A 144,179-nucleotide genomic window follows, 5' to 3' on the forward strand; every position below is an offset into this window, starting at 1 on the left:
GCTACCAAAGGCGGATCCAGGGGGCCATGAGGGCCCGCCCCCTCCTTTCATTGGAAACATTTGGTTGATTACATATGGAATCACTGAAGCATGAATGTAGCGGGCATCTCTTAAGGCAGTCAGTGGTAACCCTGATATGACAATTGTCTAGATGGTATATTTTCCCCCTGCTGCTCGTTGTAAGACCAGCAGTCACCCGCTGACCGATTTTCCGTGGGTCCTCTTAGGGAAATGGAACTTTTTGTAAAATCTCGAAAATTCCTCCCCCGCCAGAATGTCAAACAAGAAATGTGTCGGATGAATAGCAGGGACCATCGGGTCGACGGCCGACGTTACCCGCCCTTGCTTGTTACGCCCTTTTTTTAGGGACTCCCTAGTTGATCTATTGAAATTTCTGTCCTTGTCCAATTGATCCCGATTTCTAGTGATATTTCGAATTGTCTGCCTTCATCCCAGGTTACACCTATTGAAGGACCTTTTTGATTTTTAGGATTTTTTATAACTTTTATAAAAATGATCTTCATGTAGATACTCATCATCCAATAATACAATATTATTCAAAACGTATAGCTACATGTATACATGATTTGCCATTTCAGCATTGAGTTTAGAATGAATAAGAAAAATAAACAGCTCATAATAAAGGTATTTTTTTTCCTTTATAGAAAGGTTAGATGGTCAATTAACATTTATTTAGAGGATCAACGTCTGACTCTTTTGGTTCTATTTTTTATTGTGTTGAAATGTTTCAAATTATTGACTTTAATTAATTTTTGGTCAGTAGACTAGCACAGGACCTACAATGTTCCTATTAAATTTATTGGTTTTGTTCTCTTCTGAAATATGCATGAGATGTTTGACACTGGACATAAAGCAAACCACAACTAATCGATCATTTCTTTTTTTACAAAACTGTATACACTCTTTACTATATGTATCGAAGTTCATTAAACGAATTTGTAAAAATTAGCACTTATCAGTATTTTTGCAAATGGACTGCTTGTTTCCATGGCAACACATTCAATGGCAAGTATTGCATAATTGCATATATAATTTTTTAAATGATTTTATTTGTTTTTTCTAGATTTAGTCATTGTTTTTCTTGTACATTTTTCATGATCATAAAAATAGACTGACATTTCTTCATAATCAGCACTTTTATCCAGATTAGAGAATTTGTATTTGTTTCATTCAAGTGGTAACACCATATTATCGTTATACTATACCAGCAAAACTATTTATATATACACATGTGTGTATACAGTGAAACTTAATAAGTGTTTTCGTTTTCCTACTTTTGTGCACATTTAAGAAACTAACTGAAACTTTTTCAAAATTGTTTTAAACTTGTGTATCATCATGAAATTGTTTCCATAGCAACACAGTTAAAACTATAATACCGTTATGTATCAATATGGTTCAAATGTTAATGATTGCAATCATTTCTACAAATTGTATATTTATTTTATTTTTTTCTGACTGCAGAATTAGGTTTTAAAAATTTTTTTTTCAAACATTCAAAAATTTTTTTTTCTGAAAAAATGAAAACTAAGCTTTTTGTATCCATGGTAACAAAAAAATGAGACATACTTCCCCATTACTTTTTCGCATCATTGATAAGATAAGACTATGGTTTTTATGAATTGATGGTTGACTTTAACTCAGGTGTCCGCAAAAAATTATAGTGAGCATTCAAAAATGACCTCAAAAGGGTATTTTTTACCTAATGCAAACCACATAAAAAGGGGGGTAAATGTAATTATGATTGAAAATGAATATGAAAATATCAGTTATTAAATTACATTAATAAAATGCACATATTTAATAAAATCATAAAAAAATATTCTTTCTTTTAATCATTTATTATGAAAAATTATGTTGAAAATAGCCATTTTCAGCTTAAAATCATAGATATCCAGAAGAGGTAACACTGGTCATCGGTTGCTATGGCAACCGATATGCTTAGCAACCAAAGTTTTGCCATTTTTTGTTTGTTTCATCAAGACTAGTAAGTGTGTGAAGTTTGAAGAAAATCCATGAACATGCGTGCCACACTCCCTATATAAAAGTTTAAATAGTTACAGAGAACCAGTATTAAATACTCATGGTTCATTCTTGTAATTTTTCACTTATCTTGAGCATGTTAACTTTCGTTGAAGAGAATTTAAGTCAATTTCCTATTTTCGTGACTGCGGTAGGTAATGGGTTTGATCCTCAACTCTATCAAAAGAGACTGCTTTAAAAATATGATCCATGAATGAAAAGGAGATGAAGGGACAGCAATCCAACGACACATTTCTCGTTATTTTGCAGGATAAACTAGAAATAATGTTTGTTCCGTAGGTACTTAATCACAATTTCCTTATGACAGCATTGCTGATTATAAATAAGAAGAATTTAATTTGTCGATTAATTCGTGCTATATAGCATCATATTTTTTCAACCGCTCGCTCAACATGGGAAGGAAGTGACGATGCCCCTAAACGCATGAATGATGTTCACTAAAACTAAAGTTTTTGACGGAAATGCAACGAACTCGAAAGTGGTCTAAGCTCTGAGTCCTAAAAAGAGAATGATTTATTTAACAGAGACTATCACAGATCTGCCATCATCTAAATTCCAAAGGTTACTGAGTCACAAAAATAAGACAACCACTGATGATGTTTCTGACTAGGTACAGGTACATACATATATACTAGTACAAAATGCACCTATATGGAACGGGGACCCAATTATTTCCCCCATTACTTCAATGCAATTTTATCAAATTGAGGGACAAATGTTTTATTCCCTATATTAGACTGCAAAATTTCAATTACTTTCTCATACTAGTAGCTCCCTTCATTGTTTTTTTTTGAGAATTTTTGAAGCGTCCTGACAAGCATTTAAGAGAAAAATACTGTTTTAGTATCAATGGGGTCATTTTACTAACTTCCTGGTTAAAATTGAAAATAAAATTTGGACCATTTATTCAGACAACCATCCACCCTATACATTTCAGAATCACTTAGACTAAAATTTAACAGAAGTTGAAAGTTTAATGAATTCCCTTTAGATATACTAGAAATTTAAGCATCTTTACATAATTTTCAACTCGGTATAATATCCCTTTTAAATGATGGTAGATTTATCAAGGGACTTCATTCGTGGGTACTGGACTGGTATCCCGTAACTGGGATCCTATTCCATTTTTTAAATATCTTTTTTTCGCACTCCTCTTTGATCTTGATCGTTGGTTTAACAAAGTAACATTGAAAAACGTACAGAAAAAGTTTCATATAGAAAAGCACTTATTTCGGTATAATAATTCCGGGATAAAAGATATGGAAAACACAGGATATAGAAAAGAAAAAAAAATTATAATTTATAAAATATCAAAGAATGTTAGCAACTATTGAAACGAAGCTCGATGTACCTAGAATATTGAAATCATTCCGTCCTACGATCTAATATCTGCTGTACATTACATAAGAAGGAGCCGACGGAACAGTATAGTCATAGTGAGGAAAATTAACAATAGAGAAGAATGAGTCGTCGTGTTTGCCATTAATTTCGATATGATGATCTTGTATCAATAACTTGGTACGAGGATAATTTTTTTTTTCAAATTCAGATTATTAAGAGATAACATGTAGATGTTGAATATCTGCAGTTATTATTAAAAATAACTATCAAGTGCATGGTGTCATGAGTTTTATTAAGATCAGCCATTAAATTAAAATTCAAAATATTTGAGGACCAAGTTTGCGTTTGAGGGGCTACTTACCCCCCATTGGAATACCAATCATATCAGCTTTCATTCTTTTGCAAAGAACTTCAATTAAAAGATAAATGTCAGCTTTTTCCATTTTTTCTAGAATCTAAAATTCTGCAATACATAGATCAGAGCCTTCTGACAGGTCCACACATTCCTATTACTCATAATATGAAATATATCTGGCTTCAAGAAAAAATCAAACTTGTAAGGTAAATAGCTGTGCACATGAGGGAAATAACATAATAAGGTATTTCTTTTTTTTCTTAATTCGAATTAAACTCTCTTTTCGACGTTTCATTTGTTAGATTTATTAATTGTGTAAATGTCTTTAGGAGAGACACATGTTTATTTGTCATGTTGCCAATTTCTTATGATAATTCAAAGGCTGATTAAAAAATCAACACAAAGGTAAAGGCTCTGATCTATGTATTGTTTACCCATAGATGAACATGCCTCAACAAAGACTAAAACTGAATAGCTTCCTAAATTATACAAGACAACAATACAAATTTCATTTTATATTTGCAACAAAAAAGGGTATTTTCATATATCTATGGATGTAATCAATTTTAAACAAACACAAAGGAAAAGGTTTAAGATATTTTATTCTTAAGCATGAACAATTCGAAATATGATACTAGCATGATATACAGCAACATATTTATATAATGCCAACATTTTATATAAGTCAACTTTCAAGAATTGGTAGAGGTTAGTGGGCAAGGGAACACAATCTGATTGGAAGAACATAAATACTTAATGTGCAATATGTTTTTCATGTAAGCTGCGTTGAGGATAATTATAACCTGAATATTAAAAAATAATGCTTTGTCATCGTAACCCTGTTCCAAAGTTGTAATACGTACATATATTTTAACAGACTAGAAAACACACATGGATAAAAGTATATTATCGAGTGGTTTATTTCTATTCAAGTTTGAGGTACTTTCATATACGTGTTTATATTTGATTTTATAATTTTCGAACTATAGCGTAAAACATTACTGCAGCTTACATAACATTACTAAAACACATGAGCAATACAAACATTTATAAACAAAATGAATAAATTCTGAACACTAGCAATGCCGTTTGTTTAAAATTGATTAAACATATCAATTCAAATCTATCAATGTTGCTTTGATTTATCAAAAACAACAGGTATAATACTTTATGGTAGCACTTAAGTGTTTTCCTCCAAATTTATACAACAAAATACATGTAGTTCACATTCGTCTTGGTTGAGCTAAGAAACACAAATGGTAGGTACAGATGACTCAATAAAACAATAGAAATAAGCCAAAAAAATGTACATAATACTGCTGGGTATCACAGATATTTGAATATGGGTTTTCCTGTTTATTCTTATCTCCTTCACTATATCTTCACTTTCATAATTGTTCCATATTCAAGCTGACATCGTCAATTCTTTTGGGACTTTCAATGCATTCTCAGTACTGTGTCCGAAAGTTCCACCATACCTGAATTTTTGTCCTGTAAACAAGCACAAGGTTAGAATTTACTCTGTTTATCATACGTTAGAGAATTCTTGAAATCTCACAATCGTTCTGTTATTAAGTCAACCAGGTATTTGGTTAAAAGGTCATCCTCATGACCGGACAAAATTACCTTATAATAGCAGGGACCTTTAAATTCAGGGGCAAAATGCATAGGTATTTCTACTGACGGTCAAAACAAGATTGACCAAACCATACCGGATCGATTAAAAGAGGTGACATTTATAGCAGGTAAACTCTACTTTCAATAAATCAGTTTTTCTTACATTTAATTGTTTCCTTACGGCACTTATAACATATTATGTGTAAACATGATGTCGTTTACAAAACAAGACATTTAATTTGTCTTTTTTGTGTAAAAATGACAAACACGACCATTTAACATAAACAGTTGCGCCTGGAGCACAAATACGCCCGTCGTATGCCCATTAAATTTATTGAAAGCATATTTAAATGAAAATTGGAGTATGCATTAAATCAAAAGTCAATAAAATTGCCATGCAGAAAAAAACATGCAGTATATCGCATGGCATTTATGAAATTTCTTAAAATTTACTTCAAGTTTGACATTGTTGTTTTGATTCGTGAAGGTAAGCTCCATTTCGAATTTGAAATTTCGAAAAGCGAATCTGAAAAGTTTTGAGCACGAAAGGGAGCTTACTTCAGCCAACTCAAATATTCCAAACAGGTTAGATGATATCTTATCAAAGCGTCCTAGCTTTTGTACGACGTGTTGACGGTGATCAGACGAACGGAGGTGTTTTGTCCCCTGATTCCCTTTCAAGGCTTAATCTTAAATGCATGTGGTCTTAGACTGTACCAGACTCCGACTGAAATTATATATCATTTATAAGATTCCTGGCTACGACGCTGTTATATATTCGCGACTTTCTTTTGGTTATCTTATGTAAATGATCCAACCTTTTTTGGCGGATTACATTTTGAAGTATAGGCATACCTGGTATATGTCCGGTGTAATGTGGTACTAGTCCTGTTTCAATTGGATATATTGGTTTTCCATCTGATTTAGGTCTTGTCTCTTGAACCATTCTCATCTCTGAACCATCTAATGATTTGGCTCGTACTATATCGTCTGTAAATTCGTTCAATGCGAGATGTGTTATGATTGGATAACCATTTCCAAGTTGACCTCTACTACGGGGAACAAAACCAGTATATCCTTTAAAAACATAAATTGTACTATATGGTATCTCATTTCATTATTATCATAATTATTTATCTTTTTATTTGTAATTTTAATTCAATATGTTTATAAATATAATTTTTTAGAAAAACAGCAGTCGATCAGACACATATACATTTACATTGTACCTATGGCGGCATTCCACCTTACTTACATAGGCTCGTTATAGAAATACGTGTTGTTTTTTTACTCATTTAGCTAGATATTTGCACATTGATACATGTAACTAGTCCTTAGATCAACAAATCCGTCAAACAGCCAGAATTTCAATCTTGGCATAGTGTGCTTTATTTTTCTAGTGTTTTGATTTTCATTACATCTGAATGAACAACATTACGTGTCGTGTGTATTCGATATTTTCCTACTTGCTCGAACTAGAATTTAAATGATGTCTATTTTATATATAGGTGTTGCTCTAATTAGACATAGCAAATTTTCTTTTCTCTGTGGGTGCCCAGAACATTGTGATGTCAAATATTACTTGTCTGACAATTGTGTCAGACCCTAGATCAAGTTTAACTGGAGGCTAAAAAGGGCCTGTAGCGATGAGCTGTCATAAAATTTAAGAGTTCAGTTTGTTTCCGATTATAATGTCAATGTATAATGCGTTTATTAATTCTTCTAGAATTGAAAAAAAACCGGATTAAAGTCTCCAATGAACGGTTGCAATTGTAATCGTTTGAAAAGTGAAGGCTGCATGATGGTTTTGATGCTTAAAAGGCTCTAGGTAATAAACTGTAGGAAGAGGTGATTACATAAACAGGTACACGCTTACTCCTACAATCATAGTAACATTCGCTTTTTCTATTATCAGAATTTCGCAGCCAAAAATGGATGGTCGCGTGTTGCAGTCATATTAATTATTATTAACTTTCAATTATTCTTACAGGCGATAACATATGTATCATATAATAAATGGACCAGGGTTCTGTTGTTCTACATGTCGTTTGTACTAACGAGTCGTTAACATTTCTTAATCATTCGATTAAAAATAATCAGATATTAGTGTCTCGCTTGACTGGCCGTTAATTTTAACAATGTGTTATAAATGCTTAATATGTCGTTAAATTTAATCCACTTATGAAGGTGTATTAAATTTTAATCGTAAAATCATAGTATCGAATATGGCTGCTGTAGCAATGTAAATTTTAGTTTCTGTTCGAAAAATAAGACGTTTAGAGGTATTTATCCTTAGGAAAGGGATTTCAGCAAAGATCAGCTACATGTATGACAGCGCTTTTTGTCAATAAATCTGTAAGGAGTTGAGTTGAAACTTGAATTGGAAAGGAATAAGACAAGACGAGGCAAATGACCGACGGCTACATACAATTGATAATATTTTTTTAGACAGAAATTACACATTGAACTTGTTGCATTTACATGATTGTTTTACCAAAGAAGCAAATTGCAAAAGGTATTGCATAACGGGAACAATATGAAAAAGGACAAGTTATAATATATATATATATATTCTTGTGTAGTATTTCTGATGTCACTTTGACATAATTGACATGGTTGTCCATAAATGAGTATTGTACGTGTTGATTTTAATTGAACTGAATATGAAAAACAGCCTTACCCAAAAAAAGGGTATTTCACTTTTGTTAACATCTTCATACAAAAAACTCGTCAAAGATGCCAGTCTTATATTTTGTAAGCCAGACGCCCGTTTCGTCTACAAATGGTCATAAGTGATGATCACATAAAAAAAGTTAACAGGTTCAATTAAGAACGAATTTAAAGAGCAAGATACTGTGGTAAAAAGTCTTTACAAGTAAAGCTGTTTTTAATATCTAAATATGAATAAGAAAGTCTAATCAAAGTACTGAAGTACTGAACATCGGATGACCGCAGGTTCTTGTGGATGGTCAAAAGCACATGTCACAGAAATAGATCACATCTCTATACCTGAAACTGAGGTTGATTTACAGAGATATATTTTTTTCTGATACAAGTTCGTGCATGGATGATGAATAAATGACAGGAAATTCAACCGCACCGTAATAACTATTATATTGTAGTGATACAAATCAGTATACCTGGGACTATTATACTAATATGATAATAGTGTCAGAGTATACACGTCTGGTTTGTTGTTATATATTATATTAATATTACGGTTGCATGTATATATAATTTTCATCTATTTATATATCATTCTATTCTACTTTTCTAATTATAGTGCAGTGCAAGTGCATGGTGGACACTCTTCTGTAAAAAAATCGATTTTTCTAAAAGATTGGATATGAGAAGCCATTCATATTTTCCCGCAAAACAATAACAGAGTTATCGGTCCTTGCCGGGAGTGTCGCAAAACGTTCTTGAGATATTCTTCCGTAAGCTTTAACACAATTTTTCGGTACGTGTGCATTTATATCATCAATGATTTTTTACTTTTACATATATATAACTAACGACAACACATTTTTATATTATTAATTTGTGTTTTAATAAAAATATTTATAGGAGTATCCATTGAAAAAATGAATTTGAACAAGCGATAAGTAATGTTATTTTGCACTAGATAAGTGACCGCGGATCTATATTTTTTATAGATCGATTGAAAACCCAAAACTAATTTGCATAATGGATATTTAGGCGATAGCAATACATCGATATGACCTCACGGTCATCGCGATGTAAAAATGAGGCAAAAAAAAACAAACATTGTGATTGGCCTATATCGTCCTAAACAATGGGAATTCAACCAATGTCGTGACGTAATTTTCATTATGGGGTACGAACAATGAGAATACCCACAATCCTTTAGATTATGAAACGGCGTATTTCATTCATGAAGATTCTCAGTACTTACCAGACATGAAGCACTTCTGTAGGTCGCCATTAGCCATATAAAAAGGTGATCTTGAATGTTGAATTTTTGATTTAGAAATATATGGTTTGGCTTCTGATGACACTGGTTTCAGTGGTGTAAAATATCGGCTACGAATTGCCTGCAATTTAAAATCAAACAATAATTTATAATAGATTTATAAAAAGATGTTTTTTAATTACTAAAAAAGTGGTGTTTACTGCGATTTCTTCTTTGTTTTCTCTTTGTAAAGTATTATAAGAATTTTTACACAATTGCAGACTTCGGATATATAAAAGAATAAACTCCAAATATTTCGCAGATGGTCAAAGATAAAAACAATGTCATTCCTTGATAACTTTTCTGTAGAGCTGTCTTCGCTCATTCTGGAAATCTTCAACCTCTTCTGGTCACATTGATTAAATCAGTTTTACCCATTCAAAATCAAGGCGTATCTTTGATATCTTTGATAAAAAGGTACTTTTTGCTACCATGAGCAAAATTCTTAGTTTCCTCTGACCAGAAAAAACACAAAATTTAAAATCTTATTACTTCAAATCTACTTTTATGATAATTGATCCACTGTAATTTAGCAGTAAACGTAAAAGTGTTATAAAACCCATCTGCATACACCAAATATCCTTATTAAATTTTTCTGTGGGGATTTTGACTTTTCAATGACTACAGTATTCAGCTTACAAAAAATGAAAAGGCAACGTTGACTTTGGAATACAATCTATTTACCGGCATTGTTTTTCCGTCTTGACCTGTGACTTCCTTCCCTTGTTGCATTACTTCCGTTAGTTTTAAATCCTTTAACTTTGAATCGTAATCTTTTTGGTCGACTTCAAAATCTGTTATTGCACTTTTGCATGTCTCTGCATATCTTTTTCCAAAGTAGTGCTCGCTACGTGGTATGAATCCTATAAGATATAATTAAGAATTGACAAAATATCATTGAAGAGAGTTGTAAATCTCCCTATTTCTGTCATCATCAGTTCTTGGTATTAGAATGGATAAAAACTAAATGATTTTGCTGTTCGCATTCGTTTCCTGTTCGTATGGGTATTTCCTTCTTTGTCCGTAAAACGTGCTCATTGTTCGGTACAATAAAAAAGGGGGAGATACCAAGGGGACAATCAAAAATTACAACATCGTGGTTAAAAGAAAACAGACAAAAAGCACACAAAAAAGCTTCACAAAAAACTAAAAAATTGAGCAACATGAACCCACCAAAAAACGAGGGTCAACTCAGATGCTCCGGAAGGATCATCTGTCTATTCATTTTTAATAAAACTACGACAAAAACCGACAGCATATAAACATAGAATGGCATATATAGCTCCGTACTATTTGTCCATAAGGAATTTGGGCTTTTAACTCATTTTGCACCGACTCTATATAAAGCTTTTGGTTTGATTTGATTTGACTTGTTTTGGCCATTTTTGTCACTTTTGATGGCTCAAAAGATATTCTAAACTTCAGTCAAGTGAGAAAACAAAATCAAACACCTTTGAAAATATTTTCATATATTGCAAATTGGATAATCGAGATAATGTTTTTAATCGATCATCTTAAATTAAGTGCTATGTTCAGAATACTCTGCAAACTGCTAGCGTTGTCCATGACAACCGTGACTATTCAACGAAGACGTACAACGACAGCAGATATTAAACAGATGAGAGAAAGTAAAACCAGTACAAAGTTTACAAAAACAAAAGTAACGAGATATGGTATGATTGCCAATGAGGCAACTATCCACCAGAGACCAAATGACGAGGATATAAACACAGATATGCCTATAACAATGAGAAAACCCATACCGTATAGAGAGCGTAACAGAATGTGAAATAACCCAAAAGAGAAATCCAACGGTCTAATTATTTTAAAACAAAAAAACGAAAAACAAATAAGGTACACAGCAACCAACAACAACCACTGAATTAGAGGCTCCTAATATGGGACAGTCACATAATGAATCTGGCAGGGTTTAACATGTTGTGAACGCTCAACCGTCTCCTTAACCTGGGACATTGGTGTATCAGCACAACATAAGAACAAAGTTTTTCTATCAAAATCAGTTGTAAAAGGCTTGATTCCTCAGATCGGCACTAAAAAACTAACAAAAAGACAAAAACAATGGTATCGATTTAAGAGTACACGCAGCTACTGTAAGCTAGTTCAAAGCCAATTTCAACTAATGAATAAACCATGTTTTCCCAGACTAAAATTTCAATCAGGACATATCAAATGGATTAAGTATGTAAAATCAAAAGTGCTCGTAACTATATAACCATACATATCTAGTAATGTTTTTTTTATTAATTAAAAACAAAATCAATGTTAGTATATACCGATGAAGACAACACACAGATAAGTTTAATTGATAAACTTTAAGAATGATCACATTCAAAAGAGGATCAATAATTTTAAAAGTCTGTCGTATAAAAATATAACATTTAATATTGTAATGCTTAATTATTTTTTTCTTTCTTTCGATATGTTTGTGTATATTTTCTGTCATAACATTAAGAACCGTCTAGTAAATTGATTTTATCCAGATGTGTAGGGGCGATATGAAGTTCCCCGTGCTTCTAACTTAATCCCTATATGAAAAGTAATGCAGAAATACAAAGATACAGTTTAAGTGTATGCTTTTGCTGATTAAGAATACAAAAAAAAGTAATATCAAAAAAAGGAGATGTGTTATGGTTGCCATGAAGACAGCTTTTCACCAAAAACAAACAGGACATTAAGGATATGAACAATATCAGGTCACCGTACGGCCTTCAACAATATGCAAAATGCATACCGTATAGAAAGCAATAATTGTTTTCCGTTTAATGTTATAAGCTCAACTTCTCAATAGACAAAATACCAACGGTCTGATTTAAGCTTATAACATTAAACGGAAAACAATTATTGCAGACAGCAAGCAACGACAACCACCAGACTACAGGCTCCTGCCTTGGGACGTACGCATAAAGATTGTGGCCGTGTTAAGTATACCATGTTTTGGAGCCCCACCAATCCTTTCCAATGCCGGGACAGTGGTGTGACAATACATCATTCAAAATATATAAATCAATTGAAAAGGGCTTTACGCATTAGATTGGTACTAAGCACATTGAACTAACAAAATGACAAAAGACAAAAGGTACCGATCTCAGAGTACTCGCAGCTACTGAAAGGTAATCCGAAACCAGTTACAACTATGGGTAGACCATGTCTTCCTCGGCTTAAATCAGTTCATCTCCAATGGAGCTAGTGTAAAAACGTTATAAGGAGTCTTGGATAAAGCATAACTTTGCGCAATGCCAAACTACACGTATTGACAAGATGCGGTGCCATGAGTGCTAATAATTTGTACTCAAATTGCACTCAAATTAATGTAAGTACTCATAAACACAATGTTAAAAGATCTTACTGCAATGTTAGATTAATAAGCTTTAAGAATAAGTTTATGCAACGGACCAATAAGTTTGTATGGATCGTTTCTTAATTTACGAGCACTGTAAACAACATCACTGTTAAAATTGGAATGTGACATCCTGTTTGAAATCAGACTTTTAAAGGTATGGCCAAACTTCTGAACCAAATCATATCTTTGAAAAAAATACGTAAAGTTTTTAGTGATTTATGGTGATGAAGTATGGTAGTTTTGCACTAACAATTACAACTTATTATTTTATTTTGGTATTCAGTACAGAAACTTAACAAGACAGATTTTTGTCTACTGGAAACCACATAATTTCCTTATTTAAGATCAGATGTCATAACTCTGGAGTATTAAAAGGGAAATCTTTGGAAATTAAAATCGATCTGTCCTTCATTATCCAATCTAATTCATAAACAAATCAATCCTTTCATTATTCGGAAAACACACAATTTACATTTTTTACAATCCATGTCCAATACCATATTAACCTTGAAGCAAGAACAATAGTTTTACTTTGTGGAAAATTATCTAACACTTTTAATGTATTTCTTTGAAGATAAAGTAGATGACAATTAATACACCTAGACAGAATGGGACGATTGTTCCACAAATTATCTACAGAAAACAAGTGCATACAGAACATGTAATAAGCTTGAAGCAATATAGTAAGATCGATAAAAATCAAACTAATTCAGAGCAGTGAAATTAAAGAAACAGAAATCAAATTTAATCTGTTTTAAATGTCACATTTCATAATTTTAAACCATTTGGCTGCGGGGTTCACAATTACCCGGACACCCTACAATGAATTAACCAAAATCAACAAGTCTATAAGAATGAAACGCAAACTGTCTGCAAATCGTCTTTAACATATACAGACCTATTATCCGCTCAAATATGTGCTAGAATAGCCAAAATAAATTGAAAAAAAGGACATAACTCATTCGTTCATTCATTTGTGGCGGGGACATCAAAATATCCGAATAACAAAAATATTACATTGCTCAAAATTAGAGGAAAAGGATAAAGACCATTTTTGAAAGAAAAAAATAGAAGCTAATTCATCAAAAATGATAAATTCTTTTAATTTTTTGTTTTGTGTGTAGCAAAGACAACTAATATGCCAGTTGTAACATTATTTTCAGTGGTTTTGTAACGGTTACGCTCTTCAAATCGAATATTTAAATAAAACCCGACAAATAAGTAAAGTTAGTCTTGTTTGTTTTTTGAAAAGTTTGGTTCATTTCTATGTTTCGGAGTAAAGTGTGGCGTCCCTTTCGCTGAACTAGTATACATTATTGTTTAGAGGCCAATTTAAGCCTGCTTCCGGGTGCGGGATTTACTGTGTTGAAGATTCATTGGTGTCCTTGGGCTGTTTTCTGCTCTTTGGTCGGGTTGGTGTCTCTTTGACACATTCCCGTTTCCATTCTCTATTCTAAATGTTATATGTCTTTATGTTTCAAACTATGTCCAGGTAAGTAAACTGATAGAATATTCTTTCTGGAGATGATAAGAAATTACTATGGACGCACTTGTGTATCTTTCATTTTGCATTGACACTGTTTTATGGGTACTATTTTTTACAGATTCTAAACCATATAGTTTCAGACGGTTATATTTTCCATACAGTAGTACTTTCTTATATATTTACATTTGTCATAGTAATATGATTGTATTTATGTTGACATGTATTTGCCTCTGTTACAGCGTATGCTGTCAGAGCGATCAATAAAATTTTATATCGTGTACATTTGAAAACAGTTATTGAATGAAATAACTTAAAAGTTTTACACGTTTAGAGCGCAAACATTACATTTAACCCTGTTTCCAGTATCATATGTTTTGGTTTTATTTTATGTTTCATATTTCATATTTATATTTTATATATATTTTTTTAATTTATCTTTATATTATCTACATTTCTTTCACCTCACCTGTATAACCAGGAATCATTTTTTCAACAAGTTTCTGGTCACCCCAGCTTTGGGTCCTGGAACGAAGCAATTGTGACCGGAAGTCCTTGCTACCAGAGTATAGAGCAGCTGGTGCGCTTGCTCGTATATCTGCCAAAACCAATTTTCCGGAGCTAGCAACATTTGTATTCCCTAATAATCGACACGTAGTTTTTCCAAATGTGTTTCCAATTTGGTATTTAAACTGAGGGCAAAATCCACCATACCTAGAAAATAAAACAACTAATAGTTATTTGCACAATTTGACAATTTGTTTGGGTAGTCCAATAAATTTTACAGGTAGGAGGTAGCGCGAGTATCTTCTGAATATATCACACCAGAGTCATTTTCAAAAAGTCTACAAATCTATACCTTAATTCACGGTATTACACCTTTATGTGTGCATTGTCGCCTCGGTGGTCTCGTAGTAGCGTGTTCGATTCAAGTACGGGTGGTCGGTAGTTCGATCCCCAACCGGATCAAATCAAAGTCATGAAAATTAGCATTTGGTGCTGTCCGCTTAGAACGCGGCATTTCAGTAGCAGTAAAAGGAGACTTGTAGGTTTTCAGTCAGAATAATGTGTTCGAGTAGGATGAAAAGTCTTCCTGCTGTCTGTTGCGTTGTGAACAAACACGTTAAAACTCCGGTTCAGCGTGTCGGTCAATTACAATGCATTGTTCATATTCATCTTACATTGATATGTTCTCGTTTTGATATGTATGTAATATTTGTCACTGGTCGTTAGAAAATAACCAATCCATCATGTGTGTACTTTTAGATCCAACAAAATTGTTATATAATTTTAACACGTAAACAACTTGTATATGCTTAAAGATGACTCAAACCGGCAATTTCATTTGTTGATAAAGATTTAGACATATAATAAGTAATTAACAGAAAAATGAAAAAGAAGGACAGTCTTAACTAAATAGAAATTCTATAGGAAGTTAAGATATTTTTTTTTCTTTCAGAAACAAATTAATTCATGTCGGAAAGGCATATGCCTCGATGCAAAAAAAAAATAAAATAAAAAATGTATAATAAATTGTTATCGCTTAATACAATTTGTATTGTATTTACATGTTTATGTGTAAAATTGGTCGCTTATATTTATATTCCAGTAGGTCTTAACAACTTTCGGATTTTGACACTTTGGGTGAAATGAATTCATGGGAAGTTTGTTCTTTCAGTTTATTTGCATATACATGTACTAGATGAATCAAGGACATTTCCTACGTTTAAGGGTCCATGTTATTAGAGCTAGAGTTCATATAAAAAGAGTTATGATTATAGATAGGATTTGAGTAAGGTTATATAATAAGAGTATGGTTTAAATGCTCAATGATATAGGTTATCTTTAAATTGACCCCCTTACTGTGCAAATGTGTGAGGGATAAATCAATGCAAGTAAATGATTGATTGATTTGTTGATGGTTGATTGATTGATTGATTGATTGATTGGCGTCAAGTGGTAAATATTTCATGCATAAACAAGCTAATGAAATCTATTTAAATAATTCGGTGATCTGAACTCGATGGTCTCCGGGTAATCCGAAAAAGAAAAAAAAAAGTTATGTCAAAATTAAAGTAATGTTTTCTTTTCGGGGAAGTGGGGTCAGAATTTCCCCGAAGAGAAATTGAGTATCCCATGCGAAAGGAAATGGACATTCAAATACTTTATTTTTCATGAATAAATCAGCAATAATTGACCAAAAATAAAAGTTAGGTATATTAAAGTACACGTGTTCATATCTGAAATGTCTATTTTCTTTCATTTAATAAATACTTTAAACGAAATAAATAGCTTATCATTACCATTTATCAGGTTTTTATCAATTGATTTTGTTAAGACTGTCTTTGTTATCTTAATTAAGTGGGAAAAGGTATATTGAAGATCAATTCCGTCTGCTGTAAATAATTTATGGAAACATGCAACCACGACTCAAATACAGAAATGCGCATTCATATTGTATACTATTTAAACACTGCAAATGTCTTTAAATGAATAAAAAAAGACTTACCCTGGTGTGTGATAAGGGTCCGGTGTCATTAAGACACTCTTTCCATCAGATGGTAGCGGCATTGTCCCCTTTTTAACAAAAATATATCAATGAAAACAAAAATGAAACGAATTAGTTAATCTATTTCCCTTTTACGCCGGGTCGATTTTCGTATCTATGAAACGAGCCCATTACGTCACGTCATTGTTCCGAAAGGGGAGATCGGTAGAGATTTTCTTTCTGTGTCGCTTGACTTTAATAGGATTAAGGTGACTGTTTTAGACGTTCTGTTAGTGAAATTAAATCCACCATTAGTTTCAAAATATTAAAACCGACATTTAAAAGTATTCATAATTTAATTATTGAATATATTGTTCACAGGCTGTTTGTCTCACCTATTTTTCTTGCTGGCATCGTTAATTAACATAGTTATGTATATTCACCTGCCATTTAAACAGTGTCATATATTTTATAACTTGGTTTCGTTGATATTTATTACAATAATATGCTTTAGATATTATACATGTCATTCTTTTATCTGAGATTTGTATGTATTTGAAGTGTACATTTGATAAGTTAATATATTAATAAGACCTACAGGAAGCACCAGAATTGTAAAATTTCAGATAATTTTTATTACATAGGTGGTTATTTTTTTCATTAAATGGCTACATTTATTTATTTATTTATAACACAATACATACATACTTATTAGTTGATCTTCTATGTTTGATAAATGTTAAGTTATCTTTATTGTGATATTTTAGAGCATGTACCTTATAGAAGTGTACATGTTATATGCAAGAGGGTCTGGATGGGGTTTACATACTACAGATTACTAATGAGCCAAATGTACAGAAAAATCGACCCAAAAAATAAAGATGAGAGAAAATAGGGTAAAAAAAATAAATAACAGAGAATAATGGGGTGCTGAAATATAAAGAATAGAGAATAATGGGCAAAAATATAAAGAATAGAGAATAATGGGCAAAAATATAAAGAATAGAGAAAATGACCTATAAAATTAAAGAAAACAGAAATGAAGGACCTATACTCATGTAATATAATAAAGACATGAATAGAAGCATCAAAATTGTATGATTCCAGATTCATATATGTTTTTTTTTCTGCCTCGTTAAAATGCTACAATAAAATTAAGACAATACATATTTACTTAATATTAAGTCTTTTTTCTGTATTTGTTAAAAAGGTTAGTTAGCTGTATTGTGATATTTTAGTACATGAACCTTATGGCATATATTACATTTACGATTACTTTCAAACCCATTTTAAAAAATGGACTAATCCTTAGTTCTGTATACATACTTTTTCTTTAAATAAAAACATTAACATTATAAAGAGGCGATTAAAAGAATTAATAACGAGATCTATATCGGGGGACAATACAGTGAAATGAATACACACAGCTATTGATTTGACAACTGCCATTTAAACCAGAGAAATATTTGTGAAAGTTTATTGTCTACGAAAGTATATTAAATACTTAATTGTGGGTTAAAAGCAATTTAAATCCAATTGTTGTCCAACATGATAAAACATTAAGTGGCGTGTTAGAAATTTCATGTTAAAATCAATAATTCCCAATTTACTTGGGAACAACTTTTATTAACGGAAATAGATTAATTGTATTTCCTGGTCAAGCGGCTGAAAATTCCGTTAAAAATGCGAGAATAAATATCATCCAATGCATTCGTTTGACTTGACCGTCTTTATTCATGGTTTCTTAATAAAAAAATCATCTGCCAAGATATACTGCGAGTGAATCGAAAGAAACCAGTTTTATGTGTCCTTAGCTGCAAAGGTAGTGTAAAATATTAAAACTAGAGGCTCTAAAGAGCCTGTGTCGATCACCTAAGTCTACGTGCATATTCAACAAAGGACACTCTCCAACATTTTAAACGAGAAAAGAATTCATGACAAAATTCTCTGTTTTGTTGATCTTGTTTTGCTGATCATTTAGTCTGTTTAGTTTCTCTCTATCGTCTTTAATTTTTGCTCAAAACACAAAATAGAGTAAAAACAATCCTCATTTAAGGGCAATCACTCTTATAAAGAGTGACAGTCTACTACCTATATCGGCAAAATTTGACTTGTTAGTAGATCTTGCCTTGCTGATCATTTTTGAGAATTTAAAATGTCTATTTATCTATTATAATTTTTATCATATAAGGCAAAACGCAAAGTAAATGGTAAAAATCGTCATTAATGTGCAATAATTCCAGTAAGGAGTCGTCGGACGATTTCCTCTTTATTGTCTTAATTGTAGATCTTGTCTTGCTGATCATTTTTGCTTCAAGTTATTTAAGTTTCTATCTATCTATTATAATTTTTAAGATATAAGGTAAAAACGCAAAAATGGTAAAAATCATCAACAAAGGGCAATAACTCTTACTAATAAGGAGTCGGCTGACGATTTCGACCATTAGACTTATTTGAAGAACTTGTCTTGCTGATTATTTTTGCAATTTATAAAGTTTCTCTCTATCTATTATAATTTTCAAGATAAAAGGCAAAACATTTAAAAAATGGCAAATTTTATCATTTAAGGGCAATAACTCCTATAAGAAGTCGTCTGACGGTTGAGACGTATATGGACAATTGGTAGAGCTCAACATTTTAAACATTTCTGCCTTTGTCAGATTTTCTCTGTTTATAAAGGTTTTCAAAATAATAGACTTGCATTTTACCCCTATGTTCTACTTTTAGCCATGTCGGCCATCTCGGACACATTTGGTAAACTAGATACCCCCATGATAATTGTGGCCAAGTTTGGTTAAAGTAGTTTCAGAGGAGAAGATTTTTGTAAAAGTTAACAGACGACGACGACGGACGATGGACGCCAAGTGATGAGAAAAGCTCACTTGGCCCTTTGGGCCAGGTGAGCTTACAAAGTAATTTACCTTCCAAATTCCAAGAGAATTAACAAAAATCATTTTTTTTTTTCTAGAGCCTGCAAATATGGCTTCCTCCAGAATATACATAAAATACGAATATTATTTGTTTATCTATTCACTTAGTTGTGAATGTTTTAACCAAAGGGATCGGACTGCTCATTTGTAGCCTAAAGGGGGTTTGAGGAAATTAAGAGGGGCCTTGAACATTTTTGGGATTGGAAAGGGGATATCCAATTTTTCAATACTTGAGATGGAAAGGGGAGGGGGCATCGAAAAAAATTCTACAAGATTTGAGCAATTCTGTTTTTCAAACATGCAAAAATGATTGCTAATTTGATGAATACTGTAAATCAGTATCTGATTATTCAACAGAAGTGGTTTACACTTGATTCAGATGTCATATCTGTATCTCTTGTGTCTTGTGTTTGGCTTCAAACTTCATTGCAATGTTAAATGTTTTATTCATGTGAATCATGACCATCTTCTGTTTGTTGGACATGAAGAATGACAATAATAGGGGAAAATGGTTTGATGTCTTTCAGTCTTCTCGATGGTTAACTTAATATTATACACCTTTCAATATAATAAAAACGCTGATAATATTAATAGTTTTTTCCTTTAATGATTAATCGTAAAACTCATGATTTAGCATATATTTCAATGGCTCAAGATGATATCTAGGATTCAAGTGTGGAATTTTTAATATGTCTAACGTGAATAATTTCCTTTAAGTTAATGACCTGAAGATATGGAGTCAGGCTAGCGCTACCACTACCCAAACGCTTCCGCTTACAATAATAAAAATAAACAAAACGTCCTTCTTTATTAGCCCAGTCTTTGTTTTAGTGGCATGAAGTTTAACGTGATCTCGATTGACGCACACAAAGATTCCACAAAACCGATTTAACTGTTTACGCAGAAGGACATGGTTCCCTTTTCCTGTTTGTAGTTGTGATTTTAAAGACTGATTTTCATCTTCAAGTTGTTTTCACTATTTTCTAAGGGCTCTTACATCTGCAGGTTGAATAGATTCAACAGCTGTCAGATTTAATTGTTTAATGGATTGTGGTAATTTAATTGCAGTTGCTGTTAGCCCTAATTGAAGCCTTTTGATAATATGAGCAAAATTTCCATTTTCATCTTTACTGACATATTGATATTTAGTATATATTAATTGCTTATTGATGTTTTTGGATGTTGTACTATGTGATCCCTGCGGATCAGAATTTGTATCTTGTAATAAGGAACCTGTGATTTTGTCAACTTATTCGAGAAAATGTGGAAAGTCCTTTTTACAAATTGTTCATGGTTTGGTTGTTTTTTAGACACTGAATCAATCAAGTGTTTATAAAAATGATACTTTATACAAAATTTATTCTCTTTGGCTGTCCTTACATCTATAGTACCTGATTTAAGGGACTGGCTTTGGGAGATCGTCAAAAAGGGGGAGGGGGCTGTCAACCAAGGACATTTCTTAACCAGAATGCTTCCGTAGAACTCAACAAGGAAAATTTTAAGTGCTTTCAGCAATGGTTGTTTTCTGTCATGAGTAGTACTAAAGGCAACCAGTTCTCGCCTCCTCTTCATAAATGGTGGAATTTCATTGTTCGAACAAAAAGTACAACAAAATATCGAACTCCAAGGTAAATTCAAAAAGGGGAAGTCCATAAAAACTGACAAAATCAAACGTTATCAACCAACAGAACGAATGAAAAACAGCCGTATATTCCGGACTTGGTATGGACATTTTTCGAAGAAAATGTTGGATTAAACCTGGTTTATAGCTAGCTAAACCTCCCACTTGTATGAAAATTGTTTATAGTTCCATTATATATGAAAAAATTTGGTGAGCAACCCAAACAGACATATGATTACATCCACTTCATTTGAACTTTGGTGGATAGTTGTCTCATAGGCAATCATACCACATCTCCTTATTTTTATATAATAGATTAATGTGACAATAATTGGGATCCATTAGCTAAACTGTAAACACACATCACAGACATACAACACAACTGACTAAAAAATTCAAACAAACATACAAATAAATCTAACAAAAACACCAACAAAAAGGTTTTGTAGTTGATCGTTAATTGACAAAGACACCGATTAAAAAGTGTGTGTAGTTGATAGTACATAGTTACAGTATATAGTATTCACTTTCTCGATAAAGTTCAAATTAAGTAAAATATAAATACAAGGGTATACAAAATGAAAACAACAATGTAAAAATCTATTGCGTCCGAATCGAACCGCAGTACCCACCTGCACAAGGAACGCCCAAAGTAAAAACCCCGATAGCGGGATGCATAAATACCGAGTTACATAAAATGTCATACGACCAAAAGGAACATAAAAGCAAGAAGACAAATAAAGGGAAAACTGTAAACTAAATAAAAAGATCACCTAGAATCTATAACCCAGAACTATCTTGTATAATTTGTGAAGTAGACACTGGATATTTATCTATTAGGTCTTGTTACTTTCCGATGAACTTTTTTTAGAAAAAGGACGAAACGTTCTTTGACAATACCCTGGCTCATAAATTTTTTGCTCAGACACTGATGACGTTTTACAAATTCTGAGGAGCAGCAGCAAGCTCTTGAATATCGTATGAGTTGAGAAATATAAACTCCATACGCGGTTGAAGTTGGTGTATTGCTGTTTAGGTGAAGACAATTTATAATATCTAAATGAAATTGAACAGGCAACGCTTCCCTTTTTTCGGTTATTGGATCGGCCAATTTATTTTTAGCTAGGTTCGAATGTGGATAACATTCTGTAATTAAATTACTTTGAATTAATATTTTAACAGCGGTGTCATCAAAGTTTATAATGTCCATGTTTGTACTCATAACTTTATCGATATGGGACTCATGGATTTCAGTGAGCACGATTACTCTATCAGTAGAAGAAAAGAACTGCAGTGGCTGCCATTTTGGTCCTCCCGAAGACTTAACAAATGGAAGATATATATATTTTCAATGACACAACTATCCACCAGAGACCAAAGGACGAAGACGTAAACAACAGTTTATCACCGTACGACCTTCAACACTAAGCAATGGTTTACATATACTTTGTTCTCGAACTTAATATTTGAAATAGTTGTCACTGGATGTTAAGGAATCCCTCAATTATTTCAAACATTTTAAATGGATAATCAAAATTATAGTAAATTACTGAAAATCAGTCATCGAAAATGTCATTCTATTTTTTAGATGCGCTCATTTCTACAACCAGAAGAGAAAGCATCATTTTTGAAGAGGATGAACTTGCAATTATACATAAAAACGTATAAAGGCAATTATACCCAAAATGCTGGTTCTAAACCGAAAAATGGATTGTTAGTAGCCTGTTGCCCATTTTTTTTTATGAAAATAGCTATTCAAGTTAAAACTTTTTAGATTAACAAAAAATGAATGTAATTAAAAGATTTGAAAAACTTAAGATTATACACATTACGCACAGATAAAGCTCTTTCTTCTAGCTCCCTGCTAAGGCAAACAACTACTACAAATGGATATCTAATTACAGGGTCAATTACGAAGATGGCTAAAGACTATTATATAATATACGGCCGCCGGAATGAACACGTTGGTGGAAAATACAATTAAGCATACGATTTTTCTCCATTGAGATGTTATGGCTGTAATAAAATAAAGAAGTTGACGTTTTTTGTTTTTATTTGTTTTGTTTTTAAGGGTTTTTTTTTCTGCCCGGGAAGGGGGGGGGGGGGGGGGGGGGGGGGGCGGGGGATGGGGATGGTAGTTGAAAGATTAATTGTTACAGTATTTAATATGAGACGATTTTTCTCTATTCTTTATTTATGCCCTTCATTCTGCACGTTTTGCTCATTATTCTCTATTCTGTAAACCCCACCCAGACCCTCATAGTGACTACTACGTAATAACGTGTACTTCTCTAGTATCAATAAGCAAAAAACTAGGTTAGTGGTTTGTGCAAAACGTTGTTTCAGTTTGCTTCTCCATTGTCTCGATTTGTGTGTATGGTTTTTTTTCGATTTGTTACTGCGCGCAGTTTTAGTACAAGATTCAAGATTGAAGATTGAAGATTTAATTAATCAATTATGGACCCTTAAGGGGTATATACTCAAAATATAACAATTTCACAATGATAATCATAGCACACCAAATCATTAAAGATACATAATGTAATTAGTGCACAAATAAATGTACAAAAAGAGGCAACAAGATATAAGACACAAGATTTGCTCTTCAACTTCGTATTTTATTTAGCCTTTTTATCTTTTTTGATTCGAGCGTCACTGATGAGTCTTTTTGTAGAAGAAACCCCCCCCCCCCCCCCCAAACGCGCGTTTGGCGTATAGAAATATAATCCTGTTATCTATGATGAGTTTATATGAGATATTTATAAGTATCAAATCCTAACAATCGGATTGCTGCTAAATGACACAAATAAACAATAAACAATACAAATATGTAACCTTTACAACAATGAAAAAAAATTTAAAACAAAGTCTTAGTTTGTTAATTTGTTGTTTTTTTCTTCTTCTGACTTTTCTTAAGTACATAAAAATCTTTATATTTATGGAGTAAGGGAAATAACTCAGGGTATTACGGTATTTACCCACTCGAACGCAACACCAGTTTGTTTACGATCCAATGTGATACCTTGAGACTGTTTAAATTAGTTGGATATGAATTATTCATCATCTTAATATAAACAGGTTTACTATGCATTTAAATACACACTGTTATAGACTCTAACTGTGTGCTAAAGTTGTGTACACAAATTGATGATCAATAGTGTGAGACAGAAACATGGAGAGTGATGAAGTATTGTTTTTAGCCAAAGCAAGTGGAACGTTACTGATTTCGTCGGCCGTACTTTACGTCGCATGGAAAAAAATAACAAGTAAAGCTCCCAAGTAGGTTACGTTCTTTATAATCACATAATTTCATCAGCTCTGCATTTATACATTATTATTTATGTATACTGAGCATCAAGATATATATTCTCAATTTTAATAACAATAACACAATGTTATATATATACGCTGTAGAGTTGATGTCATCAGCAGAATGAAAGAGCAAAAATGCATTATCATTAGTAAATGATTATATATTTGCGATCACCTGATGGGTATGCCACGCTTTGCTTTTGAGTGACATTTGGGGTAAACCAGTACGGATGTGGGATATATAGGGGTAAAAAAAGTAGGGATTTGGGATAAAGGGGTAAAAAGGTGGGGATCTGGGATATAGGGGTACAAAAATGGGATATGGAAAAGGAAGTAAAAAAGTTAAAAGTGGGAAAAACATGTAAAAAAAGCGGGATTTGGGAAATGAGCACCACCATCCCCTTTTTCATCACTTGTGCACTTCCTTCACTGTACTGGATACCAAAATTACATAAGTGTCCATACATACAAAATTATATTGTTAGGTCCATATCTATTTCCAAAGTATATTAACATCAATTTTATCATCAATCAAAGCCGGGCTTCAGATTTACTGTGAAACTTTCCATTCTAGGGGAGGTGTGAATCCGATGTGGATACCTGAAAATTCCAAAGATCTATTTTAGTACATACAATCTAAGTCTCTTTCCTCTTGCGACAGTATAAAACATTTGACTTCTCTTCCCTGAACATTGATATTCACCATTCTAAAGTTAATGACAGATTGAAAAAAAAAAATAATCCTTTTTTGTTCCAATAAAAAGAATGACCAACATAGATACCAATATCATGCTTTAGGAAGGAATAAATCATACTTTAAAAAAAAACCACTTTGATTGAAACAAAAATTTCTCTGAGACTGACATCACCAAGATGCTTGATTTATTTTATTAGGAATATATTTGTTATGTTTGGAAAACAAACAATTCTATGGGAACCAACTGTACTCCTTTTCTTGGCGACCTGTTCCTTTAATCATATGAGACAGACTTCATACAGGAGCTTTTCAGAAAGATTAAAAAAAGTTGGCCTTATCCTTTAACTTAATGTTCCGCTATATAGATGATGTCCTCTCACTAAATGATTTAAAGTTTGGATGTTGAATTCATCTATCCAATCGAAATTATAAATTTGAAACCTTGACTTGCATCTTAAAATTGACAATGGGGGTCGGTTGAGAACAAAACTTTACGACAAAAGGGATGATTTCAGCTTTCCAATTGTGAACCTTGCTTTATATACTATGTAGCAACCTTCCAACAGCACCTGCATAATGATTATATATTAAGGCATAAATCATACTTGGATGGAGAGTTGTCTCATTGGCACTCATACAACATCTTATTTATATTTGTAAGGTCTCCCTTAAAAATATTGTTAGGTATGTGCAACCTATTTATCTGTATTTTTGGTTTTTTGTTTTTTTAGAAGTTATAAATTATTAATTTCCGATAAGTTTAGGAATTTGACCAATAATAGGATAAGATGTGGGTACTTAGTTAGCTTGAAAAATAACAGAAGTTAACTCGCACTAAGATCAAATTAGACTTGTGAGTTTTGAATGATCCCTTCGTATCTTCCGTCTTTTGTTTCCCGTAATACCCAGTATGTCTTCAGTAACAACATACTACAATATAAAACCATAAGTTGAATGGTTCATACTAAGTAAGTTATTGTACGGAAACAACATAGAGTGTCATTTTCCAATTATACCAAGAACGACAACTCCTGAACAGAAATGCAGAAGACAATAGTAATCGTCAATTTCGAATTAGACCTCCATTCCGTCATCAGTAACAACATATTAAAATTTGAAAAGTATTGGTTGATCGGCTCATAAGTGATTGCACGGAAACTGTTGGCAGCAGCCCGCCGCCCGCCGTACTTCATCATTTCAATAACCTGATTTTTCCTTCGGAAGAACCCGGTTAAAGTGCAAAACGCCACAACAACCTGTATATGCAATTTGTTATTTTTCAATTTTAGGAAGGATCATCCACCAGATACAGTAATACTTCATCAGATTGGACGGGGTCCATATGCACCCAGTCTGACACCATATGCTATTAAATTAGAAACTTACCTGCGTATGGCAAAAATTCCCTATGAGGTAGGTATACATATCTATTACATTATAGTTATATCTGGTGTGTAATAATCGGAAGCTTTATACCTATTCGTCATTAATAACTAACTTCTCGATATCAGGAGCAAGTTTCCTGCTCCACATCTGGCACCCATCGTGTTGCTCATGTAAGCACAAACCCGGTGATGAGTCTAATTCGGTAGGTCACATTCGGGGAAAAGGGAAAAGGATTGTAGCTACGACAATTGGAACATATCCGTAATCATCTGTATTGCATTACGGTCAACGAACTCGTGATGGCGTCTGTAAATTTTACGAAGGGCTGATTTCAACTTCACCACTTGGAACTCTTGGTTTAATAATTTCCTTGTGAGCAGCAACCCTCTATTAAGGAAATCATGATAGGAAATACAAGCCCTGGAATATCGTATCAACTGGGAGATATATACTCCGTATGTAGCACTGCTGGAATGTTGCTACATAGAAATGGAAAGTTCACTATTGGGAAGCTATTTCGTAAGACGACGTCCTTTGTTGACCAGACATTCGTAATTTTATTTCTTTAGTACTTTATCTCTTGCGCTCTTTTCGAATCATATCTTAATTTCTTGTCCATCGTTTTTTAGTGTTCTAACATATATAGTTCCGTTTAATTTGTTTATTTCTGAGATATAAATTATCTGAATGTGCGAAAATAGTGATTAAACAAATCATATTTTGTCAATATCCAAATTGGACATTTTCCCCTTGTTGGACTTTGTTGGCCGCGTAAGCCGAAATTGGGTTCCTAATTTTTGTTATCAACTCCTCCTACAGTTTTCAATCAAGATCCCTGAAACTTGACAGGATGATTACACATATTTTGAAGTTGTTCATCTGCTTTTGTGGAATTGCTTGATGAATTTCGTTTCTCTTTTTACCAGACTTAAGAACGTAATAAAATTGAGAATGAAAACGGGGAATGTTGTCAAAGAGAAAACCTGACCAAAGAGCAGAAAACAGCTCAAGGCCACCAATGGTCTTCAACACAGCGAGAAAATCCCGCAACCGGAGGCGGGCTTTAGCCTGCCCCTAAACGATAATGTATACTAGTTCAGCAAAAATGGACGTCACACTAAACATATAGACGAACCAAAATTTAAAAATTCATACAAGACTAACAAAGGCCAGAGGTTCCTGACTTGGGACCGGTGCAAAAATGCGGCTGGGTTAAACATGTTTTGTGAGATCTCAACCCTCCCCTATACCTCTAGCCAATGTGGAATCAACAAACACACATCAATACGCACAGTAAAACTCAGTTCAAAAGAAATCTGAGTCCGATGTTAGAAAAGGTAACAGAAGAAACTAAGCAAAATGACAATGATCAACATAAATTAACAAAGGACTACTAGCAGTTACTGACATGCCAGCTGCAGACCTCAATTAAACTGATTGAAAGATTATGACTGTCTTCATCATATGAAAATCAAGCACAATCTCTCCCGTTAGGGATTAAGTATCATATCATTATATAAATAACACATAGCTGAATGGGTGATAGAACAGATTGTTACTCCGAGAAAACGTTGTCAACTGAGGCCACCAACATGACCAAGGTTGACAATGTCTTTTCGAGGGGTAACAATCTGCTCTATCACCCTCTCAGGTATGTGTTATTTAATTTATAATACTGAATGTTCTGTTATTACTGTCTATTAAATTTCAAATTCAAATTAATAAACTATGTCGTCTTGTACGTACATAACAATCATCCGTATTATTAAAGCGCACACTTGAGCAAGCGTCTTTGTGAAGGGTATAAGAGTATTTGTCATGGGATAGAGTAAATTGTCTCCCTCGTATTAACCAATCAAACTCTGGCATTTTGACATGAAGTTTAATAACATGAAATATACGAGAAGAACATAACCCGTATTATGCCAACAGCTGGTGTTAGAATAAATGTGTTTATTTTTGATGCAAAGACCTTGTGAGTGAATCAATATTAATTTCAAAATAATGCCATCTTTAATGACCTGACAACAGTATCGTAACTATATCCCTTCTGAATAAGTCTGTTTAAAGGTTTGGTTAACTTTTGAGGTGAATGACGACATTTTTTGTGCTTTGTATAGAATATTACCATAAAAGATGGGATGTGAAATACCTGAACATATAAGATGTCTGCACGTTGGTATATATTTACGAATGGTGTCCTTGTACCGATGATAAGATTAAGTGAATGTTTTGACAAGTTTGTGATATCGAAAACCCTGATGTTATAATTTTTCAGTAATACTGAGATTTCTTTCGTTAAAATCAAATACGTTGGTACATACACGATGGAATCGAACAAGTTGAGATATATAAACACCATATGCCATTAGATGGTGCTAAGGGAACGTCACCATCTAAAAATGGATTATTAACAATCATGAAAAATCATCTCTTTCATGGTAAATTAAGATTCCTGTTAAAGATATAGTCAAGATATTAAGATCAGAAAAGGGCAGTGTTCATTGTTAGTATAAGCTTTATTTAAAGTCAGTTCAACATGATAAATCTCTTTAGTCTACATACTGAGGTCGTCATTATTGAGAGCCAATATATTATCCAAATATCTAAAAGTGTTATTAAATTTTTGTGTCGATGGGCCTTTGCTGATTTTAGCCATAAATTGTAACCCGTAATAATACAGAAACAGTTCCGCATAAAGTGGTGCACAGTTAGTCCCCATTGGAATTCCAATAACTTGACGATATACGGAATCTCCATTGCGAACAAAAATGTTATCTAGTAAAAATTCAAGGGCAGTTATCGTATCAAAGCTGGTCCAAATTACATACTTCTTTTGTTTGTTGTTACTAAAAAATGACCTAAAAGAGTTTCAGCATATATATTCGCATTCTGACTTTTTAAGTATAAAAATAAGAAGATGTGGTAGGATTGCCAATGAGACAACTCTCCACAAGAGACCAAATGACACAGAAATTAACAACTATAGGTCACCATACGGCCTTCGACAATGAGCAAAGCCCATACCGCATAGTCAGCTATAAAAGGCCCCGAAATTAATGACAAATGTAAAGCAGTTCAAACGAGAAAACTGACGGCCTAATTTATGTACAAAATAATGGACAAAAAAATATGTTACACAGCAACAAACGACAACCACTGAATTACAGGCTCCCGACTTGGGACAGGCACATACTGAATGTGGCGGGGTTAAACTCGTTTGAAGGGGCCAACCCTCCCCTAACCTGGGACAAAATGCCCATCTAATTAGGTATGTTAATTGTTTTCTTAATGAGAATACGAGGCAAAGTTGTATATCGGGTAGAAAAATCTAAACTTTGAACAGATTCGAAATCACCAATATGAGCATCCTATTTATCAAGTACGTCCAACGAATTTTTGAGACTACAAAAGTAATTAATTCCACCATTTTCAAAGGCCTTATTTGCACAATTTATTACCAGGTTTTTAATTGTACCAAGTGTACTAGTAAGTAGAATAGACAGTTTAGTAGTGGATAATGGCTCGAAGACTCTTTCAGCAAACTATATGAAAGAGGGTACACGTTTTTAAATTCTCCTACAGTTTCCACGAAGATCCCTAAGACTTCACAGAAAAATTGCATATGTTGAAGTTGTGCACTTGATATTATGGAATTGTGATAGTTTTTTCTCATTTTCCAGACCTGGGAACTTAGTCATTTTTCGAACAAAATTTATGAAAGAGGGCACAAGTTTTGTGTCATCAACTCCTACAGTTTTCAGATTCATGCATCTTCACAGGAAGATTGCACATATGTTGAAGTTGTGCACTTGCTATTAAGGAATTGTTTGAGGAATTTTCTCATTTATCCAAACTTGGGAACTGAGTAATTTTTCAGCAAAATTTATGAAAGAGGGTTCAAGTTTTCCACTTCTCCTACAGATTTCAACCAAGATCCCTTATCTAAGACTTCACACAAAGATTGGGTAAACATACTGAAGTTGTGCACATTCTTTTATGGAATCGTTTGAAGAATTTTTTCATATTTTCTGTACTGCATTGTAAACATTCTACATTGATTAGTCACAAGTATTGTAACCCTGCCATTAGAGATTTTGGTCCATTTTTATACGTTTCATATAAGGATCATATATGCCAGAATTTTATTCTGATTTGTTAGAAATATTACCATGGTTATTAAGAGAATCGCGTACAAGCTATAAAATATATCGCATCATAGGGTAAAAACAAAAAATCTCCCATATTAAATTTCAAAACAACTCCTAGGATATTTCTTCAAATCGAGCGATGTTACCAAACTATAAAACGCAGCACAAAATATTTGGAGGGGGAGTTATATTGAAATATGCATGAAGAAATTGCAACACTACACGATTGTTTAAGGATGTTCGCTTGTCATGTTTTGGAGTTGTTGTCAGATTTTCTGAATCCTCTGGTTTTATCCATTTGAATGCGTTAAAACATTATGCCCACTAACCCCCATTTTTCTTTTTATAATTCTTTTACCTGTATGATTATAAGCCATCTGTTAAAGTCTTATAAAATCTTTGTTACTTTTTAATAGTTTTTGATAACTTAAACTTGTCAATGATAAAGTTATGAAAAATCATGAGAGAACATTTTCCCGCCAAAATTTCGATCGCTAATATCTCGAAAACAAGCACACGGACCTATATTTGTTTTCGCTCTTTTTGTTCCTTTATTTATCCCCTATCAATATATACTAAGTGTTATAAAAAGCTTGTTATTTTGAAACTGAGTAGCGAACTTCCTTAATGTATCAAAAAAATATGATTTGAAAATTGCCTTGTCATTTTGTGACACAATTTTATATTTTTTGAAAACAAAACCATCACTGTCATCGCATATGCGATTGTTTCACGTATCTTGTTGCCGTATACAGGCTCTTCGCAAAATACTTCCCATTGTGCACTTGGTTCCAATAGAAAGGTATGGAGATGTGGTATGATTGCTAATGAGACAACTATCCACCAGAGTTTAAATGAAGTAAATCCAAGTCAATTTCAAAAACATAAGTATTTGTTTTATTACAAAGGAATTTATACAACACTGACTTTAACATTTCGTATGTACTGATTACTAAATATACGAGTTATTTTTAAAATAAACGTACCTCTATCATTTATATCTCATATATACTGAATATTTTGTTTTAGAATGTACACAGTTTCGCTTATAGCAAGAAAGGAAAAGTCCCATGGATCGAATACAACGGAGAGAACATATCAGATTCTGAATTTTGTATAGAATATTTGAATAATAAACTAGGAATCGATCTAGATAAAGATTTTACAGCAAAGGAACGGGGAATAGCAAGAGCTTTCCAGAAAATGTTAGAAGAAAACACTTACTGGTATGTCAATTCTCTTAAATTCTACGTTTTGACATAATACACGTATGCCGAATACCATATCATGCATTTAAGTGATCAGTATTAGTTTATGTAGTTCATAAACAAGATTTTTTTAAGAGTCATCTCCCATTCGCGCAAGCGTTCTTAGGTAGCAATTTTCATATATCTGATTATTCTGAATACGACACTACCATATTTATTATCAAACATTTTATATTTGAAGTCCTACTATAGATATACACTAATAATACTCTAGAAGCGCGGGTTATAAATTGTAATCACTTTGTCTGTTCTTCCAACAAATATTTTCGTCACACTCTTCTCATGTTCTACTGGGGCGTGTTTTATTGGTCTCTTCTGCACATCTCCAGAATGTCTTCTGGTGAAGAGTCCAAAAAAATGAATCTGGACCTCTTCTGGAGATATTCTACGGAAGATCAATAAAACAAAAATTCAATTTGCCGTCGAATATAGCAGATTTTTGTTATGTTGGATGACATATTAAAAATAAGTTTACGATGATTTTATAGAAATTTAAGATACGTCCGGTAGACATGACTGTAAAAGTGTGCTCTGTTCGTGACATTTTTCTTTGTTCTTTCCTCTAACTCAATTTTGCTAGACAAATCAGGCGTAAACCCCCACTATTTGATTTTTAAGAATAATCTTAAACTGCACAAAAATTCGTCAATGTTTGTCTAGAATATGATAAAAAAGGACATCTTGTCTATCCAATTTTTTAAAGTAACCAAACTGGATCATTTTTGTCGAGCCTGCGACTTTTGTCGCAAAAGCGAGACATAGCGATCATATATTCCGTCGTCGTCGTCGTCGTCGTCGTCGTCGGCAGCGGCGTCCACAAATATTCACTCTGTGGTTAAAGTTTTTCAAATTTTAATAACTTTCTTAAACTATCCTGGATTTCTACCAAACTTGGACAGAAGCTTGTTTATGATCATAAGATAGTATCCAGAAGTAAATTTTGTAAAAAAAAATCCAGTTTATCCGTATTTTACTCATAAATGGACTTAGTTTTTCTGCCAGTTAACATTACATTCACTCTGTGCTTAAAGTTTTTCAAATTTTAATAACTTTCTTAAACTTTCCTGGATTTGTACCATACTTGGACACAAGCTTGTTTATGATCATAAGATAGTATTCAAAAGTAAAATTTTGTTAAAAAAAAAATCCTGTTTATCCGTATTTTACTTATAAATTGACTTAGTTTTTCTGCCAGTTAACATTACATTCACTCTGTGGTTAAAGTTTTCAAAATTTTAATAACTATCCTGGATGTGTACCATACTTGGACAGACGCTTGTTTATGATCAAAAGCTAGTATCTAGAAGAAAATTATGTAAAAAAAAAATTCCTGTTTTTCCGTTTATTACTTATAAATGGACTTAGTTTTGCTTCCAGTTAACATTACATACAGTCTGCAGTTAAAGTTTTTAAAACAGTTATTAGATCCATAAACCATCCTGAATTCTTACCAAACTTGAACAGAAGCTTCTTACATTCAAAAAATAGTATCTAGAGGAAACATTTTAGTAATTATTTCCCCATTTTTGTTGAGCCTGCGACTAACAGCAAAAGTAGGCGAGACACTGGGTTCCGCGGAACCCTTACGAATTTTTGTAATAAGCAAAGATATCGAAAAGTTCTCAAAATCATTTTTCTCTGGTGGTCCTTGAAGAAAATCTTCTGGTCCTAACTATTATTTCTATTGCATAATTTCGATGGTCAAAACCTTCGCACCACCACTTTTCAAAATTTTCATTGTATATGGATCTATATGCAAGTATACAATGTATAACAGACATTTCTCAGACTGTTTTTTCTTCTTTTTCTTTTAATAAATCCGTTGGTTGTGTACTGATTGATACTTCAGTCTGGGAGAACAAGATTTATCTTAGTACTATAGTTGTAATTAGCTTTGAACAAACTTCCAGTAATTGCAAATACTCTTATTTCGGTGCTTTGTGTCTATTGTCTTAATGTAAGTTTTTTTTTGTGTGTCTCGTACCGATCTTTTGAGTTAATCTAATTGCAATCGATTTGTGCAGGTTGTTCTTATATTGTACTGTTACACCACTGTCCCAGCTTCGGGGAGGGTTGATCGCTCACAAACATGTTATTGTACTGTTACACCACTGTCCCAGGTTAGGGGACTGGTTTGGCCGGATCCCGCTAACATGTTTAACCCCGCCACATTCTGTATGTATGTGCCTGTCCCAAGTCAAGAGCCTGTAATTCAGTGGTTGTCGTTAATTTGTTGCTGTGTTACATATTTGTTTTTCGTTCATTTTTTTGTACATTAATTAGACCGTTAGTTTTCTCGTTTGAATTGTTTTACATTTGTGATTTCGGGGCCTTTTATAGCGGACTATGCGGTATGGGCTTTGCTTATTGTTGAAGGCCGTACGGTGACCTATAGCTGTTAATTGCTGTGTCATTTGGTCTCTTGTGGAGGGTTGTCTCATTGGCAATCTTCGTTTTTATATCAACCCTGCCATATTCTTTGTGCGCCTGTCCCAAGTCAGGAGCCCGTAATTTAGTTGTTGTCGTTGGTTCATGTCTCGACTCATATTTGATATTTTGTAAATTATTTTGTTATGTATAATAAGGCCGTAAGTTTTTTCGTTTGAATTGTTTCTCACACTTTTTACGTCGGGCCTTTTGACAGTATCGGGTTTTGTCATTGTTGGAGGCATTAATTACGGTTGCCTATAATTGCTTACATCCACTTCATATTTGAACTCCGGTGGATAGTTGCCTCATTAGCAATCATACATTTCTCAGTTCGTTTTTATTTATTTACCTGACTTTTAAACTCGTGTTTCCTGAACCGAGTCCTGAACATGCATGACATATTTGTCACTGGGCGTTAAAAATTAGGAACAAACAATCAATCAATTTAAACTTGTGTTAAATAAGAAGAAAACCCATTTGATATTCATTCATTTATTGGGGTGGGGGCAGGAGGATTTCATATATGAATATGGTTGGCTGGTAAGAGCTGAAAAATAGGCATAATTAGCGACAGATTAAAAAAGTTAATAATGCCCTCTTCCCTTCCCCATCCTTCATCTATAAATGTTAACTGACCACCACGGAATAGCCCAACTAAGTGTTGAAAGTAGCGTTAAACACCAATCAATCAAAATCCCTTCCCTAGAATATCAAATAGTCGTCCCTTATCTGTTTTTGTCCGTGTATTTCTTATATTTATCCAGCGTATCGTCCTACAGGGATGTCCTACTAAGACTGTCATACCATAAAAACGTTTATAACACAGCTCAGACACATTCCGAGTAATATACCTGCATTCATAAATTTATTAATGTCATTTAGACTAAACGGCGCCATGTTTGTTATGTGCCTCTGCCGTCTAAACTACCTATCAAAAAAGAAGAGGTGGAAGAGAGCCAGAAGATCTTCCCTATGAAAAAATACAGAAATGGACCTCTTCTGGCTCACTACCGAGGAACAAAAAAAAACACGCCCCTGGACAGAATATTTTCATACTTGATCAGTAGCTTGCCACTGATGAGTTGTCACGTGTAAGCAATTTTCGGGAATTGACAGACACCTATTTCCTGTTTGCCGGTACTTTAACTTTTTTAATATTTTGAATGAACTTAATATTTTCGTCGCGCAATTTTTAAAATTTGTTTATAGTACTATACTGAACAAAATGACTTCATAATTGGTCAGCAACCTGACAGTGATGACTTCGTGTTGGTCAATCTTTAGTTTTCTATATTGTGTTTTCAATACTGTTGTTTGTCATTTGATCGATTTTCGTTTTTTGCGATGACATTGTCAATTTGTTTTCGATTTATGAGTCTGAATATCCCTTGGGATCTTTCGCCTCTCTTGTAACATGTGAGTGCTTTTGCAAAAACACCATTAAGCCAATTGTTTATATACACTATATCGACACTTTAAAAAAAGGCAACAGTAGTATATCGCTGTTGAATAGTTATAATCCGATTAAGCAACAACAAATCCGGGTAACAAACTAAAACCGAAGGAAACACATCAACAATAAGAGGAAAACAACGGAACAACAGAAACACTGAACTACAACAAAAGCAAACGACAACATACATAGAAACGGACTGTCTGATAACAATTGCCATATTCCTGACTTGGTACAGGACATTTTAAGAAAAAGTGGTTGGTTGAATCTAGTTTTATGGCTAGCCAAACCTCCCGCTTATATGACAATGTTAAAAATACTGCTACGTGACAGGAATACAGTACAAACAAACACAAGAACACTCAGCACAGAATACTCAGCACAGAATACCTCGTATAACATATTCCATATTGAGGTTACCTCAAAGTGGATGTATCCCAAGGTCTTTTTTTATTCACTTTGAAGATCCAAACCAATTTGTTTTTTTAACATTTGTCAATATTTAGAAATACATCGGTTGTTCCCTTCCGTAATACACACGTTTCCCATCGTGAAAAGTTCTGCATTGCGTACTAATAAAACCTTCCAAAGGGATTATTTAAGACACTATGACATAGAATAAATTCTCATAAAAAAGATAACAATGCGCATTTAAAGGTGTGTTCATTTTTTTCAATCTTTCATTTACAACGCGAAATAAGAAGTAGTATTCGCCTCGAGCAAAATTTGCTTTCTCAGGGACAACAAACTTGCTATTATCCTCATAACCAGTCAATAAATACCCGTATATTTAATAGTTATTGGAAATAGTTCGAAATATATAAATTGCAAGAGGTACGAAAGATACCAGAGGGACAGTCAAACTCATAGATCGAAAACAAATTGACAACGCCATGGCCAAAAATAAAAAGACAAACAGACAAATAATAGTACAGATGACACAACATAGAAAACTAAAGACTAAGCAACACGAACCCCACCAAAAACTGGGGTGATCTCAGGTGCTCCGGAAGGGAAAGCAGATCCTGCTCCACATGTGGCACCCGTCGTGTTGCTAATGTTATTACAAATCCGGTAAAAAGTCTAATTCGGTAGGTCACATTCGTGAAAAGGGAAGGGTATTGTAGTTACGACATAAGGAACATATCCGATATCATCTGTAAAACGGTTATTCCATAACGGTCAACCAACTCGTTATGGCGTCCGTAAAATTTACGAAGGGATGATTTCAACTTCACCATTTGGAACTCTTGGCTTAATAGCTTCTTTGTGAGCAGCAATCGTCTATCAGGGAAATCATGATAGGAAATATAAGCCCGGGAATATCGTATCAATTGGGAGATATATGCAAAGTATTAATGTAACAGGTTTCAATTTATGAAGGCTTCATTTTAAATACTTAAGTTTATGTCTACTTAAATGGAGATTAAATAACCTTGACAATATCTTTTTGAATTTTTTTAATTGGTACTGATTTAAAAATTAGCTGGTGTAAAACCATCAGTCTTTTCACTATGAATTCTTTCGTTCATAACAGGGCCTTTGGTCTGGATAGATGGTCATATGATAAAGACTGGGCAGCTTTTAAAGCAATGAAAGTTCCAACACTAATTGGTTATCTTATCAGACGAGATGTGAAGAAAATGACGTATGCCCATGGTATCGGACGACATAGTTCAGATGAGGTGTACCATATTATGGAGCTTGATTTGAAGGCTGTATCTGACTTCTTAGGTAACGTGTGGGTCACTGTGTAACATTTATTGAATTAAGATTTGATAAAGAAACTAAGGTTTCCACTCCATCATGCAAAATTGACCTTAGATGGATTTGGCTATTATTTCAAGGTCCCTTTTGATCATATAGCTCTTCAACTGTTTCGGTTCTTATACATCCTTGGCTTTCAAAAATACGACTTTAAGCGTTCCTGACAAAGGTAAGTTTAGAAAAGTGCGTCGGACGCATGAAATTTATAAAAGTGTTGTTTTCATTTTTTTCCATCTGACATGCATTATACTACATTAATAGGCAAAATAATGTAACATTGTATCTATATAAATTTCTATTAAAGGACAATCTCACAAACCACTTTATCATTTCGGAATTTGTTCTAATAGCTTTTATCCGCTAGGTTGAAAATCATAGCAATAGTGTCGAAGTTTAAAGATCTGCAGGTGGTGGGGGCATAACACATTTTGAGGAATTGATGTGGTATAACAGTCTATTATAGTAGTTTCAGAGAAAAGAAATGTCCAAACATTTTGCAACTAGAATTCGTTTGCAAGATCGAAAATCGACTATTGCACCTTGCTTCAAAAGCGGCTCTCTTTTTTTGTGCGACTCCCTCGGTTGTGAACGGCGAATTACATCTGATGTAAAAATAATATATAATATGTTCCTATGTGTAGTCAGATGTTTATTTCAAAAAAGTACTCTTTAAGGAACATACTTACTTACATACATCCGTTTCACAGATGATATCGGATATGTTCCTTATGTCGTAACTACATTACCCTCCCTTTTCACGAATATGACTTACCGAATTAGACTATTTACCGGATTTGTAATAACATAAGCAACACGACGGGTGCCCATGTGGAGCAAGATCTGCTTTCCCTTCCGGAGCACCTGATATCCCCCCCAGTTTTTGATGGGGTTCGTGTTGCTTAGTCTTTGGTTTTCTATGTTGTGTCATCTGTACTATTATTTGTCTGTTTGTCTTTTTATTTTTGGCCATGGCGTTGTCAGTTTGTTGTCGATCTATGAGTTTGACTGTCCCTCTGGTATCTTTCGTCCCTCTTTTTAGCTTGTTCATTCTTTGACTCTCTAAAGATTTTAGTACTAGTATATGGAATTTATAGCTTAAGCTATACAACAATATAATTTGTTTAATCAGTGGGATCATGGTGATATTGTTGTCATAAACATGTCACAATAAGCATATTTAAGCAAAGCAAATTAGGCATGATAAAGCACAGTTTTTTTGATAATTTAAAGTATAAGAAACAATTTATCCACTAATTGATATTTTACTCTTATAATATGGTTATCTTACAATTTTGAATATGTTCTGTAGATTGTAGTATACATTAATATTAAGCAAGCTTACACGAACACATTTATGGGTTGTTTTAGAAAGGTAGAGTTTCATGCAAATCGAAAAAAACTCACCAAACTCTTAACAAAATGGAAACGAAATTTTTTATTATAAATCTACAGTACAAAACTCACTTTGCATTGCAGTTGAGAATTAGTTCTAAAACAAACCATTAAAAGAAGCTTGCAACTTTGTTTTTACTTTTCTTGAACTTCTTTTTAGGTAATAAAAAATTTCTGCTTGGAGACAAGCCTTGCCAAGCAGACTGTAGTGTATTTGGTCTTATTAGTAATGCTTACTGGCAATCGTTCGGAAGTACAGTAGAATCAAGAATCAAAGGTAAGTATCACCTATCCAAATGTCATGGTTATCCTATTTGTGTGAATTCCGAATGATGATTTTTAATTTAACGAAACCGAGTAAATAATTTTTTTTTAATTCAATTCATATCTTTATTGTCCTTATACTACATGTACATCTATAGCATGTGATACACCATTACAAAATAAAAAACAAGCAATATCAAAAAGATCATGTATATACTTTATGAAAGTAAATATTTCAGGAATAAAAGAATCAATTCATAAAATGATTGACACTTTCATTCTTATTGGAATGTACAACATTTATACGAACATTTTACTAACGAAACGTAGTTCTTTCAACTATTTACGAGTACGACGTCTTCAAACATTATGAAACGAAAGTATTTGATCAAATGCCTTCTTCTGTTTTCACATTTTGAACTACCTATTGATTGTAAATTCAATGTTATTGCTTTAAATGGTTTCTGATTAGTTAAGATAATTCCTCGTACATGTATAACAGAAAATAATCCAAATGGTGTGCATGATTGACATCTTTTTATTTCAAACGACCTACTAAAACTAAAAGCTTTTGAGATTTCCTATAGATTTTTAATTATGCATACTGCCGTCTATATTGACACAAAAAGCTTCCAACTAAAATTTTCATTCAGAAAAAAAACATTTTTGTTTTCTTTCTTCTTTTTTGTAACAAATATAAATGTACAATATGAAGAATGAGAAAACAATGCAAACCGTTTACTAATTCTTTATCAAAATATGCCTTTTCCTCAAATACATAAATATTGCTGACATATATATAAAATAATGTCGCAAATGAAATACATTGATAACCATACGAAAACTAACTGAACTTAAACAATTTAGAAATCTCAATTTTTATTTTCAGAATATAGAAACTTATGTGACTATTGTGAAAGGATGAAGGAGACATTCTGGCCTGACTGGGACGAATGTATTACCCATGGATATACAAAAGAGGCAACGAAATGATTATTTTTTTTTGTAATGAGCTTGTGTACATTATCATAAAAACGTGGGCATATACATCTGAAATAAAATTCATTCATTCTTATTTCTTCAATATTCAAATGATTAAGATGTACTTGAAGTGAATGGATTCGATTAAGAGGGGGGGGGCAATAGGGGGTCCGTTAACATGTTAACAGCACCTCGATTTTGGCAAAAACAGTTAACAACAAATATATAATGCTGATAACAGTTAACAACAACTTTAATTGTGACTTAGGGATTTTTTTATGAACACCACAGGTTTCAGTAGTGAAGCAAGCACTGCTTACTCTTCCAGAGCACCTATGTCCACCTTGGTTTGGGTCGGTTTCGTCAATATTTAAGTTTTTTGGTCGTCTTTTTTTTTAGGATTAGCACTTTTAGTCCCAGATGGCGGGACGCTTACTCTGGCAAATGCGTCCGGTTTCACTCATTCTGAAGATCCTGTTATTCCTTCAATTTTTTCCCTTCATTGTTTTATCTTCATTGGTACCTTTTGAATGGATTTTTTAATTTTTTATTTGAACATAGGAAAACTACTGTTGCTTCCATTTTGACCATGGTGTTGTCCTTATTTCATTTGAACTACGGGTTTGATTCCACCCTCGGTAGGTATCCTCTTACATTTGTATTTGCATTCGTGATGGTTAAAGATCTTGATGGGAGGTCTTCATTTCTCTTTTTTTTTAATTTATTTTTAAAGACATTTTTCTAAATTCTTTATATTTTTTGTCCATTATTCTCTATTCTTTTTTTTAACACCCATTCATCTCTATTCTTTATCTTTATTACCATTTGTTCGAATCTTTATTTTATTTGCCCTTTAATCTGTGAACACCATCGAGACCATTATGATTGCTACTGGACATAAGTATCTTATGACTAGTAAAGAAGACAACATATACCGATCCTCTCTATACTCGTCTGATCTCACTTTGTTTGGATATTACGCGATTTCGTCTGTTTTGCCCTAACGTTTGTCTGTTAATACCTTAACCTTCACATTATCAGCCAACTTACAAAGTGGTGAACAATATCGTGATTAAGCAATTTTAAAATGATAACGATATTGATTTTTTTAATGAGCCTTATAGTATAGTCCCATTGTCTTTATACATCTTTGGCATTCTGATCACAAGCAGTTGTCTCTGAATTTCCCCCCCTATATACCTTAACAAAACACAAGGTTCTTAACTGCGATCCTTATATTTCCAATCGGTTGTGGGTGTACAAAATAATTACGGTTGACATACTTGAGAAGGCCTGCTACGAATGATTCCGACAAAAAGGTAGGCGTGTTATGGGTTGTTTTCAAAATCCGTCCATATTTTAGATGGAAATTGAGAAAATATTTTTTTCAACTTAATTCAATTTTGATTAATCTAATGAACTCTCAATTATTTATATGAACCGGCAAAATCTAAAATATGCAGTCTTAATGAAACTGGGAAGATCATTTTGAAAGCAAAATGAGATTACAGAAATTATGGAATTTGTCAACTAGATACCGCGATAGCAATTATGTTGATATCTAACGTTTGGTACTAATGAATGATGACCTTTTGCTTAAATATTATAAGATAAATTTACTTTTTTCTAATTACTTTGGTTATTACAGTGTTCAACTACCTATTTTGACTTTTGCTTTTTGTCACCTACATAACGGAATTGTAATGTAGTTGACCGTTATGTAGTGGACATATTCACACTTTGGGGCATTTTTAATACCACTAATACTTTGACATCACATCCAATGTACTTTTCCTATAAAACACAAAAAATTGATTATAATGATATAGATGTGGATGTGGTGTTCCATTCTTATCTTGAAAAAAATCCCGTTACCAAGTGGACAAACTAAATAAATACGGGGCTACCTCTACTTGATTAAATGCCAAAAAATGCAATAATTGTTGATACCATTTACAGGGTTGTCTTTTTATGCTTCCATTATTATAATGATATGTAGAGTTAGTACTGAGGCACTTTCTAGTTAAAAAGGGGTGTCATAAGTTATATTATAGCAAGCAAAAACGTTTTCGTTATGTAGTTGACAAAATATCAAGTACACTATAAAAAATTTAAATAAATCTGAAACCATAAGCAGCTAATATTCAAAGCCTTTATAATATCAATCTACATTTATTTTCTATCTTAAAACAGAAAATTGTAAGATTTGTGTAATTATAAAGATATCTTTGTTGATACCATATTTGGTATTTTTGGAGTGGGGACATGTAGTTTGGGGTAATTTTTGAGGCTTTGAGCACGATTTCCAAGAAAATCCGTGTACCTATTCCTTATTTTTCTTCTGCAAGTAGTAGAACTTACGCATGATGCACTATGTAGGACACCAAAATTCAAATAATGATAAAGCCATATTTTCCTCACAGGACAGCCGTACAAAAATATTGACGGATTTTTAAAATGACATCAATGTGTAGATAAATCAATTTAGATTTACGGCATAACAAGTTTTAGTTGGGTAGACAACCGAGAAATCGAAATAAAACGGAAATTCACGACCGGGTGACATTTTTCAAAAAACGCGAGTTAAGTACCTGCAGCCGGTTGAACGAACGTGGCATTAGCCTAATGGGTCATTAAGTCTTCATTAAGCCTTTGTGATGCATTAGGCTAATGAAGACTTAATGACTCTTTAGACTAATGACACGTTCGTACAACCGGCTGCTGGTGTTATATTAAGGTATATAGGGAAAACAAATTCAGAGATAAGTGCCAGTGATTCTGATCTGTCCAAAGACAGTTACATAGCATATATGTAACTGTCTTTGGACAATTACATATACGCTGTTTATGTTATATATGCTGTTTATGTTACTCCTTTGAGGGAGCACCGTAAAGAAAGATATTAACAGCAAATTTGATGTGATTGTGTGAATCTTGAAAATTAGTTAACAGAGATAAATATATGTTGAAAACAGTGAACACTTAAAGTGTCAAGTTACATATCACAGGAATCCCATTTTCATATAAAACAGTTAACAATATTGCCAATTTAAACAGAACAAATAACAGACAGTGGGTTGAAAACAGTTAACAGTTTATATATATTTCAAATAACAGTTAACAACACCTTGAAATAGCCCAAAACAGGTTAACAGAAAAAGGTATCCCCTCACCTCGATTAAGATCATTACTAAAAGAGACAGCATTATAAGTTTTTCGTCCTTTTATAATTATATCATTTTTATCAATACATAAATGATATTATCTTGACATTTCAGGTCAGAAACTCAATATTCTTTGATGTCACTATTACATAATACACATTCCGAAATTGACTTATTTGCCTGAGATAATTTTCGACGAAATTGAATATGAGCCTCCGCCATATCCTAAAAGATATTTTATTTACAGCAACTGGGTCGATGCCACTGCCGTTTCCTCCAGCCGAGTAGTCAGCACTTCTGTGTTTACATGAATTTTCATTGTTAAAGTCGTAACTATAAATATAAAAATAAGAAGATGTGGTATGATTGCCAATGAGACAACTCTCCACAAAAGACCACATGACACAGAAATCAACCACTATAGGTCACCGTACGGCCTTCAACAATGAGCAAAACCTATACCGCATAGTCAGCTATAAAAAGCCCCGAAATGGCAAATGTTTAACAAACTGTTTACCAAATTTAGAATTTTTCGAAATGATAGAGTTGTTCTACCATAGGAATAGATATATTACCTGAGCTGTATTTGGCAAAACTTTTTAGAATGTTAGGTCCTCAATGCTTTTCAACTTCGTTCTTGATTTATCCCTTTCACTTTTTTTTATTTGTGCGTCACTGATGAGTCTTTTGTAGACGAAACGCGCGTCTGGCGTACACAATTTTAAACCTGGTATCTTTGATGAGTTTATTCATCTACATCAGCACCTTTATATAAGACATCTTATAGCAAAACATTGTTTAGTCTAAGCCTGTTGTGGCTGATATGTGTATCTAATTATTATCGATTCAAGCAAGATAAAGTTTGAAATGGGCAGTATTCATACTCGACTGTACACGAGTATTCTGAACTACTAGTAGTCTGAATTTTACTGGAAATTACTCGACCCTAATCTTTACCATGCTCTACTGTGCTGTTTTGTACTCAATCCGAATCTAAACCATACTAAAAGGTCTGAACCAGTACTCGACCAGCCAGTTCTATTTTATCAATCTTGATTGTGTAACTTACTTTGATATGTATGTCCGTCTAACATGACTCAACGTAACCTACACAATTCATCACGAAAATGATCGAGTTCCTTACGATTGTTTGAAAAAAATGATTGCCATCATCATCATTTTATTGAAAAAGAGGGACGAAAGATACCAGAGGGAAAGTATTATTTTTTTTCTTCTCAAGTATATTTTTCAAATCCTCGTCCAACCAAGTTGCTTGAATTTCCCTTCACAAGATTTCATAGTACATACTCTTGTGTGTATAAAGTAACTGCATGGATGACTGATGAACACATTAATAAACTTTTAAACAACATTTTATTCCCAAATAGCCATTGACACCTTTCGGTTCTTGTTCAGTACAATGAAATCTTACCTTTGTGGTCATTCGTGCATAGTTACTTGGTACACAGAAAAAGTATTAACTATAAAAGTTAGAAGGCAAATTAAAGCAATTTGATTGATGAGGAGTTGTAAATACGTGCTAAAGTGTATTGTATTAATGAATTGTAAATATTTCATGAGCTCCTTAAATACACTAATTTTGACTTCAACCGCGCCTCATTGTATAGATGTATGGTCAAATCATTATCTTTGACTTCCTTCCTTCAAATGCCTTTTCGTTCATTTACATCGTCCATGGAAGCAATACTGGATCCTACTTCTTGTTAACAGACACTTTACAGTTGTTAAAGGTTAAAAAGGAAGTAGATGAATTTGACGGGCTCCATCTAGTTTTACATCCAAGATCATAGCTAGAAGTAAATTTATTTTCTGCTGCCCTGTTAAAAAAAAGAAAATTGAAATAGTGAGAAATGAATGTCAGCTTTTGGTGAAGAAATTTGCAGGAAACTTTATGATGAACAAAATTTTATGTGCAAATGTAAGCTAGGGGTGTTTTTCATTCTATCGTTTTCGAAAATAGCGGAACCATATAGCTCCCTTAAAAAATGCCATTTTTCTATATAAAAAAAAAACAAAAAATAACACTGCGGCCCCGTGTTTTGCATTTTTATTGTTGAAAATTCAGAATTTGACAGTTTTGAAACGGATATTTAAAGTGAAAACGTAGAATCCAAAAAAGCCTACCACTGTCGCCTATGTAAATATTTACCTCATTGTAACCTAAAAGTTAGATGAAAGTGTTCTTATTGCACGCTGTTCTCTGAAGTATGAAGTAAGGGATAAAACTCTGTTTAGTACGATCTAACCCCCATCAGAACGCAACATCAGGTTCTGTACGATTCAATGTGATATCCTATAAATCTTAAGACTGTTTAAAAATTAGTTGGAAATGTATGAATTATTCATTATCTAAATATAACTTGGTTAACTAGACATTTAAATACACACTTTTATATACTCTATCTGTGTGCAAAGGTGTGTACACAGATGTTAGACACAAACATGGAGAGCGAGAATTTACTGTTTTGGTCAAAAGCAACTGGAACGTTCCTGATTTCGTCGGCCGTGCTTTACATCGCATGGAAAAAAATAATAAGCAAAGCTCCCAAGTAAGTTACGTTCTTTATATTCACATAATTTCATCAACTCTACAATGTTATCTTTTTTGTACGTTGTATACTGAACATCAAGATATATAATAATTATAGCACATTTATAAATACCCTGCGAGCACTTCAGAGCAAAAAATATTTGAGAAGATCTAAACGTTGACGTACTATATTGATAATGTTGTTTTTCCATTTTCTAAAACATCATATATAATAATATATTTAACAATTCACTGTTTTCAAATGAGAATGTAAACCAACATAAGCAACGTCGAGATGCATTTTTATCTGTATCAATGTTTATGTAAACCAAAAAGAATCAATGAAATTTGTTTGAATATATGTGTTTACCTTATCATATGCCCTTCGATTTTTACCGTCCTAAAAAATAAACCTATGAACCTATGAATGGACTGCAAGATACCTAATTGTGACGAAGTGCTGTTCTAAATTACAAAAATATTTTTTCTCAAAAAAATAAATTTGCTTTTCGATTGATTAATATTTCTTTTTTTAAGGTGGTACCCAACACCTTGACTAAAATTAATTTGGCTCGTTTAATTTTCATAAAATTTTGACATAATGTTTACTTTGACCCTTTGACAAAAATATAAAAATTTCAAAGAATTTGAACCAACCACTTTATCAGAAAAATTTCGTTGGTTATATAGCAGTTTGACAAACACTAATTTTGATCATTGAGAAGCGTAATATTTCCTTAACAATACAACGTAATTAAAACGTTTAGCTGATTTTTACAGAGTTATCTCCCTGTAGTGTTAGGTACCACTTTAATTTGAACCAGAACGTTAGCATATGCTGAAAGTATTATTAGTTTACCTGTTACAAAAAAGATGCAACAAAAAAACAAATAAAAAGCAAAGCACCTCAACAACCTGTTCATGCATTTTTTTAGGAAGGATCATCCACCAGATACAGTAATACTTCATCAGATTGGACGAGGTCCATATGCACCCAGTATGACACCATATGCTATTAAATTAGAAACTTACCTGCGTATGGCAAACATTCCCTATGAAGTAGGTATATCTATTATATTAAAGTTTAATCTGGTGTGAAATAATCAGAAGCTCTACCTATTCGTCACTAATAACTTAACTTCTCGATATAAGGATCAAGTTTCGTTTTTTTATTTTGTGATTTGACATTAAAATCTTTGTTTGCTCGTTGTATAATTGACCTTAAGACGGCTTGCTATGTCGACCAGACCTCTATTATTTTATTTATTTAGTACTCTATCTCCATCTTGCGTTCTTTTCGAATCATATGTTGATTTCTTTTCGATCGTTTGTTTAATGTTCTAGCATATAAAGTTTCTTTAGTTTATTTTATAAATTATCTAAATGTGAGAGAACAGTGATTAAACGAAGCACATTTGATACGCTTAGTACAATGGATCAAATATGCTAGCTTACAATTCTTCTGTGTTTGAAATATTATCACGGTTATTTAGAAAATCCGTACATGATATGGAACATATACTAGTATATCATAGAGTAAAAACGAAAAATTTCATTTATCAAATTGAACAAAAGCTCTTGATTAAAGAAATAACATAAGGATATTTCTTCCAATCAAACGTTGAGCCTCGGTGGCCGAGTAGTCTAAGTAGTTACTACTGTAATCACTAGCCAGTCAACACTGAGGTTGTGAGTTCGAACCCCGCTCGTGCGGTTGCACTCGACTCCAATCTTAATTGACTAAGATTGTCAGTTTTCCTATCGAAGGTCGGTGGTTTTCTCCGGGCACTCCGGCTTCCTCCACCAATAAAAACTGGCCGCCACGAAATAGCCAAAAAGCGGTGCTTAAAAGTGGCGTTAAAACACCAAAAATCAAATCCAATCAAACGATGTTACCAAACTATTTTTAAAAATAAGCATTATTTTTTTTAGAGAGTGTTATATTGAAATATTGCTGAAGAAAGTTCAACACTTTACGAACGTTTACTGTATACGCAATAGTTTTTGAAAGTTTGCCTTGTCATTTTGTGACAAGACTTTATCTTTTTTTAAACAAACTCATCACTCTCATCGTACATGCGCTTTCTTCATGTATCTTGGTGCCTTATGCAGACTAGTCGCCATCACTAGCCTTGTACGCTTGGGTCAAAGTCAGTTTCAAAATCATTAGCGTTAGTTTTATGACAAAATATAAGACTAAGAAGATGTGGTATGATTGCCAATGAGACAACTCTCAACAAGAGACCAAAAGACACCGAAGTTAACAACTTTAGGTCACCGTACGGCCTTAAATAATGAGCAAAACCCATACCGCATAGTCAGCCATAAAAGGTCCCGAAATAACAAATGTAAAACAATTCAAACGAGAAAATAAACGGCCTAATTTATGTACAAAATAATGAACGAAAAACAAATATGTTAAACAGCAACACTGAATTACAGGCTCCTGACTTGGGACAGGCACATACAGAATGTGGCGGGGTTAAACTCGTTTGAAGGCAACAACCCTCCCCCAAATCTGGGACAGTAGTGTAACAGTACAACATAAGAACAGACTATAAAAATCAGTTGGTAAGGGCTTAACTCATCAGATGGATACAAATAGAAATACATATAACAAAAACAAAGAGTGGACGTGGCAGGGTACTTATACATCCTAACAACAAAAAGACACTAGGTACAGATCTGAGAGTACTCGCAGTTTCTGACAACTAGTTCAAAGCCATAACAACTAAAAAATGAATATAACAACAACTTATATTTTTATATGTATAGTTTACATATATATATGATTTGGTGCCACAATATCTCAGTAGCATGAGTTCGAATCCCGGCCAGTGAAAAACAAAAAAAAATTGCTTCCGCAAATTTAGAGATCTAACCAAATCACCTGCACTGTATCCAACGCGCTAGACCAGTCGACCACATAGGCTTCACAATAATAAAGCTTTTGGTGGCCGGATGTTACCTTTCCTCGTCAGTTTTAATCTAGCGTCGTAATACAGTACATGATATATAAGGCATGAAGATGGAATTGTTACAGATCAGCTGAAATATCTATTGTAAAGGATCCTACAAATTAATGCAAGATACAGTCACAGAAATAATTATATTTTTATAAGTACGTCTAATCCAGTAACAACTCTACAACAGATTTATCCATCGGATACCCGGTAACACCCGGCCACCGAAAGCTTTATTATTGTGAAGCCTAGGTGGTCGAGTGGTCTAGCGCGTCGGATACAGTGCAGGCGATTTGGTGTCACGATTTCTCAGTAGCATGACTTCGAATCCCGGCGAGGGAAGAACTAAAAATTTGCGAAAGCAAATTTACAGATCTTACATTGTTGGGCTGATGTTTAGACGAGTTGTATATACAAAATGTACACAGCCATGTATCATGATTGATAAATCTGTTGTAGAGTTGTCACTGGTTCAGACGTACTTATATATATAACTCGTCTAAACATCAGCCCAACAATGTTAGATCTGTAAATTTGCTAACATTCTTGGGCTGATGTTTAGACGAGTTGTATATACAGAATGTACACAGCCATGTATCACCATCACTGCTGGTGATTCGATGGATAAATCTGTTGTAGAGTTGTCATTTACTTATATATATATAATTACTCTAAATATCAGCACAACAAATCTGCAAAATTGCGGAAGCAAATTTTTGTTCTTCCCTCGTCGGGATTCGAACTCATGCTGTTGAGATATCGAGACAACACCACCTGCACTGTGTACAGCGCTCTAGACCACTAGGACACCTAGACTGAACTATATGTTCACGTCTTAACATGTGACAACTTTATGACATTCTCCATCGGATTACACGTGGTTATACAGGGCTAACACTATATATATATATATAATTCGTCCCAAATTTAGCCCAACAATGTTAGATCTTCAAATTTGCGTTGGCAAATTTTTGTTCTTCCCTCAGCGGGATTCGAACCCTTGCGTCTGTGACATCGTGACAACATCGCCTGCACCGTGTCCAGCGCCATAGACCACTCGTCCACCTAGGCTACATAAAAATATAGCTTTCGGTGGTCGATGTAATGCATTTCCTCGTCGGCTTTATCTAGAGTTGTGTGTTAAATTTGAGACGAATTATATAAAAATATATATACACGAGTTATTTTTTTAAATAAACATATCTCTATCCTTTTTTCACTGACGAGTCTTTTGTAGACGAAACGCGCGTCTGGCGTACAAAATTATAAGCCTGTTATCTTTGATGAGGTTTTTTACAACCACTGTGTCGATGCCTCTGCTGCTGGAGGTTTACATCCCGGGGTATCACTAATCCAGTAGTCAGCACTTCTGTGATGATAGGGATTATCATTGATATGGTAAAACGTTTCGAAATTTTTGGTCCTCATTGCTCTTCAACTTCATACTTTATTTGGCTTTTTAACCTATTTGATTCTCGAGTCACTGATGGGTCTTATGTAGACGAAACGTGCGTCTGGCGTACAAAATTTTACGCCTTGTATCTTAAGTGATTATTTTATATCTCATATCTACTGGGTTTTTTTATTTGAGCGTCTCTGATGGGTCTATTGTAGACGAAACGCGCGTCTGACGTAAAAAGTAATAGGCTTCGTATCTTTGATGATTTTTTTTATATCTCATATGTACTGGGTATTTTTTTTAGAATGTACACAGTTACACTCCAAGCAAGAAAGGAAAATTCCCATGGATTGAATATAATGGAGAGAACATACCAGATTCTGAATTTTGTATAGAATATTTAAATGATAAACTAGGAATCGATCTAGACAAAGACTTTACAGCAAAGGAAAAGGGAATAGCAAGAGCTTTCCAAAAAATGTTAGAAGAAAACACTTATTGGTATGTAATTTCTTTTAAATTAGAAGAAAACACTTATTGGTATGTCATTTCTTTTAAATGCTATTTACGTTTTGAAATAATACACGTATGTCAGAATACCATAGCATGCATTTAAAAAAGAAAAATATTAGCATTAGTTCACAACATAAACTAACATATTAAGATTTTTTTAAGAGTCATCTCCCATTCGCACAAGAGTACTAAGGTAGCAATGTAGACACGTACATTCAATTTTTATATGTCTGAATATTCTGAATACGACACTTCACAATTGTTATCAAACAAGTCCTAATATAAATATACACTAATGATATTCTGACTCTAGAATCATTGGTTATATTGCAATCACCGTGTCCGCTTTTGACAACCTGTTCCTCTTAAGGATGTACTCGGGTCAGGTTTAGGAATTCTTGTCAGATGTTCGGACTCCTTGGGTTTTTTCCATTGATACAGGGTAAAATAGTTTGCCCCATTTCACCAACTTTTCTTTTTATGGAAGATTTCAATAGCTCATAAAAGGTCATTTACCAAAATTTAAGCAGATTCTAGATTTCTGTTCTTACGATTTGAGACCCAAATAATGCCAATGCTAAATATAAGGTAAAAGTCCGAGTCAGCCTTTCCCCGCCATTTTTTTAAATCAAATATCTCAAAAAGGAGTTCAATAACCTATCAATATTTTTAGCTTATTTTGTTCCTTAACTAATGCTCTTCTGACTTATAGTATCAATTTTTAATTCTAGATATTTTTCATTTCACCTAAGTACATTCTTAAGCAGATTTGTTGTATATTGTCCTCTAGATATATATTTTTGTGTTGTTGAGATTCGGTCTCATTGATGTATTACACACATTTCCTATTTTTGACTTTTAAAATCCGAACCAATTGTTGTTTAATTTTAATTTTGGATCCTATATATTCGTGGATTGAGGAAAAAGCATATATATTTTTTTAGATATATGATTTTATACTTCGGTAAACATTTAAATTCGTGGTTTCCCTGTACCCATGAATTCAACGAATTCAACGAAAATTGGTACCCCATAAACAATAATGAATCAAAAGTACATCACTACATCTTTTTTTTTTTAACATTTGTCAATATTTAGAAATACATCGAATGTTCCCTTCCCTTATACAAACGTTTCCCATCGTGACAAGTACTGTATATCGTACTCATAAAACTATTCAAAGAGATTATTGAAAATACTACAAAATGAAATAAAGTCGCATAAAAAATATTACAATGCGCATTCATTGAATTAGTTCAAATGTTTGTTCATATTTATTTCGATCTGTCATTTACAATAAGAAATAAGAAATAGTATTCGCCTAGAGCAATAGTTGCTTTCTCAGGACAACACACATGCGATTATCCTCATAACCAGTCAATAAATGAATGATGTTTTTATTTGAAATAGTTCGAAATATATAAATCACAAAGTATTAATGTAGCAGGTTTCAATTTATGAATGTTCATTTTAAATACTTAGGTTTATGTCTACTTAAATGGATAATAATTTGTCTTGACAATATCTTTTTGGCTTTTTTTCATTGGAACTGAGTTTATAATTGGCCTATGTAAAACTACCAGTGTTTTGACTAATCATTCTTCCTTTCAAAACAGGGCATTTGCAATAGACAGATGGGTATATGATAAAGACTGGACAGCGTGTAAAGTAATGAAAATTCCAACATTAACTGGTTATTTTATCAGACGAAATATGAAGAAAATGTCGTATGCCCATGGTATGGGACGACATAGTCCAGATGAGGTGTATCATATTATGGAGCTTGATTTTAAGGCTTTATCAGACTTCTTAGGTAAAGTGTTGGTCACTGTGTAATATTTATTGAATTGCTCACCTGACATACTTGAAGGCCGTACTTTAACCTATAATTGTTTACTTTTTATACATTGTGACTTGGATGGAGAGTTGTCTCATTGGCACTCATACCAAATCTTCTTATTTATATTTATATTACATAAATAAGCAAAATAATGTAATTTTCTATCCATAGAAATTACAACTTTGGAACAATCTCACTAAATCCTTTACTATTTTTGAATTGGTTCAAAAAGTGTTTTCAGCTAGATTGAATAACATGGCAAGAGTGTTGAACTTTAAAATCTTTGAGAATTGATGCAGTATAACAGTCAATATAAACCTTTCATAGCGGTTCATAGAAAAAAAAAGCATAGTCCAAATATTTGCATTTTGCAACTGTAAATTCGGATGCAAATAAAGTCGGCATTACTCAAACTTTTTCGATAATTGACTCTTGCACCTGGCTTCAAAAGGGACTTTCGTTTTTTTATCTGTGATTCCCTCGGCTGTGCACGGTCAATTACATCTAATGTAAAATATTTATATATGTTCCTATGTGCAGTCAGATGTTTATTTGAAAAAAAGTGCTCTTTAAGGAATATAATGGAACATGCTTTCTAAAGCTTGTTCATACATTGACTCTCTAAAATTACTAGTATATGAAATTTGTTGCTTAACCTATACATCAATCTGATATGCCAATTCAGCGAAATAGTGTCAAAAGTGGCATTGCAACGCAGTGTATAGTTGAGAATTAGGAGCTTGTAACTTTTTTTTACTTTACTTGAACTTCTGTTTTAGGTAATAAAAAATTCTTGCTTGGAGACAAGCCGTGTCAAGCAGATTGTAGTGTATTTGGTCTTATTGGTAATGCTTACTGGCAATCGTTCGGAAGTCCAGTAGGATCAACAATCAAAAGTAAGTATCATATAGCTAAATGTGTGGCTTATCCTTATATGTGTTGCTTCCGAATGAGAATATTCAATTCAATAAAACCTAGAAAGTATAAGATGCAATTGATGAACTGATTGACACTTTCATTCTCATTTGAATGTACAACATTTATACGAACATTCTACTAATGAAACGTAGTTTTTTAATCCATTTATGAAGACGATGGCTTCAAAACTAACAAAACGGAAGTATGTTATCAAATGTCTACTTCCTTTTTCACATTTGAACTACTTGGTAATTGTAAATTTAATGTTATTGTTTTGGTTAGTTAAGATAATGCATCTAGTAACAGAAAATAATACAAATTGCATGCATGGTTGACTTTTTTTTATGTTAAACGATCTACTATAAACTAAAGATTCTGTAATATATAGCCCTTTAGATTTTCTATAGATGTTTTATTATGCATGCTGGCATAAATATGGACACATAAAACTTTTTACTAAAATGTCATTTAGAAAAATCCAGTTTTTAGTATTTTTTTCCTTTTCCACTTTTGTAACATATATATAAATGAACTATATGTAAAGTGAGAAAATAATGTAAACCTTTTACTAATTTATTATTAGAATATGCATTTACCAAAAACATGGAAAACTAACTGAACTAAAACAATTTAGAAATCTTAATTTTTATTTTCAGAATACAGAAACTTATGTGAATATTGTGAAAGAATGAAAGAGACATTTTGGCCTGACTGGGACCAATGTATTACCCATGGAAATACAAAAGAGGCAACTAAATGATTATTTTTTAAAGAGCTTGTTTGTACATGCATTTATGTTATAATATAAACATGGGCAGAAGAAATAAAATTCTTACTTTTCTATTTCTTTTAGTTTTTATGTCTGTGATGTATGTTTGCACAGTGTTAACTGGAGGATCACAATTGTTGTCACATTAACTTATTTTGTCTGTTTGGGTTGCTTATCCAATTTTGTCAATATAACGGAACTATAAACAACTGTCATACAAGTGGGGGTTTAGCAAGCTCTAAATCCAGGTTTAACCCACCACTTTCTTAGGAAAATACGCGTCACAAGCCAAGAATATGGCAGTTGTTTTTTACTTGTTCTGTTGATTGATAGCTTTTGATTTTGTCAGTTTTTATGGAATTCCCCTTTTTGAATTTGCCTTGGAGTTCAGTATTTTTGTTATACTTTTTTCAATTGGTGGAGATGTTCTTGAAGGAAATGTATTTTATAAAGATCATTTTTAAAAAAGAAGAGGTATTATAAGAGCCATTATCTAATCCTTGAAATTGAATTTCATCCTTTTTAAAGTTATATAATTTTTATTAGTAAATAAATAGAATGATATTAACTTGACACTTTAGGTCAGAAAATTAATGTTCGTTTTGATGGCACTATGACATTATAAACATGCCGAAATTGACTAATTTACCTGAAATAGTTTTCGTCAAAATTAAATATGAGCCTCAGCCATACCCTCAAATATATTTTTCCTACATTTATATAAGGCATGTTGTAGTAAAACATTGTTTTGTACAAGCCTTCTGTGGCTTAATTGTGTATCTAAATATTATCGATGAAACCAGATAAAATCTGAAATGGGCAGTAGTTACATACTAGACTGTACTGATTTTTACTCGAGCATTTTGCATAATAACTGCATAAGTTAACATACGAGTTATTATAATGTATTGTCCCTCAAATTTAGATCAGAGCTCTGAAATTCAAAATTACATATTTATTTTAATTTCAAAAATCTGTAAATATAACGATTAAATCTGTTTTTTTTTAATATATATGAATTGAAAGCAATTGACAATCACATTTTAAGCTTCATGCCAAATGTGAAGGTCACTTGTTTTCATTTCGTATAAATTTTAAAAGCATTTAATTCCATAACAATTAAATAATATTTTTGTTGTTGTCTATAGAGTACAGTGACATCACATGTGTCAATGCGGGCATTTTCTATTGATTCCTTTTTTGTATATGACGAATGTCACCTTTGGAGCAGGAACTCCTTATCCTTCCGGATCACTAGCTTTGGAAGAGTTTTCCCACTCAATCTTTAGTTTTTGTATAGACGTTCTTTTATTTTTCTTTTAGCCATAAAGCTGTCTGTTTTTCTTTGACTTAAATGTTTCCAATTGCCTCCTCAGTATGTTTTCTCCATTTTTTTTTTCATAATTTTTTTAACAATTTAATCAATCTCAATATATTTTTCTATTCAATGGCGAAAAGTATCTAAAATATTTACCGCATTTATGTGTCGCCTATCCCATCTAATGCATGACTGACTGTCCACCATGGATCGTCATAGCCTGCACAGTATTGTTTGGTATCCTCCATTTTGACTTTTCAGTTATAATTTTTCTTTTTCCTTTTTCTGTGTGTTATACTCATAAAATTATTATCGGAATCGTCAAAAGCATGGTTAATGTGGACAGAAAATTTGCACTCATACTGTACAGATATCCCCTTGAATTTTTTTTCGAATCTGACGCCGTTCAAAAAAGGACCGTGGCGCTAACCTATTACATGGTTTCGATGAATTAGATACATAGGGAATGTTTTCCCAGTGAGATTGATTGAGGAAAAACGAAAATGACTAGTGAATTAATGATGTTATCATCTGTAAAAGCCATACAGGTTAAAGGATAGCGGGTCAATCTAGCTACAAATTAGTCCTGTAAGACATAGCTAAAAAATGAATTGAACATCTGTTCAATTAAAAAACTATTTGAATGCAGAATTTTAAAACAACAACAGTGCACCACAACGTTCTACGATGTAATAAAATTAAACATCTTTTTAGCTATCAAACATGCAGACCCAACCATTGTAATATAAAAGTAGCCCACTTTCTTGAACTTATCTGTAAGAACCATTGGTCAATCCGTACTATTCAAAACACTACCATCAAGTAAGACATTTTATATGACTTCATGGTTCACTCTACGTCACAGTGTCGGCATATGTTGATTTGAAGAACAGCATGCGTAGTTGAATATAGCAGTTAGAAAGTCTTGGTTTGATCCAAAATGTATCAACAATTATTGAATCATTGACCCAAAAGGTTCAGCAAGAGCACGTCAAGACAATCACCAGCTGTGCCAAACCACGCTGCTTGTTTTTTTGCCAAAAAAAAATGCATTTGGATAATATAAATGCATGATACCGATTTTAATTTGCAATTGTTTCAAAAACAACGAAGGATGGGTCAAATTAAAAAAAAATGATTGCAGTTCAAACCGGACAGGTGTTACTGGAATTACATTAACCACTTACGCTAAAAACAGAATACTAGTATTCGACAAGCAAAACACCGAACCGTGTAAGAGCACCAAACGTAGACGGCCTTAAATAGAACAGATGAATTGCTTTATGGCCAACTTTACACGAGGGATTAACAACCTTTCAGTCTTAAGTAAGACTACTTTTAATTGACACACTTTTAATTTAGTTATTAACTAATCAGCCATTACAATATTATAGACCAATCACATATCTGTAGATCTCAACTTGCTTGCTTATCAGTTTTATGGATTACATTCTCTCTGTTATTGTTTGACTATAATTTCCAAAATGGTAAAAGTTAATAAAAATCATGAGAGGAATATTACTCCATTATGGAATCGTCTGAACATGTTCATGGATATAGTTTTTTTTTATCAGATTTAGGATTTCTGAACTGTTTTTCTTCCTCAGGCATCAACTGCTATAAGGAGACAACACTTGATTTAGTCATATTTAGATTTATGCAGTTTGTAATTGCTGGCATTTCTTTTTTGTTCATTTTGTTAGTCAGCTAATTAGGGGATACATTGAGCATTCAAAGAAATCTAGTTTATCCCTAACAGATATTAAAATGTCTTCCCAAAGCCAGGAACCTCGTCAACAGTTGCGTTTGTTTAAAACTTCTATGTTTTTTGTGTCCTTCAAAAATTGCAATGCCCATGGCTTATCTTGGTAGGCCATACAAAATGTATTTCAGACTTGTCAATAGACTCAGGGCGATCGACCTGTAGTGCAGACACTTCTATTATTGAAGACCGTGTGGTGCCCCTGAAATTTTCTAGTTTAAAGGGGCATTAGCTGTCAAATTCATGTTCACCGATTTGACTCAAATTCTCATATTTTATTTATAACATACTAAAACGTATATCCAAATTACAATAAGTCTGAAATAAACAAATATTAATGCATGGACACGATAATATATATCAGCATTTCACTTTCAATATTGACATTCTTTTCCTTTTAATTGCAGAACACGACTAAGACATGCGTAACCAATCTCTAACTAATGGTGAATAATTCATCAGCGATGTTTCTTAGCTTATTTTGACAAAATTGAACTAATGTAGCTTCTAAAAGCAAATTAGTATTTCACTATTTCACTTTTATTAATGATTGAACCACAAAAAATCGTAAGTTACTTTTTTATATATCTCGTAGCTAATGCCCCTTTAATTGTGTTTTAGGGTCGATGTCTCAATGTCTTATGAATGCTTCACTTTTAATTTGAAAAATGGAAAGTCGTTAATGTCAGCCAAAAACTGTATTAAATAAAATTGAGAATGGAAATGGGGAATGTGTCAAAGAGACAACAACCCGACTATAGTGCAGACAACAGCCGAAGGCCACCAATGGGTCTTCAATGCAGCGAGAAACTCCCGCACCCGAAGGCGTCCTTCAGCTGGCCCCTAAACAAATATGTATACTAGTTCAGTGATAATGAACGTCATACTAAACTCCAAATTATACACAGGAAACTAAAATTAAAAATGATACAAGACTAACAAAGGCCAGAGGCTCCTGACTTCGGACAGGCGCAAAAATGTTAAATAAAGTATTTAAATGAAGTCTTCATCAACTTTTTCATTAAAAATTTCTAAATTTCATTTCTCTTGTGTTATTCTCCGTAATACATGCAAATATCGAGGAGCGCCCCATGCATGTAGTTTCAGATCAAAAGTATCACTTTTTATCGCCGTGATTGAAATTACCATATAGTCTTATTTATAAAGATGCATTGGCATTTATACAAACAAATCTATGAAACGGGGGTAAATAAATGAAACATAACCCGTATAGTTTAATAAAATCTCCGCCTACTTTCTCTCTTTTGTGTCATAAAATGTATGACAACGGTCTATTTACAAAACCCAGGATCCGCCCCTAATGATGTCTCAAATAAGGATAGGCATATAAAACACACCATGTAATACATTTATCTTAAAGAATAATATTTTCTTTCCTGTGAACAAATATCAAAAGAATACATTTTATTTTTTATGACTAAAGGCAGACAAACCATTTGTTGTCGGTTCATTTTCTTGTATTTCTATGTTTTCACTACTCTGTTGATCGTCATCTTCGTCATCATCTAAAAAGAAGGGTTTGCATTTAAAATACACATTTTAATACCATATTTACTCATACAGCAGTCAAACAAATATAGAATACCATTACATTTTCTTAAAATATATAATGTACAGGGCTTAGAAATAGGTAGAATGCGATCGTTAGAGAAGCACATCTTGCTTTGGGCCAACTTTGAAGATCAAATAAAATGTATGTATGGTTGTTTTTATACTAAAATTCATAAAACTTTTCCAAATGAAATATTTTAGGTAGAAATCGTCAATTTTGAATTCGAAGAAAACTCTATAGATGCTTACATCTACGTCATTTTGTGTCTATTGGATAGTTGTCTCATTTGCAATCATACCACATCTTCAAATTTTGCATTATCAACGTCCCAGTACAAGGCTTCATTGGGTCAGTGATTGTATAAAGCCAACATTAATCATCCTGTTCTCTTTTCCTCTATTGTGACATCACTGAGTGTGACTTACCACGAATATGTGCTGACCATGAGCAATCTGACGGATGCCACTAGTGGATCAATTTTTTTTTACCCTTAAGGAGCACCTGAGATCAACCCAAATTTGTATTACATTGTAATTTTTTTTTTTGGGGGGGGGGGAGGGAGGTGGTATGGTGTTTATGCTGTTCAGTTTCCAGTTTTCTACGTTACAATGTTTTGTGTACTTTTTATCTTCTTGTTTTTTTTTGCAATGTCGTTGTCAGTTTCCCCTTGACTTGTGAGTTACCCATTGATATCTTTTATCCCTTTTTTTATATAAAAACGGTCAATGCATTTTGACTGCACAAATAGCTCAATTGCAGTATAAAACAATGCTACTTCACCACTTTATGTATTTTTTCAAAAATAGGGTAATCACTTTTTTGTAAAAGCAGTGTGTTTTTTGTCTTTTTAGGAAATTATTATCAGCAATTTTATAAATGATGTATGAGCTAGTCATGGTACTCATTTTGCCAATAATAAGTCCTCTATTGAAAAAAATGTTATCATATATACCTGATTGTACCTCAGGCTTTTCTTCTGCGATTACTGTAATAAAAAAAGAAGGTACATATGTTAGAGTCGTAATGTTTCTCATTTAAATCTGTTACAGAATTAAATCAATTCATATGATTTTATAAATTGCATTTATAACAAAATAAGAAATTCGTGTAACAATAGTTTTGATGAGGCTAGATATGAGGTACAAAGTACCTAAACAATATCTCTAATGTCCCTAAACGTATCTGGTTTCATTAGAAAACGGCAGATTATTGAAAATATTTCATGTAAGAGAATGATACAGTTATGCTAAATTAGTTTTATTGATGTATTTTCACTTTAGTCAAGTATGACTAAGAAATCTTGTCAATGGAGCTCAACTGATTTTTCATAACAAGACTGAATAACAGACTTAGTCACTATACTGTCTTGTGATGATATGAAGAACAATATGCATTGTGTTTTATCTGGCAAATATAATGTTCTGACCGTCTCTATTCTGACAAAAATTTAGATTTTTTAGGACATTGACCCCTGCAAGGAATTCAAGTTAATACATGTAACTCTCCCAAGTTCCATGAAAGGAAAACAAAAGAAGCATTACAACATATTTACCAAATTGTTCGCTTGCCCCCAACTTTACATTATAAATATGATTATAAAAAGGAGTTCCGGTTTATACGTCAATGATTGATTGATTGGTGTTTGACAACACTTTCAACACTATTGTGCTATTTCGTGGTTAATGGTGGAGGAAGCCGGAGTGTCCGGAAAGAACCACCGACCTTCAGTAGGAAAACTAACAATCCTAGTCAATTAAAATTGGAGTCAAGTGCACCTGCCCCGTGCGGGATTCGAACTCACAACCTCAGTGTTGATTGGCTAGTGATACAGTTGTTCGACTTCTTAGACCACTCGGCCACCGAGGCCCTTATACGTCAATGAAATGTACGCCATAATAGAGTTGACTCGATCGTATATGGTCAAAGTCAAAACCAAATCTTGTATAGAACAATTGATAAGACGTATAACTTTATTTGGCCAAAGCTAAACCCTTAAACATTGTATAGCTAGATAAAAAAGTATACGTAGTACACCATTGTCCATAACCCAGAGAGAAAAATTCTACTGCATCAAGAGGATTCGAGACAGCTAAACACCGTTTTCAACACCAGTGTCAAATTATATTTGATTAGCGCTTCGAAAAAAAAAATGAAACATAGAAGGGGAATTGTCATACAAGAAACATGCACATGAAAAATTTCATGACATTGATAAAACCGCAAATAAATTACCTTGTTTTTCTGGAATTTTTACATTCATTTTCAAAAACTTTCTACAACACTTGCAACATGTGGTTTGGGTACAGTCGCCGAAGTGCACCAGATTGACTTTGAATTTACAGTTGGTATTCTTTTGGCACTTCATCCGCTTCTTTTTCTTGAAATATTTCCAGCTCTCCCTTTGGTTGTTCGTCACTTTCGTTAACTCCGATGTTGAAAAAGCGGGAATTATTTCTATTACTTTGAAGTGTTATACATTTTGTGTCCTCGTCTGCCATGTCTGTCAAGTTTCCATTAAGTCTGAACTATATACATATATAGAAAAAAAGGCAAAGTTTCAGATACGAAAGTCTTCTATCTGAGTAAAGTTCAAAATCATCTTAATTTCTCGAACCAATTTAAATACCCAGAAAGTTGGTATAAATTATAGTAAGTTTAAAAAAATACGGTAAGTGGATGGGTAAATGCCAATATTTCGGGTTTCAATTTTGGTATAGTAAATAGCATGTTTTTTTCCAAAAGTTATGTAAAAATACAAGTTCTGTTCTGTATGATAGTTGTCTTATTAGCAAGCATACTATACTCCTTACCCTATATCCCTATACAAAGTAAATTTTTATACTAAAGAATAGATGATAAACCTCATTGGCGGATCAAGGTTGCGTACAGGGCTTACGTCCCCTTTTTAATCATCAACAAAAGTCTCATGATTTATACGATTTTTTTAGCATAAAATCGTCCAAAATTTTGTCAGTATATATTCTTTGTCCTCGAATTACAAACCCCCTTTTACAATATCCTGGATCTGCTCCTAAATCTGACATACTTCATAAGAAATAATTTGATTAATCATGTAGTAATGTATAAGTAAATACAATTGTGTTTCTACTGATGACTAGAAAATCTTACATTGAAACTCTGACCGATTTGTGCATGGTAAACGTCACTTTTCTGCAATGTAGAACAATCATAGCCATTGCTTGTCCAGTGTTCGATTCTTTGATCTAACTGTCTCATCCCAGCGCGACGAGTTCAGATGACTTGCTGTTTATTCATTTAGTCAGAAGGGAAAATACAACACGTTTCTTCCTGTAAATAGAACGAAAAGAGCGTATGTTTGATAGGCATTTTTTCCCGTTTGAAATCACTTTTTGTAGCTTTATATATTTTGTTGCAAAATAATTATTTTTTATTTTATTTCCAGGTGACTAATTTTTACCACGAATAGAAAACTAAAATAATAGAACAGGCCAGTTTGATTTGTCGGTCAGACTGACTTGGCGGCAACGTTTGTAAATCTAGGAATATCATTACAACCATAAGCAAAAAAACACCACCAAAAACAACAAAAACATCAAGTCAAGTCCACTTACAATGAAAAATGGTTGACATAAAAGAATGCTGACTTATCGTCTGGATTAATCGTTGCATCTCTAATTTCCCAGTCTAATTCTGAGTCCTCTGGTTGGTCAGTTGTTGAGGTCAACACGACGATATCGTCTGACACGGCCTCCATATCATGTATTGGTATGACTACACGTATTGGTTCCTTTGGTTGTTGTCCATTGTTTACTGTCAGTTCTAAGACGCTAGTCAGTAATATAGCTGTGCCGTTGTCTTCTTCTTTATTGATTTCTTTAGTTTCTACAATCTAAGAAAAAAATTACAAAAATATGTTCAAATATGGTGTATACTCTGCAGCCAGGCCTCGACACATATTGGCACCTGTATAACTTGTCGTAATTCATTTCTCGGTACAGTACCAAATGAAACCTCTGGCAAAAATTCTCACGGAATATGATATGTCATCTTTATGTAATCACTAGAGTAAAGTAAAGTCAACACAAATTCAAGCTTGTTTAATATCAACATTATATGATTTTATATCTTCATTCAATAAAGGATAGACTACTTCGTTTTTTATTTATGTCAGAGAAATGAGAGGCGAAAGATACCAAAGGGACATGCAAACTCATAAGTCGAAAACAAACTGACAACGCCATGGCAATTCAAGAAAAAGACCAAAAGACAAACAACAGTATACAAAACACAACATAGAAAACTAAAGACTGAGCAACACGAACCCTACCAAAAACTGGGTTGATCTCAGGTGCTCCGAAAGGTGTAAGCAGATTCAAATCATAAATTTAATTGATCTATGACAATATGTTCCTCTTGTTATTGTTTCAAAGCTTACATTTACTGCCATTTCACTAGGTTGCTCAAAAGTCCCTTGCGGTATATTGATTTCTGCGTCAGGTTCCATCTGCGGAATAATCGTTGTTGCTTGTTCATTTGATATAGCGAATATTTCTGGCGTAGATTGCTTTACAATAGCAAATCTGGACAGCTTCCTTTCTTCTAATGGAACACTAGTACCTCTGTGAACTGAAATATGTGTTTTATAATATATTCTTGATATCCATATCAAAGAGGTGAACATATTAGTCAAAGCTTGTTAATCTTATTATGAAAAGTAGGAAATATTGTATAATTGCAAATGATACAACTATTCACCAAGGCCGAAGGAGATTAAATTTTTTTCTTCTATCGATCAAAACTCATTTTTTTACTACTAGTAAACGAAAGAAAATAATGAATATAAAGATAACTTCCTTTTAAAAATAAATATAAGCTTGATGAGACCATAAAAAATGTGTAATTGTAATATATCTTGAATTGTCGAACATTTTAACTGTTAACTTTCTGAACACTTGTCTATATATTTGCTTCTACATTTATGAGGGTCTGGATTTGGTTTACAGAATGTAGAAATAATGGGCCAAATCTAAAGAAAATGGGGGAAAAAAAAGAAAAGAGAAAAATAGGGCAAAAAATAAAGAGTAGAGAAAAATTACCTATCTTTTTTTTAAATACAGAAATGAAGTACCCCCTCCCCCCCCCCCCCTCCCATCATCCAGACCCTCATTTATGATGAAGCAGCTGTTGAGGGATATTTGAAAGAATCACTGACTATGATTTATTGTACATACGTCATCTTCTACTACGCTCTCCTCGGCAAGATGTCTATAGACGTTTGTAACAGAAACAGGCTTTCCTTCAAGAGTAATGGCAAACAACTTTTCACTACACTGAGTTACACCTGGCACTGTAAATTTCAGTTTCAAACTTTGGCTCGAACAATCCCAAATGCAAAGTTCGTATGTTTCTTGTTCGTCTGTTAATTTACTCCGAATGTCAGAATATTCTGTCTGCATTTTACTGCAATAAAAGTAAAACGGCGAAGACGTATCGCATTTCAGTACTTCCACTCCAATATTCTCAAGTTTGTTTCCATCTTTAGGTGAAACATACAAAACTGTCTGTAGAATTGAACTGAAACAAATGTTAATTGATCAGTGTTAAAATGCCTATGTTTATTTTCATCACTATTTACGATGCAATATAGCTGTGAACCCTAATAAATTCATGATTTTACAGTTACTACACTAATGTTCGTCGGTGGCTCCCCGGCTTCCTCCGCCAATAAAAACTGACAGCCACGAAATAACCATTAGTGCTTAAAGTGGCGTTTAACACCAACCAATTAATCAAGCAATCAATGCAAGTATATCTAAGAAGAGCTTTGATAGGCTTTAAAAAAAAGGCTATACTTATCTAGCTTCAGAAACTAAAAATGCACTGAACACTGGAAGAATATGAACTACCAAGCTTTTATTGTTATTCTTCATCTCAAAGTCACAGTGAGGGTTCAACATTAATCAAATGCTCGCCTCTCACTGCAAGTGACGGATTATAATTATTGACCCAACCAGTAAAAATCAACCGTGGTCAAGGGAGAAGTACAATTTGTACCATTTGATTTTGTAAAAACAGTCAAATGTCCAGATAGTCACAATTTTAGTTTTAGGCAGTCACTTTTGGTTGCTAGTTTTAACAAAAAGCATGTATTTTTTTTAAACAGAACTGTCCATTTATTTTATACCGCGCAGGCGCTAAAGATCATCAGATAGGGCAACAAATAATAAGTATCGCAAATGTTGAATGAAGTCATCCTAACAAAATCCTTTGTGTTGCGGTATTTGTGTTAATATCTTATTTCATAATAAACATACCCATATTTATAACCTGGCATTCGACTATGTTGGCTAACAAGCAATTCTAATATCTGATTTTCTTTTTGGTCTAGTTCTTTCATTGTCCAAGACTACAAGGTGACAGACATGTAAGCAAAGAAAAGCAACACTTATTATTTATTTGTTGATATTGGGCTTTGAACTAGCTTTCAGTAATTTCGAGTACTCTTGGGTCGTTTTTTGCATATCTGGTTTTTTTTTCTGTTTGTTTTTTTAATTATTGCCAATCCTTTCTAACTGATTTTTTACAGTTTATCTCATCAAACTCTGTACGTGCCTGTCCAAAGTTTGACTTTTGTTCATTGTTGAAGGCCATATGTAATTTGTAGTCGTTTACATCCTCTTCCTTTTGGTATCTTGTGGATAATTGTTTCATTGTCATTCATACAACATCTTCTTATTTTTGTAATACAACTTTTCTAGAATTAAATCCCAGTTTCAAATTAATGGTTAAAATTATGAAAGACTAATTGTTTGTCAAATTCCTTTATCTACCAAAAAGATTTCAGACACGAATAGTATAACAGATTAACCAAGTGCTAATTACAGCAGACATTTATTTCTTTCAAATGGACGAGCATAAACCTTTTTTTATCAGGACGAAAGATGCTTAATGTGCACTATTGATATTGTCATAATATATGAGAGTCTAGATGGGGGTCTTTCATTTTTTATTCTTTCAGTTTTTAGCCCTTTTTCTCTATTCTTTATTTATTTTGCCCATAATTCTCTATTCTTTGTATTTAGCTCCCCAATCTGATTAAAAACCGATGTTCTGATACGCTACCCTTCCTCTTTGGGTGGAGTGTATGGTAGCGAAAACTAACAGCTGAGTTTAATGAGATTGCAGTATTATCTATTCTTTATTTTGTTTGCCTATTTTTCACTATTCTTTGTTTTCCCCCTTTTATTCTGCATTTTTTGCCCATTATTCTCTATTATGTAAATCCTATCCAGATCCACAATACATCGCTTGTAGTCAAATTCTGTCTCATGCGAACTCTAAACTGATGTTGCTGAGATTTTTTAGTCAAACAATACATGTATTTATTAACAGGTGCCCTATAGATCAAGCTTTATCCTTACCCAGTCCTGTAATGACGGTTCAGCACCAAACAAACAGATTAGCTTGACCATCTCAATATTTCTAGATTTTACGGCTACTTCCAGTGGTGTCTGGCCATGCTGTATGAGAGGGAATATTCCGTTTTAGTTAAAATAAATATGTTGGGTTGTTCTTATAGGAAATACATTTTTGTTATACTTGTTCGATTACATTCTTGTTATACTTGTTGGATTACATTTTTGTTATACTTGTTCGATTACTTTTTTGCTACACTTGTTTGATTACATGTTTGTTATACTAGTTCAATTACATTTTTGTTATACTTATTCGATTACATTTTTGTCTCACCTAGACTTAGGTATTGCTATCCGGCGGCGGTGGCGGCGGCGACGGCGTAAACTATTAGTATCAAGCTTATATCTCAGAAGGTAGAAAACCTGGATGCTTCATATCTTGTATGCAGATACCTTATGTTACGAAGTTTCCGTTTGTCATATGTTCATTGTCCTTGACCTCATTTTCATGGTTCATCGACTGCTTGAAAAAAAAAAGTTTTTTTGTCATGTGAATTTCTCACTTATTATGATTAATAGGATAACTATTTTTGGTAAATGGGTTCTTTGCAATGTCTACATAGATATAAGAAGCTGTGGTATGAGTGCCAATGAGACAACTCTCCATGCATCCAAGTCACAATTTGTAAAAGTAAACCATTATAGATCAAAGTACGGCCTTCAACACGGAGCATTGGCTCACACCGAACAGCAAGCTATAAAACCATTCAAACAGGAAAACCAACGGTCTAATCTATATAAAAACGAGAAACGAGAAAAACTTATGAACCACATCAACAAACAACAACCACTGAACATCAGGTTCCTGACTTAGGACAGGTGCAAACAAATGCAGCGCTTTTAAACGTTTTAATATGCGCCAACCATGTCCACCATGTGGACCACATGTCCACCAGACAGGGTTCACCTGACCTCGACCTAATTTCTTGGATCAGTGATCAAGGTTAAAGTTACATGATTATGTCCGTTTCTCAAATAATATAAGCAGTAGGTCAACAATATGGTGTGTATGCAATGATTGTAATGGGTACATATCAGTCTGGTAGGTTTCATCTGACCTTGACCTCATTTTCATGGTTCATTGGTCAATATTAATTTTTTTTGTGTTTTGATCTGTTTTTCAAATACTAATAGTAATAGGTCAGCTATATTTGGTGTATGGAATATCTGTAAGGTGTACATGTCTGTATTGCAGGCATAATCTGACCTTTATTTTAATGGTTCATTGGTCAATGTTAAGTTTTTGTGTTTTGGTCTGTTTTTATATTACCATAAGCAATAGGTCAACTATATTTGGTGTTTAAAAATTGTAAGGTGTATATGTCTGTTTTGACAGGATTTATCTGACCTTGACCCCATTCTCATAGATCTTTAAAAATGTTAAGTTTATGTGATACTTTTGGTAAAACCTTTATCTTTAAGACTTTAAACATAAAAAACAGGCGAGTCATTTCAGCGTGTACACTCTTGTTGTTATAAATGTTCGATTACACTTTTGCTACACTTGTTCGATTACATTTTTGTTATACTTGTTCGATTACACTTTCGCTACACTTGTTCAATTACATTTTTGTTATACTTGTTCGATTTACTCATATGGATCATTCATCTGAGTTTGAACAGGAACAACTATTCGATTTTTTAAAAGATATGTTAAATACATTTTTTTGAATTTGGTATTTTGCAATGTTTAATTAGAAGTATCAATTGATTGGACGATTTTTTTTTGCACTGGAGAATAAGGTACACTCATCTAAATATTCATTACCAACCTTGTCATATTTTGACATATTTGCACCAAGTGTTACAAGAGAAACAGCACATAGAATATGTCCTCGTCTAGAACATTTATGCAGTGGGGTCGTAAATCGTAATAACAGCATAGCACTTTATAAAATAACATCAGAAGATACCGCGAACGAAAGCTGGATCAAATCGAACTGACAACATAAAGCTAGAGATTACTTATGTCACGTACATCACTACCGAATGTTGATCCAATTTCTAAATAAATGTAGTTGCATGTGGCATACCAGACTATGCCAAATAGTCGGGTATGCCACATGCAAGTTCGATTTGATCCAGCTTTCGTTCGCAGTATCTTCTGATGTTTTTTATAAAGTGCTATGCTGTTATTACGATTAATTTTCAACTGATAGTCGATTTTAACACTCATTCTTTTACACGAACTACGTACAATGAAGGAGATAAACAACAAAAAATGGATAAAGTTTTTATGAAATGTTTAATATGCAATTACCTCATCTTTAAAATTTAAGTCTACTTCTTCTTCTAATAAGGAATTCGCTTGTTTCCGCTCTTTGTTTTTAGACAACCAAATTAGCTTTAGTCCACGTGTTCGCTAAAATAAGATTGAAATATTTAGATGATATCCAGCAAGGAGGAGATACATGTAACCAAATATATTAAATTTACAAATTTAGATATTCATTAGCTTGATTTATTTCAATATCTATCGTTTATAATATGGTTGGTATAATTTTTATCATACTATCTACTTAATATATTAGTGCACTGTGTAAATAATTGCCTGTAATTCTGTACCTCCTCAGTCAAGATTGAAGAAAATAATACATGTTGATTTTGTTTTTATTTTTAATTTTATATAATTATCAAATATCTAATTATCTATTGTAATGAAAACTGTTTGTTATGCTTTGTGTGTGTGGCTTGAAACAATTCATATTTTGGATTTAAATTCTTTTGACTTTGACTTTAAGTAAATTACGACGAAACCCCTTTTTTATTTGACAAATGTTACCGAAAACGATATAAGAACATTTTTTTTTACATATATACACTTTAAATGTGTTTTCTTATGAATGCTTATTCTGTTTGGGAAAGTTCCATGCATGCTCACACCTTAGATTTGTATAACGTTCCAATTTCCGTTCCTGTTTGATAGTAAAAAAATCGTGCATTTTGATGAAACTTCTTTTAGACACATGTAAATCCATTTATCCATCATCGGCTTATGATACCGAAGATAAAACTGCATTGGCGAATGTTCTATTTTTTGAAAACATAGTTCCACATATCTTCGTAAGTTTTGAAACTGTGTTACCATTAGAAAAAAGTCTTTGTCATGAAATCAGGATTACCGTATTTACAGAAGTCATTGATATTTATTGTACTCGGAATTGTCAATGTAATTTGAATGTTGTACACTTTTGGTGTTCGTTGACTACCACTGAACATACTTTGGGTTTCTGTTTTAATATATATATAAAACATATTATTAATTTAACACTTACAGCCAATTCTGCTAACTTGTCATCTTCAATATCCGCCATGTTTCATTGTTGCCATCTGTTTATGGAGTTAAATTTAAGTGCACCTTTCATTGAATTATTGAAATTAACAATATCAATTCGAATAAGTTGCTCGCTAACGCTCTTTACCTGCTAAGAAAAATGTAGATATGAGTAGTCCTGAATGTGTGTCAAAATTGTTTGAGCTAAAATTCTTTAAAATATATCCGTCTCTTTAACATAAAGTAGCACTGCAAATTTGATGAATTTAGAAAAAAGTAAAAATAAAAGTGTTAACTTACAGTTGAAAGTGTTGCTTATTTTTTAAGTGTTATTAAATTTCTATCTAATCATTGATCGGAACCAAATTCTATCTATTACGCATTAATCAGAACCGTCATAATATTATGAAAGTATTAGTCCCGTTATATAATAATAGAACCTTTCCTGGTATTCAATTCACCCTTTCATTAGAAAATCATATAGCAAAAGTCAATGCTCTATTAAATTGCTTTGTTGCTTTCTATATGTCTTTCGCATGGAGATTGAATGACAACTATTTGTTTTATTGTAATCAGTAGTGTCTTGTGGCTGATTTAGTACGGTTACCAAAGTGTGAATACATTGTTAAATAAAATAAAAGGTTATGTGAGGTATGGGCCAAAAAGGCGTTTAAAGGTCAACAAACATTTAAAAAAAATCTTTTTTATGGTGAAAACAAACTTTTGCCAATATAAAATAAGGAGATGTGGTATGATTGCCAGTGAGACGACAGTGGTAAATACGATACTTATGGGTTAAATGTAATGTTTGGATAACACTGAAGCGCTTGTGTCTCGCACAAAAAACACATTTATCTGTGTCTGCTTTACAGATACTTCCCACAGAATTTAATGCCAGATTATTTCAGATTATTTACATTTTTGACATGTTCCTGGTTATATTAACACATGTAATCTTACAATGGAAGCCGTTTATATGAACCATCCGTCACGGGGTAAGATTGCTGCCGCACGTCTATGGGTCGATTAAAAACAACGTAGAATTTTTAAATTGCAAAATTGAATAAAACATACTGGTTTAAACCATCATTGTTTTAAGCTAATCATTACACACAACATTTCTTGAACAACATATGAAAATTGCAATCTTAATGATCGATGTCGAACTAGAAATTATATGATGGAGGTTTCCTCTCCGATGATATCACCAGCCCAGTATTCAGCACTTCTGTGTTAACACGAATTATCGTTGATATGGTCACAATTATAAATTTAAAACTGCTTACACACAGTGGTATCATACTTTAACTTTGTTTAAACCTGTTTATTTACTTTTGACCTAAATTATTTATCCCTTATAATTTTTATTAACTATGTATTTGCATTCAGGTATCACAGATCAAATTTATTCGTTCATTGTGTGTTAATTTACGTTTTTTGATTGAGTTAAGCCTTCCAATTGATATTTTACAGTGTGTCTTTCTATGTTGTGATGTTATACTATTGTTTCAGAAAAGGGAGAAGGTTTGGTACCATTAAAACGTTTAATCCCGCTGCAAATGTTTGCACCTGTCCTAAGTCAGGAATCTGATGTACAGTAGTTATCGTCTGTTTATGTAGTTCATACGTGTTTCCCGTTTCTCGTTTTTATATAGATTAGACCGTTGGTTTTCCCGTTTGAATGGTTTTACACTAGTAATTTTTGGGGCCCTTTATAGCTTGCTGTTCGGTGTGAGCCAATGCTCCGTGTTGAAGGCCGTACCTTGACCTATAATGGTTTACTTTTATAAATTGTTACTTGGATGGAGAGTTGTCTCATTGGCACTCATACCACATCTTCCTATATCTATTTACAAAACTTTGAGTTTTTCGAAATGCTAAGGATTTTCTACCCTAGGAATATATTACCTTAGCTGTATTTGGCAAAACCTTTAAGAATTTCGGGTCCTCATTGCTCTTCAACTTCTTACTTTGTTTGGCCCTTTCAACCTTTTTGATTATAGCGTCACTGATGAGTCTTTCACGGTAGTTGAACACATTTTTTGATAGGTGGCGTAATATTTTTTTCTATCCCGTTACAATTTTCAAAAGAAATGTTAAGCTATCTTAAGAAAGGGTCTCGCTCAAAGATTAAGCTTGTTTTTCGTGAACCTTTCTTTCTGTGTATTGATAGATTGTTTGTCAATGTTCAATGATGTACCGAATGTACTCTAAAAATTGGTGTTCAAAGGTTGTAAAAATGCCCATCAGCACAGATATTTTCAATATAACAATTAATTCTTCAAATTCAGTTATCTGTTCCCTTTCCAATAAACACAACATTAAGAATGTCCATCACATAGTGTTTTACTTTTGTTTTGGTCACGGGAACACGCTACGTAACGTTGCTACCTATCACCATTTTCATGTGTTTGTTTGTTTGTTTTTTTTTTTATCGTTAGCAAGTTTTAGTTCTATCCTAGCCTGTTACTCGTATTGTCTAACCTGTTACATGTACTCGTATTGTCTATCCTGTTTTCAATAGCAGTATTACATATTGGGTGTGCTTAATTGCCAAGATAATATGTTTTAATCTTGGAATCAGTTCAAATAATCAAACATTGAATTTGTGTAACAAAAATATATATATCAATTTTATATAGTATTTGAAGAAGTTTCTATAAAATATAGTCTATCCTGTTACTTTAACCATATCAACAGGATAGAACTTATCTGAGACTACTATGAGACTGTGTTATAATAGTCTCAGATTTTATGCAGTGATACTGTTTTCTTTTTGGTCTTGGTTTTCAAAAAGTAATTGGACTTTTTACAATATAAAAATAAGGAGATGTGGTATGATTGCCAATGAGACATTTAACTACCAAAGTTCTAATGAAGTGTATGTTAGCAATTATAGGTAACTGTACGGCCTTCAATAATAAGAAAACCCCATACCGTATAGTCGGCTACACGACATGAAAAATACGGAATAATTCAATTGACTAAACTAACAGCTTATTTATAACAAAACAATTTTCGGAAAACAAATATGTCACACACGAACCAACGACAACCACTGAACTGCAAGCTCCTGGCTTGGGACAGGCACATAAAGAAATTAATGTGGCAGGGTAAACAGGGGCGGAACCAGGATTTTAGGTTGGGGGGGGGGGGGAAACTTAATTTTTTTTAAGGTAAAATTAATGAAATATTCTTTATTAAGCTGAGGACAACCCTTGCTTTACAAATTTTAGGAGGCGCTGGCCCATCACGCCCCCGCCTGAATCCGCCCCTGGTTAAACTAGTTTGCTGGCGCCAAACCCGGCCCCCTTACTGGTACAGTGATGTAACAATACAAGCATAGTACTGATTTCATTGATACATTTGTTGGCAACAGCATAGAAATGATAGTAAGTTACATTGTTTTTCACTAAATTTCTGTAATTTTCCTTCTTTATACTTTTATGCAAGAAACCTGTGGGTCTTTGGGACGAAGGATAACTATGGTACGAAAGTAACTTAACTAACGTCATCCATTGTAGCTCCCTAAAAAGAAGATTCATTTGATTAATAAGGGGAAAGCGAGAAAGCCAGGTGCCCTATTTTGTGTCCTAAATACTTAAACTGCTCTTTAGTTTCAAACTTATAAATAACTTTCTTATTAAAAACATCCCCACATCCTTCAGGCTTTTTAAGCGTCCTAAAGACCCACAGGTTTCTTGCATAAAAGTATAAAGAAGGAGAATTACAGAAATTTAGTGAAAAACAATGTAACTTACTATCATGCATGGGCGGTAAATTACTTGACGCAAGCGCAGTGTATTAATATCCTTGGATGTATCACCGTATTCCTATCAAGATCATGATCAAGATCAAGATCAAGCCAAAGTATGACTTATGTTAACAAAAGTCCATTTGGAATGGGTCGAAGGATGGCGTCCCTAGCAAAAATTAAAATTATCATGACGTATTATTTTTGCGACTAGCCGTTTCTCAAGGGTACACAACAGAGACAGCGATTTGTGTTGCTGTTCTTCGTCTTGATATTACTGGAACGTGGAATGCATAGTGTTAACTCTTTAGATTATAGATACAGTTAGAACTAATACATACCTAAATATTAAACTTCTTGTACATAATTTTAAACCACTTAATTTGTTTATCTGCACTACCAATTAATTTCTTCAAAACAGCTATGAATTTCCTTATTACACTGTATTCATTCATTTTTGTAAATAGGCCATGCTATTCCAAATAATTATGATGTTTTATACGGCTTTTTTTTTTTTTTTTGGATGCCTTTTCGCGTAACAGCAAAAATAAAAAAAATATAACCTCTCTAGACTGTAGACATCTTAATTATTTGGACTAGGGTCATGCATGCAACAGTAATTAATAATCTGATAAATCAGCTGTTTCTTGATGGTTTATTTTAAAAGAAGAAAAAATTAGACATGTATGCTGCTGCTCTAAGATGGCTGCATTATTGCCTGAATGCCTAATCATTAAAAATCATCAATCAATCATGAGTAATTAGCTATTTACCTTTTTGGATAACAATGAAAAGCCAACTTATTAGCTCTCCTTTATAGATCTGATCAATGTCTGGTCTAGTCTTTTTATACGACAGTCAAAAGTTTTTGCGGTCGTATATTGGTATGACGTCGGCGTCGTCGTCGTCGTCGTCGTCGTCGTCGTCCGAAGACACATTGGTTTTCGCACTATAATTTTAGTTTAAGTGAATGGATCTCTATGAAATTTTACCATAAGGTTAAATACCACAAAAGGAAAGTTGCCGTTGAGATTGATTTTGGGGGTTATGGTACCAACAGTTAAGGAATTAGGGGTCAAAAAGGGGCCAAAAATAAGCATTTTCTAGTTTCCAGACAATAACTTGTGGAACGGTGTATGGATCTCTCTGAAATTATACCACACGTTTCCATACCACAAAGGGATGGTTAGGATTTGCTTTGGGGAGTTATGGCTCAAACCGTTTAGGAATTAGGGGCAAAAAAGGGGAAAAAACAAGGTTGTCCTGGTTAATGGACAAATATTTTAGTACAAAACATAATTTAAAGCAGTGTAAGGGAGATAAATCAAATACATCATTTGAATTGCCTCCCTTACACTGCTTTTAAATTATGTATAAAGTAATGGTTAATGAACAATTAAGACAATTTAAAACAGTGTAAGGGAGGTAATCCAAATACAACGTTTTGATTACTTCCCTTGCACTGCTTTTAAATTATGTTTAGAGAAATGCATATTTATAACGGAAGACCAGTAAAAATATCTGCAAATGTTGCATCCTTTTTTTTTTCACCAAAAAATCCATATGAAAGATTTGACACCTTATTTTAAATTCTATTATAAAATAGATTAAGTTAGCACTATGGTAAATTTAAATTGGTATTTTTGGGGGAAAAAGGTGGGTAAAAAGAAATTGTGGGGGGTCAATTTTTTCTCATTTCAGATTTTAGAAATTAAAAAGAATTATTCTTCAAATATTATTTTTTTTCAAATTTCAAATATTGAAAAATTTCAAGAAGTAATCTTTAATTGCACAGTATGGCGCATATTTAGATTTTTAATTTTGGGTCCAGTTTTCAAATTGGTCTACATTAAGGTCCAAAGAGTTCAAAATAAAACTTAGTTTGATTTTAACAAAAATTGAATATATTGGGTTCTTTGATATGCTGAATCTAAACATTTATTTAGATTTTTGATTTAGGGGCCAGTTTTCAAGTTGGTCCAAATTGGGGTCCAAATTTAAACTTCGTTTGATTTCAACAAAAATTGAATATATGGGGTTCTTTGACATGCTGAATCTAACCATGGATTTAGATTTTTTATTTGTGGGCCCCGCTATCAAATCGGTTCATATTGAGGTCAAAAGGGTCCAAATTAAACTGTGTTTGATTTCATCAAAAATTGAATTATTGGGGTTCTTTGTAATGCCGAATCTGACCGTGTATTGAGATTTTTAATTTTGGGTCAAGTTTTCAAATTGGTCTACATTAAGGTCCAAAGGGTCCAAAATTAAACTTAGTTTGATTTTAACAAAAATTGAATATATGGGGTTCTTTGATATTGATTTTGGGCCCAGTTTTCCAGTTGGTCCACATTGGGGTCCAAAATTAAACTTTGTTTGATTTCAACAAAAAATGAATACATGGGGTTCTTTGATATGCTGAATCTTACCATGTATTTAGATTTTTGATTTGTGGGGCCCGCTATCAAATTGGTTCATATTGATGTCAAAAGGGTCCAAAATTAAACTTTGTTTGATTTCATCAAAAATTGAATTATTGGGGTTCTTTGTTATGCCGAATCTGATCGTGTATTTAGATTTTTAATTTTGGGTCCAGTTTTCAAATTGGTCTACATTAAGGTCTAAAGGGACCAAAATTAAACTTAGTTTGATTTTAACAAAAATTGAATTTTTTGGGGTTCTTTGATATGCTGAATTTAAACATGTATTTAGATTTTTGATTATGGGCCCAGTTTTCAAGTTGGTCCAAGTTGGGGTCCAAAATTAAACTTTGTTTGATTTAAACAAAAACTGAATATATGGGGTTCTTTGATATGCTGAATCTAACCATGTATTTAGATTTTGGATATTGGACCATAATAGGTAAATTAAAAAATTTTAAGTTCTTAGACCACATTTATTGTGTGTCAGAAACCTATGAGGTGTCACATATTTAATCACAATCCAAATTCAGAGCTGTATCAAGCTTGAATGTTGTGTCCATACTTGCCCCAACTGTTCAGGGTTCGACCTCTGCGGTCGTATCAAGCTGCGCCCAGCGGAGCATTTTATTCTGTATTATCTTGAAAAATGCAAATGTCCACATATGGAATGAAATACTTTCTAAACCTCTTCTTCTGTTATTGCAATCATTTATTATTTAAGTATTGGCCAGATCCACTTTAGGCAGGGTTGACTTGGGTTGGATTGGTCAGTACAACCTGATACATGTACCATCTTAATTTGGTATAAGGAATGATTGTAATGTGCTCATTTTGTTCAAATTCCTCTGGTAGGTTTCATCTGACATTGTACTCCAATCAATCATAATCAGCAAGACATGCCAAGCATTTCAGCACTTTTGTTAAATTCATATTAATGCAAATGGTATACTAGTTTAAAAACTGAAAAAAATGTTTGATGCTCCATTTACGAATTTTAAGTCATTGTCCTCATTTAAGATAGTTAGAAATGTATATATTTCCTTAAGATCCATTTTGTTAAGATTGATAACCATGTATCGGATAGTAACTGATCAAGAAATCTTTTTAAAATGGCTTTTTATGCCCCCGCCGTAAGTTTTACCCTTACTCAAATATTGAGTGAGATAGGGGAGGCAACTGTTTCTGTACTGGATAGAAAGGTATTGTTAAATAAGATGTGGTAGTACTACAGAAATAGTAGTTCTTATCAAATATTGAGTGAGATAGGGGAGGCTTCTGTCTCTGTACTGGATAAAAAGGTATTGTTAAATAAGATGTGGTAGTATTACAGAAATAGTAGTTCTTATCAAATATTGAGTGAGATAGGGGAGGCTACTGTCTCTGTACTGGATAAAAAGGTATTATTAAATAAGATATGGTAGTATTACAGACCGATGCGGATTTAGGGGGCCTGGTCCCCCTTTAGGAGTTTCATATATGATAAATGCATAGTTTTTTTACATCACTACATGTACCACTCCAAATGTTGGCTTGCCAACAGGCCCCCCTTTTTCAAAATCCTGGATCCACACCAGACAGAAATATTATTACTTTGTCAGAAATGTAAGAAAATTTTGTGTTAGTAAATATTATATAATGAGCATGCTGTCTTTATGAAAACAAGAAATAGTGATAAGATTGTCAATGAGACAACTAACCATCAGAGACTAAATGATGTGGATTTAAGCTATAGGTCACCTCACAGCCTTCAACAATGATAAAACCCATACCGTATAGTATGATAAGGCAAGACTAACAGTTCAAACTAGAAAACGATCATTCTGAATTATGCTAAAATAAAAAAAAAAAAAAAAACCAATATGGTTGAATGCAACTACATGTATAATTACTAATTTAAGCTAATTCCCCATTTTAGAATCTAAAAGAAAATAGGGAAAATTACAATGTTCATACATAAAAATGAAAGTAATGTCCCAGCATGGATATATATCCATTATCAAAAATGTTGTGTATGCTTTTGATAAGAGTACCTATAATGCTTCAGATCTGGTAGTAGCAATATTTTGGTCCTGAACTGAATATGCTGTTGAATGTTTAAAAAACAAGAATTCAGTAGTAAATTTAGACTGGCCAAGACATTCCTTTTGAACAAAATGTTTTTCAATTTTACCAATGTATATGTACAAGTCATTTTTTTTTTCAAATATCAGATTAGCATCTGCATTCAATATGTAGATATAATGTAGATTATATGAATGCCAATAATGTCAACTTTCCTGATTAAAAATACACTTGAATAAAAAAAAAATGAAATGGGTCAGCTTCAATGTGTCAAGGAGCAAAAGAGTATTTTGAATTTCTACTCTTGAATAATGAGTCATCCTGGCAGCAAACATTTTTTTCTTCTTGTAAAAATGTATTTAAAATTGTAAGGAAAATATATACTGTTGAAAAAGTTCTAAAAATAAAGAATAATAAGAAGTCGTATGCAATTAAATGGCATGAAATTAAATTAATTCCTTGATGTTTAATGATCCAAAAGCTTCCCTTATCATGATTGAAGAAAATAATTTGCTCAAATAGAAAAGAACTCTAGATGTTGAAAAAAAATCCTTTAAAAGAGTACCAATTTTAACAATTTAACAATGCTATAGTTACAACAGAAAATAATCATGAAATTCAGGTTTTTGCTTGAAGAGATATGCAGGCTGTATTGTGTAATTTTTTTATTTTTTTTTTTCATTACAGGTGAATAATGTTCTAAATAAATATGAGGGAGGGGCTGGTGGAGTTCATGCATTTTTCTGATCAGTACAGTGGACTAAAAGCGCAGGAGTAAGTAAGAATGACAGATTAAACAGAAAATAGGGATAAGCCATACAAAATGTTTCTTGACTATAATTATGAGCATCACAAAAATGTACAATGAAAGTAGATCTTAGAGTAGATCTGTATATCTTACCTAAAGTGTAATGGTTAGAGCACTGGTCATTCAATATTTTTATAACATGTAAAAAAGAAATAACGAAAGAAATGACATAGATGGTCTTTAATGAAAAGTAAATGTCAAATGCCATGCTTTCTGAACGGAACATGTAATTGGCCTTTACAGAAAATGCAGCAATGGTATGATTAAAAAGTAGGTTTAAAATCTACTAGAAATTAAAAAAGTTGCCAGTGATTAAGTTTGAAAGTTTACATTGATAGCAATATATTTCTCTCTTGTAAAAAAGTAATAACAAAAATACTGAACTCCAAGGTAAATTAAAAAAATGGGGAATCAATAAGACCAGACAAAACCAAATGTTAAGACTACATCAACCAAAGAAAGGAATGGAAAACAACTGTCATATTCATGACTTGGTACAGGTAATTTTTTGGTTTACAAGTACGAAAAAAACTATAAAGTTATCGAAACACATACTTTGCCTGCACCTTTGTACATTCTAAAATTGCAGTTATCGTAGAATAATGCAAGCATTAGGATTTATTTCTATCTGTTTTATACTTTTTGTAGGAGAGAGATAGTAGAAGAGAAGCTAAAAGGAAACAGCCAAAAATGAAGATGATGAAAGTGAAGCCCATGTAGAAATGTCATGTGACATATTGTTTGACCTTGTAGAAATGTGAGTGTGACATAGAGTATGGCTATGTAGAAATATCTCTGTGACATAGCCTTTAGCTATGAAGTAATATCAACATGTCTTGATGTATAGCTTATTTTATTGTCCTAATACACATAGATTTTTATCCTGTTTCATATTGCTTTCTATTCATATTCCTGAACATGGTTTATTTCTAATCAGTGAAAATTCATTTCATTGCAGCTACAACTTTTTGCATTTTTGACTGTTTTATCATAGACACATATATTACAAAGAAACACTTTGAGACAGTAATGATTTGTGTTGGATAAAGTGTTATGAGTTAGTTGTTCCTTGTAATATTCAGAACTGATGATAAGTGTCATAATAATATATGTATGTCTTTTTGTTTATAGTCTACAATAAATGTGATCAGAGATTTTAGAATAAAAAATATTTTACATGTGTTCATTAATTAGTTATCTCAATACAAAAAAGAAAAAAAAAATCATCTTTGATCTGCATTAGTAGTATACTGTATGTTTGTGCTGATCATAATATCAATATTCCTAATATGGCAACAAAATTAAAAAAAAAACTTGTTGAAAATAATAAAAGAGGGTCAAAATTTATAAACTACTGTTGTTTACAATATTGATAAGAACAAGAACACTTGAGATGAGTTAAAATAAGTTAAAATATTACAGAATCTTTACTTAAAAAAATTTAGACGAATAAAAATATTTTGAAAACAAGGTGTCCATTCCCCAAGCGCCTGTGAAATAAGTAATTAGACAAAAATTTAGAAACTGTTTTGAAAATTACCCGAAAGACAAATTACTAGCAATTTATTTCATTTATGATTATATTTAAGGTTAATGGTCAATGACCCTATTTGCCATCTTACATGGCCAGCACCCTTGCTAGAAGTAGAAAAAAAGGCCCAAAAAATAACTAAAAAATTCATGTGAAAGATTAATCGCTACCTAACTTATGTTAAACCTCAACAATGTTTAAACATGGCTGTGTTTCTGGAATGGTAGAAATATAAAAACAAATGCTAGAGAAGGTGGTGAGGTACCAATTGCTACCAAAATGTGGCTAATTTCATATTAATACATACATGGTCCTCTTTTTTGGATAATTGCTTCAGAACAGCTTTAAAGACTTTATAGTTTGTTCTTATGTTTTGCTGTTACACCACTATCCTAGGTTAGGGGAGGCTTTAGTGCCAGCAAACATGTTTAACCCTGTCCTTTCTGTTTGTGCCTTTCTTAAGCCAGGAGCCTGCAATTCAGTGGCTGTTGTCTATGGCTGTATATCATACTTGTATTTTTCATTAATTTTTTTTGTACATAAATCAGATTGTATAGTCTTCAACAATGAGAAAAACCCATACCATATAGCCTGCCATAAAAGGCCACTAAACTGTAGGCTCCCCACTTGACAGGCACATAACGTGGTTCTGGGACAGTAATGTAACGACATAACTCTAGAACAAACTATACAAAACAATAAACAAAAACAAATATAAGAAACAGCAATTCACAACAACCACTCAATTACAGACTCCTGACTTGGGACAGGCACATATAGGATGTGGCTAGGTAAAACATGTTTGCTGTCACCAAACCCTCCCCCTAACCTGAGATAGTTATGAAGCAGTTCAATATAAGAACAAACTATAAAAATTAATTGAAAAGGGCTTCACTCAGCAGATCGAAACAAAGCAGAAAAACATCTAACAAAACACAGACCGGATGTGGCAGGGAATTTATACACCCCTCACAACAAAAAATACACAAAGTAAAGATCTGAGAGTACTTGCAGTTACTGACAGCTATTTCCAAGCCAATAACAACTAATAAAATATCATGTATTGACAATTGGCAAATATCCAGGTGAGCAAGATAGGCTTTTATATATGATATTTCTTTGCAATTACTTTAGTATCTTCTTTGAAATAACATGCCTTATGACTTCCTATGCTTATGAAAAGTGTTTTCACTTTATATTGCTATAAAATGGATACATTTTGTATGTAACAAGCAATTACAGCTAAAATATACCACAATTTTATTATAGATTGAGATAATGTTGAATATTTTGTTAAATGAATGAGATTTTGACCTCCCTCGACAGAGATGTGCATATGGAATGAAAGTTCAGTGCAAATGAAAGAGAACTACAGTTAACAAACTTCATCAATTATTGTGTTACCAAGGCATATATTTGTCAGTGTTTGCTGTGATATTCAGTTATCGACATATCCAGAAACTCTGTTTTTTACCAAAATTTTTGGAATTTTGGGTCCTCAATGCTACTCAACTTCTTACTTTATTTGACATTTCAACATTTTTTATTAGAGCGTCACTGATGAGTCTTTTGTAGACGAACCACGCGTCTGGCGTACAAAATTATAAGCATGGTATCTTTGGTGAGTTTTTTTTTGCAACCAATGGGTTGATGGCACTGCTGGTGGAGATTTCCTCCCCAAGGATATCACTGGCCCAGTTGTCAGCACTTCTGTGTTATCATGAATTATCATTGATACGGTGATATTAATAAATTAACTGTTTACAAAACTTTGAATTGTTCGAAATACTAGCGATTTTCTACCCCAGAAATAGATTATCTTAGCTGTATTTGGTAAAATCTTTCTGATTGTTTGGTCCTCAATGATCTTCAACTTCGTTCTTTATTTGTCTTTATACTTTTTTTATTAGAGCGTCAATGACGAGTCTTTTGAAGACGAAACGCGCGTCTGGTGTCCAAAATTGTCAGCCTGGTATCTTCAATCAGTTTTTTTTAACCACGAATTATCATTGATATGGTAATATTAACAAATTAACTGTTTACAAAACTTTGAATTTTTCGAAATACTAATGATTTCCTAACCCAGGAATAGATTACCTTAGTTGTATTTCAATTGGTAAACTCTTTATGAATATTTGGTCCTCATTGCTCTTCAACTTAGTACTTTATTTGACATTTATTTTTTTAATGCCCCCGCCGTACGTGAAGGGGGCATTAGGTGTTACCTTTGACCGTCCGTCCGTCCTATTTTCGTTTCCGCACTCTAACTTAAGTTTGTCTCATCCAAATTTTATAAAACTCATACACAATGCTTAGAACCACAACAAGCAGACAAAGCTCGAATTTGGGTAGTGAATCATTTACCGTTCTAGAGTTATTCTACTTTTTATCTTGGAAAATTTCAAAGTTTGAGCGGGGGCATTCGTGTCCTCAAACGCATTCTTTATTTATTTATTAGAGCGTTACAGTTGAGTCTTTTGTAGACGAAACGTGCGTCTGGCTTACAATATTATAAGTCTAGTATCTTAGATGAGTTTTATAGGTAAATGTAGGAAAGCACTTCGGACGCATACAATTTATAAAGAGTTATTTTCATTTTTTAACACTTCGTCGATACTGGTGCTGGTGGACTATTAGTACCTGAGGGGATCATCAGCTCAATAGTCAGAACTTTGGTACTGACATGATTTATACCATACAATTCTTAAATTATTCGTTTATAAATTTATAAAACATAAAGACATGTTGAATTTATAAAGAAAATAATGTTGCAACTCCCTCAGCCGGTAAGCAGAAACTACTGGAACTTTGTTTAGAGGACATGAACCTTAATTTGAAATCGGAAAAAAAGTTTTAAATTGTATTAAAAAAAGGAAAGACGATCAATTCACACGAATAAGAAATTGGATTGTATTAGGGTAACCTATCATTCATGTACTTCGAACAAAGGACAAATAACCTTGTATTGAAAAATCGAAATGCTGTACTGGAAAAAAATTATAATTAGGTATCTTTGGCAACTGACCAATAAAAAGAATTGCATAATATTGACAGGTTTATGTATTTCTTTTATTTTCTGCAGATAAAGGTCGACCATGTTTCAATGATTACTGACAATGAAATTATCCGTTACCAAAAGTAAAATTATACGTTATTGAAATTAAAGGAATCGTGTCATAAACCATTAAACATTTGTAGGATCTCCGAGGGTCAATCAATATCCACAAAGACAATAAAATTATACTAAGAACATTCTACTTCATATTTGTACAAAGAAATAAGCATTAAAGGTAAGTTTTCGAAATTCAGTTTCCATATGCAGCTTAACATATGACTGCATAATACATGTAATTCTTTAATCAAGACTTTGTCGAATTAAAATTTAAAGGAAAGGATATAGCGATGACGTATATGTAATTATTCATGTGAGATTAATAATAGTAAAAGTTCATCAATTGAGTATATATTTTACTTTACAATTCTGTATACAGTTATCACTACTGTCGTGACTCTGAAAACTTTACCATCTGTTAGTGGAAACAAATCCAATTCTGGAGAAAATCGAGTGCGCCCTAAGAATGAGCCAACTGCTGTCAAATTATTTGTAACCCCCACAGAAAATCAACAGTTTGTAAGTGTTTATCATTTGATCAATGTCTTCCATTATGTTTTTTTTCAAATACATAGAACTTTGGCAAATTCGTAAAAAAATTATACAACAATACAGTATACAGAGGATACAAGTAAAAACAGTAAATATTTGTTTACTTCGGTAACCATAGTATTAAAAAGCCTTAATTATGTATGCTTTTAAATTATCTGTTTTTGTTGCAATTCAGTGTTTCTTTTGTTCCGTATTTGATGTGTTTCCCTGGGTTTCAGTTTGTAACCCGGATTTGTTGTCTCTTAATCGATTTATGACTTTTGAACAGCGGTATACTACTAATGCCTTTATTTAAACCGCTTATTATATGAAATATACCTGCGAATGCGTGTACATATATGTTTTGCTTTCATCGTTTATCGATAACACTGCAGTTAGAACGTTTGTTAAAACGGAAAGTATACAGTTGTATAATCAATTTTCCAACTTAGATATTCGTCTCCAATACACAAACTTGACAGTTCTCTGTTGACGTACACTTATATGAATAAAAATACGGCATTGTGCTTAGAATAAATATTCAATTTTAACATTATAGAATTAGTTTACTCAAAACTATTACAGCTTACTTTTCTCCTCGATTGTTATATTCAGAAGGAAAATAATAAGATTATACGACAATTATGTTTTGATTGTTTTGAGTTTTGATTATCTCTATCTACAAAACTTATAATAAAAAGCGCTCGACCTCCCCCTTTGCCGGAGACCTATCACCTGTATATATAAGCTCTACACTAACAGTTCTTTGCAATATCGATGTGAGCCAGTAAAAATATAAACACATATGAAGCCGATCGGAAGTTGCTTTAAACAAAATTGTAAAACAAAAGGGTTCAGTCTTGATTTCTTAATAGATTCATCAAACCTTTTATAACACCAGGGTTATAGCTTAACATTAAAGTACAATGTCTTTTGGAACGCAATAGGATATCTTTTAACGGAAAATCACAAAATTAATTCGACAAATTGACATAAAAATACTGAAAAAATACTCTTAAATCTCCTTTTGGTGTTTGTATTACTTAATAAGCATTTTGCAATAGACTTGGTTTTGTAAAACACGTTATAGTGTCGCATATCATATTATTCTACTTTGTTGCAATGTTGATATTACTGGTAACACGATTAAATGTTAAGTTTTCAGTTTTGTCAAGAGGCGAATACAGTAGCCTCGGAAAATGACAGCAGTTATTATAAGTTTGTGTTTTCCAATGATTGCTATTTTCGGTATAATTTTGTAGAACCATATGGGAGTACAGTTGTTGCAACTGATACGTAATGGTAATACAAAACAAGCATTAGAACTGATTGGTCAAAATGCAGATGTATCTTTTTGTGACCAGGTAAGAATGATATATACGTGGATTTTAGTGAATATTCCTAGAAATGCTTTTTATTAGATTTCCATAATCAAACAAACATTGATTTTTTGGTATCTTTTAGTTGCTGTTATTTCATTAGCATATATCCTCTGACCCCACTTTTCATTTTACTCATAAGTTTTAAGTCGCAATACGAGGAAAAGTTACACATTAGAAGCAAATAAGAATAATTCGCTTTTAAAGCCCACTTGCAAACCTGTGTTTCACAAATGTCGTAACCAGTCGTAAATACTGATTATTACATGACCGTAAATCGAAGATATTTTGTGAATCGAATGCTAATAATATGTTTGAAAAATGCCTCATTTTTGTATTTTGCTTCCAAAGTGTTAAAAAAATAGAATTAAATCCCAATATCAACTGATAATTAAACCACGTTTTCGATCAGTTCACGTGAAACGGATGAAGCATAAAGACGTCATAAGCAGACATGACATTCTGCAATACCAACATATAAGTATCGACATGTTTTACAGGTACAGCCAAACTTCAAAACCAAATCTTTGTTTCTATGAAATAATTAATGAAACTTTTAAGTAGTTTGTGAATGGTAACGAAATCTCTAACTTAGTATTTTACCAGTTATATACAAGTATATATATTACGTAAATTGAAATCGAAAAAACGTCGTTACAGACATGGACATAACAAACGAGCTGTGAAAATTACACCCCGAACAAAAATGCCGAAGTAAGGTGTCAAAATAACATTACTGCCTATAAATAAGGAAGATTAACAATAATGAACGAAAAAGCGCCTCTCTTGTCAAAAATTTTTGTTGAGAGTCCTTTCTGGTTTTTGATGCCCCTGAACTATTGGTCCCGACAACACCCGATAAAAGGTTATTCATGCGCATATAGGTACTGAAATCCAAAATGCATGTGCTTATACACAGTTTATACATATAGCGTCTAAATAATAAATTCTAGATATTTGTTATAATATTCAAAATTGTTTACTTATTTTAAACATTGACTGATTATAGGCTGGATGGAGTGCTATGCATCATGCAGCTTGTAATGGATTTGTAGAACTATTAATACAGCTGAGAGAGAACGGAGCTTCAGTTGACGCCTTAGATTATGTAAGTACTGAATGACAAAATTAGAGCGTTTATAGGTAAATATTGGACTAACCTTATAGAAGTCTATACTGTCTCAGAACGTGTAGCATTTGAATTATAATACTTTTACTTTTCAAAATGATAATTAAAAATTTTCAATCCATAAAAGATATTGTAATCGTTAGCAATGCACATAGTTAGTTAAATAAATCAATTACCTAGCAAATGACTCCTGAAACAATATAAAATTTTAATGAAAACATTTATATATTGTAACATAACTATTTATTTCAGTCGAATGAGACACCATTACACAAGGCGTCGAGGAAGGGTCACGCTGAAGCGGCTATATTACTCATTACGTTTGGCGCAGACTGTAGTGCTTTAAACAGTGTAAGATGCTATTAACCTGTTTAATTCATGCAGAAATGTCAGTTATATGTAAAATTAAGTGTTCCTTTATTTTACTAAATGTGTTTCATTTTATCAATGTATTACACAGCAAAACTTTCATCTCTATTTATATATAAATAAGAAGATGAAGAATAATTGCCACTGAGACGACCAAATGACGTAGATATAAAGAACTATAGGTCACCGTTAATTGGATTTTCAACGGTTTTGACTAAAGCATTTTTTGGGGATAAACTGGTGTGAGCATTTATGTGTTTTTTCAATTATGAGATGAATAATATTTGTTTTCTCTCATCATATTGCAAGAAAAAAAAACAACAATATACTTGTGTTTTATGTTTTTTCTATACTTAGAATGGAGAAACTGCATTAGAGCTTGCGGTGAAAGCCGTCCAAACTACAGTTGTAGAAACTTTATGCATGCTTGGAGTTGAAGTTTTGTTGCAAGACTGGGTTTGTACAATTCAAACGTAATCTTAAATTGGTAGTTTTGTACACAAATTTGAGTCATAATATATCCCGAAGTAAAATTTTAATATAAATACAATAAACAGAATTCAACTAATATGCAAAAATGCTAATATTTGCCTTCAAGCAACATGTTTTCGTTAATGACAGTTTTTGAAACTCCATGATGATATGACATGTTTGTCAGCCTAAGAAAATGACACAATGGTAGCGGAATAATTCTCCAACCTTACAGCACTTCTTATCGTCAATTTTTAGTTCATAAATCGTGTACTTACACGTATGTAAAGAATACCGTAGACGAGTTTTGTTGTTCTGAAGACACTTTAAAAAATGATTGTCCTCCATGTTTTATGTACTTTACGCCCAAACTTCCGGTCTTGGAGTCTTTCCTGAAATACTTGTCAGTGCACACTGAAATCGCTATCACGTTATTAACTTTAATATTTCAGTATGTACCAAAAGGGGCATTAGCTGCCAAATTCATGCCCATCGAATCGATTCAAACTCTCACATTTGATATACCGGGTAATATAACTAAACCTTAAGTCAGAACTACAAACGTTCCATTGAAAACAACACCAAACTGTCTGCTAATAGCGAATTATTATATCAATATCCCGTTTTTATAAATGTTTGAGACCAAAAAAGTCATACTTTCATTTTTTGTCTAAATCTAAGCTAATTCCCCTTTGAATGTATCGTAAGGTTTTATATTGATTTGAACGTTGCACATACATTCAGCATTCAGTAATAAACTTAATATCCATCCCCTTATTTATTACTAATATCTCATTTGTTATGCAGAATACCTTTAGGAGCACCTTTTCTATAAGAATTGAATGAATAATCTGCCAATTTTGAGCAAAATGAATATTATTTGCGTAGCATATTCTGCATTAAATTATGCTTCAATTCTTACTTTCTTGCCACTTAAACTCACAAAATCTGCATTCATTCCTATATTTGCATTAACAAAATCAACAATATAAACTTATGTAATAATAATAATTATTATAATTTTATTTTATTTCAGTCATGGTCGATGATTGACGAAAACGAACTCAGTAAGAAACAGAAGAAAATTATAGAAATATTGCTTAAGCAGCATTCTCGCAGTTCTGGATATACACAAAAGTAATTTTCTTTCTTGTCTTACAAATTGGGATAAAAGTGACACACAGACACCAGAAAATCACCTGTGTATTGAAGAAACAAATATATCATGTGTGTTTTTCAAGAGACATGGGAACAAACTGTGCTCCTCTTTTTTCTGACTTGTTATTTTATGTTTATGAGTCAGACGTCATACAGGAGTTCTCAAAGAGAATGACAAAAGACTGTCTTGGTTATTTAACTTCACGTTCCGCTTAATAGATGATGTCCTCTTTATTCTTTATTATTTTAGTTCTCCCAAGTCAAAGTGAACTGCCTATTTAAGCAGTTCATTGTCAGTTTTATAGCAGTTCCTTGAATTTTTAGCTGTTTTGGGGCAGTACAAAGCAGTTTTGATTTAGGCAGTTTAAAATAACTGCCTAAAAGTAAAAGATAGCAGTTAATTTAAGCAGTTTAAATATTTCAAAGCGGTTTGATGAAGGTTATAATTGTCTGCCAGCTAAGGTTGGCAGTTATTTTGATAAAATTAGCAGTTTGATTTGTAAATTATTTCTTGGCAGTTGCATCAAACAGAGTAAATGTGATTTAGATCAAAGTGGTCTTGTAGAAATGAGCCATCTGTTTACAATTGATCTCTGTGGTGGACACAGGAAGTACTATCTTCACTGAAATTTAGGGCACACGAAGAAGAACACTTATCTTAATATATTGTTTGGCAATTACTACCACTTTTAATAAAAATGACTTATTTAAACAAAAATGGATATTTTTTCTTAATATTATTTCTTACATTTTAAAGATTTAGGCACTTAATTGCTAGTAATCTTTAAGGGTCCACTTCAACAGAATCAAACAACTCCTTTAACATCCCAATGCATTGCAATATCATAAAATTTGAATTTGGAATACAGGAGGACAACATGAAAGATGTGTCTTCTTACATGAACAAAATGAAATTTTACTTGGGATATACTATACTTGGAAATAGTTCTTTTCACATTGAATATTAAAGATGGGCCTTGTCTCAATGGCAATTTGTGAAGATTATATTCATATTAATTGTGTGAATTTTGGATTACATCTTATTCAATTCTGGTAAGTGCAAATAATTGGATTCTATATTATTTTGATTTTTTGAAATTGTTTTTTCAATGTTTTATTCATCATAACAAAACAATAATGACAAGTATGATATATTTATCTATAATAGCTTAATTCTTATTTTCGCTCCTCATAATTGAGACAGTCCAGCTGGTTTACTTGTCATGTATTTATAAAGATTATATTAGAATAAAATTGATTCAGTTTACAAATATACTTAATCATATTAATATTGAAGAGTCTCCTTATTAATCAGATAATATAACAAGTAATTAATTTCAAGTATATCATTGTGTATAAGATTGCATGAATCTTGATTTCCATTTCCATTATATCAGATGACTTAATTGAAACTTTAATTACATGTTGCACCTCTGACATCAATATTTAATTGTAATACATAAAAGCTAAACATATTAACCATGAATTTGGATAACATAGAACATATATTTTTGGTTTTGATAATTATTCCATGTTATTGTTACTTTTTTAACAGTTACTAGTATAAATAATGCATAAGATCATGACCATATTTGCATTTTACTTAGCAGTTATTTCCCAGTTTAATATGAATATTAATTAACTAGAAGCAGTTTATTATGAATATTCATGAACTGAAAGCAGTTTTTAGTACCTAATTTAAATATTTCGTGAAAATAACTGCTAAGAAACTGTCAAAAGCAGCTAAGGAACTGCTTTGAACTGCCAGAATAACTGTGAAGGTTTAGGAAAACTGCTTATTTTTGTATATGAAGTAACTGGTTAATATTTGAAGGTTAAGAACTGCCAAGCATCAGAAACTGCTAAATATGTGAACTTGGAAGGCTAAGAAACTGCCAAGAAACTGCCTTCCACTTTGACTTGGGCATTTTCCTTTCCTTAATGTGTTCAATACAATATTATCTTGGTAACAGTGTATGTGTGCCGCCCCTATACTCTTATTGAGGTGGGGGCATATAAATTGTCTTTTTGTTGCAGAACAATTCAGTTTGAAATAGTTTATCTAAAAGCCAGAGAAAACAAATGCCTGGATAAGCTAGGTGTGGAGATAATTGGTAATGATGATGTTGAAGACGTAAAAGACATTGAAAATGATGGCATGGATGGCGACGGTTTTTTTCTTTATTGTGGTAAGATGAAGTCAGAATACTTTGATGTCACGAACAGCCCTAAAGACAACAATGAAATTGTCAGTGATATTTATGAATGCAGACTGTGGTGTAACAAGCGGAAGACCCTGAGACTGAGTGTACGTCTGAACACTGTTCTCGCAAGCAATGAGAATCTCGTTATAATGTCCCCTGCTGAAAAGATCGGACGAATAGATTGTATTGACAAGTTTACCGAACACAAAAACCAATCTAAACATGTGAGTAATCTAAAAAGCGGAATTGAACAGAAACTTTGTATCATTGTTAATTTTAGAAAAGAAGGATTGATAGAATGTTATCACGACAACGAAAGAAGTAAGCAAAAGGCCAGTCATGAACATATCAAGCAATAAACAGAGAGATACTAGGTGTGAAACAAATTTATGGAGAGAATACAGAGAGAACGTGACAAAATAAAATAAAAAAATATATGTATTTAAATAGAAGAAAGAAAAATAAGATCTCACTAAACATTGATAAATTATGTTTTCTTTGGGTGCGTATCTATTCCTTAGCTGGTTATTTGGGTTAATTGTTGAACATTTTTAAAAGGTTATCAGTTAAACGTACGCCATCATAATTTGGTTGACACTTATGGAATATCTGTATCAGAGATGACCACTGATCGTTTCCAATTGTAGTAGCCACTATCCTGTCCTCTTTATCTCGATTGTGACGTCATCGAATGAACTTGTCATCGACTTTTTTTTTGCCATGAGCAACATGCACACACTAGAAATTTGTGACACTGTTGGACTGAAATTACCATATTATATTACTGCGTTCATTTGGGATTAAAATGAGCTTAAATGTGAAAAAGGTAGAAGATTTAGAAGAGAAAGGGAGCATCAACCATTTTAAACTTTGACCCCTTTCATGTTAGGACAAATACTAGCTTATAAAATAAGAAACATTGATCCCATTTTGAATTTCATTTTTACCCTTACTTTTTCAGTATTCTGTGGCATGTGTCACTATAAGTGTTAAGACAACTTCAGTAGCATTCTACTTTGGAAAACAAATAGAGCCGGAAAAGTTCAGCATCGGATCGGAAGCTGTAACACTGAAGCCAAAAGGAGAACCTGAAGCTGAAATAAGTATTCCAAAAGGTTCATTTGAATCAGGAGAAATGTCTTTACAGGTAGACATTTATACTATTTGCTACCATGGGATTGCATATATTTATTCCAATATATCTTTGACATTAAGTGAGAAATTTATACTGAATCTGAAACAATTCTTATTGGTTAGCCACCAATTACTAAAATTGAAGCTATTTTATTTTAAATATACTGACTAATCGGTAAGGCATTTCAGTCATATGCCGGAGTAAGGATCATCAAACAATTTTTAGGAAGGCAGCACTATAAATTACCATTTGAGCCTTTCAAAAGTTAATACTCCCAAATTTATACATAATAGTTGAATTTTGTTTTATATTTTAGATGAAATTTTAAGTCGAAAGGTAAATTCTTAAGAATGGTATCGCATCACTTAAAAAACGGAAAAGACCAATCTGATTTAAATACAGATCATGCTTTGCTAGCAAGGATCTAAAAACGCTCCGTTTTACTTTCTGTTTTTGAAGACCTATAGGATCCTCCGGTTTTATCGGATTAATACACACCTTCGAAAGTTTGAAGGCTGAAATTTCATTGGCTGCTGTAATAGTGACCAGAACAGAAAGTAAAACGGAGTGTTGTCAGATCCTTTTTAGCAAAGCTTGGACACAGGATTTGTATTTTGATCAGATTGGAAAAAGACATATCATTACAATATTTTTTTGGGGGGGGATTACATTTTTATTTACGCATCGTATATTTTCTCTAAAAAACGTCACTTTTGAGATTATAAAGGAGAATTGTTCTTAAAAATCCACCAAATTTCATTTTTCCTGTGTCACAATAAAGAAGAATCAAGATTCTACAGCCAAAGTTAATACATAAAAATATAAAAACTGTTGGAACCTTGTAGTTTGTGCAGCTTCAATCGTTTCCCCCAAATAATTATATCATATTTTTAAAAAGAAGTTATATTTAGATTGTTGATACAAAAGAAGTGAACAAAGAAGAAAAAGAAGAAGGATCAGGAGATTTGTTGACAACAAACATAGTCGACATATCTATGACTGATGGTCAGCAACCAAAGAAAGAAATTGGTATAAAAATTCCAATCCATCACAAGTTGTCTGAGGATGATGCCGTAGTTATACTGGGAACGTCTTGTGAATCACCTTGTTCTGTTGACGATTGGGAAGTTATGGAGGCAGAAATGGACGAATCTGGCAAAGCTGCTATTTTTAGGATACGTCATTTTTCTATGTATGAAGTTTTGGTTAAAGTATCTTGAGTAAAAATAATTATATATTTTGTATCTGAAAGTGTTTAATTTAAAAAAATACAGACAGTTTGGTTTAAGTAGATAAAAAGAGTTGCGTAAAGGAAGGCATTCCAACAAGTAAGATAATGATAAGTAATTTTGAACAATATCTCTTCCTTTGATTATATCAAAGATTTATACTTAGTACGTCTAAACGTAAACCTTTCCCCCGTTAAAACAGATAAAGATATATATGAACCTGGACAGTGCAATTTTACCGATTTATATAGAGTAATTATTATTTTAGAAAGAAGTCTTTGTGTAGATAAAATTCTATGTATTTGTTCTTGTATGTGTTTTAAAGCTATGCTGGTTCATCAAAAGAAAAAGTGAAAGAAGACTTACCTGGTATTGTCGATGCTTTGGAGAGATCTATAAACCGACAAAGAAAGATTGAATTCATCTTGCTAACAAAATGGGTAAACGCTAACACTTTACTCTTGGTGATTGAAGGAACTGCTGCCAGGAAATCAGACAGTAGAATAAAATATTGGGCAAGACAAGGGTATAATGAAAAATCATTGAAAAGAAGCCAAGAAAGTCGTGTCAAAAATGGGCAAAGATATATGGTAAATTTTCATTTGATTTAAAAAAAGCTTATAGATAGTAAGTAGGTAACTCTGCTTTTCTACCTCAGGAATAGATAACCTTAGATGTATTTGGCTAAACGTTTAGGAATTTTTGGTTCTCAATGCTCTTTAACTTCGTACTTTATTTGGCCTTTTAACATTTTTTGATTCGAGCGTCACTGATGAGTCTTTTGTAGACGATACGCGCGTATGGCGCAAATACTAAATTTCAATCCTGGTATCTATGATGAGTTTATTTAAAGCAATTTTCAAATCAAAGCTGCAATATTTCACTTCATGTCCAGCTAAGAAATTTCAGAACTTTTCCCGATCAGGTATCTGAGTAGCTGCGGAACCGTAACTCATAGGTCCTTATGATAGTTTTTGACAATTTGCGGTCTATGGTCCACAAATTGTAAAAAAAAAAATCATAAGGACCTATGAGCAACAGTTCCGCAGCTAGTATCTGAGATACAATATTTAGGAATATTCAAAGGAATATCGATCTCTTATCATCGGATGCATCAAATTTAAAAAGAGTTATTTTCATGTTTGTTTCATGTGATCAACTACATTGTGTTTTAGATAGAATGATAATCTTTTTCTAATTTTGAATATATGTGTTTTGTGTCTTTTTAAAAAAGTTTTACCGTGAACCGAGAAAAGGGAAAACCATTATTAATCGCTAATACAAACACGGAGAAATGTGCACAAAAATTGTTTTCATTTACACAAACAAACTGGTACTTATACTATTATGCTTTATATATGACACTATTAACTATATATTTTAGATTCAAGTTTCAGTCCTTAAATATTTTACAAATAACTGTAAATATGTGCAATGATTAAAGATTACAGTCTCTCATCATAAGATTTGGCGATATTTTAATGCAGTATGCATTCGTCCATTGATTATGACAGATTTGTCTGGAATGCTTTATTGTATTGACTGAACATAGCTGGAATTATACCTAATTAATTTAAGTTATGCAATTGGCATACTTTATATTTTAAAAGATCATCATTTCTTATATTTATTCAAAAATCAGCGTATTCTCACAATAATCACAGCTTAATATCTTTCACGTTTGTGCAATTATTTTTTTTTTTATTTTCTCAGTTTACCTTTTTTGGAAACCTCGTAGAAGTATCAAGAGAAGAGAGTTTTGCTTTAATTTACCAAAACAACAGGGATAATTTCCGGATGTTTAATATCTGTTTAGATGACCCCAACAAAACATTAACTGGAGAAGTCGAAATATCCCTTGAAAATGAAGTTGAGCGTACAATACCATTGAAGAAGAGTGGTTTATTTTCCTGTTGTAGTGCTCAAAGAGTAAAGAAAATTACAAATATTGAGAATGCAAGCTTGCAGACCATTTCTTATGAGGTCATAAAACCAAAAGGTAACCAGATTAAATCACGACACAAGAGATGGAATGTTTTCCAAAGTTAATTTGGAAGGAGTCAGTTCAAAGGTCTCATAAGTCTGAAAAATGAAAAAAAAAAGAAATCGTTCTGAAGAGAAAGCCATGATTCTATTATGTATGATATACCGTGCATACTCCTTTCAAAATTATTTGAACCAAGGGGATGATTGAGACGATAAAATTGAAATTGTCCAGGTAATGAAAAGGCATGACACGAGGTCTTTGATAAGATAAGTACATAGAAAAAATACGAATACTAAATTTTGTCACAGCTTCTACGCCACAAATTATCAAAATCTACTTTATTTTGAAGTACGAATCAACAACCATGACAAAACATAATCCTTTTCGTTGTACAATAACATTAACAGTACCAATTTTACTGCAGCAGATGCGCATTTCGACAAGAAATGTATCTTCAGTGATGCTCGAGGCCATAATATTTGAAAGTCCAAAACCTAGTACAAACGTTGAAGAGCTGACGAAACATTAAAAGAACGAAAGTAAAGTCAAACCCGGAAAAAGGATAAGGGCTATGAATGAGGGAGATCCATTCCTTATTTAAAAGTTTTCAAAATTTTATTACAACCAATTTTATAACAATATCCGCATTCCATGACAGTGCCGAAGTACTGCTACGTCATAAAATTATAGCAAACATCATGTTGTCCTACACGCTTTATATCAGCCGCTGAACTTCATAGAAAATTTCATAAAGCAACTTCATCTACAGCAGGGTAGGCACGATATTTGGCAATGCCTACAACAAACTGGAAATACATGAAATACAAACAATGGACAAGCTTCATATGCATGTGCTTACATTTATTTTTTAATGATGCAAATTGCGTTTGGTAATTGTTCGATCCATTTTTTTGAACGATCTTTATGTATATAAAATCTATACTTTTCGTATACAGCTTGCTTGTATTTTGTTGTATAAAAGAAATGAAATCTTATTTCTTATCAACCTTTTTGTAGGACCAGTTAAACCAGGTAAGAATAGCTTACGTAAGTTATATTTCTTACAATAGCCAATACTTTGCTAACATTATTTGTACAATAAGACGATCATTGTTGCTACGGACAAGTTAAGCAATATATTTCGATATAAAGTTATAAGAGAAGATACACTTTCCAAAAAAATTATAGTAAACTAACAAACTAGCCAAACTGCTAGCAGAAAACTCAATATCTTGACCCCCCCCCCCCCCCCCCCCCCCCCCCCCAATTTGAATAGACATAACATAGACCATGACAAAACTTCAACTGTTTCGGTTTTAATATACCGTTGGCTTTTAAAATATTCGTCTTTTAGCGTTTATGATGAAGGTAAATCCAGAAAAGGTCTTCACACGCATATAATTTATATAGTGTTATTTTTCATTTTTTTTTTCAAAATAAATCTATAAACGTGTAATACAAAGTTTTGATCAAGTTATGTATGTCGTACTTCTGCTGCAAAAGTTGTTGAGTAATAAAAATATTAAAGTCAAACGTAACGTCACTGCAAACACGCACTATCGAACCAAGTGAGCAAGCAATTAATCCAATATGATACCTCAAGACGAGAGAGTTTAACAATAAAAAAGGAAGTTAAGAAAACAAATGAAAAACAAAAAAACAATATATAGAAAGATGTCCCGCTTATCATACATTTTGGCAAGAATATAACCATGAGAACTTCGAATATGCAGTCCCTTCAGCGATCTTCAATCAGAAGTCACGGATGACTATTTTATGTATCATTTTTTTCTTCTAAAAAATATCTGAATGATTTTATTGAAACTTGCTTGCATTCATTCTAATTAAATTGTTTACTGTACTGTAAATGTAATAAAGCCATGCGAAATTCGTTTACACGTATGAAAATGCAGGAAAATCAAATTCGAAATTCATAATTCGTCAAAGGAAAGAGAACACCACATCTAAAAGGAAAAAATAGAGAATAACCAAAAATTATCCCTTGCAAATAACACTGAAAATTGAATATTGAACAAAAACAATCCCAACTAAAGTTCGAGGATGAACTCCAGAAGGTTTGGAATTTGTTGCTTTACTAGTGGAACGTGCTCCTCATAAAAAAAACTAAACATATGGTATTTCACATCAGTCAACTTGGAATGATGGGAGTCCGTAATACTTGTGAAAAGTACTTATACTTTATCATTAAATGCATGTCCATGGTACGGCAGCGTCCTTGCAAACATCAACTTGCTATCAAGAATATCCTGACATGAAATGACAAGCTTCATATGCATGTGCTTACATTTTTTTTTAATGATGCAAATTGCTTTTGGTATTTGTTCGATCCATTTTTTATATATATACTTATCGTATACAGCTTGCTTATATTTTGTTGTATAAAAGAAATGAAATTTTATTTCTTATCAACCTTTTTGAAGAACCAAATCCACCTAAACCAGGTAAGAATAGCTTACGTCAATTATATTTCTTACAACATCCAATACTTTGATAACATTGTTCGTACAATCAGAAGATCATTGTTGCTACTGACAAATTAAGCAATATATATTTCGGTGTATAGTCATAAGAGAAGATACACTTTCAAAAAGGTATTAGTAAAGTAGCCAAAATGATAGCAGAACATTCAATATCTTGACCCCCCCCCCATTTGAATAGACATAACATAGACCAGATTACTTGTATTGGACAGCTGATGCACAATAGCATTGATGTTGACTCATTTATTTTCGTGGATACAATTTCTAGTTGATTGAGAAAAAACTCTGGTTTTAACAAATTTCTGTACACAAACTAACATGATTTTTTTTATTTCGTGGTTTACACAATGCATTAAACCCACATAACCCCCGAAATGTAGTAACCCACTAATAATAGTGCATTCACGGTATAAAAGAAAGATTCATCGATTGATTCGGAGCACCCAACCTTTTTTTGAAGGAATGACAAAGTTCGTTTTACTTTTGTTGGGAACCCCAAAATCCCCAGGATGAAAAAATAAAATAAAATCTACACGATGCTATTCAATGCGGAGTCTTATCAAATTCCATCAAATATGTTAGAACTTCAGAGGTGTACTTGTGTTGCATTAGAATGAACAAGTGTTGGTAAACAAAAACTACAACGGTCACTATACAACTCCCCACTCTTCACAAAGCAGAATTTAATTACTCGATTTTAATTGTATCTTTACTTTTGTGAACAGCCATGGAACTAAAATGTTATCCTGGCATACTTTTACCAGTACGAGACAACGAACTTGAATTTAAAGGTAAGTAAAATATTAAATGTTAAATCGTACTACCTGACAAACGTTATATACATGTACATTTTGTATATATGTCTAGACTCTGGATTATAAAAAATACCGGTTAGAATACGAATGGATATAGAGAGTTCGTCCTCGAGACAGCAACCAAACGAAAGAAATAACTAATAGTTTATCTAAAACATAAGGGTAAACTCGCATTGAATAAAGTTGAGAATGGAAATGGGGAATGTGTCAAAGAGACAACAACCCGACCATAGAGCAAACAACAAGTTCAGGGCTGAAAAGGAAAATTTAAAGACGTGCGTGTACGTAATAACAGAAATCAAGAAAAAGTCGCAAAGACAAAAAATGATTAAAAATGTTCCGTGAAAATAAATTGTGAAGACGTCAATGAGATAAAAATGGGTAATCAAAGATACCAGGCTTACTATTTTAGTACACAAGAAGCGCTTTTTATCTGCACAAGGTTACCTACAAACGATCAGAGCATAAATTTGACATATGTCCCTAAAAATTAATCTGAACTTTACGATACTGATGATACTAGTACAGGGATGCAATATTTGGATAAAAAGAATGTGTATAAGTCCATAAGTATTGTGCTGTAACTTGAATAGGAGAATCAAAATTATAATATATAACGAATGGGTCTTCTGTTGGTAATTATGGTATTAAGTCAAACATTCAAATACTATATACTTCCCTGTTAGATTACATTGCATTTTCTTTTTCTAGTTTCGTATTTTAGATCAAATAAATATTTCCCTAGTTTGGATTATGCATAGTTATTTTGACATAAGTAATAGTTTGCGTGAAAATCATGATCATTCATCAATTCAAATTGTATAATTTTATAGGATGACGAGGGTAATTCACAGAGGCGGACTTCACATGTGTGAAAATATTGGAAATTTCTGTAAACATTGCAAAATTGTGACAATAGTTTTTGTAAAAATATGTTTATGTCTTATTTACTTGAACAATAGACCGAACAAAGATAATTTTGGTCTAACAATACTTAATTATATGACATTTGTTTTTTTTTTATATATTTCAAACTTCATATACTTTATAACACTAAGATATAGCATGACCAGCACGTGTGCTATAAACGAACATGAAACTATTGAAGCAACCATGTTTATAATCAGTTTAAGTATGATTGGTGTTACTCAGTCATTCTGTAGTGTTTTGTTTCATTATTTATGGACTTTGTTTGGTTTTTGTCATTTTACCTTTTTTTGCCAACAGCACTTATTCCGTCTGTCCATCCAAAACATATAAATGTGCATAGTTCGTGGAATGTGAAGCTCAAACAGTTTTTCTTCAGCATTGTTCAACCTTCGCATAGTGATCAAACACAGATCGAATATAAGCACCTCCTATTTTGGGCAGATTTTAATTAAGTTTTTAGGAGATTAACATAGTCCATGTTTTACAACAAATGCTAGAGGGCATCTAGTATGTGTCATGTAACTCCAAGAAGTTCCCTTCAGCATAATTTAATTTTGCATTTGGTGCAAAATGGATATTTTGTTCCTCAAAACTTTAGAAATTACTTAGCAGATTTTTTGCCCAATTGCGCTGAAACTTTTATTCGATGACACAAATATAAGCGCACACATGGTTTGCTTGGATCACTGGATATTAAGATAGAGTTATATATCTGTGTATTGCAGATCATTTGAATGTAAATAAATTTGGATAGTATAATTTATTTCGTAAAATACCCTTAAAGTAGTATACAAATCTTGTGTTAACTAGTTATAACTGCCTTCAGTGCTATAAAGATAAAACCATTATTTAGCCTGAGAATTGATGGCAAATCAATGCATATTATTGGTTGTACCTATGACAATCGATGAAACTATTATACCTGATTTTTTTACAATTTTATATGTCGCTTAAGGTTGTTCTTGAAAACAGCTGCAGCCTGCGACACAGATCCAGACACGGTATTGATCTTGTTTCCTTAATATAATAGTTTTTCTTTTCCTTTGACATAAATGTTGAATGCCCACTTTGAATATCTTCTTATTTTGTGTTATATGATTTTAGTTTATTGTCGTTTTTTTAATTGATTAAGACACTTGCACGTCACGTTTTACAATGACTTGCCTAACCATAAATAATACTTTTGAAAGTAAGCAAAGTATAAATCCATCCAATTTTCCAAAAGTGAAATAAAGTATTAGTTGTCTCAGCTACATTTATTTGAATGTTAAAATATGGTAAACCTTATCATTTTACTTGAAAAAGTTCGCTCAATTAATAACCAATCTTCTAGTTGTTATAAGTTTCCATCTATCAAAGGTTTAACTAGTTACATTTCGTACTATCACAATTATTGTATCCATATTATTTTTCGCACTTTCAATAATAATTCACAATGAAGTTTTGCAATAGTTTGACTTTCAGTTTTCAAATGATCTCGTTTATAGAATTTTGTTAACAAAAATAAAATTTTAAAAAGATTATTTTATTCTGTTTTGTATAATATAGGATCATTTATTGAATTTGGTTGTATGAATTATAGTACTGTTATTGACAGGCGAAGTGGTGGAACAGTAGTAATTTCTTTAGTTATGCACGTCCTTCAGTTTTCAGTTCAGTTCCTCGGAATGTTGAAGACATAACAAATGTATGCATCTACTTCTCGTTATTTAAACATTAAACTGGTTTCTTTTCATGAATATTTTAATCATCCCACCTACATGAAAGAATGAATGAAAACAATCAGTGATGTTTTCATTTAAAAAGATGATATCGTTTAATTTTTTTCTTCATTTTTGGCACCATTTTAATAATTATTTTTACAAGAAATTTTGGACAGACGCTTCGGATTTATCTATTTTCTTATTGCGATAGAAAAAAGCAACATTTCGGCTCCTAGTGTTGAAATACAAATACCAACATAAAATAAGTACACACAAAACTGCATGTGATGTTGTATTTATTCAATATCAACTAAATGAGAGAATAGTTTACTGCATTGACAAGTTGCTATACCAGCTTCAAGTTTTATCTCTATAATACCAATATAAACTGATAAAATTTATTTACTATATGCTCAAGTTAAAACATCATTGTGTACAGCATCTACTCTTATTTTTTTCACAAAAGTTAGTTTTTTTATTGTTCAATAATACTCATTTAAAACAGAAAAAGACGAATTTCTGACATTAAATTTTGCTATATTCCTATGGAAATGTGTGACTTCAAAATTATTTTTTTGTGGTTTGACGAAAAAAAACTTGAAAATGACAATGTAAAAAACCTAATTTTCGATTGTTAACCATTTAGCATGTCCTAAATTTATTCTATGTGTAACATCAATCAACCTCAAAGGTTTGTGGAAAATTTTTCAAAATAAATAGACTAAACAGTTATTTCCTTTCAGAAAAGGAGAATTTGACTGGTATGTGAAACGCAATGACAATTGTTTTAAACATTGGTCACCTCTTTTGATAAGGAACTTCAGCTGTTTTGATATCATTCAAACGAAATATTTTGTATTATTACTTGACAATCGTAGCTAATTTAAGCTGAACGAGAAGCTTTATAACAGGTTTGAGATATTCTTTGTTTTTAACCTTCCCTCTTTTCCTTTAAGGCTTTGAATAATCAATTTGAAGTTAAACTTAGAATCAATTTAGTATGAATTAAGAAGACAAGTTGTTTGTGAATCTGTATATGAATGAAGATCTTTTAATTTCGTCCATAATCTGCAAATTTCCATCTAAAAAGTAAACAACAAAAATACCGAAGTCCAAGGAAAATACAAAACAGAATGTCACTTAACAATTGTCATATTCAAAAGCTCAAACACAGCAAACGAATGGAAAACAACTGTCATATTCCTGACTTGGTACAGATATTTCCTTATGTAGAAAATGGTGGATTTAACCTGGTTTTAAAGCTAGCTTAACCTCTTACTTGTAAGACAGTCGCAAAAAATTCCATTATATTGACAACAATGTGTGAGCAAAACAAACACACATAATAGGTAAAAATGTCAAAAATAGGGGTACAGCAGTCAGCATTGTATTATAATCTCAATCACTATAAAAACAGACAAATATGTCAACAAAGAAAAACAAAATGGCATATAGACAAAGTATATACGAAAGAATGAAACACAAGAATACAAAAAATGACCACAGCACAACAACAAAATGGCGGGATGTACAAGTACCGAGCCAATTTGTATTAATCAGTCAATAGCATATTACTTTTCATTGGGGGTTTTCTGTTTCATTCTGTTCTTTTTGATTTCCTTTATCATTGTGCATATATGTAACACTCAGAAATATGTCCACGCCCCCTCCACCCCCCCCCCCCCCCCCAACGTGTCCGATTCCCCCGAACGTGTCCATATGACGTCACTGAACTCCGAAACATGTCTAGTTGTTTTAGAGCGTTATAGGGCTCCAAAGCGTGTCCCTTTTATGAACGCCCAATCGTTTACTTTTTTTAATTTTAAACGCCCAAACGTGTCCAATCCCCCCAAACGTTTCCATATGAGGCCAAAACATCTCCCTTTTATAAACGCTCAATTGTGTCCATATATTAAAGTTTTCTGTGCCACGGGCCGATTTTAGGCCGACTTGTAAATACTACGTTGACTGCCACGGGCCGATTTTCGGTCGATATGTTTTTTCCTTACGTCGAACAATAGGCTTCAATGACGTTGCCGCTTTTGTGTACTATGGGAGTGGCTACACAGACGAAGAACTGCGCCGTAACAAAACGTAACGTAATGCATGCAAAGTGCCTTCAAATTTTCATTTATAGTTGCGTCGGCCGTACTTTTATGGATTACGCAGTTTTTAATTTGTTTTCATTTTATGGACTTTCTGCTGATAAGTTTTTCATTTTTGTTTTATATAATAAAAAAAAACATATTACAGAAATGGAGAAATTTCACTAATTAATGAGAGCAGTCGAAATGTGAAATTACTGAAACCAATTTTGATGCGCTGTATGTGCACGTTTCATCAAATAATGAATCCTCAGTAGTGCTCCGGATTATGGAATTATAAAACAACAAGCCTAAAACATTCGGAGAGCGAATTCAAATACCAGAATGACTGAAAAAATCAAGCTAAGTTGAGTAATTTAAAGTGCTTGTCGTGATCCTACAGAGCCATCTTTGTGGGAGGGTGGGGATTTGATGCATTATCAACCATTTATTCATGTAAGTGTAGTGGGTTGTCTTATGTTCTCACGTCTCCATTCTAAAACAAAACCTGGTATTACAATAAAAACATTTTTTTTAAGAAACAAGGAATATATTTTTAGCTCAACTGGCCCAAAAGGGCCAAGTGAGCTTTTCTCATCACTTGGCGTCCGTCGTCCGTCGTCGTTGTCGTCCGTTAACTTTAACAAAAATCTTCTCCTACTGGTCCAAATTAAACCAAACTTAGCCTAAATTATACTTAGGGTATCTAGTTAAAAAGCGGGATCCGATGACACCGCTCATCAACCAAGATGTCCGTCATGGCTAAAAATAGAACTTGCGGTAAAATGCAGTTTTTTGCTTATATCTCTGAAACTAAAGCATTTAGAGCAAATCTGAGAGTAATAAAAATATTCATCAGGTTAAGATCTATCTGCCCTGAAATTTTCAGACAAATCAGACAATCCATAGATGGGTTGCTGCCCCTGAATTGGTAATTTTAAGAAGATTTTTCAGTTTTTGGTTACTATATTGAATATTATTATAGATAGAGAAACAGCAGTAATGTTCTGCAAAGTAAGATCTACAAATGAGTCAAACATGAAAAAAATTGTCAATTGACCCCTTTAGGAGTTATTGCCCTTTGTAGTCAATTTTTGACAATTTTTTGTAAATTTCTGTAATCTTTTAAAAAAATCTTCTCCTCTGAAACTATTGAGACAAATTTAACCAAATTTGGCAACAATCATCATTAGGGTATCTAGTTTAAAAAATGTATCCGATGACCCCGCCTACCAACCAACATGGCCGACATGGCTAAAAATAGAACATAGTGGTAAAATGCAAGTTTTGTCTATAATTATTTGAACCGTTATTAATATTTGAAAGGAGAAAAAATGTTCAGAATAATGAGCTCTACCAATTGTCCATATACGTCAAAACTGTTAGACAAATTCTTATAGGTGTTATTGCCCATTAATGACAAATTTCACCTTTTTTTCAGTTTTGCCTATTATCATGAAAACTATGATATTTAGAGAGAAACATTTTTTTTCTGTTATGCCTTATATGATTTAAATTATAATAGATATATCAACACTTTAAATCACAAAATTTATCAGCATGGCAAGATCTATTAAAGAGTCAAATTTTGCCGATAAAGTTAGTAGACTGTGACTCTACATATGAGTGATTGCCCTTAAATGAGGATTTTTCCCCCTCTTTTGTTTTTTGAGCAAAAACTAAAGAAGATAGAGAGAAACTAAACAGACTAAAAGATCAGTAATACAAGATCAACAAAATAGAGATTTTTGTCATGAAGTCTTTTCTCGTCTACAATGTTGGAGAGTGTCCTTTGTTTGATATGCACATAGACCAAGGTGAGCGACACAGGCTCTTTAGGGCCTCTAGTTATAAGGATTCCAAACACAAATGATTATCTTGACAATCCCGGAGCACCCCCTTTCTGCATACTCGAGAAACTGTCCTACTCCTCCAGCTGCCCCCGTAACCATTCCTGTCTGAACATACATCACAATATTTCTCGATGACCAGGCAACTTCCTGATTCCGTTTTTTTATTTTGTCTTTTGTCTTGGTTTTTGCTTCTTTGCATCATGTGGACTTTGGCGAGTTCCTCAATAAGCTTTTGCGTGAAAGCCAATCTTGACAGTTTAGGCTTATCCGATGTATTTTGTTGGTATAAAATATATGCATTGATAACCATTCGATGCATGAGATTAGAAACTACCTTTTCCCCACCTTTTAAAGTTTTCTGTCCATCATTATAACTCTCTGTCATCAAATCAGCCAAATCTACGCCCCCCATAAATTTGAAGATACAAGTTGAACGGGTTATCTACCATTTCGTTCTTTATAAGCACAAAGAAGAATAATTCTTGTCTAAAATTGTCTAAAATAAACAGATTCCTTTCCCTGCTAAACAGGATTCTTTATTGAATTTGGGATTTGACGATTAACGCGTTAAGTTTCAGTAAAAAATGTGCCTTTGGTTAAAAGCTCTTAAGCCAGGTTGATGGAGGATAAAAAAAATAGTGTTACCCATCATTGAATTGCCGTAAACGCCATTGACGTCACGGAGGACATATATTATCGGTAAACATTTTTTAGACGTTCTGGCGTTTTAAAGTGGGCACGTTTTGGCGAATAACAATTATCGGACACATTTTTAGGAGGTGAAATCGGACACGTTTTAGCGATTTGGGATTTTAAGGATACGTTTGGGCGAAATAGACACGTTTGGGTGTATCGGACACGTTTGAGGGGAAGGACACGTTTGCGAGTGTTACATATATATATTATATTTCTTGACAATAAATTTAAAGTTTAACAATTATAACATATTTAAAAAAATGAATAGCGACACTTTTAAGTCAGGAAATGCAAATGAAATTTGTAAAGTATTTTTTGTATTAGATTTTTGTTGACAAAGCTTAACACGAAATTGTTTAATATTTTTTTTGACTAGAACACTCCCGCGACATCGCCGATCCGTGACCTACAGTGCGCCTTATCTATAGTGTGGATTTTAATTCACTTGCACTTATAGATGTTTATAGTATTCAATTACGGTTTTTGCATTTCTGGATATTTTAAAGACAATAATATTTTATGTAGGAATGCATATACCCTTTTTGTTTAATTATTTAAAAGTTCTTAATGTTTTATTTCTAAATGAGTAGTATTAAAATTAAGAAAGGTCTTTTAATACCCGTGTGACAAAGATCCGCACCTGATTTCTGGTGTTTCCGTGCTCAGAACCACCCCCATATATGAGTGGGTTGAAAATTGTTTTCATTAATATATGAATGGGGGTGGGTCACATTCCAGTCGCACTTCGGTACCCATTTTTAACCGAAAACTGAAGTAATCCCCCAACCCTTTTCTTGTTGAATTGGTGCGTTTCCCCGGAAGGAAAAGCTCTTGACGTGTTAAAATCTGTTGTTAAATTGCTGAGAGCGTCAAGGGAATGTGTATCACAAAGTGTTTCAGTGTAAGGCTAATATTTACCGTAACTGCTATGAAATAAAATATGATTTTGCCTGGCAGACGTGCAATGACGGAAATGGTGACTGTACGTAAATTTCAGAGCCGAACGTCGTGAAGGACGGTCGATCCGAACTGGCCTTTTTCCGATTTTAACCCCCAAATACCCCCCTAAAGATCTTGAAATGAACACATAATAAACTACGCTGGTCATTACTCCTTTGTGGTATAAAACAATATTCGTGGATTTTATGTGAAAGAAGAAAACGCGACACCCAATTGCAACTCTATTCATTTAGTAATATAAAAATTAAAAAGTAAAATAACAAAAATACCGAAATTCAATAAAAATTTAAAACGGAAAGTCCCTTATCAAATGGCAAAATCAAAAGCTCAAATACATCAAACGAATGGAAAACAAATGTCATAATCCTGACTTGTTACAGGCATTGCCTTACGTAAACAAGAGTGAACACGCTTAAATGTCTCGCCTGCTTTACTGACCATTGATTTTATGTTGATAGTTCTTAATATAAAGTTTTACTACCAGTATCACATAAGCTTAACATGATCAAAGAAAATGAGATCAAGGTCAGATAAACAAAGCCAGGAATACATGTACGTCTTACAACCGTTTCATACACCAAATATAGTTGACCTAGTGCTTATAGTATAGAAGAAACAGAATAAACCATCAAAAATTTATATTGACCAATGAACCATGAAAATGAAGTCAATGTCAAATGAACCCTGCCAGACAGACTTGTAAACCTTACAATCATTCCATACTTTGAATATAGTTGACCTATTGCATATAGTATCTAAGAAACAAACTTAACCAGGAAAACTTTACATTGACCAATGAATCATGAAAATAAGGTCAAGGTCAGATGATAACTGCCATATAGACATATACATCTTACAATCATTCCATACACCAAATATAGTTAACCTAATGCATTTAGTTTTGAAAAAACCCAAACCAAACATAAAAAAACTTAGCATTGAGCAATGAACTGTAAAAGTGAGGTCAAGGTCAAATAAAACCTGCTAGACTGACATCGTAAAATATTTCCATACACCAAATATAGTTGACTTATTGCATACAGTATTAGAAAAACAGACCAAAACACAAAAACTTTACTTTAACAAATGAACCATGAAAATGAGGTCAAGGTCAAGTGAAACCTATCTGACAGGCATGAAGACCTTGCAAGGTACGTACATACCAAATACAGTTATCCTATTACTAATAACACGAGAGAAATAAAAAATACAAAAAATCTAAACTTTTTTCAAGTAGTCACTAAACCATGAAAATGAGGTCAAGGACAATGGACATATGACATATAACATAAGGCATCTATAAACAAGGTTTGAAGCATACATGTCTTCTACCTTCTGAAATCATAGGCGGATCCAGGGGGCCCCGCCCCCCCCCCCCCCCCCCCCCCCGCCTTTTGTGGGAAAAAAAATTTAGTTGATTAAATAGGGAATAACTGAAGCATAACTAGAGCGGGCCCCCTCTTAGGGCAGTCAGTGGGCCTCCCTTATGAAACTTTCTGGATCCGCCACTGGAAATATTAAGCTTTTAAGTAGTTAGTTAACGCCGCCGCCGGATCAATATCTCTATGTCTCGCTTTCTGCGACAGAAGTTGCAGGCTCGACAAAAATCGTGGATTAAACCGGGTTTTATAGCTAGATAAACCTCTTACTTGTATGATAGTCGCATAGAATTCTAATTACCAAACATGGATTAAACAGTAAAGGTTAAAAATATACAAAGACAAATAAAAAGAAACCTATAACACGTAGTTAAGATTATAAACAAAAGGATAGTACCTAGAATCTGTTCTTCAAGGCCATCATAAATTATTTGTGAAGTTGATACGGAATATTTATCAACAAGGTCTTGGTATCTTCTGATGAACTTTTTAAGAAAAAGGACGAAACGTTCTATAACATAACCCTGGTTCATCAACTTTTTGCTCAGACACTGGTGACGTTTTATAAAGTCTGAGTAGAGTTGCAAGCTCTTGAATACCGAGTGAGTTGGGAAATGTATATTCCATATGCAGATGAAGTTGGTATATTGCTACTAAGGTTGGGGAAATCTATTATTTCAAAATTAAAATCGTCTCGTTTGTCATAGATTACTATGATTCTGTCATAGGTACTGAGATGACCGCTTATGTCAAATTCGAGGTATAAGTCTAAAAATGAGGCGGAGGAAGACATGTCTGTTGTTTCTTTAATATCTAGTTCTGGAGGATATATTAAGAATTATCATTGATATGGTCATAATTATAAATTAACGGTTTATTAAACTTTGATTTTTTGAAATTCTAAGGATTTTCTACCCAAGGAAAAGATTACCTTAGTAGTATTTGGCAAAACCTTTCGGAATTTTTGGTCCTCAATGGTCTTCAACTTCGTACTTTATTTGGCCTTTTTAACTTTTTTTATTCGAGCGTCACTGATGAGTCTTTTGAAGACAAAATTTGGTGAACAAAATTTTAATCCTGGTATCTATGATGAGTTAATTAATGGAACATTATCAGAAAAGTTTGGATTGTTAATGGAAAGAACATCATCAATATATCTGAATGTAATATTAAATGATCTCGCTTCTTTGATTTTCTTGTTTTTGACAAGTGTTTGAAGGAACTCCAACTCATTTAAAAAAAGAAGAGCTCGGCAAGGAGACGCGCACAGTTCGTTCCCATAGGAATGCCGACAATTTGTTAAAAAAGTCTACATCCAAATTCAACAAATATGTTGTCAATAAGAAAAGCCAGCATACTGATCACTTGTTACTCGGTGTAGCACGTTTTACCTTTCTGTTCACTATTAACAAAATATGCCGTATGGTATCCCAAAGCAATAAATTTATAGCGTATGCTACCATTTTCATATTGAAAAGCATTGTGGATTTATCAATTTACATGGGGAATGGTAGTATAAAGGGTTGAAAAATCAAAGGTTTTGATAAAATTAATTTCAGAGAAAGATCGAGGTTTAAAAATTATCCAGAAGTTCTTTAGATTTTTTTATCATTCACATTTGGTTAATACCACTACGCAAGTAAACAGTTTCACAGTATTTCTGAAGACCCTCTCTCACTGCGGACAGAAATTTTGTCAATCTAATGAAAAATTCCTTTATAGAACATGCAGATGAGCCGGCAATGTACAGTTATTTGTACGGAATTTTGTGAAGCTTATGTATCCAGTACAAAAAAGGTAAGTCCTCAGATTTGCTGTTCAATGTAATGTTCATTGAAGCCATGAACGACTTATGATTCGCCAAAATCTCATCCTTGTCAAATGATATGTTTTTGTATGTGGATAACCTGAGTGCTCATTTATTCTTAATTCTTTTACAAGTCACTCGTAGTAGTACAATTTACATTCAAAAAAAATATTATTTGAAGCTTTGTCCGCAGGAACAACAACACATTTATCGTTTTATAGCTTTCTGTCTCTGAATACGGACTTTGTTTAGCCCATGCTCTGGCCGAGTTCTCAATGGAATCCATTATTATTTTGAGGTTATGGTTCAATTGATGTGTTAAAATGTCTGTATTAAGATGAGGGTGGTATTGGGTTGATATTTCAAAGTCTAAGTATATGAGATAATTTATTGTTTACTTTATGTGAATGATGAAACGCACAATTGTCCGTGAATATTGTGTCACCTGGTACGAAAATAGGCTGCTGTCCAATTGCTAGTTTATCATTATTGATATTAATAGTCTAAGCCAAAAAAAACTTATAAGTTCCAGATTATAAGTTTGACCATCAATAATATTAAAATAGTCCACATCAAATATTGAATGTAGCATATTAATTGAATAGTTTGCATTTGAAACATACCTTTGTAATTCAAATGCTCTAGAACCTTTGACTGATTTTTTATGATTACTATTCCCATAGGTATTCATTACATCACTTTCATAAAAAATGTAAGGTACTTGGGATCTTATTTTATAAATTCCACAAAGTTATCAAACAGCAACTGAATATATCATCTTTTTTTAGTTTCAACAGGTAAAGTCTCCAATTTTTTATATGCATATCCAATGATCTAAGTGCAAGTACACAAGAATGTGAAAGATATTTGCTGGATGGAACATAATGATGACAGACCCCATTTGCAACTAGTTTTTTTTATTGTTTCTAAATAAGATGTAAATTGCTTTGTATGTTTAAAATATTCCACATTTGTTACTGTGACTTGACTATAGGTGTAGCTGTTGACCTTTACCTATTGTTCAACCAGATTGTAAAATTGACAATACAATTGGGACATTTAAATTGACCAATTGGTATTGTTGGAGTTGATAAATAGATGATCACTCAAGCATTTAGATTCTACCTTGATGATGTCCCATCACTTCACCTGTTCAATTGTTACTGTTGTAGTGTAACTGGGATAGGTCTTTCAAAAGTTATCCATATGGCATAAAAGCTTCAACTTTATCTTTGTTAAATAACATAACATGCACACAGTTTAAATTAGTATAAACGGTATGAATAAATGTAGAGTACGGCCACAAGATGCAAACTTATTTCATGTTCTAATATTTGCTAAAAACTGCTGATTTAAAAAAAGATTCGTTTCCCTAAGTTTTTCATTAGAGAATCATAAGACAAGTAAAGGCAATAAATATTGTAATTAGTCTTATACATTGAAATAAATGTATTCCTTGAAGTACTTGGGCATACAATTGCCAAAAAAAAACACAACATTTGGAAGGAAAAAGAGAGATTTTTATTTTACTGTCATTTCAAATTTTAGGAGTGTGCAAGCCAGAACGAGAATGTATATGTTTTTTTTCTTGCAGGGTATTTTATTGCATGTCATATAATGCATTACATTTCGTCTTAATGTTTTCATAGCCAAATACTATGAGTGCTTTGATTTCTTTTATATTGTTGAAAAGACCTCTTTTATCTCTTTGTCTTTTTCTAATGGTTGATAACTCAAAATATTTTTGTTTTACTCCTGAGAAAATCTTAATTATTTTATAATTTTCCAGGATCAATAAACACCAGAACAAATGTGTGCATTCCTTCATTTAGACATTTGTTCAATACTTATTGACATGAGCCTTATACAAAGTGTTTATGCATAGTGAAATATCAAAATAATAGTTATGAATGAACAATTTTATTGATTAATTGACACTGATATTTGATATCAATCCAGTATTCCAGTTTCACTATTTGAAATAATTTTTAAATATTTTCTTAATTTCATTGTCATTTGGAATATTTTCTTACATTTTTCACTATATCACTAGATTTTTTTCTATATCCACAGTATTCTGTTTAATTTCCCATGATATATATCCCAATTAAACAGGTGCAGAGTCTTCATATTAGAGCCAGAATTTTGTAATTTTTGGTTATTTCCATTATCACATTCAAAATAATTATCCTCACTTTATAAATGTTTTTAAATATTTTATTGATATTTTTCACTTTATCACTTGATTTTACTATATCCACAGTATTCAGTTTTTATTTCATTTCGCATGATATATGTTCCAAAAAAAACCAATATTAGATCAAGAAATTTTATACTGATTATATAATTCCAATATCACACTCAAATTTTTTTGGAATATTTTACTTTTACTTTTCACATTATAACTAGATTTGACTATATCCACTGTATTCACATTTTATTTCATTTCCATGATATATATCCATTTAAACAGGCGAATCATTTTCATATTAGATCCAGAATTTTATAAGGATTATTTTCAAAATCACATTTAAAGCCACAGAAACATGTTGGATGAACTTATTTCTTCCACTTGCATTCCAGTTTTGATTTTTTTTTCACCTTTTAGATATATTTAACTAAATCCCATCTTATAAAAAGTGAATTCCCTTCAGTGAACACTGTATTTTCATACACAAAAATCATATTAGATTTCAAAGAAAAATACTGGAAGGTATACTCCAAAATTATTTCGAATTTTACATGTACATCATCATGTGAAAGCCACACAAAACATTTTGAATGAATTATTTCCTCCTTGATACATTCATCCATGACAATCCATTCTGGAAAAAAGACAAGTCACATTTTAAGAAACAAAATTAAATGGCATCTAAGAAATGAATTCAAATAAAATAAATCCTAATATTTCATGCACATTGCTTCCAATAGATTTCAAACACTGCAAATAATTCTCCAAAATGAAAAGTTTGAAGGGATATATGAAGAAATGCATAACATATCCATCTGAAAACTGAAACTGAAAACACCTGAATAGCTATTTCTTGTTTCACTGACAACTGGGCAATACTATGTATAAGGGTTAACAATTTACAATGTTCATACATATTAACATGCAGTTAAGAAAATCTTTTACTGATTTGGATTTATGGGTCAAAATTAGATAAATCATCTATATCGGGGATTTAAAACAATGAAAACCAATAATATTTTCTTCCCTATCAATTTTATAATAGTATAACCCTAGGTGAAGAAAAACATCAAGAAAAAAGCATGCTGTAAAGTTGTGTTATGTGAATAAAAAACTGTACAGGTAGCATCAAGGTAGACTCAACTGTAACAACACCAACTGGTTAATTTAAATGTCCCAAATTGTATTTTCAATTTTACAATCTGGTTGAACAATAGTTAAAGGTAAACAGCAACATCTATAGTCAAGTCACAGTAACGCTTCTGTCATGTCCATTTTTACCATTACCTCTCGGTAATCCTTAGAATCCATTCATTAAAATTCATTCAACTAGTGCGAAATTTTAACTAGTAAAGCAAGATGATGGTAATGACCACCAGTTCATTTGTTTCTTCCATTTAACAGGTTAAAAGATTTACCTTTTTAAGAATCTATACATACATATACAATGAAAACATCCATACCTTAAACATGTTAAATATCATCCTTCGAATTTTGAAATGACGTCTGACGACTTTTTCTAACAATTGGTTCCAAATTATATGAGAAGAACTCGGTTACATTTAAGGAATATGGACTTACCGACGTTGAAACTATATGTACAATAGAGACAGAAGAAGACCTGCTGACCATGTTCATAGATAAAAGAATGCCACTATGTCATAGAAGAGAAAAATTGAAACTGCCACAGCCAAAAAACCTGTGATTCAAGTAACTGCAGTAACAACAAAGAGTCTTTTAAAGGAGATGGTGAAGGTGAAGTTTATCAAAGCTTAGAAAAGCAGACCTAATAAACTAAAGGAAGATACTATTAATAACAAGTAAGGAGATCTCCGGCAGGTCAGAAAGAGTATGAAAAGTTCATCCCCCTTACTCGAATCTGAAGAACATTAAAAAAAAACAGACATGTTTAATTATCCATGTTCGAACTCATAGATCAGATGGAAACAAGGACATATCACATTGTGATTAAGAGCCATATACTTCATAGTATTGTGGTAGGAGGGAAAGCACAAATCAGGTGAAACAGATAGAAAAAAGAGAAGGAAATTAGAGATTTGAACCCTGACATAACGGAGGTCAAGGTGAGAAAGAACAAACGGATACATTTGCAGAGAGGTCTCAGTCATCATTTCTGCATATAACGATACTCAGATTGAGAGTTATTAATCCTGTGAATATTCATTGAGTACAAACATATTGATGAAAGATATGTTAACCCTCACGAAGTTCTATGACTGTAATATACCACAACATGATCCAAAACATAATAATCTTAATTCCCGAAAACTCTTGAAAAATTTCAGCTTACTAGAAAATCTTTTTCAATATTTTTGTTGAAACCAATAATGCGTTTTATGAATCAGATGCTGAAAGTCCGATAAATACAACTGCTGTTTGAGTTACAACTTGCACCATTACTGGTTAATTATCATTTTATCAAGCAATGACCTGACAGTCAATTTATCAACCAAATTATATGTACCCATTTATTACATATTGGTATCAACAAATGTACTACTACAATCCTTATCATAATCAAATTCCACAAAATGCTCAATTGCCAACAACACCACCATCAACAAATCCACCATTACCGAAAGGATCACCAACTAAGTAACTTTTATTTATACTATACAAAGTTTGGTTAGCTGGCAATGAAAGATAGGTAGATCCTAATTATTCGATTTATTAGTAGTTGTGTAAAAAGTAAAATCACAAAAAAACTGAACTCAGAGGAAAATTCAAAACGGAAAGTCCCTAATCAAATGGCAAAATCAAAAGCACAAACACATCAAACGAATGGACAACAACTGTCATATTCCTGACTTGGTACAGGCATTTTCTTATGTAGAAAATGGTGGATTGAACCTGGTTTTGTAGCTATTGGAAATTTAGCTCAATACCATAGGCACTCGTATCTGAATATTCTTTGAGTTGTTTAAAAGAAAACATATACACAAATAACGATATGTCCATTTTGACAATCAATGTCTCTCCAGTGGTGCTTGAAGCCAAAATATTGGAAATCCGAAATTAAAATCAAATGAAGAGCTGATAAAACAAAAAGGAACCAAAAGGTAAAGGACAAAATCGGGCAAGAATAAGAGCTATGCATGAGGGAGATATATTTCTTAATTTAAAATGGTTTCCAAAATTTTAAAACACCAAATTTCAATAAAACAATATCTGTAATTTTCATGCCAGTACTGAAGTACTGGTTACTAGGCTGGTGATACCTCAGGGGGACTAACAGTCTACCAGCGGAGGTATTGACCCAGTGGTATTAATAATGATAAAGGAAAAATTTTTACTGCACCATATGTGTATTTCCACAATCAATGTCTTAGTTAGCAACAGATTTCAAGTGAAAACAAAAGCTTGAGTTGCCCGTTTACATTTAGCTAAAAAAAGGGAATTACACCTTTTTTATCAAGTAAAAACAAACTCGTCTCTTCCAAGAACCCCTCCCCACCCCCAATTTAAAACAAATAATAAATGAAATTCTATTTAAAGAAGAACATGTCTGAGGATATGAATGCCCCCGCTCAAGCTTTGCAATTTTCCAAGTTAAAAGAGCATAACTCTAGAAGGTAAATGACTCACTACCCAAATTCGATCTCTGTCTGCGTTTTGTAGTTTTAAGCATTGTATATGAGTTACAAACAAATTTGCATGAGGAAACCTAAGTTGAGTGAGGAAATGAAAATGGGTTAGACAGAAGGACGGAGAGACAGACGGTCAAGGGTAACATCTAATGCCCCCGTTGCCTATGGTGGGGGCATACAATTGGCTGGATATATATTTTACAATGCATCACACATCACAACCAACTCTTACTCTGTCTTGTAAAATATTCAACTGCGACACCATGATGATGCCCATAAATATTACCCAAAAACAAATGATATCTTCATATAAATGACAAAAAAAATGTATTTGTACATGTTTGATGCAACACCAATTAATACCAATATAATGCCATACAATTCGTCCTGTTTAATGCTGCCTTTCTTTTCATGTCAAACTGAATACAATTACATCCAACAATATCCACGCTACAGTCCAACGAACTTTACGTCCAGATTGAACTTTTAACTTTAAAATCAGTATTTATATAAACTTTTCACTGTATGTTTATAGGACTGATATAGTTCTTGTAATAAAATTCTGGAGTAATTTCAGCAATATGACAAACAAAATAAAACTTTTGTCTACAGATCTATCAAAAGTCTTGATTTATTTCTATCAATCATTCTTCACCTTTTCCTCTTCTTCTTCAGGCTGCAAAAATACAAAGTAAACTATCAAAAGTGCATAAAGTAGTGTGTGTATGAAATATTATCACAAGGCATAAACTCAACTTGCTTCAATTCTTCTGTACACAATCATTTTACCGAAAAGAAAAGAAGAATGTAAACAGGGGACACAGATGCTCCTGCTTTTAAATATGCAAAAGTCAATATACTAATTCAAACCTATTGATGTTTTGTTTTCTTTGAAATTTAATTACTTGTTTCTGTAGGGGTTGCCATTAGAGATTGCTCAGGGTTTGAGTGTTCTCATTGTTCAATAACAAACAGTAATGGGGTAACTCCAGAAGGTTGAAATATGACACAACCAAAATTTGAACTTGAATATGTGTTTGGTGATTATAAGCATTGTGTATAAATTTTATAAATTTAGTGATGCAAAGTGAAGTAAGAGGGCAAAAATGGAAAATTCACCAACTTTCCTATTTATAAAGGGACATAACTCAAGAACTGTGAATGTGACACCACCCTAATTCGAACTTGGTCTGTGTTTAGTTGTAATATGCATTGTGTATAAGTTTCACAACATTTGGTTATGGCAACCTTAAGTTAAGAGAATGGAAACCAATTTTCGGGAAGTGTGGAAGTACAAGCATGACAAGGTTAAACCTAAGTGCCATGGGAAGGGCAAAATAGGACTCGGTAGTTAACTGATTTATCAATTATTTCACATTATACTGAAAAATATACAATATTTTTGATAAAATTTTATCATTTCCCATTTGAATAAATAAAAAATCTTACCACTGAAAGCTGTCTACCAATATTGCCAAAAGTAACACCTCCTGGGGAAAATATACATGGTACCCATGACCTTACAAACAGGAAATCAGCTTTTGTATACCGGGAAGAAATGAACAAAAAATTTTAATACTAATAGTCATGGTGCCTTGGCTATCTCATTAAAATTTAGTGTGTGTTTGTATTTGTTGTTCACTTAACTTCCAGTGACAAACAGTGTGTGTGTGTGGCTGAACCCTGTATGAACATATAACTCCATCAATAGTGACATTAAAATTAGTAAAAATATGCACAGGCCATTCATTGTACCACAATCCAGTAAATATACTTTTTCAACTTTTTGTATAGTTTGTTCTTATGTCGTGCTGTTTCACCACTGTCCAAGGTTAGGGTGAGGATTGAGCGCTCACAAACATGGTTAACCCAGCCACATTCTTTATGTGTCTGTCCCAAGTTAGAAGCCTGTAGTTCAGTGGTTGTCATAGGTTCATGTCGGTCATTTTTGTTTTTTCGTAAATTGTTTTGTTTTAAATTTGGCCGTTAGTTTTCTCAATTGAATTGGTTTTTTTTTTATGTCGAGACCTTTAATAGCTGACTATACGGTATGGGTTTTTTTCTCATTGTTGAAGGCCGTACGGTTGCCTATAATTGCTTACATCCACTTCATTTGAACTTTAGTGGATAGTTGTCTCATTGGCAATCATACCTCATCTCCTTATTTTTAATCTGAAGTTGATCTAAATTTATCAATGTTTAAGTTACATAATACAGAATTCAACCCTCACCCCTGAAAATATAGATAAGAGCTACCTTGGAAATTATGTATAAAATTATAAATGTTATTATTTTTCTTTAGATTTTAATACATTTCACTAAAAGTGTATACATATAAGAACAAACTTTATAGCTTACACAGTTGATGAAAAAAAACTTTTGACACCCTGTACTTTAATAATGCAACTATAAAAATTCAGCCACAGAAGTAGAAGGTAGAAGACATGATTTCAAATCATCAGCTTCATTTTAGTCACGTTGAGCATTTTCTTTTATAAAAGATCATTTGTTATTGATTTGCTTGTACCTGTATTTCTGTTGTCTAGAAAGCAAGAGGAATGGAAGTATATTTTAATTGTTTGTTCATCTTCGTCTTCGTATAGAATGAACAATCAAAATTAGTCAAGAAAAAAACTCTTCTCTATAATTCCTGTTTACAGACAACAGGAGGAGGAGGGACTATAATGATGTATCAAATACGATCATTCTTTTACACTTATTAGATGAATTACCTGTAAATTCCAGAATAAACAAACAGTTGTGTCATAAATGTAGCCAGGACAGCAATGCCAACTCCCAAGCTAAACCCACTGCCAGATCTGTCAAATAACCACCACAAACCTATAGACATTGCTGCCAGTGTCAATGATAGTTGAAAATTGTTAGCAAAATCTAATCTCTAATACAAAGTTAAGAAATGTTTTTGAAACATACATGTACTTAACATTCAAAAATAGCAAATTTTTCACATTTCAACAGACAGTTTAAAGAAACAATCAAAATGAAACTTCTTGAAATTCTTAAATATAAAGGAGTTTTCAATTTTTGTTTATCTAAATTTCATATTCGGTGATAAATATAACAATTGAATGGGTCTAAACAAAAATTAAATATGAAAATATACCAGAACATCCACCAATGAATACTTGACACTTTTTGACCATTATTTTTATCATTTATCATATTTATCATTATAATATAAAACTTGAATTATTAAAAAAAAAAAAAGAAATACTAGTAAAAACATCTAAAATTGTACTGAATTAAACAATACACATACACATGTATGATGTAGAACTATATATAAAGGATACAGCACTAGCATGGTAACAAGTGGAACAGAAGATGATATATTGATGCAATAATACATTGCATACATTGCAGAAGGTGTTAACAGTTACTTTTTTTCCTCCATAATTGTTAAAAATAAAGGCATTTGTTAAGTGCTCCTATCTAAGGAGGATTTTAAATACAAGAAGTAAAACAGGAAGTGCCTATATTCAAAATACGAATTTCTTTAAATTTCATAATGACCATACTCAGGGTTATGAAACAAAACTCTTTGTTTTACCAATTTAGTCAAAACTATGTATACCTTTAAAATTGTTTCACAATTCATTTTAATTTTATGCGTACTTAAATAAAGTTTTTCAGGTGTACATGCTGTACATAAACAAATGGATAACATGTGGACATTTTCATTCTGCATTAAATATCTAGTGTTTGTTTAGTTATCTTAAATCCCCTAATTAGCAGTAAACAATCATTAACAGAGGTGATAAAACTGCCAAAGGTAAGGTATTTAACTTTATCCCATTGTCAGTTAATTAGAGTGTTACACAATCAGGTAACAATTTTAACGGAAATGCCGATGGGCATGAAATTTTGAATTTTTTTTTTTGTAAAGGCTTCTATTTAGGGCATTTTCGAGACAATGGCGTCATCCAAATAATTCAAAAAAGGGCATGGCGTCATTTATTAAGACAAAAAAGGGCATGGCGTCATTTAAAAATGGCATGACGTCTATCCATGCTAAACATACTTGGGGGAAACACTATATAATTTTAGGTTGTATTTTGAAAGTATACATTGTAGCTAGTTCTCAACAACGCCGTTTTTTGGCATTTATTGAATATACATGAGATATTTCGTTTTGTTTTCCTGATGATTGGCAAATTTGATTCCCAAGTGTTTTCTGATAGAGATAGAACTTGGGAACTTTACGAGTACAAATACAAGTGTAACCTGCAAACAAAGGACTCGAGAGCATTCCTTGCAATTTCGCGGGGGAAATCGTTTTTCCGATTAACACCATATGATTCTCTTTAGAATTCTAAATTATACAAATGCCGAATACAATTGTTTCTTCAATTAAAAATACATTTCAAAAAGTTATCACAATAACCATGAGTATTCTTTTTATCATGTGAACAAATGTTTGTCAGCCAAAAACAGTATTAAAGTATTTATTTAAATGAAGTCTTCATCAACTTTTTCATTAGAAATTTCTGAATTTCATTTCTCTTGTGTTATTCTCCGTACCACATGCAAATATCGAGGAGCGTCCCATGCATGTAGTTTCAGATCAAAAGTATCACTTTTTATCGCCGTGATTGAAATAAACATATAGCCTTATTTATTAAGATGCATTGGAATTTATACAAACAAATCTATGAAACGGGGGTAAATAAATGAAACATAAATCGTAACGTTTAATAAAATCTCCGCCTACTTTCTCTGTTTTGTGTCATAAAATGTATGACAACAGTCCATTTACAATAAAATTGACATTTTGGATAAATGCATATTTCGATATTTGTATTTTTTGAATTGCACAAAGTCATGCTTTTTTTCACACTCTTTATGACGTCATCTTTACACTAAAATCAATTGGATGTGACTGTTTGGCATTTTAATCTGGAAACGCATGGTTAATTTTTTAGTTGTAAAAGGGCTTTGAAATAGCTTTTGCTAAGTACGGATCTGATGATTCCATCCCATTCCAAGGATTTTTACAGTTTGTTCTCATGTTGTGTTGTTACACCACTGTCCTTTGTTATGGAAGGATGAGCGCTCACAAACATGTTAAACCCCACTGCATTCTATATGTGCCTGTCCCATAGAAGACTTGGTTCAAGATATACGCCCAATGTCACCAAATGAACATACCGGCATGTACAGTACAATTCTAAATACAATTCAAGATATGACAACACAAGTGATATTTGCAATACAACCTGTTTTTGTAGCACCGTTATCGCTCAACCATCCAATACATGGACTGTTCAACCACATATAGAACCGCTACAAAGGAGACGGTCAAGACCTGATAGGGAACTACATGAATATAAAGCTCGAATTCATATCGAGCTAAACAAAGATACCGAAACATTAAAAGAGGCAGTCAAAGAAATCATTACATTATGTTATAGATTCGTCTTTTCGTTAGGCAATCTTGCCTTCTTCCCCTTTTCATATTTTTAATGGCAGTTTGACCCCAGCGCAGTATCATCAGATGGTAGTCAAATTGTTATGAATGTTAATCAAATTTGTCAGATTTAAATATTGATACTTTAATTACATTTTTAGCAAATTTCCTTCTGAAACTAAGTCCCTTTCGTTGATCTTGGATTTATTCCTACCCTACCTTTATATTTCTCTCGATGATTGTAGTATGTCGTTTAAATCCATATGTAGAATTATATTCAGTGGTTATGGTAACTTTCTCAAGTTTCAAGAGATTCTCTTTTGCGGTGTCATCTCCTCCATATTTATTTGAGTCGCGTACCGTTACATAGGCGAAGAGATCCGTCGTAAAAAAAAGTGTCATTACGTCAAATTAGAGTCTTTTAAGACCCTTTTGATGTCAATATGAAGTCTTTTGAGTCTTTTATTTTGTATAAATACCAGTTTGTTGTAGAAAGCATTAGTCGTGATCGGACAACGGTAGCATAATAGATATAGGAAGATGTGGTATGAGTGCCAATGAGACAACTCTCCATCCTAGTTACAATTTATAAAAGTAAACCATAATAAGTCAAGGTACGGCCTTCAACACAGAGCATTGGCTCACACCAAACAGCAAGCTATAAAGGGCCCCAAAAAATTACTAGAGTAAAACCATTCAAACGGAAAAACCAACGGTCTAATCTATATAAAAACGAGAAACGAGAAACACGTATGAACTACATAAACAGACGACAACTACTGTAATCAGATTCCTGACTTAGGACAGGTGCAACATTTGCAGCGGGATTAAACTTTTTAATGGTACCAAACCTTCTCCTATTTCTGAAACAATAGTATAACATCACAACATAGAAAAACACACTATAAAATATCAATTGGAAGGCTTAACTGAATCAAAAAAACGTAAATTAACACACAATGAACGAATAAATTTGACCTGTGATACCTAAATGCATATACACAGTTAATAAAAAATTACAAGGGATAAATAATTAAAGTCAAAAGTGAATAAACAGGTTTAAACAAAGTTAAAGTATGATATCACTGTGAAATGTCAAACACCTTTAGAAAACCATCACTTCTGAAGAAACCTGCGTCACACCATACACAGGTAAATGAAAATAATTTTGTTGTTAAGTATACTTCTTCTTCTGCGTGTACAAAATCTTCCGTTTAGGAATACCAAGAAATTTCTTTGATACATCTTGAAGGAGACATTATGCATGCGAAAGATATAAAAATGTCGTTAGTATGTGTTAAAAAGTTTTATGTTGATTTATGAAAACTTTAAATTCCGTCACTAATTCTTATTATCAACTTTATTATAAATAGATTGTAGACTATAGGCCTACGCACTAATATCATTACGTTAATTCCAATATTGAATGCTAAGTCATATTTCATTTGTGAACTTCTTAGCAACCAAAACGTTTAAACAATTCTTTTTGTTTCATTGTATTGGAATTATGAGTAGGAAAAGTCATAAGTTTAGACTTATCATTTTTTTTTTGAGTGATTTTGCCAAGTTTTCACATGGACAAATCTCCTGAAAAAAAACTTAATACTATAATAATAATAATAATAATAATATATGAATATGCATTTCAATATTGTGTAAACTGTTACGTTGGTAGCTTTGTTTCTTTCGATATAAGAGATAAGTTCAAAAGGTTATCTGATGACCCCAAAAAAATGAGGATACTGGCATATAGTAGTAAATAAATAAATCTTATTAACTAAAGTTCCTACTAACATACGAATTTGCGAGGCTTGCTTTAGAGAATCAAGAACTTAATTCCCATAATATCTGAGTTCATCTTGTAACCCATTTATCGAAATAAAATATAAGACAATAATAAAACATCAATCTTGTTCTTTTAAGAAAAATCAGAAGTATAAAAGGCATGACTGTTTATTAAACGAAATGCTCCGATAATGGCATAAAAGGATAACATTCGTTAAATAAGTTTTTGTGTATCAATTTGTACCATGAAAGTACATTAAATAAGCAATATCAGTCAATCATAAACACAAATGTTGAAACCAAGGATCTGCTTACTTTTTAATTGATAAGTGTTGTAAGGACATAAATAGAACGAATGTTCGAGTTATCATATATGTCCATTGTCATGCTTAATAAATCACAAGTACAAATACGGAAGTAGTAGCGATCACATTAAGTAAAAGTAAAATAGTCAAACCACAGTTAAGTTTTCTGTCCATGTCAAGCCATGTGATAAAGCCTTCATGTCTAGTGTCCTGAGCTAGTGTGAAACTCTTCTTAAGATAGTTCTGCTGGAAATATCTCAGAGGACTAAAAATGATTCTTACTAGGCATGAAGGTCTATCTTCTATGCTTCGGGTTTGTAAATAAATACTGATTGCAACTATTAAAATTGTGATTCCGCTTACCAAAATCTGCAAACTGATGAGAAATGTGAGGTACGAAATCGTAAATGATGAGGAAGGCATGTTTTGAGCTATCAATGTTAGAAACACAATCATTGTCAAAAACTGTGACATACAGAATCCCAGTTTTTCGCCACATTCTGTTGGAATGACGATAACCAATAAATTAATTGCCATTAAAATTACAAATGGAAACGCTGTTGTAATTAAATGGTATGAAGATCGTCTTTTCAAAATTAAAGTGTAATGTATACTTGAATAAGCGGATGAATTATCCGCATAATCCTCCTGGTACTGGAATGGATTGGCTGATAAATTAAGAATGTCCCATTCTCCATTTTCAACAAAGTGGACTTCTGATATTTCTATTCCTGATCCAATTGTGTTAAGAACAAAGCTTTTGTTGTCTTGATACCAGGCCTCCATTCGGATTTTGCATGCCTGTGTATCAAAAGGATATTTTGAAACATCAACTGCACATGAAGTTTGCAATTCTTTTGCCGGAAACCATGTCATGTAACCGTTTGATCTGACAATCACATACTCTTTATTATTTCCAGTACTTCTTATAGGCATGTCCCTTACATCATTTATAATATATATTTCGGGAACCCATACATCGCTGACTTTAACTGTCAGTCTTGATATGTTTTTATATTCCAAGTAATGATCCCATCTGAATATTTCATCTTTCCATGTAAAGTACCAGAAAACCGACGCTGTAAGAATTTGTGATTTATCGTCAAGTCCTTGAAGCGCCATTACGTATAGTTTTACATTTACATGTAATGGGATATTAGAGTCCAGAATCGGAAGCAATTCAGGGTTGTAATGTTCAGATAAATTCTGTCTTAGCAATCGCTTTCTTTCGTAGTTCCCATTACAATAACTAACAGTTACCAAAACAACAACCAATGTTATAGAAAACATTTTGTAAATAGTTCTCAGTAGTACAATACCGAACACACACTTGTCACCACTTATCTGTTTGATGTTTGATTTTTAAATGTTGTCTTTTTAATGATAGTGTCTCATAAGTCGTTTTCGGCTTGCATCCTTTTACTAAAGGTTAGGTCCTTAGGACTTTTTGTATATATCTATTGGAAACTGTTATGGATGGCGACACTTTAATAAAATGAATTATCTATCTATGAGATTGTTTGTCTGGCTGATGAAACGGTGTTTATTCATTTATGTACATTTTTGATTGCATCAACTTCATCATTTTAAGTTTCTTTATTTCATTTCCCTTGTGTTTTCTTTGTAATAGAGGCAAATGTCGAGGTTCTATCATATCCAAATCACAAGAGTTAAAGTTCCATTGCCATGATAACCCTGCATCATTTTTTTATAACCGAGAATAATATTTAAAGGTGACAAAAAAGATTACGACACTAACATAAATACGGAAACAAGTTGCTCTCATTAAAAAAAAAGGAAAGCATAACGTGATCCCGATACCTCTGACTGGTCACCAAATAATTGTTGAATATTTTTGCTTTTGATTTGAAATAATGGACTATGTGTAGAATAAAATAATAATGATGTTAAAATACATTTATTTAAAACATGAAATTGTGTGAAGATTCTTGCATACAAGTCAATTAAAAGCACTGTTGGATTTTAGTTGTTTTTAATCCTAGTGCAATTCCCAGTTTCTGCAAACCGGATATTTAAAACAAATCACAATATAAATCTCAGCACTCAGTTTACTTTATAATCTGGATGCATTTATGTTATCTTTCACATCTTTCATGTTTTGTTTCTTGGATGTCTTCAATTATTCTTATACTCATTATTGAAGCTGTATGTACTCATGGTAGATGTGGTATAGAGAAATTGAAAGTATAATGTCCATGTGAAGTGTAACTCTGTGTTATGCAACTTATAAGAAGGTTTCGTATTTTTTTCTTGGGAGTAACACACCAGCTCCATTAGGACCTCCTATGTACTGACAAATATTTTGGTCTCATTAAACATCTCAATTTTTAAGGGTTTCCTGAAGTTAATCAATTCAAATATTCTATAGGGAAAACTTAGTTTTGAAGAATGTTTTGTCTTCCGAAGTTTTATGAATACCTGAACAACCCCTCGAAATAACAAACTTGTATGAAATGATATGTTTGGTGAAGATAACTCATCATAGATACAAGAATTAAAATTATGTACGCCAGACGCGCGTTTCGTCTACAAAAGACTCATCAGTGACGATCAAATTTAAAAGGTTTAAAAGACCAAATAAAGAACGAAGTTGAGGACCCAAAAATTCCGAAAGGCCGAATACAGCTTAGGTTATCTATTCCTGCGATGGAAAATCCTTAGTATTTCAAAAAATTCAAAGTTTATAATAGTACACTCACCGAAAAAATATAAAGAAAAGAGAAACAACTAGAGGTTAGAATAACTTAATGATGATCACGTTTCAAAGTCACAAGTGAAGCTCTTACTGCCGTGTCTTGAGTTTAGATAAGAAATGCGAAAATTCACATTCCGCGAGTGAAATTATTATTGATGCATGCACGTGGTTTATTGCGGAAGAAATAGTAAATGGAAAGCATACGCACTGATATTCTGGATAAGAATATGCATTTGCGTTATCACAGATATTTATTCTAGGCTCAGATATAATGAATTCTACTTCAAATGGTTTGACTCATTCATTTACAAATTTCTAAATCGCACCATATTGCAAAGATTTAGATCGTATAAGGTTGAACTATTAAAAACAAAAAAAGATTTGAAATTTAATTAAGGGGGTATAGAACACATAAGGGAGTTAATCACATACTATAAATACAGAGAATTCAAGTTTCTCAATGATCAAAATTAGTGTTTGTTGACCTGATATATATCCAATGAAATTATTCCTGTAAATTGTGTGGTTCAAACTTCGTGATTTTTTTTGTATTTTTGTCAAAAGGTCAGGGTAATTATTTTGTCAACATTTTATGAAAACAAATCGAGCCAAATTTATTTTAGTCAAAGTGTTGGGTACCCCCTTAACACATGTAACATACATTTCTGTAAATAAATCTATTTCCGAAAACTTGAAATAAACTATTAATAACACAAACGTCAAGTATGAATTGATGGACATTTCTCTTTATCAATATCACAAAATATAAGCAGAAACTTTTTAAACCATACTACACCGGTATAAAATAATTAACGTAGTAAATAAATGACTATTGCAAAATATTAATTACGTTTTTGTGGGATGCAAGGATTTAAAATCTTTGTGAATTGAAACCATGCAACTTTATTTCGTGTTTACATTCACTACAGTACAGATTTAAGATAATAATTTATTTGTGTGCATCCCTGATCGTTGGTACTCCTTTGTTGCATATGATTTTCATAAATGTATTCACTGTTAAAACCTGTTGAACACAATATACTATTATAAATTATATTCCATTAATGATAGTTTCAGTTAAACTTAATAGTTTTAATGAATATTCCCTTAGTCTGTTAGAATCTATTAAGTAAATAAAATATACAGAAATATCGTTTTGTTTAATTATCTTTCTGCCTTCCGACCACCGTGTTTCCGACCTAAGATAACTATTTATAACAGAAATATCGACTTGTTAATTTTCTTCTTGCTTTCCGACATTTGCTCATGCTTGTTATGGACAGAACCTGTGCATTCATTTCACGTAAAGATAGTAATGACAAAACCTTGCTGTTTATATGTAACACTATCATATTTTGAATCAATAATGTTGTTCCTGAACGGCGTTAGGGAAAACAGTTATATTCAAATAGTCTCGGACTCTGTGGCAGGTTCCTTATGCCACCAGAAATTCTTAATTCTTTGAACAAAAACGAGTCATTATCCCGTAGTGGTCGTTTAGATGCTCACTAAAGTTTAGACGATTTTTTTAAAGAGTATAACCGTAAGATTAAAAACATATATCTGGTGTCGCTAATGGTAAAATTGCAAAATTGACACAAAACATTATTTGTTTACTTGGTATATCCGAACATATCAGGCAACCGAGACAAATACTACAATTTAAATATGAAAGCTATCTGGAGTTGGCTGAACATCGAAAATGTAAAATCTTATATTCAGTCAGGCAAAGGGATATATTTGGATTAGATGAGTCACAACAGTTTTCCCAAAAACCATTGTAACAACCATGTCGAACTTTAATATGCAGAAAATCTTTCTGATTTTATCAAGATCGGCAAATAACCTAGTCCATTAAAAGTTTTGAATGTCTAAAACAGAGGAAAACAAACTTTGTAAAGACGAAAACAAGACAAAACTACAACTTCTTGCAATGATTGACGAAAACATTGATGGCGTACTAACAGAACAAATGGAACATTCCGAATAAAAAAAAAAAGACTGAAATACGCTAAATATATCTGTTCTCATAGATTTTCTTAACGATGTCAGACAGGAATTCAGACATGGCTACAGTAATTTCGATGACTTGGTGTTTTATGGTGTGTGTGGCACAGTACCTGTTTAAAGATATATCTATACATTTTATAGAAATGTTTTGGTTCATGATTCTGAGACTTGCTTTTCAAGTTTACGAGATTACTAAAAAGATAAGGATTCCTCTAATTTTAAAAATATAAATGGATGTAAATCTTATGTCTTTTGGGTTTTATTGGTCGTACGGTTGCTGTCTCGTGAACAAATGCCTGAAATCTATATTATTAGTGGCTATATGCTTCCAGTATTTAAAACACTATTTTCTTAGGACAGAAACATTATTCGTAAATCTGAGCATAGAACAAATACTTTGTATCATGGTCTGTAAATGTTAACAAAAAAAGAAGAAAAAGTAGGATGAATTGGGTTTTTTTCCGGCAATCTGTTGAAATGTGTATTGTTTGACAATAGAAAACACATATTCTCGGTAAATTGTAAACACGTAGTAGTCCGTCATGCAATGCAACCCATTCACTTGATTGGTCAATTACCCAGGTAAATGTTTTTGGCGTGTTATGTGAAGAAACATATATATTGCCTAGACATTAGTATACAAATTTATGCATATCCATGTAAGGTAGTGTACCCGACCTGTGTATTTCATATACATACTATGAGTTAAATTTCTCTTTACAAGGTCCTCTTGTAAATTCATTTATCGATGAATGTCAATTATTTTTAGGAATACATCATTTTAAATCTTTTGAATGAACTGACATTTTGTTTAGTCACAGTACGAACAGCGATTTCATATTTGCGATAGAAGACAGGTTAATATGATCACTCGGTGGCAGGCCGATCAATAAAAATGTTCATATGATGCAATTACTGTGACTTGACTATGGGTGTTACTGTATAACTTTACCTATAGCTCAACCAGATTTTGAAATTGACAATACAATAGGGACATTTAAATTGACCAGTTGGTATTGTTAGATTTAAATCTACCTTGATTCTACCTGTACAGTTTTTTTTTACCTATTCCAACCTAACAGCATGCTTTTTTCCTGGTGTTTTTCTTTACCTAGGATTATTCTTTTTAAAAAATTGATAGGGAAGAAAATATTTTTGGTTTTCATTGTTTTAAATCCCCAATATATATGATTTATCTAATTTTTACCTAAAATTCTAAATCAGTAAAAGATTTAATAAATATTTGTTGAAAACTTCTGATTTAATTAAAAAAATCACTTTCCCATGTTTTTTATTAGAGAATCCTTAAACAAGTAAAGGAAATAATCATTGTCATTTCAATCTTTTTATCATTGAAATGAGTGTATTCCTAGAAGTAATTGGTCATACAATTGCCAAAGAAACAATATTTAGAAGGAAATAGAGAGATTTTTTTATTTAACTGTCATTTAAAATATTAGGAGTGATCAAGCCAAAAAGAATGTATATATGTTATTTTCCTGCAGGTTATTTAATTGCGTGGCCTATAATGCACTCCATTTCATCTTAATGTTTTTATAGCCAAATACTAGGAGTGTTTGATACCCCGAATAATCTAGTCCTTATATTTCACTCACTTCGATCGCTACATTATTTCATTTGTATTGTTGAAAAAAAGTTTTTTTTTATCTCTTTGGCCTTTTCTACTGGGAGATAACTCAATATAATTTGCTTTTGCTCCTGTGGAAATCTTAATAAATTTATTATTTCCATAATTTGATGAATACTTATTGACATGTTCCTTGTACAAATTGTTTATGCATATTGAAATATCAAAATCATAGTTGAATAAACAATTTTATTTATTGACACTGATATTTGACATCTCATCCAGAATTCCAAAGATTTTGAATATTTTCTTAATTCTATTAACTTTTTGGATTTTTTTCTCACTTTTTTCACTACGTCACTAGATTTTTTTTCTATATCCATAGTATATTCTGTTTAATTTCCCATGATATACATCCCAATCAAACAAGTGCAGAATCTTTATATAATTCAGAATCTTTTAATTTTTTGATCATTTCCATTATTATATTCAAAATAGTTATCCTCACTTTACAAATATTTTGTAATATTTTATTCATATTTTTACTATATCACTTGATTTAACTATATCCACAGTATACATTTTTATTTCATTTCCTAAGATATATGTCCAAATACAACAATATTTGATCCAGAATTTTATAATGATTTTTTCCAATTTCACATTCACTTAAAACATATCCTCACGTTAGGAATATTTTGGAATATTTTATTTTTATTTTTCACTTTATCACTAGATTAGACTATATCCACTGCATTAATTCAACATTTTATTTCATTTCCAAGATCCCATTCAAATGGTGAATCATCTTTTTAATAGATCCCATTATTAATAATGAATGTTTTCAAAATCACATTTAAAGCCACAGAAACATGTTGTTTGAACTCACACTATATCTCCTACTTAAATTCCAGTTTTGAAATATTTTAATCTTTAACATAACTAAATCCCATCTTATGAAAATTGCATTTTATGCACAAAAGTCCTACTAAAATTATAGTAGATTTCAAAGAAAAAACACTGCAAGGTATACTCCAAAATTATTTCGAATTTTACATGTTCATCATCATATGTAAGCCCCACAAAACAGTTTGAATGAATTATATCCTCCTTGATACCTTCATGACAATAAATTCTTGGAAAAAACAAGTCACATTTTAAGAAAAAAATTACTATAAAAAGTCTGAGAAGTGAATTCAAATAAAATAAATCCAATATTGTATGCACAATGATACCAAAAGATTTCAAACATTGCAAATAATAATCCAAAATAGAAATCATGAAGGGTCATGTGAAGAAATGAACAACATATCCATCTGAAAATTTAAACTGTAAACACCTGAACAGCTATTTCTTGTTTCACTGGCAGCCGGACAATACTATGTATAAGGGTTAAAATTTTAAAGAAGCATTTATTATGTCAAAACAGTTTTAAATTTTCAAACATATTAACAGGTAGTTAATTTAATCTTTTACTGATTTAGAATTTTAGGCACAAATTAGATAAATCATATATATTGGGGATTTAAAACAATGAAAACCAAAAATATTTTCTTCCCTATCAATTTTCGAATAGAATAATCCTAGGTAAAGAAAACCTTCAGGAAAAAGCATGCTGTAAGGTTGGAAAAGGTAAATTAAAAACTGTACAGGTAGAATCAAGGTAGATTTAAATCTAACAATACCAACTGGTCAATTTAAATGTCATTATTGTATTGTCAATTTTAAAATCAGGTTGAACTATAGGTAAAGTTATCCAGTAACACCCATAGTCAAGTTACTGTAAGTGTATATAAGCAACAGCATCTTCTTTATATATATATGATATGACTCTACTGGGATCTTTGAAAATTATTAAAATTTAAGTAGTAACGTCTACCAAATAAAAGCAGAAACTTTACCTGTCATGTAAAGGAATAATGAAAAATGACAATTTTTATGCTACAACAAATAGCTCAGGGGATTATTCAAAGTGCTTAATTGAAATATTAACAACAAAAACCTCAGTTTGTAATTTAGAAAATAGGCAAATCATCAAAATCAGGATCTTAACGTTTAAAATACAGGCTACATTTTGGGTGAAGAAATGTTGAAATGATATAGAGAGGTGAAATATACCACAGAGATACTCAAAAGTCGAAAACAAACTGACAAAGCCATAAAAAACGACCAATAGATAAACAATAGTACATAAACACAACATAGAAATCTAAAGACTTAGCAACATAAACCCCCCCCCCAAAAGACCGGAGGTGATATAACATTTGTCAAAACATTTGGAACTTGATGAATCAGCAATCACAAAATGTTTTATTAATCCTTTAATTTTAAATGATTTCAGCAATGATGATCATGGAAGAATTATGATTTACCTCTTGCAGTTATGAAAATGGCCAGAGTTGTTTTTAAGTTAAATCTAGAAAGCTCAGTGAACTTGACTGTATCAATGCAAAATGCACGTGATCCATAAACATACAGAGTTGGAGTTTCTGGCTTTTGAATTGTTATGCAATAGTAAATAAGATAATACGTGGATAAATTCTGCACTCAACGAAAACGAACATAAATAATACCTTCCCAAAGTCAGGAAACTCGTTAACCGTTGCGTTTATTTTCAATTTCTATGTATTTTGTGTCCTTCGAAAATTGCGATCTCCATAGCAAAGTTTGGTAGTCCCTACTAAATGTATTTTCAAACTTGTCTTTCGCCTAAGGGCAATCGACATATTTTACAGACATATCTATTATAAGAAATGGGTATTATAAATTTTAGGAAACCGTCTAAATTGTAAGGAAATGACGGCATTTGAATGATTAAAAATAACGCACAATCCAATAGTTTGATATTTCACGAAACTTCATAAAAAGGAGTTTATACTGAAAATTGCAATGTCTATTTTCACACAAGTGCAACCTGCAAACAAAGGACTCGAGAAAATTCCTCACAGTTTTTCGATGAAATCGTTTTCTTGTATTACACCATACGATTCTGTTGATAATTGCTAATTATACAAATGCCGAATACAATCATTTCATCAGTGAATAAAACTATTACAATAACCGTGAGTATTCTATTTGTCATTTGAACAAATGTTTGTCGGCCAGAAAGAGCATCAAAGTATTTATGAAATCGAAGACATCATCAACTTTTTCATTAAAAATTTCTGATTTTCATTTCCCTTGTGTTATCTCCGTAACACGTGCAAATATCCAGGAGCGTCTGTGGTAATCTTTGATCAAATTAATCACTCTTTATCATCGTGATCAAAATAAACATAAGTCTTATTTATAACGATGCATTGGCATTTACAAAACCAAATCTGTAAAACGGGAGTAAATAAATGAAACGAAAACCTGTATACTAGTATATGAATAAATTTTTCCGTCCGGTATCTCCTTTTTGTGTCATAAAATGTATATAAAATTGGTCTATTTGCGATAAATTTGACATTTCGGACAAATGATATTTCAAACAAAAATCCTACAACATGTCAATACGTGTATGTTTATCTTTGAACACGTTCATGCTTTTTTTACACTCAAATGACGTCATCTTTACACTAAAATCAGTTGATGATATACTACATTTGTAATTCATGTGATTGTCATTTTGGTCTGGAAGCGCATCGTTAGTTTATAAGTCGTAATTAGGCTTTGAAGTAGAAGAAATGGGAAAGATACCAAAGGGATATTCAAACTCATAAGTTGAAAATAAACTGACAAAGCTATGGCTAAAAAGAAAAAGACAAAAAAAAAAACAACAGTACACAAAACACAACATAGAAAACTAAAGACTGAGCAACACGAACCACACAAAAAACTGGGAGGTGATCTCAGGTGCTCCGAATGAGTAAGCAGATACTGCTCCACATGTGGCATCCGTCTGGTTGCTCATGTAAGTAAAAACCTGGTGATAAGTATAATTCGGTTCGTCACACTCGGGAAAAAGGGACGGGATTGCGGTTACGACAATTGGGACATATCCGTCGTCATCTGTGACACAAACATTCCATAACGGTCAACCAACTCGTTATGGCGTCCGTAGAATTTACAATGGGATGATTTCAAATTTACCACTTGGAACTCTTAGTTTAATAGCTTCCATGTGAGCAGCAACCCTCTATGAATGAGTCTTAGAGTGTATGAACTCTAAAAGATCTTTGAAAGTTTTTAGTATCCACATCTGATTCACGCCACCTTTAGAATAGGAAGTTTCACAATAACTGAAGCCCGGCTTTGATTGTTGATAAAATTTATGTTAATAATCTAGAAAGAAGTTTCATGCCATTTGGAAGACCGAGCAATATAACGTTGTATGTAAGGACATTTATGGAGTTTAGGTTTCCAATACAGTAAAGGAAGATCCAGTTCTACCTTTTCGAAATATCAAATCCATACAAGTAGCTTTTGCTTAGTACTGATATGATAAGTCGATTCCTTTCCACCTAATTTTAACAGTTTGTTTTGTTGTTACACCACTCTCCCAGGTTAGGGAGGGATGAGTGCTCACAAACATGTTAAACCTCACTGATCTTTCTGTGTGTGCCTGTCCCATAGAAAAATTGGCTCAAAAGATACGCCCAATGTCACAAAATGAACATACCAGCATGAAAGGTATTAAAAATGGAATTCAATATATGACAACACAAGTGCTATAGAAGCTGCTTTTGGTAGCACTGTTATCGATCAACCATCCAGTACATGGACTGTTCAACCACCTCAAGAACCACGACGAAGGCGAAGACCTAGACCTAATTGGGAACTACATGAGTTGAAATCCCGAATTCATATCGAGCTTAACAAAGATACTGAAAAATTACAAAAGCCAGTCAAAGACGTCATAACACAACATAAGATAATGTAATGGATTCGTTCTTTTTTGTTTAGCAGTCATGCCTCCTTCCATTTTTCATAATTTTAATAGTAGTTCGACCTCTGCGCAATTTGATCAATTACTAGTCAAATTAAGATTTTTTAAAGTTGTCAGATTTAAACATTCGGTACTGTTATTATATTGTAACTATCATATTTATTTAGTTGGCCTAATTTGTTTTGTGTGGCCTTATAATATGTTTGCATGATATTTGTAGTTGTTTACAAAATGATATTGTACCTGTGCAGTTTAGAATTCACTGGAACAATCATGGAGACTGATGGAATGATAAGAACTTTCTATTGGACTTACATAACGATTCCAGAATGATCATAATAAAAGATGCGTAATTTAAACTTCTTACGCTGTTCTAAGAGATTCCGTTCAAAAGTTTTGTAGGAGTTTCCCTTCTATAGTGTTCTAGAGATTTCCTTGACAACTATGTATATACAGACACTAAAGTTAAACTTTCAGACATAGACATTAATATTCTCACAAGTTCTCTCAATTGGATTGACACTTTTATTTACGAACAACATCATACTAGATTGTGACCTATTGGACGTTATACTCTGTTTGGATTCCCGAGAAGAATTCCGGATAAAGAAAAGACAAAAGATCGGACATATATTTAGACAGTAAAGTTGATATTTCTATTTGCGTAATACTTCTTGTAAACTTGTGTATAGTAAATCTTATTAAATTTTATTATTGATTTGTGTCTTTTGTTGGCTACAATTTAAAGGTGAATTCTGGCCGTAATAGTACTTATATTACATTTTTAGCAATCAGTAATTTATACATCATTATAAGAGATAACGATAACGTTAAGTTCCATATGAAACTAAGTCCCTTTTCGTTGATTTCGTCTAAATAAAATACATGATATACTTATTCCTATCCTTCTTTTATATTGTTCTTGATGATTGCAGTATGTTGATTAAATCCATATGTAAAATTATATTCAGTGGTTAAGGTAACGTTGTCAAGTTTCTTCGTGTCATCTCCGCCATGTTTGTTTGAGTGGCGATCCGTCGTCAACAGCGTCATTACGTCTAATTAGAGTCTTTTTAATTCCCTTTTGACGTCAATTTGAAGTCTGATGAGTCTTTTATTCGGTATCAATACCAGTTTTGTGAAAAAAGCGTTAGTCGTGATCGGCCTACCGTGATATCATGTTGCCTAACCAAAGACTTATCAATAGAACTTACTTTCTGTCACTGTAGCAGATATTGTGAACTTGCAAATTTAGAGGTTAGGAAATATTTTCAGATGTTCATATATTCTAAAAGATGAACTTATAAGTATTTGCATTTATAAGATTCATTAAAGACAAGACGTCAAACTAAAATATAGAAAAAGTAGAAAAAAGTCGGAAATATAAAACATTTTTAAATTTTTCCCTGGGACTCAGAATTTAGTCAAAGAAATTTTATGTCTAAGATATCAGTAACTAAGAATGCAAGTAGTACAGCAATTGCTTTCAATAATTTAAAACGGTAGGAAAACTGACGATCGGATACTAGTCAATTAAGATTGGAGTCGAATACACCTGCTACGTGCGGGAATCGAACTGAAAACCTAAGTGTTGTCGGGCTATTGATACAGTAGTTGAACTACAAGGCCATTCGGCCACTGATACCCGGGAGCAGTTGATAGAGTATTCAGTATATACTGAGGATTACAAAGTTTTGCATGACAGGTTGTACTATGTTTTGCTTGTTTAGTTGAGTAGTTTCACATTAGGGTAAAAAAAACTCTAACAGAGGGCGAGAAATGTTAAAATACGTTGAGATCATGAAAAATGCAACCAAGGTAAAAACAATAATACGAAAATGAGAATTGAATGAAGGTCAAAATAATGACAGTATTGGAAAGCTAAATGACAAAAAGAAAGACAAAGTAGGAGTGAGAAAATGTCTCTTAAAAGCCAGAATAAAGATTAAAACAAAAGTCTGGATATTAAAGAAGATGATCTACAGTTCGTGCTGAATAAGATGTTTGAAGATAAAAAGCAAGAGTTACAGCACAACATTTTTGCCACACCAAGAACAAATCAGTCATATCCCAACCCATGATAACCAAAATAACCAAAATATGGGTCTCATACAAAGTGGATTATGTTTTTTACTGTGGCCAGCTTAGACACTTTGCAAAAATTGGTCTGAAAACCCTGAGAGACTTATTGACGGATTTTCCAAGAGCTAGTTTAAACCAACAATGGGGACAAAGTAACAGTAACCTTTATCCAACCCAAAAAGGAGGGAACAGCAATCAGGCTTTACATTTAAATAAGGGGGGGCAATCTTTGATGATCAATCGTGAGTCAAAATCTAAATGATGACAAAGTTCTAAAATTAGGTCTATTATTGGAGCATGCATTTTTGGTCAAAACAACAGTGAAAAATTTTGCTTGTTGAATCGTGTATCCAGTAAGCTTCATTGTAAACCTTGTTTTTAAAGATGAAGAAATTCGATGTACATTTACCAAAAGCTTTGATTCATCTTGAAGGAGACATTATTTATACAAAAGAAGTTTTTTGTCGATTTATAAAATCTTTAAATTCCTTTACAAATTCTTGATATTAATCTTATTATATCTAGATTGTGTAATATAGGCCTACGCATCAATATCGTTACATTTATTCCAATATTGAATACTAAGTCATGTTTCATTGGTAAACATCACAGCAACTAAAAAGTTTATCATACATTTTTTATCTGCACATACATTTTCTTTTATTTCACTGGAATTATAAGTATTAAACGTTGTTTTGAATTTTGACTTATCAGTTTTTGTATATCTGTCAAGTTTACACATGAATAAATCTCCTTAAAGAACCCTCATTAGTGAAATAATGACATCTGGATGTTCAATACAATATTGTATAAACTGTTGGGCTGGTACCTTTGTTTAATTCAACTTCAAAAGATTATCGGGTGACCTTAAATAAATCAGAAAACTGGTCTATAGCTGCAAATAAAAAAAAATCATTTTAACTAAAATTCCTACTACCTAACATTATTTAGACGGTACTTAGTGCCCTCAATAGCAACACTCTTTTAATAACTGCACATTCACATTACCACTGTCGACGATGCATACCTTTGAATGCTACTCAGGGTATACTTTTGGCTAGTGCAAGGTTGGAATCTTGTCTAAAGACCCTTTTAAATGGAATTAAGATAACAACTCAATTTCCTGGTAAAAACGAGAATGTGGACAAAGATTTATTTTGCTTATATAGGTCCCATCGATACATGACATTCTCTCTCCCAAGCCAAAATTCAGCTTTCCTCTGCCAACTATGGAATTTTGTCGCCAAAATAACTACTGCTTCATATTACGCAAATTGTATTTAATTATATTTACAGAGCATCAAGATCATTTTTTTCTAAAATTGAATAAAATTTCTTTTGAACTTTCGATATTTATAATAAAAGTGAATTTATAATTAGTGTTCAAAGTATTAAGGTTATTTACAGTTTCATGAATATGGTTACAACCTTGAATTTGTTTATAATTCAAAATGTTTCGTACTTCTTGCAAAGAGTTTACTGTCCGTGCTACAGATAATAATCTACGTAGGTTCTTGATTTTGTACAAATGATCATCATCTTTTACCAAAGAGAATGTTTGTTATTCGTACAAATACTATTCATTGAATGAAAAGTTTCTTATTATTTTATATCCCTATATTGATAATTTCAATTAGAAAGACACATTCTCATTTATTCTGGAATGTGTCAATAAAACTAGAAAGATAAAATTTGGCTTTAACAGGATGTATTTTATTTTAAATTTTTAAATATTTTCAATAATGTGTATTATTCAGTGGTTGTCGTTTGTTGGTGTTGTTCATATGTGTATCTCGTTTCTCGTATTTTATATAGATTAGAACGTTGGTATTCCTGTTTGAATTGTTTTACACTAGTCATTGTAGGGCCCTTTATAGCCTGCTTTCGATGTGAGAAAAGGCTCCGTGTTGAAGGCCGTACTTTGACCTATAATTGTTTACTTTTTACACACTGCGACTTGGATGGATAGTTGTCTGATTGGCACTCATACCAAATCTTCTTATTCATATAAATACTTTCATAACAATAAACTGCTCTACAAGGCTAGCTAAAGAGACTCAAGTACTCATTTCCCATAAATATATGAACTCCTCTGATATAGTCAAATCAAATATAAGAAAAGAATGAAACATCAATCTTTTTATTCAAGGAAAATCATAAGTATAAAAGGCCTGGCTATTGATCTTAAAAAATCTTCAAGAAATGCTCCGACTGTAGACTAGTAGGACAACATTCGTTAAATAAGTTTATTTATCAATTTCTACTATGAAGATAAGTTAAATAAACAATGCAAATCAATTATATAGTAAAATGTTTTTACAAATGATCTGCTTACTTTTTATTGATAAGTGTTGAAATGACATATATAGAACGAACGTACGAGTTGTCATATCTCCATTTTGATGCTAAATAATCACAAATACAAATAAGGAAACAGTAGCGATCACATTTAGTAAAAGTAAAATATTCAAACCACGGTTAATTTTTCTGTCAATGTCAAGCCATGTGATAAAGCCTTCATGTCTAGAATCCCGAGCTCGTATGCAAAGCTTCTTACGATCGTTCTGCCGGAAATATCTCATCGGACTAAAAATGATTCTAACTAAACAGGAAGGTCTATCTTCTATGTTTCGGGTTTGTAAATAAATACTTATTGCAACTATTAAAATTGTTATTCCGCTTACTAAAATCTGCAAACTGATGAGATATTTTAGGTACGAAATCGTAAATGACGAGGAAGGCATGCTTTGAGCTATCAAGTTTAGAAACACAATCATTGTCAAAAAATGTGACATACAGAATCCCAGTTTTTCGCCGCATTCTGTTGGAATGACGATAACCAATAAATTAATTGCCATTAGAATTACAAATGGAAACGCTATTGTAATTAAATGGTAAGAAGATCGTCTTTTCAAAATTAAAGTATAATGCATACATGAATAAGCAGACGAATTATCCGCATAATCCTGGTACTGGAATGGATATGCTGATAAATTAAGAATGTCCCATTCTCCATTTTCAACAAAGTGAACTTCCGATATTTCTATTCCAGATCCCATTGTGTTAAGAAAAAAGCTTGTGTTGTCATGGTACCAGGCCTCCATTATGATGGTACATGCCTGTGTATCAAATGGATATTTTGAAACATCAACTGCACATGAAGTTTGCAATTCTTTTGCTGGAAACCATGTCATGTAACCGTTTGATCTGACAATCACATACTCTTTATTATCTCCAGTACTTCTAATAGGCATGTCCCTTACATCATTTACAATATATATTTCGGGAACCCATACATCACTGACTTTAACTGTCAGTCTTGATATGTTCTTATATTCCATGTAATGATCCCATCTGAATATTTCATCTTTCCATGTAAAGTACCAGAAAACTGACGCTGTCAGAACTTGTGATTTATCTTCAAGTCCTTGTAGCGCCATTACGTAAAGTTTGACATTTACCTGTAATGGGTGATGAGAGTCCAGAATCGGAATCAATTCAGGGTTGTAATGTTCAGACAAATTCTGTCTTAGCAATCGCTTTCTTTCGTAGTTCCCATTACAATAAATAACAGCTACCAAAATAACAAACCATGTTATAGCAAACATTTTTTTAATAGTTCTGAGTAGTACAATACCGAACGGACACTTTTCATCACTTAACTGTATGATGTTTGATTACTATGAAATTGTTTGTCTTGCGGTGTTTATCCATTTATTAACATTTTGATTGCATCAACTTCATCATTTCATGTTTCTAAATTTCATTTCCCTTGTGTGTTCTATAAAATATAGACAAATAAAGGAGTTTTTTCATATCCAAATCACAAAAGTTTTAGTTTTCATTGCCATGATAAACCTGCATCATTTTTCTTATTATCGACGATGCTTCGGTATTTACAGAGAATGATATATAAACGTGACAGAAAGGATAACGACATTTACATAAATACAGAAAAAAAAAATTTACATGATATCCGTTAAATGTTTCTGTATAAGGTCCTCTTGTGTATTCATTTATCGATGAATGTCAATTACTTTTAGGAATACCTTATTTTAAATCTTTTCCGTGAACTAACATTTTGTTTAGTCACAGTAAGAACAGCGATATTATATTTGCGATAGAAGATGTACCGATTATCAGGTTATCTGCATATTGCTATTGTAAAATATCAGCTGCGATTCGCAATATGAAGCTTGTTGTCGAGTAAGCGCAGCGAACGAGTTCATAAAGTCTTCAAATTGTGTCAAGCAGCTGATATTTTACAATATAAATATGATGAAAATCTAATAATCAATTTATCGTATTGTTTTTGTGTACATTTTAGTTTCATGATAGAAACACGTGTTTTTCTTTGTTTTTAAGTAAACCGGAAGATGACTTGATAAGTTCGGATCAAATTTGTCGACGTCGGTTCATTCATTATGACGTCGGTAATATGTCCGGGTCAAAGTAATTAAGGACGGGTTAACGTATTTAACATCAAAAAGACGTGATATGCAATTTTATGAAAAGGTGAGCAGAGTGATACAGACAGTGGGAACACCGATAAAGGTTTATATCAGCACTCGGTGGAAAGCCTATTAGTAGAATTTTTCATATGAAGTAAGTAAATGGATAACAGCAACCGCATCTTCTTTTTGATATATATTATTTGACTCTACTAGAATCCTTGGGGAACTTAATAATATTTAAGTAGAAAAGTCTACTACACAACAATAGAAAGAAAAAAAGAAGAATATCATCCAGCTTGTTTTTATGTTTGAGAAATTAAATATTGGAATTATGTGTGTTTATTGCCAATTGCATGATTTGAAACAAATATAGGAAGAGATAATACCCTAGTCTGTCATTTTGCCAATACCTAAACACCTTTCTTCATTTAAAGAAAGTATTTTTAACATTACCATTATCTAATGATATTACATAAATAAGATATTAAACCTTTTAAATGGTCGTGGGTGTCTCTTCTCACGCGAAACAATACTGTTTTGAAGATGTCGGGTGAAACGGTCACGTGTGTCAAAGTGTTAATAAAAGCTGAAGTTGCCTATTTTTTTTGTAATTTATTTTATAACATGGACGAGACAGGACTTTTTTATAAGGAAACTTCTAGAAAAACAATTCACAACAAGGGGGGATTGTTCCGTTGGGAAACGTTCTGAGGACTACGTCACTTTTGCACATAAAAGTTGGTGCTAGTTTAAAAGGAGAAAAAAAATTGAATTGTTCATTTCAACATCAAGGAAACTCAGATGTTTTTTTTGTATAATAATACTAGTAATGATTCATTTTGGCGGAGAAATGTTGGAATTAAACAGACAGGTAAAAGATACCAAAAGGATATTCAAAAGTCCAAAACAAACTGATTTTGCCATGAAAAATGACCAAAAGACAAACAATAGTACAAAAACACACATAGGAATCTGAAGAGACTGAGCGGCACAAACCCCCAAAAAACAACCGAGGTTGTCTCAACTGCTTAACTTTTGTTAAAACATTTGGAACTTGATGAATCAGATATCACAAAATGTTTTAACAATTAGATTTGAATTTAAAAATTCTATAATTTTACATGATTTCAACTTTGTTGAACATGAAGAGGATGGTGATTTACCTCTTGCAGTTATGAAAATGGCCAGATGTCTTTGGAGTTAAATATATGGAAGCTTAGTTAACTTGCAATATTACAATTGCAACATGCATGTGATCAATAAACATACAGAATTGGAGTTCCTGGCTCTTAAAATGTTATGCAATAATAAATAAGCTTATACGGGAAACAATTCAGCTCTCAACGAAATCTCTTTTTTCCGGAACAGATATTAAAATGCCTTCCCAAAGTCATAAACCTCATCAACGTTTGCGTTTGTTTAAAATTTCTCTTGGCATTTATTGAATATTCATGTGCAAATATGATTCCCAAGTGGGTTCTGATAGAGACAGAACTTTGAAACTTTATCAGTACAAATACAGCCAAACACCTTTGAAAATAAATTTTCATGAAGACCCAAAGAAAAGGAACGGGTAGTTTAACTTTTAGAATAAGCTTAAATTGTAGGGAAATTTGGGCATTTGAATGAATAAAAATGACGCACAATCCTATAGTTTCATTTTTATTGAAACCACATACAAAGGAGTTTATATTGGAAATTACAATGTCTATTTTACACAAGTGTAACCTGCAAACAAAGGACTCGAGACAATTCCTGATATTTTCGCGGGGGAAATCGTTTTCATGAAAAACACATTACCATTTTGTTGATATTTCAAAATTATACAAAAGCCGAACACAATCATTTCCTCAAATAAAAAAATACATTACGAATTATCACAACAACCATGAGTATTCTTTTTATCATTTGAACAAATGTATGTCAGCCAGAAACTGTATCAAAGTATTTATTTAAATAAAGTCTTCATCAAATTTTTCATTAAAAATATCTGAACTTGATTTCCCTTGTGTTATTCTCTGTAACGTATGCGCATATCGAGGTGCGTCCCTTGCATTGTAGTTTCAGACCAAAATCATCACTCTTTATCGTCGTGATCGAATAACACGTATAGTTTTATTGATAACGATGCATTAGCATTTACAAAAACAAATCTATAAAACGGGGAGAAAAATGAAACCAAAACCACTATATTTTAATAAATTCTCCGTCCGCTAAGCTTCTTTTGTGTCACAAAAATGTATGACAGCGGTGTATTTACAATACATTGGACATTTTGGATGATTGTGGTACCGTTAAAGTCCACAATTCATCCAAAGTCCACAACACAGCTAAAGTCCACAACAAATTTCCGCTAAAGTCCATAACGCCGCTAAAGTCCACAAACTTTCCGCTAAAGTCCACAAAACGACCTCCGCTAAAGTCCACAAAAAACACCGTAAAAGTCCACAATAACAAGTTCCGCTAAAGTCCACAAAAAACACCGTTAAAGTCCACACATTTTTTAAAAACATTAATTGATCAATTCGCTTTTTTTTTGTCCCGGTAGTACAATCAAAAATTCGATATTTGTTCTTGGTAGTAATTTTTTATTAGTTTTTATTATGCATTTCAAGAATGAAAAAAGTAGAACATTTGTTAGTTAATACACAATTACTGCATTCTTTATTTAGAATGTCTGAACAGAACGAGTATTGTCGTTCTTCTATGGGACACCCGACTAATTTTTTTTATTTTGTTTTGTTATTCTTTGCATATAATCCCTTTATTGACGTAACTAATGTACAAAGCAAAAGTACCGTGACCTGTTTTAAAATAATGTTGTTTTTTATGTTGCTTTTGAAAAACATTAGAACAAATTCGACATATAAATAAGATTTTTTAGATTTAATTAAATTGTTACTAAACATAAGCACATTGAGATGGGGTCATGATGATGTATCATGCCCTCCCCTCCAGCTATATTTTCGACTTTTATATAGTTTACTGACATAAAAGCCAAAAAAAAAAAATAGCTGGATAGTAAAACGACACAAATAAGTCAATTATAACTTTAGATGGCAAGGGAATAGATAGCTAAGCGTTATTTATACGAAAAATAACTTGCAATTAGAATTTTGAAAAAATATTGCCTCGACAAAATTAAAAGGGGAGAGCAGAATACATCATCTTGACCCAATGTACCTGTGTAAATAAGAGATGTGGTATGAGTGCCAATGAGACAACTCTAGATTAAATACTTGTGTATTGATTATTGCTATAGGAATAACGTTATAAGGAACCTATATATTGAATGTAA

At 32.5% G+C, this 144,179-nt stretch overlaps 5 protein-coding genes and 3 long non-coding RNA genes across 12 annotated transcripts; 2 read left to right on the plus strand and 6 right to left on the minus strand.

Annotated features, from left to right (window-relative positions):
• Positions 1-4,344: 4,344 nt before the first annotated feature.
• Positions 4,345-16,861, minus strand: LOC127730040 (protein FAM166B-like). Its single transcript, XM_052238084.1, has 6 exons — positions 16,704-16,861; positions 14,664-14,908; positions 10,035-10,213; positions 9,294-9,432; positions 6,233-6,454; positions 4,345-5,251 (listed from the first exon to the last, which is right to left on the minus strand). Exons 1-6 carry the CDS (start codon positions 16,763-16,765, stop codon positions 5,166-5,168), a joined length of 933 nt encoding a protein of 310 aa, XP_052094044.1. The 5' UTR covers positions 16,766-16,861; the 3' UTR covers positions 4,345-5,165.
• A 7,376-nt stretch (positions 16,862-24,237) lies between these two features.
• Positions 24,238-54,525, plus strand: LOC127730041 (failed axon connections homolog). 4 transcript variants are annotated; one of them, XM_052238088.1, is made up of 6 exons: positions 24,238-24,512; positions 26,532-26,655; positions 50,716-50,912; positions 52,541-52,737; positions 53,544-53,660; positions 54,339-54,525. In XM_052238088.1, exons 1-6 carry the CDS (start codon positions 24,406-24,408, stop codon positions 54,440-54,442), a joined length of 846 nt encoding a protein of 281 aa, XP_052094048.1. In that variant the 5' UTR covers positions 24,238-24,405; the 3' UTR covers positions 54,443-54,525. The 4 variants fall into 4 exon arrangements, with proteins under 4 accessions (XP_052094048.1, XP_052094047.1, XP_052094046.1 ...); XM_052238087.1 differs by lacking the exon at positions 26,532-26,655 and adding an exon at positions 46,985-47,108 and having other exon boundaries at positions 24,240-24,512; XM_052238086.1 differs by lacking the exons at positions 50,716-50,912; positions 52,541-52,737; positions 53,544-53,660; positions 54,339-54,525 and adding exons at positions 31,809-32,005; positions 37,468-37,664; positions 39,250-39,366; positions 40,243-40,428 and having other exon boundaries at positions 24,243-24,512.
• Positions 54,526-58,896: 4,371 nt separating this feature from the next.
• LOC127730044 (uncharacterized) lies at positions 58,897-63,706 on the minus strand. The gene is made up of 5 exons (XR_007994941.1): positions 63,522-63,706; positions 62,698-62,975; positions 61,337-61,629; positions 60,057-60,089; positions 58,897-59,057 (listed from the first exon to the last, which is right to left on the minus strand). It is a non-coding gene; the product is annotated as an uncharacterized LOC127730044 (long non-coding RNA).
• Positions 63,707-64,492: 786 nt separating this feature from the next.
• On the minus strand, positions 64,493-66,807 carry LOC127730047 (uncharacterized). The gene is made up of 3 exons (XR_007994945.1): positions 66,508-66,807; positions 65,401-65,492; positions 64,493-64,660 (listed from the first exon to the last, which is right to left on the minus strand). It is a non-coding gene; the product is annotated as an uncharacterized LOC127730047 (long non-coding RNA).
• Positions 66,808-68,789: 1,982 nt separating this feature from the next.
• On the minus strand, positions 68,790-70,219 carry LOC127730045 (uncharacterized). 2 transcript variants are annotated; one of them, XR_007994943.1, is made up of 3 exons: positions 70,136-70,219; positions 69,837-69,986; positions 68,790-68,923 (listed from the first exon to the last, which is right to left on the minus strand). It is a non-coding gene; the product is annotated as an uncharacterized LOC127730045 (long non-coding RNA). The 2 variants fall into 2 exon arrangements; XR_007994942.1 differs by lacking the exon at positions 70,136-70,219 and having other exon boundaries at positions 69,837-70,118.
• A 13,445-nt stretch (positions 70,220-83,664) lies between these two features.
• LOC127730036 (uncharacterized) lies at positions 83,665-100,883 on the plus strand. Its single transcript, XM_052238080.1, has 15 exons — positions 83,665-83,702; positions 83,904-84,043; positions 85,318-85,419; positions 86,444-86,542; positions 86,816-86,914; positions 87,290-87,388; positions 88,440-88,540; positions 90,599-90,989; positions 91,727-91,912; positions 92,812-93,092; positions 93,455-93,719; positions 94,843-95,128; positions 96,134-96,148; positions 98,343-98,408; positions 99,266-100,883. Exons 3-15 carry the CDS (start codon positions 85,324-85,326, stop codon positions 99,268-99,270), a joined length of 1,989 nt encoding a protein of 662 aa, XP_052094040.1. The 5' UTR covers positions 83,665-83,702; positions 83,904-84,043; positions 85,318-85,323; the 3' UTR covers positions 99,271-100,883.
• A 21,787-nt stretch (positions 100,884-122,670) lies between these two features.
• Positions 122,671-124,283, minus strand: LOC127728993 (neuronal acetylcholine receptor subunit alpha-6-like). Its single transcript, XM_052236568.1, has 2 exons — positions 123,525-124,283; positions 122,671-122,676 (listed from the first exon to the last, which is right to left on the minus strand). The coding sequence occupies exons 1-2, from the start codon at positions 124,281-124,283 to the stop codon at positions 122,671-122,673; spliced, it is 765 nt and encodes a 254-aa protein (XP_052092528.1).
• Positions 124,284-137,717: 13,434 nt separating this feature from the next.
• On the minus strand, positions 137,718-139,867 carry LOC127728994 (neuronal acetylcholine receptor subunit alpha-6-like). The gene is made up of 3 exons (XM_052236569.1): positions 139,363-139,867; positions 139,078-139,179; positions 137,718-137,743 (listed from the first exon to the last, which is right to left on the minus strand). The coding sequence occupies exons 1-3, from the start codon at positions 139,865-139,867 to the stop codon at positions 137,718-137,720; spliced, it is 633 nt and encodes a 210-aa protein (XP_052092529.1).
• Between the last annotated feature and the right edge of the window lie 4,312 nt (positions 139,868-144,179).

The sequence above is a fragment of the Mytilus californianus genome, unplaced genomic scaffold (genome assembly GCF_021869535.1).
Source record: "Mytilus californianus isolate M0D057914Y unplaced genomic scaffold, xbMytCali1.0.p SCAF_2, whole genome shotgun sequence".
In the NCBI taxonomy this organism is placed as follows: domain Eukaryota; kingdom Metazoa; phylum Mollusca; class Bivalvia; order Mytilida; family Mytilidae; genus Mytilus; species Mytilus californianus.

Coding starts and splice junctions, on each gene's coding strand:
- LOC127730041 (XM_052238085.1), top strand. CDS start 45,947: ATGTTAGACACAAACATGGAGAGCGAGAATTTACTGTTTTGGTCAAAA. Junction 47,109..50,715: donor TGGCAAACATTCCCTATGAA/GTAGGTATATCT, acceptor TATTTTTTTTAG/AATGTACACAGTTACACTCC. Junction 53,661..54,338: donor AGTAGGATCAACAATCAAAA/GTAAGTATCATA, acceptor TTTTATTTTCAG/AATACAGAAACTTATGTGAA.
- LOC127728993 (XM_052236568.1), bottom strand. CDS start 124,283: ATGGCGCTTCAAGGACTTGACGATAAATCACAAATTCTTACAGCGTCG.
- LOC127728994 (XM_052236569.1), bottom strand. CDS start 139,867: ATGGCGCTACAAGGACTTGAAGATAAATCACAAGTTCTGACAGCGTCA. Junction 139,180..139,362: donor TAATTCGTCTGCTTATTCAT/GTATGCATTATA, acceptor TAAACTTGATAG/CTCAAAGCATGCCTTCCTCG. Junction 137,744..139,077: donor AATTTTAATAGTTGCAATAA/GTATTTATTTAC, acceptor ATTCAATTTTAG/AAAAAAATGATCTTGATGCT.
- LOC127730040 (XM_052238084.1), bottom strand. CDS start 16,765: ATGCCGCTACCATCTGATGGAAAGAGTGTCTTAATGACACCGGACCCT. Junction 10,214..14,663: donor AATGATTCCTGGTTATACAG/GTGAGGTGAAAG, acceptor TATATCTTATAG/GATTCATACCACGTAGCGAG. Junction 5,252..6,232: donor TTACACCGGACATATACCAG/GTATGCCTATAC, acceptor GCTTGTTTACAG/GACAAAAATTCAGGTATGGT.
- LOC127730036 (XM_052238080.1), top strand. CDS start 85,324: ATGGGAGTACAGTTGTTGCAACTGATACGTAATGGTAATACAAAACAA. Junction 93,093..93,454: donor AGGATACGTCATTTTTCTAT/GTATGAAGTTTT, acceptor TGTGTTTTAAAG/CTATGCTGGTTCATCAAAAG. Junction 93,720..94,842: donor AAAATGGGCAAAGATATATG/GTAAATTTTCAT, acceptor TTATTTTCTCAG/TTTACCTTTTTTGGAAACCT.